At 42.5% G+C, this 143,847-nt stretch overlaps 1 protein-coding gene across 1 annotated transcript; it reads left to right on the forward strand.

Annotated features, from left to right (window-relative positions):
* The first annotated feature begins 35,264 nt into the window (after positions 1-35,264).
* On the forward strand, positions 35,265-103,776 carry LOC147612136 (P-loop containing nucleoside triphosphate hydrolases superfamily protein). Its single transcript, XM_086784003.1, has 7 exons — positions 35,265-35,713; positions 62,426-62,547; positions 62,742-62,892; positions 62,994-63,104; positions 72,361-72,496; positions 72,683-72,798; positions 103,185-103,776. Exons 1-7 carry the CDS (start codon positions 35,453-35,455, stop codon positions 103,383-103,385), a joined length of 1,098 nt encoding a protein of 365 aa, XP_086640129.1. The 5' UTR covers positions 35,265-35,452; the 3' UTR covers positions 103,386-103,776.
* The last annotated feature ends 40,071 nt before the right edge of the window (positions 103,777-143,847 follow it).

A 143,847-nucleotide genomic window follows, 5' to 3' on the forward strand; every position in this document is an offset into this window, starting at 1 on the left:
GGAATGGGTGGGCACCTTGAAACATCTAAAACCCTGCATTTAGCCAATACATCTCCACCTTTCATAATTTCCACCACCTCATTTTCTCCTTCCTCTTCTTTCTCACTACACATGGACTGCATAGTGCTGCTAGTGGGTTGAGACAATACTTGTTCTTTATGTCTTCTTTTAGAAAACTAGGAAGACATTAATCAAACACAAAACAAACAACATTTGAAACATAGAACTTAGAAACTGGCAAACTCAATATAAGTAACATAAAATATACCCTAGAAAAAGCATACAAACAAGAACCTGGATAGGAGAGAAATCATCGCTGCCACTCTCATCTGATGTAGGACTAGATGCACACACTCCTTTCTCCTTGCTCGTTGGCTGAATTCCAAATCATTAGTTCACACGAAAATATCAAGAAATCAAAGCTGCAACAATTGAATGTAAAATCTTACTATAAGAGACCCGAACTCCCTATGTTTTTTTGCTTGTTGTCTCTTTCGTGGAGGCATGATTATTCCCTAACATTTCAAAAAATTAAGATCATGGCCACAAAATGGCCATGAGGTAATCAAGATCATGGTCATTGTGGCAAGCATCCTAAACTCTTCTACTCACTCCTAATAAATTTACCTATCATAAGATTAGTGGCAAGGGGCTAAGGTCTCATTGTCTGTGGCCTTAGCAAATTGCCACCAAGGGTAAGAAACCATGCCCTTAGTATTTTGTGCTTCTATTTTGTGCTTGGCCAATGCATAAATTTGCAAGTAAAATTGAAACTAGACATTGAATATCCGCATGGTTTTTGTTGCTAGTAAATAGAAGAGGCAACCCACAATGAGTATGAACATCAAACTCTTCACTTACATCAACAAGAGAGAGATGTTGTGTCCATTAAGGCATCCACCTTCTACTCTAATGTGGTGGAGGAGGGAGCTGAGGGAGTGGATGGAGGCTAGGCTACACATGCCTCAACATCTCCGAGTTGCTCTTGCAATGTGGGGATGGTAGCCTCTGAAGCCTTCGGTGCATCTTGATGCAGGCCTTTGATGATAATGAACTCATATGGAGCACAGGGAAGGCAAGAAAGCCCATACGCTGGCGTATGGGCTTTCTTGCCCTTGGTGGGAAGGAGCTAAGACCCACGGACAAAACTAAACAGCCTTGTACTTCTCTAGATTCACTAATCCCTCAGCCGTGCAGATCGCTAGGGGCAGATCCAGGTCTTATCTCACCACCCAAGAGTGGAGACGGAGGCTGAGATGGAAGAGCATTACTGCCTTTGAGATCTAGGATGTATGGGTCTTAGCTCCTTCCCACCAAGGGCAAGAAAGCCCAGTCCTAGCTCCTTCCCACCAAGGGCAAGAAAGCCCATACGCTGGCGTATGGGCTTTCTTGCCCTTGGTGGGAAGGAGCTAAGACCCACACATGCTATGCAAGCCCCTACAATACATGCAAGCCCTTGACTTTACAGTCTTCTCTTAGGTGAGTAATGTATACCAAACTCTCAGCAGCCACTCATATCAACTATATATATAACTGTGCATCAGCCTATCCATTCACATGTATAAAAGAACACTCTGAGTTAACCAAATTAACACTCAAATTTGCCTATGAGCATGCGGATCTGCAGTCCAACTGTTGACTTTTGTAATGACATCGGGCTGAGTAATGCATCACCAAAGCCCGTTGGCTGACTCTTCCAAACTATCTTCACATCAAGGCATATAGCTAGGTATTACGGTATACAAAAATCTCTGGAAATACCTTCCAAAATCAAGACTTGAAATACACAAAAACAACCCTGTTTAAGAGGGATTTTCTGCAACTAATTTTCTCCCCATGTCCATTTCTAATTCTCCCATAAATCTCCCAACAAAGAAACTCCACGAATTATCCATTCAGCATCCATTATCACTTATGGCTTAACAACACATCTTCTCCTCTATGAGGCATCGCCTCCCTATGTGCTAGGATGTATGGGTCTAGGATGTATCTCACCACCTTTGAGATCTAGGATGTATGGGTCTTAGCCCCTTCCCACCAAGGGCAAGAAAGCCCATACGCTGGCGTATGGGCTTTCTTGCCCTTGGTGGGAAGGGGCTAAGACCCACACATGCTATGCAAGCCCCTACAATACACGCAAGCCCTTGACTTTACAGTCTTCTCTTAGGTGAGTAATGTATACCAAACTCTCAGCAGCCACTCATATCAACTGTATATATAACTGTGCATCAGCCTATCCATTCACATGTATAAAAGAACACTCTGAGTTAACCAAATTAACACTCAAATTTGCGTATGAGCATGCAGATCTGCAGTCAACTGTTGACTTTTGTAATGACATCGGGCTGAGTAATGCATCACCAAAGCCCGTGGCTGACTCTTCCAGCTATCTTCACATCAAGGCATATAGCTAGGTATTACGGTATACAAAAATCTCTAGAAATACCTTCCAAAATCAAGACTTGAAATACACAAAAACAACCCTGTTTAAGAGGGATTTTTTGCAACTAATTTTCTCCCCATGTCCATTTCTAATTCTCCCATAAATCTCCCAACAAAGAAACTCCACAAATTATCCATTCAGCATCCATTATCACTTATGGCTTAACAACACATCTTCGCCTCTATGAGGCATCGCCTCCCTATGCGCTAGGATGTATGGGTCTAGGATGTATCTCACCACCTTTGAGATCTAGGATGTATGGGTCTTAGCCCCTTCCCACCAAGGGCAAGAAAGCCCATACGCTGGCGTATGGGCTTTCTTGCCCTTGGTGGGAAGGGGCTAAGACCCACACATGCTAAAATACACGCTCTTCTTTCGGCTCTCGGCTCTTCTCTCGGCCCTCTTCACCAAGGTTTTCATGCAGTCAGGAAACGCAAACAACAAGTAGAAATCCAAGCGACTGCATCCTCTTCTAACAACATAATCCCCTTACCCCCTTGCCCTTGGTGGCAAGGGGCTAAGGGGAGTGGGAAGGGATGGAAGGGGCCGCAGCTTACCTGGGAACGGAGAGCTTGGCGGATGCAGAGCGTGGACGGAGAAAACGCTTGGCGGATGTAGAGCTTGGACGGAGAAAACGCTTGGCGGATGCGAACTGGGAAGATGATAAATACATATATTTATATATATAATATATAAATAATACATAATATAATATAAATAATAAATAATACATAATATAATAGAGATTTATATATAACAATAGAGATTTATATATATAATATAAATAATACATAATATAATATAAATAATAAATAATACATAATATAATAGAGATTTATATATCCAATAGAGATTTATATATACCAATAGAGATTTATATTATATATATAAATCTCTATTGGTATATATAAATCTCTATTGGTATATATAAATCTCTATTGGTATATATAAATCTCTATTGGTATATATAAATCTCTATTATATTATGTATTATTTATTATTTATATTATATTATGTATTATTTATATTATATATATAAATCTCTATTGGTATATATAAATCTCTATTATATTATGTATTATTTATTATTTATATTATATTATGTATTATTTATATTATATATATAAATCTCTATTGGTATATATAAATCTCTATTATATTATGTATTATTTATTATTTGTATTATATTATGTATTATTTATATATTACGTATTATTTATATATGTATTTATTTTTATTTGTATATTATGCATTGAAATGCTATGAATTGATTTTACAAGCGTATAGTGGAGATATAGTCATTAAATGCATCGTAATCATTCTTTAGTTATTTGAAAAAGACATATACTAGTGGTGCAAATATTCGGTTTTAAATGCAATCATATCTAGAAAATATCAGTACTCATATCTCGAAAAGTGAGAATGATGTTGGCCTTCTTGATATATTTTCAGACATTTGTCAATAGCTGCATCTCGCAACAAGCAGCATGGTGCACGTCATTGATATTCTTTGCTTTGGCTCTTTGAAAATTTTATCCGTCCATTTTGATTCAGAAGATGTTATTTTGATGATATTCTTTGCTTTGGCTCTTTGAAAATTTTATCCATCCATTTTGATTCAGAAGATGTTATTTTGACAGAGAGAGAGCTTCAAGAGTACTTCTCCTTTAGGTACTAATAACTTATCCATGGAGAATCAAAGCAGTGTAGTGCCTAGGATCAAGCTAGCTGATGGTGTTTATGCATTTAAACTTACTGCAACAATGCCAAGGGAATGCACTGTGTCTACTTTATCTCTACATTCCAAGGATGTTGTACATGGTAGAGATGACGGTGGGCATATATTCTCATCAGTACAAAATCCCTCTTTTTCTTGTTTGGGAACTCCATCAATCCTTGAACCCTGTCTATCTAGTTTAGGGATACCCATAGAAAATAAAGTTCTCAGTATCTTGTCTCTGATTAGACGATTGCCTGTTAACGACACTCTTCTCAATGCTTTAATGAATGCATCTGAAGTTAGGAAAGTTGATGAACTTCCATCACAGTACGATGGGGATATTGTTTTTGAGCTCCCTATTGCACCATAAGGTAAGCCAATGGCTGGGATGGAGCAAAGATATGATGGTCATGTGTGGGTGGAGTATAACACATGTACAAAGGAATGTTTTGATGGTGTTGTTAGGCGTAGTTCTTGTGGGGGGCATCTAAGATGTTGTAATGTGGAGTGCCCTTATTATGAGCGGACGAAGGAAGCAATCAATCTCAATGGAAGGGAAAACTTAAACAAGTGCCCAAAATTGGGTTTTTAAGTTCTGAAACCGGCACTTTAGTTTGTTGACATTGCTCTAATTTATCGGAATGCTTGGTTGTGTGTGAGTCTTCTATTTATTATTGCTACCCTATAGATAGAACTACTACAACAAGATGTGTCATACATCAAGGTAGTCATAGGCATCCAGTGGCAGTGTTACCATATTATAGTAGTGATGTGTGTGAACACACTTAGGACCGCCGGGGCACTTTTTCCCTCACTAGGAGGTTTTTTCCCCCGTGCATTGTATATATGCCCATTATCTTCTAGGGCTTGTTATCTTTCATTTTTGGCACTCATAATACACTACTGTGTTGTGCTCAAGCTTCCTCATCTTCTTGAAGTTGTGTGTGCATTCCTGCAACCCTAATTCCAACAATTGGTATCAGAGCAGGCTTCCTCCTCCCGGGCAGCATCACCGGCACCTGCCGCTTCATCTCCTCCGATTGCGACGAGGTTTCACGAGCGTCTGCAGGTTAGTATATGCCCTCCGTTTTTGCATTCCAAGTACTGCGCAGGCAAAATCGTCCTACTGTGCAGATTTTCTGTCAAGATTAAAATCTGCAGGACAGGTGCCCATTCGTCTGTTTTGGGCTGTGCTACATAGCACAGGTCAATTTTATACAGGTTTACCTCTTACAGACAGCATTTACATCTAGTAGTACAGTCATTGGCCATGGCTGACAACAATGATGTATTCCGCATGTTGGCTGCTGAGGATAAGTTGGATGGCACCAACTATCCATTGTGGGCATATATGATGCGACATGTATTGGTAGCAAAGGGGTTATGGAACATTGTGCAGGGTATTGATGCACGTCCTATTGTGGCTGGGAATGCTGCAAACACATCAGAAACAGGTACTGTTGATGATGGTGCAGGCACAAGTGCTGTAGCAGCTGTTCGAGAACCACCACTTTCAGCAGAGCAGATTCGTTGGGATGGTAGAGATGCGCAGGCTCATGCCTTGATTGCGCTGTCTGTCAAACGTACCATTATCCCACATATTCGCTCCTGCAGGACTTCTAAGGATGCTTGGGATGTACTTGCCACATTGTATCAGGCAAGAAATGAGGCTCGTGTTGCTTATCTCCGAAAACAGTTGGAGAGTGAGCATATGAACGAAGGTGATTCTATGGATAGCTTTTTGACAAAGATCAAGGATTTCAAAGAGCAGCTCATTTCTGCAGATGAAATCCTGTCAGACAGTTCACTTGTGCAGACTGTTTTGAATGGTCTACCAGATTCTTATCAGGGTTTTGCTTCCACTCTTCGCTTGATGATGAAAGGCAATCCCAATGCCTTATCATTTGAGGAGTTAGTTTCTGTTTTGCTGCAAGAAGACCAGTCAAGGCAAAACAGGAATATTATGCGTGTCGCAGATCAAGCTTTCGTTGCTAGTCAGAGAAGCGGGAAAGGTAAAGCTGGCTTTTCTTCTAGTAAGCAGAAATCTGCAAATGCTGCGCAACCAAAGAAGGAAGACAAAGATGAGAAGAAGGGTGACAAACAGAAGACATTTTGCAAGTACTGTAAGGGAAATGATCATGTCATCAAAGCGTGTCCTAAGCTGGCTGCGAAAGAGGCTAAGAAGAAAGAGGCTGGTATGGCTGTTGCAGATGCCTCTCCTTCTAACAATGAATCTGCTAATGTTGTGCTAGATACAGAATGGGCATTCAATGCGCAGTGCAGTTATGACCCATCTTTGCATGACACATGTATGTCTGCAGTAGATTCAGATGTATGGTACTTTGACAGTGGTGCCACTAAGCATATCACCTCGCAGCGCAGTTTATTCACTTTCCTTGAGTCTGCTCCCACAGGGAATACTGTCACTTGTGCCAATAACTCCTCTTATCCCGTTGAAGGAGTTGGACAGATTGTGCTGAATGTTGCAAATGGCAACACCTTTACACTTTTTGATGCATTGTATGTGCCAGGGATCAAAAAGAATCTGCTGTCAGTCTCCGCATTTGCCAAAACAGGTTTGGTTGTAAAATTTGTGGATGACAGATGTACTGTTCATGATCTCTCTTGTGGTGACATCATTGTAGCATCTGGTTCACTATGTCGAGGGCTGTATAAGCTCAATATGGATGGCAAATGTGTAGAGGATTCAGCATGTGCTATTATGGATACGCAGGCTATTTCAGATGCAAAACTGTGGCATGCACGTTTTGGTCATCTGAATTTTGCAAGTTTGCTGCGCCTGCAGAAATCTGAAATGGTGTCTTCTTTGCCTAAGCTTGAGGCACCTGTCAAGCATGTTTGTGAGGGCTGCATATTGGGTAAAATGCAGCGTGCTTCCTTTCCCAAAGATGGATCAGTGAGAGCTGAACGCAGATTGCAGCTTGTTCACACTGATGTTTGTGGTCCCATGCAAACTCCATCATTTGGAAACTACCTTTACTTCGTGACTTTCATTGATGATTTTACCAGGCATGCATGGGTATATCCTTTGAAGGCAAAGTCCGAAGTGTTTTTGTGCTTCAAACAGTTTTTGGTTATGGCTGAAAATGTGTCAGAAAGTAAGATGGGCACCCTCCGTTCAGATCGAGGGGGGGAGTATATGTCTTCAGAATTTAATGCATTTCTGGCTGAGCGTGGGATAAAACACCAATGTACAGTGCCGTATACACCACAGCAAAATGGTGTGGCTGAGAGAAAAAACAGGTCTCTCATGGAAATGGCAAGATGTATGGTTAAGAGTCAAAGTCTACCACATGGTTTTTGGCTTGAGGCTGTCATGTGTGCCACTTATGTACTAAACAGGTGTCCCACCAAAGCATTACAGGTTGTCACTCCATATGAGGCTTGGCATAGCCGCAAGCCATCTGTTGGCCATTTACGTGTTTTTGGTTGCCTGGCATATGCATTAGTGCCTGTGCAACATCGCAGAAAATTGGATGACAAAGCTGTCAAATGTATTTTTGTTGGATATAGTGCTGAGAGCAAAGGCTATCGTTTGTATCATCCACAGACAAAGCGCATTTTGGTTAGCCGTGATGTTGTATTTGTGGAAGATGCAGTTCAGCCCTTGGTTTCATGTACTAAGGAGACAGATATCAGCTCACGTGATGTCTATGATACATTGTTGCCTCTTTTCAGTGGTGCACAGTCAAGTGCAATACCTCATGAGGCAGTTTTTCAACCTATGCAGGTTTTAAATGATGGCACAGATCAGCCTATATCTGATGCAGATGTGCATGATGCACTTGAGGATGAGAGACAAGAGATTGAGGGCTCTAGGAATATGCCTAGATGGCTGGTGCAGACTTTGCGTGACAGCAAGTTGGATGCCCCTTTGTCTAGTCGCACTCGTTCTGGCTCTCATGGTGCCTCTTATGCGTCAGATTGTTATGCATTGGCTGTTTCTAGTATGTGCGATGAAAGTGAGCCTGTTTCATTTGATGAGGCACAAAGTTCACAAAATTGGATGGCTGCTATGCAAGCAGAATACGATGCTATTATGAAGAATGGTACATGGTCTTTATGTGACTTGCCCCCTGGCAAGAAGGCCATTGGCACTAAGTGGGTATACAAATTGAAGCGTAAGCCTGATGGCACAGTGGATCGCCATAAGGCTAGGCTTGTTGCAAAAGGTTATGCTCAAGAGAAGGGCATTGATTTTGATGAGACCTTTGCTCCCACTTGTCGTATGACTACCATTCGTAGCATTTGTGCATTGGCAGCTCATAATGGTTGGAATGTACATCAGTTGGACATAAAGACTGCGTTCTTGAATGGAGATTTGCATGAGGAAGTGTATGTATCGCAGCCTCGTGGTTTTGTTCAAAGAGGGCAGGAAAACAAAGTGTGCAGGTTAAAAAAGGCTTTATATGGTTTAAAGCAAGCTCCACGAGCTTGGTATGAAAAGATACATGCATATTTGACTGCACATGGGTTTCAGAATAGTCCAACAGAAAGCACTTTGTATGTTAAACGTGTGGATGGTGTACATCTAATCATTGCTCTCTATGTCGATGACATACTGCTCACAGGACCAAATGAGAGTCATATTGCTGATTTTAAGGCTGATTTGAATGCCTCTTTTGAGATGTCAGATTTGGGGCATTTGCATCATTATTTGGGAATACAATTTAAGCAGTGTGATGGAGGTATTGCTTTGTGTCAGACAAAGTATATTGAGACATTGTTGCGGAGATTTGGCCTTGAAGACTGCAAAGCTATTGCTACTCCAATGGAGACAGGTTTGAAGTTGAGTCTTCATGATGCTGGAGATCACTTTGATGTCACACTCTATCAGACAGCTGTTGGTTGCCTCATTTATGTATGTATTACGAGGCCAGACATTCAGTTTGCAGTCTCACAGGTGAGCAGATTTATGCATAGCCCAGGCATTAAGCATTGGCAGGCAGTGAAGCGTATCTTTCGCTATTTGAGTGGTACTCGGCATCTTGGGTTGTTTTATCCCAAGGGGGGATCATTGCCGCCAGATTTACATGCTTTTTCAGATTCTGACTGGGCTGGTTGTTATGACACACGCGTGTCCACGAGTGGTTTTTGCTTCATGCTTGGAAGCTCATGCATATCATGGTTGAGCAAGAAGCAGCCTACTGTGGCCACTTCTAGTTGTGAAGCTGAGTACAGGGCAGCTTTCACAGCTACGGTTGAGTGTGTGTGGCTCAGACGCCTTATGGCTGATTTGGGTGTTGGGCAGCCATCTGCCACCACCATCTTCACTGACAGTCAGAGCGCATTGGCAGTTGCGCGGAACCCAGTGTTCCATGCTCGTACGAAGCACATTGAGGTGCACTACCATTATGTCAGGGAGAGACTCTCTGCAGGAGAGATCAGTTTGGCTTATGTGCCAACACAGGATAACCTTGCAGACCTTTTCACAAAGGCTCTGCCTCGTGAGAAGTTCGAAGCTTTTCGCAAAGCTTTGGGCTTACTCCCTTTTGTGGATTCGTCCACATAGCTAGACACTTCCCTATACATGAGTGCTAGCTCTTGTTCACCGCATCACTCCAGGGGGGATTTGTTACCATATTATAGTAGTGATGTGTGTGAACACACTTAGGACCGCCGGGGCACTTTTTCCCTCACTAGGAGGTTTTTTTCCCCCGTGCATTGTATATACGCCCATTATCTTCTAGGGCTTGTTATCTTTCATTTTTGGCACTCATAATACACTACTGTGTTGTGCTCAAGCTTCCTCATCTTCTTGAAGTTGTGTGTGCATTCCTGCAACCCTAATTCCAACAGGCAGTTGGGGTGTCGAAAACAAATGAGACTTTTGTGCATACTTTGGTGCAAGATAGAGCTTCCCATGACCTATATGCAAAGTGTAAAAAGGTTGAGACAGGTGTAGCTCAAGATATAATTATTGACATGCTCTTTGATGACACTGATATCACTCCTGATATGGGAGATTTGGGGGTCGAGCAGCTTCTGGAAAGAGTTACACCACTTGTACAAAGAAAAAGGTTAGGTCTAAACTTTGTTTACATTTTTTTGAAACTCACATGTTGCAATGGTTGACTTTTGGTATTTGATTAGGATTCAAAGATCCATGGATATTGCTCATCAAAATGTGAAGGGATCGGTTCTTGGGCTCGAAGCATTACTGGATCTTAAGGAGAAAACAAATAGGCGATACCCTTTCTTTCATAGCCTGTTATTTCCAAACCAACTGGCAAGCAATGTGGAGCCTCATGTATTTAAGATGTCCTCTGTGGGTCCTGGAAGTGGGATCGACTTGGTTAATCAAATGAGGCCAGGTGGACCATTAGAGAAACAATTTGTCCACTTTGATCATGTGCACAGGACAAGTGGCTGTACCACAATGAGTGCACATGTTTATCACCCTTTTGTCAGAGAATTGCTTACAATTGCAGTAGGTGAGTTCAAGGTTGAGAATACAAATGCACAAGTTTTATTTTGGACTTTGATGAATGAAAGGTTGCAGCAATGTGGATTTGAGAGTGCAGAGTTTGCAGGTTTCAGGCTGATGAGGCACAAGCAAATTGGCTTGCAGTGCGTACTGTTTTCAATAAAGGTAAAAGGAATGTGATGATGTTCAAGGAATGCTCGTGTTCTTTTCACTGCTGGGAAAAGAGTATGCTGGAACATACACGAATTTGTATCAAACCACAATTTCAAGAAGAGCATAAGGATTTGTGTCGACGATGGAGAGATGCACCAAGTGAAGTGTTAGCCGCATCAGCAAAGGACAAACTTGTTACATTTTGGAGTTTGGGACATGCGTATGAGACAGAACTACATTCATTAGAGACATGGTTATCTTGGTGGGAGGTGCGGGGATTTCACTGGGCAAAATGGGTATTGACGCAAGGGGGTGGAGGTCCATTTGTGCCTACAGTTAATCTCTCAGAGTCTAAGCATGCATCCATGTGAGCAGCTTTGGGATACGCTCAACAAGTTAGCTTGTTCTCTGCTTCAGCTCTGCAGACCTTGCCATGTCAGTCTTGCATAGTGCCCATTATAAGGCCTACTTGACAGGAAGACATGAGGGGTTTGGGCCGGGTTTAAATCAAATTAAGAAAAGATTTATGTCCAGAGACGAAGGGGTTCGAGCAAAAAAAAATCTTGTGGACCTTGCATCAACAGTGTTGGAGGAACAAGATATTGTTGCTCCAGATGTTCAGAGAATAGTCCTAAAAAGTGTGATGCGCAAGAGAAGAAAAATGGATGCAAAAATTATACTTGATATAGATAGTCATCGGCCAGAATATGAGAACGTTACTATTCATGTTCCAAGACCAAAAGGGGGTGCTTCATGCATTCATGGGACCCCAAAAGAGAGTGAGGTTGATGTGAAAGAATGGGCTATCCGGAGAACACCACCCAAATGTCAATCTACATGCTGGGGTATTTTGGAAGGGAGAGAACGCTGTGGAGCTTTCGTTCTTGACAAGAAGGAAGGGCCACTAAAGGGTATTCCTGCACCTTGCTTCAAAGAACATCGACAGTATAAGGATAAGGAGAGTTGGCAGATGTTCTACTTTTGTCCATCGAGTGTAATTCATTCAGCTAGAGTGGATGAGCAGATTCAAAAGTCTTGTGGGCCAGCTCCTCTTCTTTGGAAGGTTGCTAGAGGCACATGTTTGTCTACGGAAGAGACAACCAAACTCATCAACGCGGGTTTTATTTTGGAGGGTGCAAAACACAGTGTTTCCGCTATTCAGACAACACCATGCAATGTTCGCCCAACCAGCAGAGGTGATGGCCGCATTGTAAGATGGAAGGAGAAGATAAGCAAGGCAAGCCAAGATTGCATCAACATAGCACTTATAATGGAAGGAGAGGTAGTGCGTGAGACAGTTGTAAGTCAAGCAGAGTCACACATTTTTTGGATTTCAACAACTGATTCAAAGAAATCTCGAATCTCCTTCGGTTAATGTATGCGAATTTCCAAGCTGCTCTTGTCTAGAGTTTGCTTTGAGGGATCTGAAAAAAGAGTCATACGTGCCATGTGAGCATATATATTTTGTGTTCATTAGGGTGTTTGGTTTGCAACCTGCAATACATAAATTTATGCACCAAGCTGCAATTACAAAGTTAGAGCTTAGTCAAGCACTCTCGAGACACCGCAATATTCCTTCTACTAGTGTTATATAGAAGGAATGTATAAGGGATGTTTGGCATTTGGTTGGATTTTTTGATCCATTGCGGAAATGCGAAAATTGCAGGGAAGTAAGAAATTATGTAAAGCAAGAAATTAGGTTTGCACCATAAATAAGTCAGTAACTTTTCGGACATCTGTAATTTCTTCTTCTAGTGTCTTATAGATGGTTATATGTTGACATTCCTTTTTTGGTTCATTAAAATAGAGTCGCATTTTGAATTATGTTTGCGCTTTCTTGATTGAGACATTATAAGTTTCTTTTGCTAATGTCAATAAGTTGTTGCTATGTTGTAAGTTTTTGCTGTGTTGTTCTTTTGTGAGGTTCCATTACTAGGCTTGTGTATGCACTTTCTTTGAGAATCTAAAACTTTAAGATATGACTACGAGTTCTGAATGACATTGTCAAAAGAGCTTGCTCGGTCTCTTGTTGCTGTGTTGTTCTTGTGAGGTTCCATTACTAGGCTTGTGTATGCACTTTCTTTGAGAATCTAAAACTTTAAGATATGACTACGAGTTCTAAATGACATTGTCAAAAGAGCTTGCTCGATCTCTTGCCGCTCGGTTTGGGTCCTCGCTCGGTTTTTCCGTGCTTGGTTTTTGGTAATCCCCAGGGTCCACATTTTAAGAAATTTTTGGATTAAGGTCCAAATAAGATTCCAAGGGGCCAATAAGATTAATCTAAGAGTAGGGATGACATAAATACAAAGAATAAAAGAAAATACCGCAAAAATGAGTAAATGATCACATAAGATGAAGAGTTGATTGAGTACATGGTTTATTAGTTAAAAATTAAGATATATTAGTAAAAAAATAGATATTTTGGTAAAATGATGGATTTTTGACACCTCAGTGAGGGAAAGCAACTTGAGGTAGGTGCCTTTTTTATCATCACTGTTTGGCTTTTTTAATTCAAAATAATCAAGATATTTCATCTCTCCTCTCCCCTGGTACAAACTGGATCAAAAAGGGAGCCAAACCGATCCAAATCTTGTCCAAATTGGGTCAAACTGAAGCTGGAAGGCTCTAGAACCTAGTTGGACTTGGTTAGTGGCCTACCTCACCTATAAATAGACCCTCATTCCTTTGTATTTTCATCTTTGAGCAATACCATGACAGTATTATCTCTAAATTAGCATATTTCTATTATCCCTCTAATTTGCCTCTTCTCTTGGGAGCTTTGGGGCTTCTCTATTCTCCATCCTCTCTTGGAGATTACCCTCCCCCTCTTGGTGGGCAAGGAATTGCTTGGGGGCTTCACTTCTAGCCAAAGAATCAAGCTAAATTCAAAGATAAACCTAATTTAATGGTTTTTTTTTCAATTCTCTCAATGATTTTCTTCTTCTCAACCCCTCTAAAGCTTGAGAATCTTTCAAAGCAATGGTTTTTCTTCAAATCAAGCTTTCCAAAGATTCATAATGTCTAATTAGATTAATGTTAATCTTTATGCTTAATTATAATATTTTATTTAAGAAAAAATCTCTCTTGAAAAGATTAATCATCTTTATGGCTAGATCCTTGGTAGAATGATGATTCTTAATGATAATCTCTTTATCTTAATCCAAACTCTAGGCTTGACAAGCTAGAGAAAGAGATTAGTTATTTTTATGATTTTTAATCTAGAAAAAAAAGGATGATGAATTCTTTTAAACTTGTTTATGATATAGAAAAATCATATTAACTCATCTTAAATTGAAAGAGGGTTATACTAACATTTTAAGAAATGAGGAATGGTTATTTTAGTTTAATCAAGAGAATTAATCATAATTATGGTTATAATTATGGTTATAATTATGCTATGTATGCATAATTTAATTTTAGTCTCAAAGAGGAGTTTCTATCATATTTTCATTACAAGTATTCAATTTAAAATAGAAAATTGAATATTCTCAGTAATTACAGACAGCGAAGCTATGGTAAATTTTTTAGAAAATTGAATATTCTCAGTAATTACAGACAGCGAAGCTATGGTAAATTTTTTAGAAAAAATATATATATCTTATTTTTATGCATATTTTTAATAAGAGAAAAGTGGAATTCCTATCATATTCTAGGTTTAGATATTTTATGCTAAAAGAATGCTTTTTATCATATTTATGGAAAATACTTTTTGTATTTATGTATATTTATTTAATTAAGAGAAAAGAGAAATTTTTGTTATATTTAATTTTCATGCATAAAATTAAGATGCAAAAAGAGGAATTCTCACGATATTCTAGATTCAAACATTTAAATGTTAAAAGAGGAATTTTTGGCATATTCCAAAATATGGATATTTTTATTTATTTAAAAGAGAAATTTTTATTTTATTTTAAGTTAAAAAATGCATAAATTAATTTAGATGTAAAAGAGAAGTTTCATGTAGGAAATTATGGTATCCTAATGTTGAAGAACAAATTGATGAAAAGGATATTTAAAGATATTTCTATGCAAATTAATCAGTAAAATGATGCATATTCATAAATGGATTATTTAGAAAAAGAGTTATTTTTATAAAATCCCATTATTCTCAAATAGAACTATTTTTAAATCTATTGTGGTCAAATAGAATGAATTTTTATAAAATTGGATTTTCCCTTACGGTTGGAAGTCATCATTAATTTATCAGTTAATTAGAAGAAAAATCTTTAGGAATCAAAGTTAGAAGTAAACCGAATAATTTTTTGTTAGACCACGACCACGAGAATGGCAGGCCAGTAAATTACTTGCCCATCTCCCGGATCTGAATCAATTAAAACCTTGTGACTAATTCCAAATCTTTGTTATACGAAGAATAGACTATCGGCTGAATTAGAGAAGCTTTCCTAGACCCGATATCATCGAGAAATGAACTGAAAATTCATTGAAATTGATGGGTGGATTACCCTGACATGAGATTCGTGATTTTCATTAAGAAAGTCGGGTTTTTGAGAAAAAGGGTTTTGTGGAATCAAACTCAAAATGGGAAAATTCTTACTTGCATAGAAACTCTATTTTTGAAAAGGACTGTTTTATGCCAAAATGCTGGAGGAAGCATTTGGCTTATGTTTAACTAAGGAGAGATTCGTTGCAACATCTGGCAGGGAGTCGTCAAAGGACTTCGCTCGCGGCAAAGCCTGCCGAGGTCTTGACCAGCCTCGGTATGGTTAAAATGGTGCGCTTCCGGTAGTACGATGGGCGAGGACCGACGAAGCGGTCCCTGAGTGAAATGCTAGGATACCTAAGAAGGATCCTTGAGGGTTCTGACCATGTGATGCACGAGCTCGCGGTTGCTAGGAAACCCATGCACATGTCGAGGAAGATATGGATGGACTGGAAAGGAATTATTTATGTGAACTGGAATTTGATATTGGATCTCATTGGTTGACTAGCTGGTCTTCAACAGAGAGTCCGAATGATATTTTTGTAAAACAATGGACTGGATATTTTACAAGATTATGATCAGTAAATACTATGGTTTCATTAAAAGATTGCTTTAAAGAGATAGCCGAATCTGCTAATGGCAATTTCTTATTGGTTCCGTAAGTGGTGTGTCTGAATTATATTTGCATGAGTGCCGACTAGGGGACCTGGGAACTCTTTTCCCTGGTACCCGAGACAAAACATAACCAATTTTTTATATAAGGGATCCCACCAATATAGTGGTTGGGCAGTTGGCTAACCCATGGGCCGGTTAGGGTTAGGCTAGATTGGTGGATTCCTATGATACAAATAGTTACAATTAAGTTACATTAGTTGGAATAACCCTTGTTCTGTAGGAAAGAATTCAGCGGGCTGTGCCTCGCTTAAGGGAAAAAAGGGGTGATTTCTAAGTGCAAGTCCCTTCCTTGACTGGCCCATGTGATCTACTGCTTTGGTCGGATTAGAAAAGTTAGTTAGGGCCTTGACTCATTAGATTAATTCTTCCGTTAGATGATTTTCCTGGTGGAATCGCCCGTGCCTTCCAGGCGAGGGAAGTTTTTTCAGGCTTCGGTTTCGGAAGAACTACCGGGCTAGTCTCTTGTCCGAACATCCATGAGCAAGGCCCCGAGTGGGAAGCCCTGCCCTGCGTGAGAGGCCGACGCTGCTTCTACCGTCGGTGCCCCGGAGGGGGCATCACGGAGAGGGAGGGGGTCTCACAGGAGGTAAGTACCACAAAAGATCTATAAATCAAATAATTTTTTAGTCTTTTAGTAGCATAAACAAGAGTCCAAATCAGTAATTTGACCTCATGCCGTGACCTCTCTATCTCACCCATTATCTTGCTAATGTAGTAGACAGGCCTCATGTATGACTGCTTTGTGCCTTTTTGCATAAGCAATGCCCCTACTGTATGCTTTTCAACACTAAGGCTCAAATAAAATACCTGGCTCCAATCTGGGGACATCATGATAGGAAGAGAGGAAAGCATATCTTTGATGTTTACAAAGGCATTCTCCCCCACTTGACTCCACATAAAAGGATCTTGTTGACTAGCTTTCTGTAAAGGGTAAATATACTCTGCAAGCATACAAAAAGACCTAGACATATACCTACGTTTTTGGACAACACTTATAAGCTCCCTGGTTGATTTTGGGCTATCCATCTGTAACAAACTTCCCACTTTTGTAGGATCTGGAGTTATACCATTCTCACTCACTTCATGACCCAAGAGTACTATCCTAGCCCTTGCTAGTTTGCACTTAGCCGGATTGAGTTGGACTCCATCTTCATCAAGCCTTTTAAACACTATGTCTAGTTTCTTCACAGGTATCCTTCTATCATTATAAACACAAAAATCATCCATAAAAATTCTAACAAAGAATCCAAGATATGGGTAAAGAATCCTATCCACCCAGCTTTGAAAACTAGCATATGCATTAAGAAGCCCAAAGGGCATTTTTAATCACTGATTAGTGAAATAATCCCTTGTTTTGTGTGCAAAAATAGAGTGTACGGGGAGGCCAGATCAAGTGCCTTAGAGTTCAAATGAGCTTAAATCCTTTCAAAGGCATCAATAGCAATTAGTCTAATATAGGATCAAGCCAAGAAACATAACATTTGACCAAACATTGAATGCTTAATCTCTGTTTTACCAAAGTCACTTGTAGATTTGATGCAGAGCTTGATTCCACTTCTTCTTGAAGAATTTCAAGATTCTAAGGTCATAGGCTTGTAGAGCACCCTTGAAAACCCCTGGGGTTGAGAGAAATTAGATTAATTCACCTTGTGTGAGCATAGATCTAGGGTTTTCTCTAGAAACAAGGTGCCGACAAAATCGTGAAAATCTGCAGTTCTTCTTGGCGGTTTGACAAATTGAAGTGATGGACTACAACAGCGTGGGGAGTCTAGCTAGGTGTGGCTAAGAGCATTTGGGCTAATGTTGAAGCTAAGGGGAGAGAGAGCTCCTCCACCAGCTGGGGGTGCAGAGGTTAGTTGAAAATAGACTAAAAATAGGTTTAAATCCTAATCATGATTAGTAAAGTAATTAGCGAGGTAATTAGGCTCAAAAATCAGATGAATCCTAAGCTTGGCTTTGACACCATGTTAAATTTGCAGCAATGTCATGAGCTATGGTGGATCAAATGCAAGAATCAACATAATTAGCAAGTGATTAGATGATGATTAAGATGATCAAATGCAAGAATCAACATAATTAACAAGTGATTAAGATGAGATAGTGAGTAATTAACTAATAGCTTATTGTAGGCATGGATACTCAAAAACCAGCAAATTCTCATTAGGCCAATGCCTCAATTGATAGGATTTACATCCACAAGATGCCAAGCATCTAATCCCACTGATTTCTCCTTGATTTGTGCCACCTCCCCTACATCTGGGGGGCACCTTTTCCTAGAATCTTTACACCCCTATATTCACTCATGCTACCCTTGATTCTCTTATCAGTAGATTCCTCTCACCTTTTCATTGCTACCCACTTAATTACAGACTCCCTTTTACAATCTCTTGCAAAGGGCTTGTTCCCACACACACCCATTCACTTGCATATTTCAACATAACTCTCTATTGTGGTGGAGAGCTAGGGTCCTCAACCTTGCCTCTTTTGTTGTCACCACAAAGGAGCATTGCAAATGGGTGGGGAGCAAAAAGAGAGCTATGGAAAGCTCAATCTATACTTCAATTCCATGGTGAGTGTAAGCATGAGAGGGTAGACAAGAGAAGAACAAAAGAGTATACATCAACACCATCACTCACCCACACAATCCCTAAGAATGCATGCAACAAGAAGAAGAGAAAAGCATACAAGCAACTTCAATCACAAGACCAAGAAGACTCAAACTGAGAATGGGATTATGTCTTTTCTCATTAGCCAAAATTTCTTATATACAACGCTTATTTGTACAATGCTTGGCCTACCAAAACGAATGCTCGGCCTACCAAAATGAATTTCTTATATACAAGACTTATTTGTACAATGCCTGGCCTACCAAAAAAATGTCCAAGTGCCCAATAAGCTAGTCTAAGCTAATTTTCTAGCCTAAATGTATATCACTTGCATTACATTAGCCGTAAGCTCGGTTTTTGACTATCTTTCGATATTACACATGTTGTAAGCTCAGAGGTTTTCCATAGTTATTTTACATGAAGTGCATTGTGTGATATAAAAATATGGCTTGAAGAAGTTACTATGTGTGGAGTACTATCAGCTAATGTGGTTACATAGTCCCCTCCTTAATCATGATTCCATCCTCAGAATTAGCAGTGAAGGTTTATGGGAGGCTATGATAGAAGTCGTTGAAGTTACATTAGAAGTCAAAACTTCGTGCACTAGGTGGTTTGATGGAAGGCTTTGTAGGCAGTTTTAAACATATCTTTGAAAGTGAATATACACTAGCCTTACATCTACTATACTCATTTGTAGTAGCCAAGTATTTAGCAAATTGTGGCAACCTTGTTTATGTTGAGGCCATGCCTTGTTGACCATCATCAAATACATGCCAATCAGGGAAATCCACTGGGGAACTCCACCAAAAGGATAATGATGAGCCTGAAAAAGAAGATGGTGGTGACCATATCAGAATCTACCATAGCATCGTAATCCAAGATGAACTTGTGTATGGTGCAAAGCATCCATTCTTCATGTAGTGATGATGAAGTCCCCCTCATCCAAGCAGTAATAGAAAGTGAGGATGCGGCACCAGGACTATAGGTTGAGGCATAGGACATGGTGAGGAAATTGAAATATGGTGGAGGGCTTGGTAGGGAGATGTTATTTTACAAGAAGAGCATGGCTAGGGTGGTGTGACAGGCATAAGGAACTTTAGATAGGATGGTGAAGAATATGGTGGTGGGGATCTCTTTGTTGAAGATGTTGTGTTAGAGGAGGTTGAGTTGGAGGGTGCATTGCTAGGAGGCCAGAAGGTGGTTGGGGAAGGATGGTGAGGTTTAGGAGGTTGGTGTGGCCATATCCATCAAGCAGTCCACCTTTTTCTTTATTACCAAGAGGCAACTTGCTTAGGTTAGGGTCTAGCTTTGAGCTCCGATAAATGTTGCTCGAGTTGAGCAATGGTCATGTTCTTAACCTTGAGAGCTCACCAAATGTCCTTGCGGTGCTTGGACATTTGGTTGTATTGTATCGGCTCTCTAAAGCATAGGCAGTGTCTCATGTGTGAGCTCTTCTTGGATTTTGGTCTCTATGACACGGGCCCCTTTGACCTCCCTAAGAAGGACTTTCATCTCGTGCTATAGATGGGCAATCTTTGAGTCAACATCTAGGGCCTAGACATGCAACCTGCCATTGAGAGCAATGTGGCTGCATTCTTTTGGGTCTATAGTGGGCAAGGTCAACATATGCTAGGAGGAGAGCCTATTATGCCATCTGCCTACTCTTTTTGCTGAGCCATGTAGGCTATCATGTTTCTTGCCAGGTTCTAGAGCAGTGTTGTGAGGAAAAAATAGTTTGAAGTCCAAAAGGCAACCCTATGAGTGGAAAGTGCTTTACGAGACAAGCTTTCTATAGAGAAGAGGTTTCCTTCATGTATCTAGCAGTGGGCCTCAGTGATGTTCTCCACCTCATGAGATGTAAACAAGGGATCAATTTTGAAGTGGATCACCCTCTTGGCACTTTCGGTTACATTGTTGGTGATAGGAACTAAGTTGTGTGATGGGCTACTGAACGGGGCTGGTCCTGTGTAGTCTTGAATGGCCCTTAGACCTATGGCTACTAACCTTATTGGGGTATCCATGAGGTTGGTTTCTAAAAAATCTACAATCGCCTCACTCGCAATGGCCTCTTAGTCCAATCTCTATTTCTTGGGCTAGGGAGAGTTGGTTGAGGAGGGAGCAGCAGGGGTTGGGGGTGCAGAGGAGACCATGCTCAGGGTGATAGTGCTTTGGTAGCTATATGGTTCAAGGAGCTCTTCCCAACCCATGGCGTAGTAGGGGATTTTGGTAAGGATCACGGTAGCCCCAACTTGCCAGCTGGGTTTGCACAAATGCTATGGAGCTCATGGTGGAAGTGGTGTGCCCAGTTTGATACTTAATCCTATTTGAGGCGTGTGAAGAGGGATAGGTTGCATTAATTGTCCATCCAATGTAAATTGGTGAGCATGGTGAGGATGTGGGGGAAGGTGTGCAAATCCTGGTGGGTTATATCCTCCCACTTGACCTCATCCTTATTGATCGGGGCCTTAATAAGGTCACGGACCATGCCTTGTGTAGCACCACTCAACTTCTTGTAAGGTTTTGTAGCCCAGAGGTAGGCACAAGGCCTCATAGACCATGTCGACCATGAGGGCTTAGCTGCTGCTGGCACCTATGTCATCATGAACTACTGTGTCGATGCTAAGGTGGGTATCAGAAGAGGAGATGAAGAAGAAATGGGTCGTGAGATTGAGGCCCCAAGTGAAAAGAGTGACCAGCCCATTAAGTCCCAGTCTGTGAAGGTGCTCCATGACCTCAAGTTTTCTAGCAATCTAGTAGCGCTCTTAAGTGAGCTTGTGCTCCACCTTCCTGTTTAACTAGATGCAGTTGTGGACATGTGGCCAATCGACTTCATGAAGGAGATCCACTCCAAGTGGGGAGAAGTCAATGGTAGATACTTGGTATTCCAAGAGCTTTGGCTACTTTATTGGCCTTCCTCTTCTTGGCAGGAGTGAGGAGTACACTGTCAGAAGAGGTCTCAGAGGTCCAGTAGGCAATAGCCATGATGTGATTATGGAGGATGCTGAGGGTTGGAAGGCAAAATGAGGATTTTGGAAAAAACTAGCAAGAGTTTGGCTAGCTAGAGAGGGAAGAGTGGAAAATGATAGGGAGCCCTATGTTTTTTTAGTATTTTTCTTGGGAATGTATGTATGCAATGGGCACATACATGTGCAGACCATTCTTTGGAATGTGTGTATGTAGAATGATGTACGTGCATGCAAGAAAGGGGGTTAGGTGCATTAAATAGAGTACCATGGTTTGCACTCATAATGGAGTACACGCATAGCTTCTCAACTAGGGAGAGCTCACCCCACGAAAGCTTGCTCTAGGGGCAAGAAGATGACCAAAATGGTAATATGTCAAAAGGATATAAAAATTATCCCAAAAGTGACTTATATAGTCACTTACTCCTAGGACCTTTCACACATGGACCACCCATAAACCCAAGTCCTATGTCCCACATCATGTGCTTAGGCCCTCATACCACATGTGCACGTGCAATACATCCAAGCACATAATTTCCTATGCTACAAACCATCCCCTCCTACAATGATTTCTTCCACAAAATCAAGGGTGGTCATGCAAAAAAGCCAAATTTGACCCACAACGTATGGAGTCATAGATCATAGTAAGTACCCAATACCCTTGTTGTCCTCTTCATCATCACATGTGCCCACAAGATCACTACCATTATTACCCTCATAGGTGTTGAGTTGGGATTTGTCTTCACTTTCATTGACCCATTGAGCTACTAGTCTAGCCATGCTTAGGGGAGTTGACTATGACTATATGCGAGTTAGTTCCCAAATCCTTCATGCTTCCTTATGGTAGTTAACACAAAGATAAATATGCAAGTGATACATAGTAAAGAGAATCATGAATACAAAGTAGCAACAAGAGAGAGACCGACCCAGAAGACATTCTTGAATATTAGCTCAGACTCTCAAAACATACATCAATCTGGCATCTCCTAATCCTCGGTAAATTCCCCTTTTCCCGTTACATCCATTCGGGGTACTACCCATTTCCAAGAAGCTATTACAAGGTTGTTACAAAACAAGAAGACTTGGCACATGATCAATTTGTTACTAAAAGGAACTTTGGCACCAACCAAACGAGCTAATTGGCCAACACCTTGTGATCATGATGGACGTTGTGTTTTTTGCTGGCCTCTAAATTTTTTTTAAAATTTTCTAGATCTGAATGATGTTTCCAACTCCAAACCATGCTATCCATACACTTTACGATCGGTTCCATCCTCCTTCCTCCAGTTCGGGTTGATTGGTGATGTCCCTTGTTGATACGAACTAAATTGTCTATTATTGGCTCATACCTGGGCTCATAAGCTCTTTTTCAACTACAATCTGAAGCATAGCCTAGCCCCATTCTCTCATCAGCCCTTCAGAATTGCACTTTGATAGGTACTTGGACTTGGATCTCATCATTTTTGCAGCCACCATCATGTCGGCTATGAAAGAATGGGGTTTTGTGCTTTCCAAATAGATAGGATCATCTTCAAAGCTTGTCTACTCTGGTTCTCTCGCACCCCTGTTGCCTCAGCTCCACTTTCATCTGTAGGGTAGTATTCCAAATTGATTCACCCCTGCTGCCCTGGCTCCACTTGCATCCGTAGGGCGGTATTCCAAATTGATTCAGCAGCCTTGACACCCCCTTTGATGTGTCTGCCAGCTTACTCCATTTTGTTGGGGAGGGGCACTGACAATGTCTCTCTTTGATTGAGTCATTGCCTCCTCACCCGGATCCGCTAGTCATAATTTTCATCTACTTCCCCGCATAGCTCTGGATCCGGCCATGTGTTCTCCTCCTAGGGAAGGGCTTATGTCCTTGGCGACCTTGTCCTATAAAAGTGTTGTTTTCATTGAATTTAATTTCTATGCATAGAAAGATGCATAATGGAAATTTTTATTATAAAAGTGTTGTTTTCATTTAATTAATTTCTATGCATAAAAAGATACAAAATAGAAGTTTTTTTAATTAGAAAAGTGTTATTTTCATTAAAATTAATTTTATGCATAGAAAGATAATAAAGGATTTATTTTTATTTCAAAAGTGTTATTCTCATTAAAATTGATTTTATGTATAAAAAGATGCATAAAGGATTTATTTTTATTTCAAAAGTGTTATTCTCATTAAATTTGATTTCATGCATAGAAAGATTCATAAAAGATTTATTTTTTTTTCAAGAGTGTTATTATGATTAAAATCGATTTTATGCATAGAAAGATGCATAAAGGATTTATTTTTATTTCAAAAGTGTTATTCTCATTAAAATTGATTTTATGCATAGAAAATGCATAAAGGATTTATTTTTATTTTAAAATTATTATTCTCATTAAAGTTGATTTTTATGCATAAATAGATCCATAAAAGGATTTTTATAAAAAAAGTTATTCCCACTAAAGTTGATTTTTTTACAGAAATAGATGCGTAAAGAATCTTTATATCAAAATTAGAATTCTCTTAAATTCTATGTTTAAATTCTATAAATAGATGTGATATGAATGAGATAGATGTAAATGAATGGATGGATGGATGTGATGTGAATAGAGGTGGTGAGATGTGAGGTGAATAGATGTGATGAGATGTGATGTGAATCAGGTAGATGTGAATGAATGGATGGATAGATGTGAGGTGAATAACGGTGATGAGATGTGAGGTGAATAACGGTGATGAGATGTGAGGTGAATAGATGTGATGAGATGTGATGTGAATCAGATGGATGTGAATGAATGGATGGATGGATGTGAGGTGATGAGATGTGATGTGAATCAGATAGATGTGAATGATTGAATGAGATGTGATGTCATGTGAATCAAGATGTAAATTAATGATATGGGATGTGAGTGGATATGGGATGTGAATCAAGATGTAAATTAATGATATGGGATGTGAATCAAGATGTAAATTAATGATATGGGATGTGAGTGGATATATGTAAAAGAATGGATGTGAATGTATATATGAAGAATGGATGTGAATGAGTATGTGAAAGAATGGATGTGAATGTATGTGATGAAAATGGATGTGAATGTGTATGTGAAGAATGGATGTGAATGAGTATGTGAAAGAATGGATGTGGATGTATGTGAAAGAATGGATATAGATGTGTATGTGAAAGAATATGATGTGATGTGATGTGACATTAATATATAATGATGTTTTGTAAGTAATGCATGTGTTAGAATGCATTGCTTTATAATTATAATGATGTTTTGTAAGTAATGCATGTGTTAGAATGCAAAGAAATGATTGGCATGGGAAATCCACTCCTAAATCCAAAAATGATAAAAGTTATGATGTACATCACACCTTTTGACTCCACAATAAGGATCTATCTATAAGCATATGCTACCAACCCCCATAGACAGTAATATACACCTTACTCACTTCAAGCACTAATGCCAAAGTGGGGAAGAGATGATGCCAATGGAAATGGTGGGGACCTTGTGGGAAAATGTAGCATGGAGCACAAAGCTAGCTAACCCCCACCTACAAGATTTACTGGAGATAAAGGTGGTCACATATATGTTCATCTACAACTACTATAGATAATGGTGTTGCCAACATCCAATCTAGGTAGCACAACACAAGAGGGCTATTACAAAGTTAAAGTAAATGATGATAACCCAAGGCTAGAAGATATTTGGAGTACAACCAAACTCGTGCGGAAAGAATGTTTAACTATACCAGAATACTACCACGTGTATAGGTATGCACCTTTGCATATCTGAGTGAACCTAACTTACATGCCATCACGATGAAGATTCACTCCCATGGCCTTTGCAGAAGAAGAAAATAGGGATTACCACATGCCAATGAGAAGAATATTCACTCCCCCACAGCCAAACTCACGTGGAAAGAATTCTATTTCATACCAAAATACAACCATAGGTATGCACCTTCACATATGCGAGTGAACTCGACATACATGCCAATGTGAAGAAATTCACTTCCTTGGCATTTTGCCGAAGAGAAAAAGAGGGATTCCCACATGCCAATATGCAAAGAAGATTCACTCCCCCCCGCCCCCACAGCCTTTTACATAAGAGAAAAAGATGGATTCCCATGTGTTACAGTAAGCGAACATAACCAAGCAAGCCCAAAATTGAGCGACTATAAAACATAAGCGAACATAACTGAGCAAGCCCCAAACTCGAGTGACTATAAAAACCATATAGTGCTCTAGGTAATGGATCCCCACATCCATCCAAACTACTAGGTCTTGTTATAGCTTCTGAATATATTGACACATATTGTTATTTTAGAGTTCTCAATTCAACATGATAAAAGGTGAATCATGCAACATAATCCAAGCACTCAAATGATTACAAAAAAAGATGAAACAACCAACGCTTCCTCACCCTACAACCATGTGGTTTGCAAAAATTGAATCTTGATTGACAATCTATCAACACATGTGAGATCCATGAACCAAGGAAAAAACAAATGGAATTCAAATTATGTATGTCATGACAACAATGACCTCGAAAAAACATGGGATTGGACAATTAAAGAGAGAAAGAGTATTCATTCGATTGTTGTTAGCACACTATCTAACCCTCCTCACACTCATCATCCACATAAAATCACAATGCTCGACGATGTATTCATGACATCCTTTCGTAGTTCTTGAAACAACAACCATTCTTTGAGCTGTAGCCTCCACATGAGAGCAACATACTAAAATGACACCAAGCACACATGTGGCAACAATGCAAAGCCTGCATTATTGAATCTTAATTAAAGTCGGGTATATTTTTTATTTCCAATTCAACAAAAAAAACCAAAAAGAGAGTCATAGAAAGGACACCACTAATTTTGATAAACAAACTAGTGTTGTCCAAACTACTAGTGCCAAGAAGGACAAGCCAAATACCCAAAATAAATCATAGAAATATTCTTCCATCGTCAATAGTCAACAAGAAACACTCAGTATGACAGAGACAAAGCCAAAAAAAGGACCTATGGGAATGTTATTTTATAAAAGCTCCACCCCAAATCTAGCAAAAAACCACCAAAAGAAGTCAAAGAGAGATTGTCAAAGGTCACTAGTCACACGAGCATCAATCTCATCCTCCAAGTGTTCATCCACTCTCATCCTCTTAGATGAGGCTGCGCACATGTAGCTGCTCAAGTATGTCTCTACATAGCCAGAGATGATGCCATCATCTACGTCCAACGAAACACATGATCTCCCTAAACAGAGGCATGTCTTCAGAGTGAGAACCGTGACATGTCCCATCTCTAAGATAATACCTCGTGGATGGAAAAGCAATTCCAAGAAACATGATAGAAATGTATGGCTCATCTCTAGCCCCCTCGAAGCTCCAATCCTCCACTGCTGATAATGCGCTTACTCACTGGCAGGTAATGTAAAACATACGAGTCCATGGCCCCCATTCACAATACCTTAAACAATGTTCTGCTCATCATTGAAGTGAAAGTGGGTGCAAACATCCCTCTTTTGTGAACAAAGTACATCATAGAAGTCCAAAACTGCATTTTTACAAGAAGCGCACGTATAGTGCACAGGTAATGTAATAGTGCACTCACTCACTAGCAGGTAGTGTGATAGTGTGCTCACTCATTGGTAGGTAATGTAAAACATACGAGTCCATGGCCTCCATTCGCAATGCCTCAAACAATGGTCTACTCGTCGCGCTGAAGTGAAAGTGAGTGCAAACATCCCTCTTTTGTGAACAAAGTACATCATAGAAGTCCAAAACTGCATTTTTACAAGAAGCGCACGTATAAACATAACCACATAATAGAATCCAGGTACATAACACCACAGAATTAGTGACACAAATGCCAAAGGACATAAAAAGAGCAAGTCACATTACCGCTATCATGCAACCCTCTTGTTCAACATACTTGTATATGAAAAGTGATGAAAGATAACAATCCATCGCCAAAAATTCATGTCATAAACTTTGGAGTAACACTGAATCCATCCCATAGAATCCCCTGCACAAAATCCATGACCAAGTTGGAACCTATAAATAGTTAGCGATCAAAAAATAGAGTTCAAGGCTGCCCTAACCTACCCCCATGGAAGACAAATCCACCAACCAATCATTGTCGAAAAGAGATGCAGCCACCAAAGATAGACCATAACGGACATGGCCCTCTGTGAACATATCCCATGGAGGCCTCTACACACTCCCGTGGAGAATGCCTCCAAACGCAAAGTCCAACATAATAAAGTCTGCCGCCGCCGCCATGGAACTTGCTTTCCTTTTCTAGTGTACACATCACTCACAAGCTTATTCTTTGTGAAGAAATCATGAATGCATGTGTACACTAGGTCTCTGTACCCACTAGCAAATGCCTTGCCAATCACTATATGTAGTCCCCATGAACTGCCATGCATGATGGAGAGACACCATCAAAGCATAAAGTGTGCTCTCTCAGAAAAACAAAGATTTGGCAAAGTTTCAGAGTAGATGTGGACAAAGAAAGAGACTATGTACAAGAGTATAAAGTAACAAGAAACCATCACTCACACACCACGATGCAATGGTCACAACAATTATGAGGACACAAAGCCATCTACTCACCCCTCATAATAATTACGAGGACAAGAAGCCATCCACTCACCCCTATGAGCTAAATCATCCTCATTGGCAGCATCAACGTGGGTCCACAAGTCACAAGCAGCTCAACAACACTACCTGCCCACTTTGTTTTGCCAATCTGCAAACAAATTTAGGAAGAACAAAAACATACTTCACATTAAGTTTTCAAAATTTTCTTAACGAACTGTGTGCTGGTAAAGGGGAATCATCTAATGCATCCTTTTTCATCATAGAATGCATCATGAAGGCCTCTTTCTCTCGTTCCAAGACGTGTCCCTTCTCTACCATGGACAATTATCCAACTCCTCCCAATGGCAAAGTGAATGGAAAGTTGGGAAAAACATTGTGGTTTCTACATTAGCCATGGAGATCTACTACCTTTCCCACACAGGCAAACCACCCAACAGCTGGCTCTCCTTCAAACTGAGTAAATATCTATGGAAAAACAATGTAATAAACCCACAGTATACCAAAACATAACCAATATACAAAATAATGCAAAGAAGGCTCCAATGAGAGAGGCCAAAATGTATGTACCTGAGCATAAGCCTCCTGCTGGGCGGCCATTTGAACCATATCCACTTTTTGCATAGCCTTCACCTCTTTTTCTCTTAAACGAACCTCTGTCATTATCACCAATGGGAACATGTATCTCCGTGCTTCTATGTTCACCTCCTCATAGTAATCCTAGAGTGTATAATTAGATGGAAACACAATGCCCTTTGGGATGGACACATAGTCGGCTAAAATCTTCAAAGAACATTTCTAGATTTTGTCTAGAATAAGTTCTTTGGGAAGCCATCTGAGGATAGCACACCAAAACAGAACAACCCCATATGCAAAGATAAATCATTAAAAGAAACAATCCACAAAACCAATGAAGTTGGAAGATTAAATTCTATACTGGTGGTCACCCTTGAGAAGAGCAAACATGACTTTTATAGTCTTGTTTGCTTCAAAAAGAGAAAGCCATCACAACCTCATATCCGTGCTCACGTTGCACATAGCTAGCAAATTAAGCTTCTCCAATAAAACAAAACTATCCTTGCTCGATTTCAAAGAGAGTACTACCTTCCTCCATTCATCACCCAACTTTGGATCCAAACATTCAAGATCTATCAAATTAAAGCAATCTTCAAATCTAGGGTGACAAATGATTTTCAAGATATCGATTGTAAGATATAAGCCAAAGAATCCAAAAAAGTATACCTTGTCTATTATATCTTAGTACTTCCTAGTGAGGTTTTCACTTTCTTTCTTCTCCAACTTAGCAAACTCATCATTGGAAACTTGACCTTTGAAAGGACCTAGCTTCTTCTCCAATGCATTTTGATATTGCACCTACATTGACCAAACAAGCGTCTCAATAGGAAACACAATACAATCCATACACTAGCAATATAACAATGCACATGAAAACCTACATCATACACAAGCTTCCCAAGGTAACCCAATGTCAAGGGGCACCATGGTTCAACTCCCTTGGTATTGCTCTGGCAGATGGCATCTATTGTCTTCACATCCGAATCTGGAAGCTCTTTGAAATAATTATGAGAGTTAGTTGTGCAAATGCTTGCAGTGTTGACAATCTTATCTCTGAGAAAGGGCATCACAAGTGTATGCGCCGAGAGACTACAACAACAAAAACAAATTGAGAAGATAAAATTTTAATAATCAACCCAAACATAGAGCACACAAAAGATATTAAGAAACTCAGAAGACTCACATATTCATTCTTTAATGCAATCTCACTAACCTTCCTAGGATCAATGATTGTGAAAAAGACTCTCAAATGATGACTCTTTGTGTCAAATAACTTCTATGCGCGATGATGATTGATGACTATGCCACTGTCTTGTGGTTACCCTCCAAGACATTAAACATATGTATGGTCAAGATTTTCACCTCGTTGCTTTGAGCTATGTCATTTTCAAACTCCACATCAACAACCTTCTAGTGCTCCTCCCAACTTTGCTCAACACTCACTCAATGTCTTTAGTGACCATGCTCTGTAAGAAGAAATAGGACAAAGGGAAAGTGTTTGCAAGAAGAAGATAATGCTTGAAGTTGAAGTGTTGATTCAAACTATGAAGTTAGGTGCCGTGTTCAAGTGTTGATTTTCAAACTATGAAGATACCACACAACAACAATCTCAGGCTCTTCTTACCCATAATGCACGCTTAACTATATTTTAGATGTGCCCAATCAACATCTTTTCGGCCATAAAGGATATGGTGGTGGCCAAGAATTTGTTTTGATGGCATTTTGATTCTTGCTTCCTGGCCCAACAATATACCCTAACATTAAGATTTTCCACTTTCACAAAAGTTATGATTTAATTGTTTTGAAAATCATAACAAAACAACAAATTTTTGGTGCGATCCGTTAATGAATGAGCATACATGAAATATCAATTATTGCACTTTGTGGGATTTTAAAAGCCCATGTATTGAAGTAAAGCTGATTTTTGCTAGGATTCAATTATCCTAACAATCATAACAAAAAAAATCAAATCTTTGAAACAACCATTAATGGATGAGCATAAATGAAATATCAATTCTTGCACTTTAAAGCCCATGAATTGAAGTAAAGTGGAATCATTAACTTTACTGTCAATAATCAACATAGTTTATTATGGTGATTGAAAATAAAAAAAGGACCTCTTGAGTTTTAAATATTATCTTTTGATGAACTCGGAGTCTAGAGTACAAGACTAAGGAATTATTACTAGTGTATAATATTCTCTTAAGTTGAAGATTTGTTGTATATCACTTAGAAGAACATACTTTGAATCTTCAATCCTAAAAGATGGAAGCAAAGGAATAGCAAGATTGCAACTCTGAATATCCAATGATCCAATGTCCTCAACCATCTTCAGTGTTTCTAACTTTAGACCAGAAGTGATTTCTTATTGCTCTTACCTATTGAAGGTTTTTAAATGGCTAGGCATATAAGCATTTATGACTGTGTGCCTGGACAAAATCTTGTTGTTATGAATGAGGCAAGATATTGCCATCTAAAGCTTGCTGATATTATTCTACACTTTGAGTAGGTGGTATGCTCTGTCACACTTCGGCCATTGTCTCTTGGTAGTGAGAAGGTGAAGATAGAAATTGCTACGCTTGAAAATGGAGAAGATAGTTTCATTCTTGATACAGATGCTCATTCCTTCTATAAAGTGTTTGTTGATTAAGGCACAAGGATAGCTCCAATTGTTCTTGACGATGATTGTGTTTTAGCAGGACATGCACAAAATACTACTGTTTTAGAGTGTCTTGGTTTTTCTAGGGAACCTATTGTTGAATAGTAGCTTGCATGTTGCGCTATGTAGCGCAAAAGAAGTGTTGCAAGTGAAAGAGTTTCCCATTGCATATGATGGATATATTGCCTTTGAGCTTCCTCTATGCGGAGAAGGTTCTATAATGATTGGTATGGATCAAAAGCACGATGGGCATGTCTGGATAGAATACATTACTTGCACATTTGATTGTTTTGCTAGTGCCGTTAGGCTTAGTAGATGTGGTGGTCATCTACGATGCTTGAATCTTGATTGCCCATACTTAGTAAAAATGACAAGCACAAACTTGACACAATGGAAAGGAAGACTTAAAAGAACGTGCTTAATAGGAATTGTTGGTTTTGAACATGGAAGTCTCGCTTGCAAACATTGTGGTCAAATGCTAGAGTGTATAGGGACTTTTCTAGATGTTGTCTACTACTGCATACCTAGTGAAAATTTTTCTACCACAAGATGTGAAATCCATTTAGGTTTTCATGAACACCCTTATGAAGAGGGTTCATATAGGCCCAAAAAAAAAGTGTGGAGGAGAAGATTGCAATGCATGCACAATTCAATCCTTTCACTACTCCAAAACAATTAGGGGTTACTATGGCCCAGGACATTGTTATGCAAATGTTGATGCGTGATGGGGTTACAAATAATGCAGAGTTTGGAGATAGAGACCTTAAAGAGCCCCTGGATGTAGTGAGTCCACTTTTTAATAAAGGAGGATTCAAAAGTGTGTAGAGGATGCAAAAAGGGCAAGTTTGGTTTGTGAAAAGGGATTGGATGCAACGTTGGATCTAAAAAATAGATGTAGATATCCATTTATTCATAAAATTCTATTTCCTAATCAACTAGACACCACACACCAACTGCATATATTTAAAATGTCCACTATTGGACCAGGGAGTGGCTTAGACCTTTTGAATAGAATGCATCCAAGTGGCAATCTACAAGAGATGTGGATTCACTTTGACCATGTGCATCGAGGTTCAAGGCTGGTCTATAATGGGTGCCCATGTGTGTGACCCTTTCATTCATGAGTTGTTGACAATAGCCACATGTGAGTTGTTGACAATAGCCACATGTGAGTTCAAGGTGGGGGATAAGTATGCCCAGATTGAGTTTTGGAAAATTTTGAATGCTGTTGTGAAGAAGTGTGGCTTTGGAACTCATGATTTGGAAGCTTCCTCGTTGCACTAGCAAACACCTTACTTTTGTGCCTTGTAAACACGTATACTTTGTGTTCCTACAAGTGCTCAACTTGGATGCACAGACTCATTCCTTCATGCATCAAGTTGCTGTGTCTAAGGTGGAACTATTATAAGCCCTGTCAGGACATAGGTCCCACATTACGCCTTGACAATATGTCATGATGCTAGATGGGACATCATAATCTCCCTCGAAAAGGATAATTAGGACAAATGAGTCTTGTTTTGTGGTTTTGGACGGAAGTAATTTTGGGTTTGGGCTGTTTATTCGTTGTTTGGTCATTTAAAACTATCATGGACTACTTCTGCGAAGAGTGAATTGAGGACAAAATGTGCCTTGTTTTGTAGTGATCCACAAAAGTGAATTTTATGATTTTTGCAATGACTCTCTCATTACTTTGGAGCTCTAGAAAATCGCTTCTATGGGCACTGAGGAGGCATATGAAGACAAATGAGAGTTCTATTGTAGTGTTGGATCTTGGTTTGTTTATTTGATGGTGTAGTGTTCCATTGGTGACCTGCTTCACATCTTCGTCTTGCGCCTAAGATATATTTGTAGCTTGCATAGGTCAAGGGTGTCAATGAAGCCAAAAAGATGATATTTTTTAATGCTAGCTTGATGAGAAAGTTGTGCTCGGCTGGCTTCTTAATTTTAACATCGGAGACGTTTCCTGCTCGATTTCGGTTGCTCGAAGTGTGTTCATCCTCTAGTAAGATTACAAAGGTAACATCTATTATTATGGATTAGAGCCTAGCATAAAATACTAGATCCAACAATTGTACCACCATGTAGATGCACCCGCCTTTTTGAGTGAATAAGAAAGCGGGGCCAATGAAAGCCTAGCCCCCCTTTTTAAGAAAAAGTGATTCATAAATTCTATGCTTTAGCATGAACACATGATTAACAAGTAAAGAGGTCATGATGCATTACTATCATCATCTTCAGGGCTTACCATTGAGCTACATGTACATTACTTTTGATGACATGGTACATTACATTGCAATCTAGAAATTCTATGCTTTAACATTGAACACATAACCAAGTAAAGAGGTCATGATTTATTACTTTTGAAGACATGGTAGATACATATTTATGGACTTCGCATCCATATTTTAGGCGTACTCGAAGATGGCTACAACAATCACATACAAATCACCACAAAAGCAGAAGTTTGTTGATATGGCATTCAGGCCTTAATAAGATTCTAAGGATGGAATCTGCATCACAGGTGAGGGGGATGTTAACCCCATTTTGGGATTAACAAAGCTCTCTCCACCACTAAGAGAGTTAGCAATAAGTGTGATGAAAATGCATTATAAATAGTTTAGTTTTTATGAGAAAAGTTGGCCACGTCCATGTTACCTAGTCCTTTATTATAAATAGTTTAGTTTTTATGAGAAAAGTTGGCCACGTCCATGTTACCTAGTCCTTTATTTAAGTTTTGGGTGCCCAAGTGTGAATGAGGGCCAGTTGTATATAAGTCCTTTTTCTCATAATGCAAGGACACAATCCCCCTTTGTGCTAATTAATTAAGCTCTTGTGTGCTCCTTGCTCCTTGCTCTTGTGTGTGAGAGTGAGAGAGAGAGAGATTTAAGAGGATTAACTTGTTCTTAGTACATGTGCCTCCCTATGCTTTGTGTGAGAGAGGGTGTCGAGAGTGAAGAGAGGCGTGTCCTTGCAAGGCAAGGCAGTGTAACAACTTCTTAACAAGAGGTGAGGCTCAGAAAAGTGGAGCAAGAAACCACTGGTAGAGCTTGGAGGCTATGGAGATCCTATGCTCGAAAGTAAGGTAAGTATCCCCATAGTGGTTGTTGCATGTTTTCTTCAATAAGTTGAATGGTTGAGAGTCCTTTAGGACACAGAAACAGGCCATAACAGTTGCATTGTCCCGTGTTGAAGCAAATGGCTTAAGAGACATCTTCTTAGCCATGATTATTTCATTAGCTTTTTCTCACCTCCTTGAGTGACTACACTTATCAACAAGGGTGGCAATAATGCTAAACTATCCAAGAAAAGTACAACTTGGTCGGTGATCCATCAAGTCCACTTTTGTTTAGTACTACTTGTAGTAGTGATGAATAATAACAATATAATATTAAAACTCTTGCACAAAGACGTGGCAAGATAAGTGCACCTGCATTGTTTCAGGTGAAACTCCCTCGTATATGAAAAGCATGAGCCACCGCTCGATATTGTAGCTATGATTTGGAGATGGAGACTTTGGACGCACGAGTTTGTGTGTGTGTGTGTGTGTGTGTGTGAGAGAGAGAGAGAGAGAGAGAGAGAGAGAGAGAGAGAGAGAGAGAGAGAGAGAGGGCCTTGAAAAAGCGTAGCTATTCATTCATCGTCTCATGAGAGAATGTGTGTAGGCAGTAGTTAAAGAAAGCTACATAGGAAGAGGATGTGTGTGCAGGCAATAGTTGAAGAAAGCTACATAGGAAGAGGATGTGTCTGCACAGCAGGCGCTAGTTAAAGTTGCATAGCATCATCAAAATTGGAGGGATTCAACAAAAATGGAGTCCATCACAAAATAAAAGCCATATTGATAAAAAAAGCTGATTAAGATTCAGACAATGCTTAGGTGCCACATCGATGTACGAGCTTTTTTTTTTGGTTTTTTTTTTTTTTTGGAGGGGGGGGGGGTTCCTACTATACGCAAGTAATGAGGTTGTCCACTAAAAAAAAAAGAAAAGTAAACACGAGGTTGTGCACCAATTGAGTACTCCTCTAGTAAGTGACACCATATAGTGTATGCACCCCCTCTGGTATGCAGGTTGATGCTTTCTATCTAAGTCACATACTATGCCTTGCAGAGTCCTTGCTTTGCGCGGCCCGCTGTAGTATTCTGTGCAGCGGGAGAGAGAGAGCTGAGCTCTTTTAACAAGGCGAAGGGATGGATCAAGGGGACTCACAGCCGGAGTCCAGCATCAACAACATACTGGAGCAGGAGCAGCTGAAGTGGATCTTCGTGGGCGGGAAGGGAGGCGTGGGCAAGACCACCTGCAGCTCCATGCTGGCCATCCTGCTGACGCAGGTCCGCCCCTCTGTCCTCATCATCTCCACCGACCCCGCCCACAACCTCAGCGATGCCTTCCAGCAGAAGTTCACCAAAACACCCACCTTGGTGCAGGGCTTCTCCAACCTCTTCGCCATGGTTTGTCCTCTTTACTGGTTTGATTTCCTCCTCAATTTAGCCTTTTTTTGGAACTTGATCCACAGAGAGAGAGAGAGAGAGAGAGAGAGAGAGAGAGAGAGAGAGAGCGCGGCAGGATTCGTCCGTGCCTCTGAAGAAGGGTCATAAAGGGGGCGTTTGCTTTTAAAAAATTCTGTATTTTGAGCCATGATTGCTGATTCTTAGAGAGGGTGTTCTCTAGAGGACGCCATTCTTCACATATCCCCCACTGATCCGTGGTTGCCTCAGCTGTAGAGCCTGCACCATGGGTTCACAAGGCCCTAAAGCATACTATTCTTTGATAGTTCACTTGATGCATAAATGCATTTGGGTCTACCTTAGCTGCTGAATCAACTTGGGATTCAGTTGCTCAGTTTTAGGGATCCTCAGCTTCTTGAATGCCACTGCTTTTGATGTTTAAACATGTGGGTGGGCCTTTTATTGTGAAAAAGTTAGGGTTTTGGTGTTTTTATATGGGGTTGAGCACTGGACTCAAGTGGGGGCCATCTGATAATTGGCCTGGTATCCTATGCATTTGAAGATACTCGCAATCAAGCAAGGATCAAGAGCTGGTCTCTAAAGAAATATAAATATATATATATATATATATATATATTTTGGGGGGGGGGTGTGAGCTGGTCTCTAAAGGATATTTGTTTTGTTGGGGAAGGGGAAGGGATGGGCGGGGGGTGGGTTGGGTGGGTAACATCTCATCTTTCACATGGATAAACATGCAATGGGTCCTAAAGTAATTTCTCACAAATTTTTGGAAGGCTAAACCAAAGATTTCCTACTCACTACTCCTTGAGACCGAGAGCTTACCCATCAAGGCCCTTGGGATGGAAAGGTTGATTGTGTACCTCCAGAATGTTTGGTTTTTCAAAAAAGGAGACTTTTATTAAGTATGACAAAATACACCAAAATGGGGGTTGAAACCTTGTAAAGCTACTCAAGGAGATGATAATACCATGATAAATGAGTAGGAGAGATGATATAAAACAATCTATAATCCCACTTGCTACATGCACGTGAAAGTGTGCTTTATCATGTCCTAATTATGGTTGATTACATAGTTGTTGGCGTACGGTCGTACGATAGAGTATGACATAATACCTTACGAGAATTTACAGGACTGCATGAAATTTTGGAATACGATACAGTAAAGTATGGTTTTTAAATTAAAAAAAAAATCACTTAATAAATTTATAGATTATCAATTTGAAAGGATAGAGAGCTCCAAGCCAAAATTCCATTAAAAACAAGTTACAAACAAAAGTACAAAGCATAGTACTAAGGGCAGCTAGATCATAAGATCGTTGCAATGTGCGCAAGGCGTAAGTACAAAAAAGTGAGTACAAAAAAAATGGATAAGAGGGTGGAGGCTAGAATCTAAATCCTAGGATGTAGATGGAGAAGGCATTACTATCGGAGCTCTCGTTGAGATCATCTGTAGGAGAAGAGGGCACCTCCGAGTCCTCACCGAAGTTGCCATCGCTAAGGAGGTTGCCGTCCTTGTCAAACTCCAGTTCTCTGACCTCATGTGAGAAGCCAAGGGGAGCACCCTCATCTTCAAGAGTGGCTGAAGAGCTACCGGAACCGCGCCGCACGTTTGCACCATCCCCCTCGAACCGTGATGAATGGTGCATCCATGGGTGTCTACTTGCACCACTCCGCCACTAGCTGCATACCCACGACGAGTGCGAGTAAGTTGTCGATCAACCGCCTCGAGCTTATTATAGATCTTTGCATAGATTCTCTCTTCCTCATCCTGCTCTTTATGGACACTCTCAAGATTGTTCCTTGTCAACTTAAATGCATCCACATTCACCTACAATTTACAAATTACATAATCACATTAATGAGTATACACATATTAGTAAATACATTGCAAATTGCAATATGACAACTTGACAAGCCTTATACCTGCCTTGCCGATTCCATATTGTGCATGGCATGCACCATGAGCAAGTTAGCATGGCAATACACTAGCCGCTCTAACTGTCGCTCAAGCGATTGCGTATCTTCGTGTGTATAAGTGAGTAGGAACTCCAATTCCTCTCATATGCACCCGAAGAGTAATCTTCCACTAAGAGCCTCAAAGCCACCTTTTGGAGGCGGCTATGCACATACTCGAATGTCTCCCACCGAAAGAGAGGCTTCACCATTGATTCCCTCTTTTAGCAAGTGGGAGATGCAAATGTGGCTCTTTCCCTTTGGTTGTTGTAGCTAATGAGTTCCTCCAGAAACTTTCCATGATGCTTCTCTGGCAATGCTTTCGGCATTGCGGTCTTGAAGCAACTCCAGGTTGCTGAAGAGGGTCAGTCATTTGTAGGCTGGATGCAATAAGGCGGCTAGACCATGGATAAGTCTTCGCATCCACTTCCACCTCTTCTCCACTATGGCCATTTTTATTGGCCAATGATGAAAAGAGATGTAGCTAGATTTGTATCGTTTGTTAGAAAATTGAAAGCAATAAGAGAAAAAATCAAGGATTACTTATGCCACTACCCATTTCTAATGAACCATGGGAACAAATTTCTATGGATTTCATTACATGTTTTCCTCTCATAGCAAGACACGGGCGATGGTTTCATCCATGCATGATGCAGTACGGGTAGGTGGGACATGCGCAGCAACAATATCATAGAACCAGCTTGGAGCTCTAATACCAATGTCAGATGCGGAAGCTGTGGAAGTCTTCTTTTAGCCCTAAACACCTTCTTGGAATATGCTGATGTAAAATGCAAGCAGAAGATGGAGAGAAGAGAGAGAGATAGTTGAGTTTGAGTATATTCATAACGTACAAGAATGGTACATTCCTGGCAAGCCATAGTACGGCATCACCTATGCAGCGAGTAAGACCCTCAGTGGCTTTTGTGACTTAGATTGGGTGGGTGATTGTGCTCAGTAAATAGGGTATTTTTTTTCTCTTGGTTCGGGATGCATTTCTTGGATCAGTAAGAAAGAGCGTACTGATGCACTCTCGTTGACAGAGGTCGAGTACAAAGCTACATGCTTTGCATCATGTGAGGCATTGTGCTTGAGGAGGATTCTACAGGATATGGTGTAGAAGTAGCCTACAACGATGCATTGTGACAACCAGAGTTGCATGGCCATTGCTCGAAATCTTGTGTTTCTTGCTCACACGAAACATAATGAGATTGATTATCACTTTGTGCACGAGCTCATCATGTTCAGGGAGGTCGAGATGGTCTACTGCCCGATGAGAGAATTGTGCAGACTTCTTCACAAAGGCTCATAGGAGGGATCACATGGACCGATATCTTTATCGACTCGGTATCGGACCATAGAGGTAGTTCACCTTTGGGTGGATATTGAGGGAGGGTGTTGGATATCAATGTTCCACCCTCATATTGTATTGTCCCCAGGCAGTGGCTAGCTCATGTTTGTATGGCCCCCATTATGAGAAGTAGCCATGGTTGAGCAGCCCGAGTGCCCAACATCCCCATATTCACACAAGAAGGTGGCCTAGGAGCCTAGATGGTTTAGAGACGGCTTGGGCTAGATTTGGCACATTGCCAAATAGGCTACATGCTACATTGGACTGTTTTCTTTACTCTTGGACATCTTGTGCGAGGATGATGTTGCACATTCGCATTGTCATGGTACCTCTCCAGTTTTGAGGACTAGCCCTGGCTTTTCCCTGGAGTGGGAGAGAGAGGTAAGGTTTACATCGTCAGCTTTTCCCTCCCTTACCTATGCGAGACGTAGTTCTGCCTCTAAAGGGAGTCCTTCGTCGATCACGAGATCTGGTCGTTCCTACTCTTTGAGTCTTTACGAGGATTGTCTCTTGGAACATTCAAGGTCTTAGGGGTTTTTTTCCGCGTCGACGAAAACAAATTGTAAAAACCCAGCTTCATTGTGCAGTCACAGGTGGACCTATGGATATATTGCTCTTGCAAGAGCATAAACTGGATGCTAGTCAGTGTGGGAGATAAGGCAAGCTTCTCTCGGGACACACCTTTTGGTCACCGGCCCTTGGTACCAAGGGTGGTGTTTGTATCTCTGTTTCAGCTTTGATCTTGCCTTGCATCATTGGACATGGTGTCATTTTGCCTGCGAGAGCGCAGTGGATCCTTCTTATGCAGGGCACTATACGCATTGGTATTCTCAACCTCTGTGCTCCTAACCATAAGAGGTGAGAGGATTGCCTTTTGGAAATCTCTCACTACATTGATGCCTCTTGCCAACCATTGGATTATTGGTGGGGATTTTAACATGGTTGAGATGCCACAGGATAAAAGAGGTGGACATGAGGGCTTGGTGCATCCTCTTGAAAGAGCGTCTTGGGAGAGGTTTATACTCTCCATTCATGGTAGAGATTGTTGGCATGCGGATGACATTTTGAGGAGTCCATCCACTCTTCTTTATTCATGGTCTAACAGGAGAAGAGATATAGGATGTATCTTTGCGCGGTTAGACAGATTTTAGTGGATGATTGGGTGCTTGACAAAGGTGGACATACTTTGATTGCTACAGGCACCTCCAAATCGGATCATTGCCTAGTGGTTTTATGTATAAGAGATCCGAATTGCCATGGATTAGCACCCCATGTACGCATCCCTGATCATTTGTTTTCAGATGCAGAACTATCGCGTCGTATGCTTGATATTTGGAGATCTCATGACTTCTTACAGGCCTCTCAAAGCCTGGCCTCTGCTCTCTGTGATATTAGTGGCTTTTATCACACATGTGCCCTGTCTAAGAGGCAAGAGGCCTTGGACTTAGAAAGGGCTATTAGATGTAGATTGGCTGCCTTGCAGAAAGAGCACGAGAAAATCCTCATGCTCAATGGGTTGTAGATTCTTTATGTACTGTTAGAGCAGAACTTCATCACTCTCTTGAGCAGCGCGCGGAGTACCGTTTCCATGCCCAGGAATCCTTTTGGACACAGATGGGTCGCAGATGTAACAAACATTTCTTTGCTTCTCACGGCCCATCTCATGCCAAAGATAGTGTCAGGCAGTTGCAGGATTCACATGGCACTCTTCACTCAGATCCTCTTATAGACAGATTGCCACTGATTTCTATTGCCAGCTTCTTAGTGCTGAGCCGCATTCTGATTTGAGACACAGGGCACAGAGGAAGGTTTGGAATGCATTGCCACATTTGATCACTGAGGAGATGTGTGCCGCTCTGGATGTCCCTTTTTCTATGCAGGAGTTCAGTCATGCTCTTCATGCCTTACCTCATGGTAAGTGTCCAAGGGAGGATGGCCTCTCCCCTGTTTTTTTCACTACTTTTTGGGATGAGATTGGGGCTGAGATAACATCGGCTTTGCATGAGATGTGGGACACAGGTTCTATGCCTTCTTCTCTCACTGAGGGGCTTATTTATCTTATTCCTAAGAGCAGGGATAAGACATTGATTGGCCAGTGGAGACCTATCACCTTACTTGGGACTGCCTATAAGATTCTTGCTAAGGCAATGAGCATCAGGTTGCAGCCAATTTTGCAGGATGTTATTCATGATACCCAGAATGGATTCTTCACGGCAGGACCATCTTTGATAACATTTTCTCGTTTTAGGAGGCCGTCGAATGGGCTAAAGCGAGCAATCAGCCCTTAGCCATTCTGCTTTTGGATTTTGAGAAGGCCTATGATAGAGTGGATTGGGACTTCCTTGAGGGTACTCTTAGTCATATGGGCTTCTCTCAGAGATGGATCAAGGGAGTTTCATGCATGTATCGTGATGCCCACAGTAGAGTTCTTGCTTGTGGTGATAGAGGAGAGCGGTTTCAGATTTCTCGCTCAGTACGACAGGGCTGCCCATTATCCCCTTTATTATATATCATAGTTGCAGAGGCCATGAGCATCTTTCTCCGCTCCACTGCTGGTATTTCAGGATTGAGGTTGCCTCTTCGTAGTCATGAGGAGTTGGTTGACTCTGAGTTAGCTGATGACACAGCTCTGTTTTTGGAGGCTTCACATATATGCTTATGTTCCTTTCGGGTAGCACTAGAGGAGTTTTGTTTGGTAGCAGGGGCACTCATTAATTGGCACAAATTTGTTGGTTTTTGGGTTAGTGATTCACCGAGAGTTGATTGGGGTGCAGAGCTTGGTTTTACTTGGATCAGCAAAGGATGCACTGCTAGATATTTGGGATGCCAAGTTGGGATTGATATTTCTCCTGCACAGCAGTTTGCTTCAGTACTTATGAGTATCCGGAAGAAGCTCCTCCATTGAAGCTCCAGGAGATTAGATTTAGCCTCCAGAGCTTTGGTGGCTAATCAGGTTTTGCTTGCCTCATCTTGGTTTATTGCCTCTTGTTGGTGCTTCTCTCGTGCATGCATTGGCCAATTGCGGAGATTGATCCGCAATTTTCTCTGGTCGGGCATGGATGGCACCTCAGACACTCATGCTAGGGTAGCTTGGCTCACAGTTAATCAGCCCAAAAGAGAGGGGGGCTTGAATATTATTGATCCGGATGTTCAGTGCAGGGCGTTGCTTTGCAAACTTGTGGTCAGAGGTTTCCTACTAGGCACTGAGCCTTGGAAGGATTTTTTCTTGTCTCAGATTTCCAGATGTACACCCGGGGTCGGGAGAGACTGGATGCCCAACACACGTTTTTTGTTCAGAGGCTGATATTAGGGCACCTTCTTCCCCTCTTATTGCAGCCATTGTCAGAGCATGGAGAAGCATGAGATATTTTTTGCGACAAAGGCTTCCTAGGTCTTTGGACGAGGCTGACCGACAACCTATTATGTGGAACGAGTTCATTAGGGATGAGGCTGGTCGGCCACTTGGTGCATCTCGTTATATGCAATGGTCAGGATGGGAGAGATGCGCATACATAGTTGAGATGTAGCATGGAGGAGATCATACCAAATACTAGGCTTAGTCCAGTGAGGATTGTTGGTCGCTCGGGGAAGCACTGGTTCATTGACCCTTCTCCTCAGATAGTGAGTGACTCATGGCTCTTGATGTTTGTGGCTATATGGTGGCAGTCCTATTAGATATCTTCAATGGAATCCAGGAGAGTGGGAGTGGATTGATGCCTTCGATCCTTTGAAAAGCCTTCCTTTTTTCAGTTTCACTGTTCGGAATGCCAGGCTTTTCCTCACTCGACAGATGCATAGGATCCCTACTCTCAGGCCTCATTGGGAGAGCTATGATATTTCTCCAGTGATACAGCGCAGATATTGGCATAGACTTTGGCACTCATACAGAAGGAGCCAGATCTCTCATTTCTTTTGGTTATTCTTACATGGTGGTCTCCCCACCAATCAGTGGATATCTGTGTCCTTCCTGTCCTAGGTGTGCGGCAGATTCTGAGTCCGTACAACATTGTCTATGGGGATGCAGCATTGCACATCAGATTTGGGGTCCTGTAGCCCAACTTATGGGCAAATTGAGTGGCCGAGCCATGCATGTGACTTGGGGGGCAGTTGCTTGGCTCTCACAGTTCGGTCTGCAACTTTTTTATGAGGGCAGTGGTACAGATTCTGTTTTTTTCATTCGAATGGGTATTGCTCAACATGGTTTATTGCAGGATGTTCCTCACTCTGATTATACACCCCCTAGATAGAGGATTGACACCAGTTGGGAGATTATTGCCAGTATTACAGCATGACAGATCTGGAGAGCTAGGTGCACGGAGGCTATTGAGGGTGTCCAATTTTTGGGTCTCAGTGCATTAGTACTATATGGAGTGATATCATCCACTCTCATGGTTACTTGGGCTCGCATTCAGGGGCCCTCTTGTTTTGCGCAGGTGAAGCGTGTGATATTTATGGGGGAATGGGACCATGGCATCTTCTTTTCCTCTAGTACCACAGGTCTTACATGGCATCATGATGCTCCTCAGTGGTTGAAATCACCTTACATATTGGGGTGATTCTATTCTCTTCCGGCTTATAGCTGTGATTGTTGTATGTTTTTCTCATACGTAATAGAAGTCTCTTTTTGAAAAAAATAAAAAATAATTTTTTTTTTAATGTACTGAATTGTAGCCATATTTGATAGTGATGTGTGTGAACACACTAGGACCAGTCGGGACACTTTTTCCCTCTTTGGAAGGTTTTTTCTTCGTGCTAGTATACACTCATCTTGGGGTATACTTATCTTCTTTTTGTACAATACATATTCATTATCTATTTATCATCTCATTGTGTGCTCGTTTGAGCTGCTCCATAGTGTGTGCGCGCACACGTGCATTCTTGCAACCCTATTTCCACATTTGGTATCAGAGCATACGCTTCTCGTCCCTGTGCTGTTGCCTACCCTTCACCCCGAGTCGCTTGTCTTCTTGAATCGGATCAAGGAGCCCTTTTGGGATAAGGAGGAGGATCGTGAAGTGTAGAGTACTTTGTACTGCAGTTTTGCGGTCAAATTTATGTTTCGGATGCATTTTGGGGGCCGTTCGTGCGGTTTTCGGTTTTCTATAGACAGCTTCAGGGATCGGATTTGCACTGTTCTTCATCAGGTTCTGGAGTAGTTTTGTCAGATCTACTATTGACGGGTGTGCAGATACACGAGAAAGCATCTATGGGTCTCACTTCAGCATCCCTACATCTTACAAGTAAAATTTCTATTCACCATACTCTGCATTTCTTTCATATGTCAAGAGCACTCAGCACTTTGCAGGTTGCGTGATTACTTGCTTGGATATTATCAAAAATGGCAGACAGTGATGTATTTTGGATGTTATCCGCGGAGGATAAGTTTGACGGGACCAACTACCCGTTATGGTCCTATATGATGCGGCATGTATTGGTAGCCAAAGAGCTATGGAATATTGTGGTTGGTATTGATAAACGTCCTAGTTTCTTTGATGAACATGATGCATAAGGCACATCTGCAGACACGGACTCAGTTTCACATGGTGCATTACTACAACATATCATACCTCCTACGCAGGAACAAACAAAGTGGGATGGAAGAGATGCGCAAGCACATGCGTTGTTTTCTTTGTCAGTTAAGAGGAGTATCATTTCTCACATTCGGTACCAGGTACGTAATGAAGCACATGTTGCATATATACGCAAGCAATTAGAGTCAGAGAATATGGATGAGGGAGACTCCATGGACAGTTTCCTTACAAAAATCAAGGATTTTAAGGAGCAATTGGCCAGCGTTGATGAAATATATCCTGACCGTTCATTGGTGTCTATTGTCTTGAATGCGTTGCCGGACTCGTATCAAGGTTTTGTTTCTTGTCCATGAAAGGTCCGTTGGGAATAGGCAAAGGTTGAAGTAAACCAGCCTTCTTTGTATGTGGAACCTTTACTTTTTGACAAATCTTACAAGCTTGAACATGTGAATAGACATCACGCCTCATCTTTGGCCAATAAAAGGACCATTCCAATTTCTCGAGAGCACTGTTGATACCCCTATGTCCTCCAACTAAGGAATGATGGGCATCATGGAGAAGAGCTGATCGCTTTTCTCGAATGACAGAGGCGGTTCTTTAAGAACAACCAACCGTTCTGTACTAAATAGTGGCGAGACTTAGAATTGAGGGTCAAACTGTAGTGAGTACTAAACTCAGGGGAGTCGACATATTGGTCTTTCATGCTAGCTAAGTTCTTTCCCATGATTTCGAGAATGATAGATTCCTGGATTGCCTGGATGCTGGCCTTTCGACTAAGAGCATCTGCTACTGGGTTATGCTTGGGATGTATTCAATCATTCCTCCAAACTGTTGGAAGAGTTGACTCCACCTGGCCTGCCGATCACTCCATTGGGCACTTGGCATGGTTTGAAGCCACTTAAGTGCTTGGTGGTCTGTTTTTACTGTGAAAACCTGTCCATAAAGAAAAGGCTTCCAATGTTTAAGCGTTGTGATCACACCCAAAAGCTCTTTGTCATATACCGAATAATTCTTTTCGGCGACATCCAACTTTCTACTGTAGTATGCCACGGGTCTATTGTCCTGCTGGAGAAGTGCACCTATGACTACATTGCTTGCATTGGTAATGACCTCGAAAGGTTCATCCCAAGATGCTAACTTTAATACAGGCGCTTCTGAGGCAGCTTTCTGGAGTGCACGGAATGCATCAAGCGCCTTGCTTGTAACTGAGACTTTCTGCTTGCGAGTCTTCACCCCCTTGAGCAAGTCGGTAAGAGGTGCTGCAAGGTTGAAAAACTGATGGACATGGGTACTATAGGCCTGACAAAGACATACGAATGAGCGGATTTCTTGGGCGGTCTTAGGAATGTCCCAATCTAAGATTTCCTGAACCTTTGATGGATCCAGGCTAATCCCATCGGAACCGATGATATAGCCCAAATATTGAACTTCTTTAACTCCAAAGACAAACTTTTTGGTGTTTATGTAGAGCTCTCGCAAAAGTTGCAAGACTTTCTCCACATCTTTCTCATGTTGCTCCGTAGTGGCTGAGAAGACTAGTAGGTCATCAAGGAATATGAAAACACACTTCCCAATGTGGATTGCGAAAATCTTGGACATCATTTTATTGAAGGTTGCGGGTGCATTTGTAAGCCCAAAAGGCATGACTACAAACTCATAGTGACCACGCTCTGTCTGGAAAGTTGTTTTTGGAATGTTAGCTTCAAAAATGCGGACCTGATGGTAACCACTCTTGAGGTCGATCTTAGTGAAAAATTTAGCACCGTCTAAACGCTCCAAAATGTACTCTATCCTTGGCATAGGAAACTTATTCTTAATGGTGAGTTTATTTAATGTCCTGTAGTCTACACAAAGGCGTGCAGACTTGTCCTTCTTTTGGACAAATAGGATGGGTGCAGCAAATGGTGAGGAAGAAGGCCGAATGAATCCGGCTCGGAGGAGCTCATATAACTGTTTTTCTAACTCGTCCTCTAAAGTCTTGGAAAGACGATAGGGAAACTTGCTAGGAGGATCCGATCCGATCTAGGGACCAAATCAATATGATGGTCCTCACGGCGAGAGGGTGGGCGACTGGGCGGGAGATCGTCCCTAAGCATAATGTCCTGATGTTTGGACAGGAGGTCTGCTAACTGAGGGATTGAGGAGGAGATGTTTCTATTGATGAGGTAGAGGTTGTTTGAGAACGAACATAAAGTAGTGCTCCTTCTACTCCCTTGCGGATAGCTTATCGGGCCTGGAGATGCGAAATCAATGGGATACCAAGAATGCTTCTATCCCCATGAATCATGACAGGCTCGGGAAAACCTTTACAGATAGTAAAAGTGTCTTGCCCCCAATCGAGAATAGGCTCATACTGACGGAACCACTGAATTCCTAAGATCATGTCACACCCCAACAGAGGCGAGACGATGAAATCTCGTTGGAATGAGGTCTTTTGAACTTCAAAGGCAAATTGCTGTGCCTTCTGAGAAATGTGGGTGCGGAGACCAGGTGTGAACCCGTCCACATCCAGATGATATGGGATTAATGTGTAGTTCATTTTGTTAGCCAACTCGGGAGAGATGGCATCCTCAGAACTACCCATATCGAAAAGGACTACAAACTGTCGGCCCTTGGTAGAGCCATAAGCTCGGATGAGGCTTTTCTGTGCAGCTTCGTTCTCACCCTCCTGCTTAGCACCAAATACCACGGATGGCATAGGATGCATAGAAGGTAAAAGTTGAACCGCATTGGTGGTAGTAGGCGAGGCCGGAGGAGTTGGGGATGCTGTGGCAATTGTGGCAGAAGGAGCTTTGGCGGTTTGTTCCGTTTGCCATTTGTGGCAATCCTTCTTACCATGGCCTATGATGTGACAGAAAAAACATTTGTTTTCTGATTGATACTTCTTTTGCTCCTCTGGAGGAAGATAACCTCCAGTAATGCCTGCTTTAGCCTTTTCATCAAGGGTTTATATGCAAGATGCTTTCTAATGCAAACCCTAACGTTTCTACTGACTGTATATGCATGAATGCGTCTCTTTAAGTGGGTTAAGGGACTTAGACTGACTGACTGACTTACTATGGCTGAGAATGACCTTCCGTCCGACACTAGATGAATGAGTGTCGTTCAAGATAGCTTGGACCAATGGAAGATAATGTTTCCATTTGGACTGTTGGTCATGACAATATGACTTGAGAACATCAAAGGCCAACTGGTTATATATTTTTGTTTGGCCGTCTGTCTGCGGATGGAATGCACTAGACAACTGCAACTTAGTTCCTAAGTTTTCAAATAATGCCCTCCAGAAATGCGAGGTAAACTTGGAATCTCTATCTGATGTAATGGTGCTAGGCAAACCACCAATTGGGTACCAATGCTTGAGAAATAGACGAGCTACGTCCTCGGCTGTGGCCGTATGCTTGCATGGGATGAGCATGCAAAATTTACTGAAGCGATCCACAATGGTGAAACACTGAGTGTTACGGAATCTAGTGGATGTTGTTAGAGGCCTTACAAAGTCCATAGATATGTCGATGAAAGGTCCATTGGGGATAGGCAAAGGTTGAAGTAAACCAGCCTTCTTTGTATGTGGAACCTTTACTTCTTGACAAATCTTGGGTTTTCTTTTTGAAGACGAAGGATGAGGCTTTTCAGCACTTTTGTGTTGGAGGGTTGAGGTGGAAAAAGAGACCGGTTCTTCGGTCAAGGTTTTCAGGACTAATAGAGGGAGTTGGTTTACATCCTAGGAGTTTCAACAATATTTCAAGGACCATGGCATTTGGAGTCTAACTTACTACAACATATACTCCATCACAAAATGGAGTTGCAGAGAGGAAGAATAGGACTATCATGGAGATGGCCCGTGCTATGCTTGAGCATTCTTCTTTACCTTGACGTTTCTGGGTTGAGGTGGCTTCTACTGTTGTCTATATTCAGAACAGGTCTCCTACTGCTGCTCTTCGAGATAAAACTCCATATGAGGCTTTCCATGGTGAGAAGCCCTGTGTTGTTCATTTGCGGGTATTTGGTTGTCTGGCGTATGTACATGTGCCTAGGGAGCATCACTCCAAGTTGGACTCGAAGTCTTAGCGTATGACTTTTCTCAGATATAGTTCTGTGTCCAAGGCATATCGTCTGTATGATCAACAGGCTGGCACAGTTGTTGAGAGCCGTGGTGTTCGATGAGACTCCTGCAACTTTTGAGGGGGGTGGTGAGCTTCTTCTTCCTTCGCCTCCTTCTTCTCCCCCTGATTCTATTACATCTCTAGATGTGGATTCTGAGTCAGATGATGATGATGACTCTGCTCCTCCAGAGAGTTCGAGCAGATTGGTGCCTGGATGGTATTTTCAGATAGTTCGTGATTCTGGGTTACGAGAGCTTTCTCCTGCTTCTCCACCTGGTTCTCTCAGGCGATCTTCCAGAGTTACATTGAAACAAATTCATGAGGGCAACATGTTTGTTAACTATGTTCTTATGTCCTCTATTATTCATGAGGTTACGAGAGCTTTCGTTTGCTCCTCCGTCTGGTTCTCTCATGCAATCTTCCAGATGGAAACAAATTCATGAGGGCAACATGTTTGTTAACTATGCTCTTATGTCCTCTATTATTCATGGTCCTTCTGATCCCGCTTTTGTTGAGGAGGCTCTTTCACACGAGCCTGGGCGTCGTGCTATGCAGGCAGAGTTGGAGGCTATTGAACGGAATGGCACTTGGATTTTGGTGCCTAGGCCACAGTAGCGTAAGGTGATTGGTGTGCGGTGGATCTTCAAAACGAAGTATTGAGCTGATGGCAACAAGGCGAGGTTGGTTGCCAAGGGCTATGCTCAGTGTTGGGTAGGAGGGCAGCTAGCTTGCACACACACACACACACACACACACACACACACACAAGCTCAAGCATAGAGAAACGTGAGAGTGCTGGAAAAGATGTACTCAATAATAATATAATGAAAGTACAAAGGATGAGTACTACAGTACTCTAGGGCAAACTGCCCACACACAAAAGTGTGTTTCCACGGGGAAAAAACCCCTGTCCAGCCAGGGTAAAAAGTGCCAAAGAGGGTTCACACCATAAACGGCCGGGCAGACATGGACTAACATGACCAACAAACCCCCCTCAAGTGAACGGTGTGAACGGGTATAGGGTGCGTAAGCTGTGAAGGTAGCCTTGTATTGTGCTCCACAGTAAGAGTGATCAAGAGAGATCACGATGGCAAAGATGAACTGCAGTGCCAATGGGAAAAGCAAGCACTATATGACGGGGAAGATGAGAAACCCCAATGTCATAGTGCTAAAGCTAGAGCACAGTAGTACATAAACGCATCACCTGAAATGCATATCAAAGATCAGGTGGACATCAACTGCATCAAATCAAGAGGCATCGCATAATACCCCCTTGAAGGCAAGCATGCAAATGCCAAACTGAACTGCATGTAATCCACATCAATGATAACAAGAGAGCAAATCATAGCTTTGTAATTGCACTAGTGATAAGCATAAGAAGATGTAGCAAAGAGATGCATGTATAAAGGCAACAGGATCTAGAAGTCATGCCTGTGAGACATGCAACGTTCTCTGCAAGAGAGAAACTCATCAATGGAGGGTCCGATGAGGAAAAATTAGCAATGTTAGGGCTGATAAAAATAAAAATTCAGCAATGGGGAAAGCTGAAAATTGGGAGAAAAAGTGGGGGCTCGGGGTGGGCATCAGTCAATGCTATGAGAGGATGGGTAAACTCTCAGCGATGCCATGATCAGTGGCATGTATGGCAAGTGTAAAGATGCATAATCCCACAATGAATAATATACATGTGACAAAACCATGAGGCAAGCCAACATTGGCCAAGTGTGTAGAAGGCACTCCCAGTAAACATCACATGTGAGAGTGACGATGTCAACACTGTAGAAACAATCCCGCTGCAAGGGAAAGCAGCATAAAAGGCATCTCGAGTAGACATCACATAAGAGAAAGTGACAATGTCACCACTGTAGAAACAATCCCGCTGCAAAGAAAAACAGCATAAAAGGCATCTCCAGTAGACATCACATAAGAGAAAGGGTCTAGCATAGACAAGCATAAGGGTCAACAAGCATAAGTGACCATGAGGCATCACCAATTGCATGTGGGCAAGTAAAATCCCCCCCTTGAAATGCATCTGCCAGACAATGCATACCAAGAAGTATTGACTATAGAGCATAGTCATCAAAAGCAACGGCATCAGAAGACATCTCTGTAGGTGATGAAGATGTAATGGTTAAGGTTGATACATGTGTAGCCAAATTGGCCTGATTTGCACCTGTGGACGAAGATGCCAGCTTCTTCTTTTTTTCACTCTCAATACGTTTTTTGCATTCCTCTATGATGTGCCTAGTTTTCCTGCAATAATTACAGCACCTTTTCTTTTCAGGCTTGTCTTCTGTCTTGGGAGGATCCGATGGGCTAGGTTTAGGCCTAGATCGATTCCCACGAAAGGGAGCTGTCATTGCTGACCCAGCAGACATCATGTCGTTCCTGTTGGAACGGGATTGCTCTTCACTGAGCAAGAGAGTCACAAGGTTGTCAAAAGTGACCGCATTAGGTGCATTGCTAGCCAACAGCCGCAAAGAAGTGCCAAATGTCTAATAAGAGTCGGGCAAATTACGCAAGACCTTCTAAACAAGATAGCCATCTGTCAAGACCTCATCAATGTTAATGAGCTACTCTCGAAGGTCTTTCACATGCGTAAGGTACAGATCGATAGAGTCACCTTCAAGCATGTGGTTAGTCTCAAGCTTGCCTTGAAGGTAAGCTACACGAGGCTCATTGCGACCTGAATACGACTCCGCCAAGGTATCCCAAGCACCCTTTGCGGTGCTGCAGGAACGAATGTGTGGAATGATGTGCTTGCGGCACGAGAGAGCAATCAACGCATGGGCTTGAGCATCCCTAGCATCCCAAGTATGCTGCTGCTGGGTAGGAGGACGACGAGAAGGTTGACCTGCAGGAGGGTGAGCGGGAATCACTTCACCTTCCGCTGGAGTAGGTGCGAGAGGACGCTCCTCAGTGCCATCCACACATAGCCATACATTCTTGGCAACCAATACATGACGCATCATATAAGCCCACATAGGGTAGTTATCCCCATTGAGCTTGTCCTCTTGAGACAACATGCCAAAGAGGTCATTGTTAGTGTTGGCCATGACAACCCAGCAAATCTGTCAGAGGTCACCACAAGAGTAGGCTATGCCTAGCAAAACTGTAAGAATGCAGGAGATAAACAACAGGATAATCAATGGACTGAAAGGGAACTCCACCACAAGAAATACATATGCATGTCCCAAATTTGCAAGTGTACTGCACGATAATGCAAATCTATCAAAGTGTCCACAATGGCATACATATTCTGCAGCAAACCACAAATGTATACATGTGCGGTGAAAAATATGATCAACTGACACCTGTAAGAGCTGCAAGTGTGCAAATCCTGGCAAAATCAAAGGTAAATGGGTTGAATGCTGCAAAAATGGGCTCAATGTAGAAAAGCCCCAATTTTTAGGCAGCCAATTAGACCAAGTCTGAACCGGCACCTGTAAATCTGCTTAAGTGTCCAAATGTGCAATTGTCACCTGTACCAATGCTGTAATGCCTCGATGCCAAGTGAATGTGCCTGTAAATCCTTGTACCTGCAGCTGTACACAATTGGGGAAAGTGCCCCAATGTCTAAGAAATCCACCTGTGAAGCACTTGTACCGATAAATCTTGAAGCAAAACCTGTAATTTTGACCAATATTTGCAAAATCCCCAAATTTCTGAGTGTAAATGCACACGAAATCAACAAAATCAATGTCAATGTATCTCAGCTAGTCACTTGCAGGTTCAATTTAGAAAACCCCCAAGTTCTAGAAGATGAATTGATCGATTTTGATATAATCGGGAAGAGAGAAGTTATTGCAGAAGGTCAAGTTGAGCAAATGTATGCTCTATGTGCAGTTGATGCACTCAATTGAGCTGCAATTTGATTGTTTTCAGGTTCTGCAGAGATTGAAGAGGCTTCAGGTGCTGTACAGCAATGTGTAGGCTGTACAGCAGCTGTAGGCAGGGGCAGCAACTCAGAATCGGTCGCAGCAGTAGCACTAGGCCATGCAGCACGATGTGCGCATGCAGCACTCGCGGCAGCAAAAGAGGCAACACGCAGCCGCAAATCTGCAGCAGTACAAACAGCAAGCAGCAATCAGCGCGCAGCAGCAGCAAATCTGCAATAGCAGCGACAGCATGCAGCACCAGCAGGAAGTGCAGGAACAGCAGCGGCAGTATCTGTAGGCGCAGCAGCAACAGGTGTCACAGGTTGTATGGACGCAGCAGAGAGAGAAGAGCTTGCCCTGTAGAGAGAGAGTGTGCGTGATAGGTCAAAGCAAGGAGAGCAATGGGCAATGGGGGAAACCCTAACCCTAACCAACAGGCTCTGATACCAATGTTGGGTAGGAGGGCAGCACACACACACACACACACACAAGCTCAAGAACAGAGAAATGTGAGTGTTGGAAAAGATGTACTCAATAATGATATAATGAAAGTACAAAGGATGAGTACTAAAGTACTCTAGGGCAAACTGCCCACACACAAAAGTGTGTTTCCACGGGAAAAAACCCTTGTCCAGTTAGGGTAAAAAGTGCCCGGGGATAGAGAGGGTTCACACCATAAACGGCCGGGCGGACATGGACTAACATGACCAAGACTCAGCGCTCTGGAGTCAACTTCGATGAGACTTCGCTCCGACAGCCCGGATGATTACCATTCGAACCGTTCTTGCTCTTGCAGGACATCATAGATGGCCTGTATTCCAGATGGATGTCAAGTCAAGTGTATGTTGATCAGCCACTGGGATTTGAGGTTCCAAGTAGAAAGGACCAGGTGTATCGGCTGAAGAAAGCTTTGTATGGTCTGAAGTAGGTTCCGCGGGTTTGGTACCAGCGGATTGATTAGTTCTTTCAGAAGCTTGGCCTATGCCGTTCTCATGCAGATTCGGATCTTTATATCCTCCTTGTGGTCTATGTTGATGACCTCATCTTTACAGGTTCTTATTCTGTGAGGATCTGTTCAGTCATGGATGCTTTGGAGACATAGTTCGAGATGATGGATCTTGGCCTTTTGCATTATTTTCTTGGCTTTGAGATTTGGCAGACCCCTCAAGGTATTTTCTTCTCTTAGCAAAAGTACACACGGGAGATTCTTGACAGTTTCAGATGACTGGGTGAAGACCAGTATCTTCTCCTATGGAGACTAGTGAGAAGCTTTCTCTTCTTGATGCTTCTCCAGGGATTGATTAGGGACAGTATCGGGTTCTTGTCGGTTGTTTGGTATGGTTGACCTACTCCCGATTGGACATTTGTTTCGCAGTCAGCTTATCGAGTTCTTTCACATCCAAACCTCGTCAGCAGCATTGGCGGTGTGCTCTTAGGGTGCTTCGGTATTTGCATGGTATTTGGACTTTGGCATCTTGTATGGCCAAGGGTGCACTCTTCTTGGATGGTGTGATTCAGATTGGGTTGCAGATCCAGATACTCGGCGTTCGACCACTGGCTGTGTTTTTTCACTTGGGTCAGGAGCCATTTCTTGGAGCGGTAAAAGTAGCCTATTGTGGCGCTTTCCTCTACAGAGGTGGAGTATCGTGCAGTGTGTTATGTTGCATGTGAGGGGATTTGGTTGCAGAGATTATTGGGAGAACTTGGCTTTCCTCCTACTGGATCTACTCTTCTTTGGTGTGACAATCAGAGTTGCATCACCATCGCCAAGAACCCTGTGTTTCATGCTCGTACTAAACACATTGAGATTCAGTATCACTATGTTTGTGAACGGGTTCTTCGGAGTATTGTCCTTTAGTAGAGAATGCAACAGATTTGTTCACCAAGCCGGTGTCTCGGGCTTCCTCGGCTCCTCATCTTCAGCTTCTCGGAGTTTGTTCAGCATCTGGTGCTGAGAGGGGGTGTTAGCATATTCATCCCCATATTCTGCCCATGTATTGTGTCCACATTTGATCCCTTTTTTGGCCCTTGGTTGTGGGCTGGCCACCCCTATTTTCATCCTATTTTTCTCCATTTTCCTGTATTTTTCCTAGGTTGGGTGATGCTCCTCCAATTTGCCAGCTCCTTTTTCTCTAGTCGGCCAGGTCTTTTGTTCCAGTCGGCCAGCCCCTCATGACCTATATATAGGTGGGCTAGCCTCTTCACTTTTCATAGTTTGGTCATCTTTTGTATCCCTCACTTATGAGACCTTTATGTCTCTTGCTCGGGATTGCTTTCATTGCAGTATATTCAGCTTAGTTGCTTCATCTCTCTCTCTCTCTCTCTCTCTCTCTCTCTCTCTCTCTCTCTCTCTCGCACTTCTCAGATCAGCACACCCTAGTGCTTATCTTGCCTCCGCTTTGTGCACTCTTTCAACTAGACCCTCCTAGGGTTAAGATAATTCGTATCAAATGTGGCTTTGATGACTGTGATAGATTGTGGCTAGCAACTCCCCTTGTAGCCATAAGTTCCTTGTAACGGGGAGCATGCATCTCGGGGCGATCAACCATTAAGTTAATTAAACACACTTAAGCATGAGAGATTAAGCCAAACAATTACAAGACCATAAAAACTACACTAGGGGTCAAAAATGGGTCGGTCCCTCCCTTATGGTTTCCAAAAGAGTCTCTTGTACAAGCTTGAAATGACTGAGAGCTACCTCCACTGGCTCATTTGCATTAACTGATTACAGTAGAGAGATGAAAACATTCAAAGAGCATCGTGTCGATGTGTTGGATCAGTTGCGCGAAATGATAATGCTTTCATGACCTTGCTTACCATTGGAGGTGAATGCTCATTCACAGGGTAATCTGGTTCTCCCATAAGCCTTTAGAAGCTGTTCCATCGTGTGAAAATCTTCAAAATTGAAGCATACTTGAATACAAGTTGAATTTCTCTCTTTTCCATGCTTGTGTAGTGGTAGGGCAGCCTCTCACAACTTCAAAACAGTACGGACAGCACTATGGAATCTTCGAATCAGCCTAGAGCTCCTCCAGACAGCAATAGAGCAAGCATTTGGACTGTGGAGTGATTTTGCTCAATAAAGAGGCCAAAAACAGTCCCAACAGCGAGGTAATGAGGTAGAGAGCAAGAGACAAGAGGTAGGATCAATATGAGTTGAAAATTGCTTGTGTAGGAGAGGGAAGAAAGTGGTTGGGTAGCCTCTTGACAAGTGTCACACCAGACATGCTAGTTGACATGTGGGTTATCCAATGGGTTGCCACACACACACATGGCCATTGTTTGGGATAGCCCACACTTCATTAATGAAGGGGCATCCAACTTGTAAATTGTTCGCCTTGCTTATTATTTGTCCTCGGGTTTTTAGTGTAGTGTGAATCTTCACCGTTCACATTAGTTATAAAACATATGAACTTTATAAATGGACCAAAACCTGTAAAAGACATAAGATACATTGCGTTAGGTTCAAATAGGATTATGTACATATGCGCCCACGGGTGTCTAAGCATCCCTGGTCTTGTGGACATTCACATGCATTAAATCTAGCCAATGTCCATGCTAGAAACCAAGTTCACACATGCAAAGCATATGTGAAATAGCATGCTCATTCAATACATGTACATGTAGAGGTTACAAAGGTTCCCTTAGTGACATCACTGCTTATGTCACAACACACAAATATCTCGATATTATTATAACCCCTAAGTGGTGGTTCACACACAAACACTACCACACTCATAAGAGTGGGTTCAAACTTCACACACAGGGAAGACCTTGATTCTCAACAAAACCCCCCTCAAGGGATTATCTCATATTGTGTCAAGGATAAATCTACGCTCATGGTTTCTCATGCTAGTTTTTTGGTCAAGTCACTCATTCATCCACTTCCCTTGCACATAGTTCAACACTCAGTTGCTGGCCATTGCCATTGTAAAGCTTTACTGTTGTTATAAAAGGTGATCTTGTCCAACTCTCTCATTCTACTTTGCACTCTCATATGTTTACTGTGTATGCTTCCGCCTGTGCTATCTCCTTCAAAAACAACACATAAGTGAACTGAAAACAACACATAACTTGGACTTTAAAAAGCTCCATCATAATAACAATAGTTTGATTCCTCTATGGAAAGCTCTGTCTCTTCCATGAGATTGGTCTCTGGTCATTGTGGTTGTTTTTCCACAATATTTACACGGCTTCTTTGAGTAACAATCCTTTTCTATGTGATTGTTTCTAACACAGAGTGAACATTTCATACCTTTGAAGTTCTTTGTGAAGAAGGAGCTGTCCTCTCTTGCTTCTTTGTTCTTCATCTTCTCCTCTTCCTTGAAGAAGGTTATGATCCCTTCTAAGGTAAGACTGGGTAGGTTCTTCAAAGCGGTGATGATGAGATTTTCGTAAAGCTCATCTGGCATTGACTTCATCAGTACGGCTATGGCTACATCTTCTTCCACTTTAGCTTTAAGTGTAGCAAGTTGGTTCATGAGGGACTTCATTTTGTTCACATGAGTGTCGAAGCTTTCATGTGGTTACATGATAAGTCCATAGAATTCTATTTGCAATGAAACTTTAGAGTTCTTGTCCTGTGCTTCAAAAAGCATATCCAGCTTCTCATGGGCCTCTTTGGATGTTGGGAGATCTGCTTCATGATATATGAAATTGTTAGAGAGGCCAAGGGCTATTAGACCAAAGGCTCTTTGATTTGCTAGTTTCCAAGCTTTGCATCTTCTTGTTGAAGCATCTTATCTTCCTCGTCGTGTAACTTGGTTGAACACAATGCTAATCAATACACTTAAATACACTAAGATTTGATGGACACTTGCTCAAATACAAGAAGTAAATTGCTGAATTGACAAGAGACACACAATGAGCCGGAACGGCCGACCCCTCTCTCAAATAAAGTATATTGATCTTGGGAGAATCAAGTACATAGTGTCATGGGCATTTTTGACCAGATTTCCATACCAATGCATATGAATACAGTACTGCAAACAAGTGGTTGTCGATGTAGACTTGCAACCCACACTACCCTCTCAAGTACCCATGTTCCCTACCATCTGCTCTCAATTGTTCCACCAACACATGGTAGCAACAATCTGCAAGAGAGCACGTAGGACAAGAGAACACTACACAGGGTATGTGATCTTGTAATCCGGTTTCTCCCTCCTTGTACTTGCTTCCATATTTAAGCATTAAAGCTTACCAATTGTCAGTAGAGTCGATGACAGCGGAAGTCTTTGCGATGGAAGTCCTTGGAGTGATGAGATCTTTAATTTGTCGCATTTCTTCGTGACAAAAGTCTTCAAGAGGATGAAGGGAACCTTGGGAAAGCTTCCCCTATGGTTCAACTTGAGAAAGGAGGGCTGAAATTAGGATTTTCAGCAAAAAGACCAAAAATTACAGCAATAAAGAGAGCTGTTTTGCTGAATTTCAGTCATTGGGAGTGTGTAGGAGAGTGATTAGTATTCGGAAGCACTCTTGGAAGCTTGAAAATCACCTTAGCAAGCTTGGAAATGGAGTTGGGAAGGAAAAAGTGCAGAAAATGCAGCCCAGCAGCCCTCATGAAGGAGGCGCCAATCTCTAGAGAGGAGGAGGAGTGAGGTGGTGAGTTGTCCAGTGTAGGTGGCAGGCAGGTGCTTTGTGGAGCAAGCTAGAGCGGACACATGGTTGGTTACTCCCTTTGTACAAAGGGGATAAGGTCTGGGCGGTAGACATTGCGTTACGTCCACCTCGGGACATTAGTGTGTGTGAACACCGAGCTGGTCATAATTTATAAGTGAGTTTTGGTCGCCCAAAACTTAATGAAGTGTGTACACACTCACTTATAAGTTAGTGCTAACTTCTAAGGCCAGGTTTATGACCAATACTTACCACCTGTCACATGCCACATAACCATGTCAGCAGACAGTTTCACATGGGCAGGCATCCCCTTACCCGGAACTACACATTGGTTAAGCAAGCATGAAAACAGCATGCAATTTCAATTGCAAGCAAGCACATAAAGATGCTATGCAATGCAGCATTGGTATGGACAATCCCCGTTCATGAGACTATACCAAAATAGACGTGCTCCAGGCACGTATACGAGGTACAAGACCCAATGGAACACCAATCCACCAAGCATTTCCGGGCATGTACTTGGAGGCACAAGTCCCAACGGAAAGCCAAGTCCACAATATCACATGAGTGGCATCAATCCCTGGCATATACAACTGCCATGGACACCAGTCCAATGTACATACATGATAAGAAAGCACGGGTGGACCAATTGGGTGGCCAAATGGTGACACTTCGACAAAAGGCCAAAGGCCTTCTCTCATGAGGCTGAATTTCAGCTTTGTTTGCCAAGTATGGAAGTATTCTCCATGAAACTTCTCAATGAGCATATGGGTAGCCATAATAGGCAAAGAAATGACGGGAAGGTCTTAACAAAGGATTGGATCCAATGTTAGTGTCTAGTCCTTTACAACGAATGCCCTTGAAACATTAGGGTTTTTTGAAATTAGGGTTTAGAGAATAAGGGTTTTTTTTGAAATTGATGCTATAGGAGACTAGAGCATCACTTTAATGCAAGATATGCAGTGTCAATTTTTTTTATCAAAGTAATTAAGAGTAATTACTTTGATTAGGCAGATTTGCAGAGAATTTATCGTACCTTTGTTATTGTTGCTATTGAAGCTTGGCTTGATATTTGATGTGGAGAGCTGACTTTTGATGGTTCAGGTTATGGAAGCTTACAAGACAGGAAAATGGGCCGTTTATCGTAATGACCAAGACATCATCACGGATAAACTCCCCACACAACAGACCATAGATGCATTGAGGATGGGAGTATGGAATTGCAATGGAACACTATGGTCAGACACATGAGGCTTCACAGAGACTTACACAGATAGGGATATTATCTTCTACACAGAAACGCATCAAAGTCCCGAGAGAGGGCTACCCAAAGTGGAGGGTTATACATGGGAATCAGCTTTCAGAGGATAAACACGCACCATTGGGGGGGGGTGTGGCTCGGTAGGAGTGGCATGCTTATTTCGCCCTCATTTGAGAGGCATGCTCACAATGGTTAGACAGGATGAAGAGGCTCATTTTATGTGGATGCGATTAGCCAGCGACACGACGACCACCATTACCGACACATGCATGGTACTCTGAGGTAGTCGAGTGGTTTCATGCACATGGCATACAAATGGACCGTCTCCCCCCGTTTCAGTATAGCTTGGATTCCCCATACCTTGATCTCTCACGTCAGGAGATCAACTAGATCATCCGGTTAGGTCTACTCGGGCTACACATACACCAAACATGGGTGTCTCTGTCAAAGATTGGTAAGAAGTGTGAGTTCTATAGAGATCACTTCTTGAGACTCTCCAAGGATGGATTCTTTGAGATCCCGGGATACATATAGATACACATGTCACATGCCATGCGTATCACGATCGGCCATTTTAGGGTATCCTCCCATCGCCTCAAAGTAGAGACTAGCAAAGCTAAGGATATCCCACATGAGGAGAGGACGCATCACAGGAGCAGTAGAGGATTAGAGGTGCTTGGGCATGTACTTGATGGAGCTCAGACGACACAGGGATATAGTGTTGATTCAGCATGCTGAGAGACAGCCCCGGCTCCAACAGGACACCTCACAGAGAGCCATCACAGATTTCTTTGTGGTACATACATCCACATAGGAATCCACTGCCCACAACAGTCCCCCTACTACGACATTAAGAGCCCACCACCCGTACCCACGCTCGAGCTCCACGCCTTAGAGGAGTTCTTAGTGAGAGAGCTCGATCCATTCTGTGACCCAGACGTCCTCGACCCAGAGTATCAGGACCCTCCACCACACAGAGACAGATTCGTGAGGTTCTCCGCTGATATGTCACAGTCCCATCACAGAGGCCCGACATTCACTCCACCATCAGATTGGTTTTGGCCGAGGCGGGTATCGTCATTAGCTGATAACAGCATATCTCACTCTACACAGGATCATCCGCTGATCACATGTACTGTCAGATGTTTTCATTTTACTTTTTCTTTCAGTTTTCCATGGCTCAGTATATCCATGGTACCATTGTATTACTTTTGGTCTCATAGGCCCTTGGGGTCTTCCGTAGATGTTAATCTCTCTCTCTCTCTCTCTCTCTCTCTCTCGTAGATGTTAATCTCTCTCTCTCTCTCTCTCTCTCTCTCTCTCTCTCTCGTTGATATGCAGGAGCAGATGGTGACTTGTAGCAAGCGTAAGGATCCACAATGCTGAAGATGCCCGTTGGAGCAGCTAGGCGCGGGTACATCAGCACTGATGGTAGAAGCGATTGTTGGTGCTGTTGCATGTTGAAGGCGGCACCGACGTGGTGACAGGTTGAAGTGCGGGACCTGCCGCATAGTTGTAAGATTGTACTATAGTACGGACAGGTATGGATCATTTGCTCATTACGGATGTACGGATTTCTGGTGACTGTACTAACGCTTGAGGCAATATCAACCTGGAGCTCTGATACCAAATGTTGAATGTCCTAAGCTATGGAGGCTTGAAGAGCTTCATGGCTATGGTTGTGTGAGCAGTAACAGGTAGAGAGAGAGTTAGAGAGAGGAGACAATGCTCAAGAGAGAGAGAGTACTATACGACTCAATGATGTGATTGTTATATATTGAGTCAATGAAGTACTCGTACGTTTATGGGTTACAAAGGTTGCCTCAGTGACATCATTGCTTATGTCATAACACAAATATCTAGATATTATTGTAACCCCTCTAAGAGGTGGTTCACACTCAAACACTACCACACTCGTAAGAGTGGGTTCACACACAGGTAGGACCTTGATTCCCAACAACACTAATACTGATGTCAAATTTAGAACATTGGCCTTGTCTTGCTTTGATACCGATGTCAATGTAGCTCAACAAAAGTGTGACTTCTTCAAAACACCTTAATGCACAAAGCTGAGAATATACAAAAAATAGGAAGAGAGGAAAAGAGAATTGAAAGAAGAAGACTTTCTTCTCTCAACCTAATCTATTGCATATGATATGCAGAAGATGTTTTATATATAATCAATCTGCCAAAAATGAAACTTTTCTTGCAAATAGAGGATGAAGCCAATCCAGGACTGATTTGTGGTAATGCTGCTGTGCGGGCTGATTCCTCTATTAACCTTGACTTGATTTTCCTTCTCTCTTGTCTTCAAAACATTGCAAAAGATATGTAGAATGGAAAGTAAGGGATCTTATTATAGGAAAAATAACTCTAGTTGGCCAGCCTTTTGCAAGCCCAAAAGTAATGTCATAAAAGTCACGAAACTTTTTCAAATTGGGCTAAAAAGGTGTCCAACCCTTGGCCCCTTGGCCAAGCTGATTTACACATACTTGGTAAGTAAAAAACAGGTTCAAAACTCCCCCAAATCTGCACATTTTTGCACCATGCTGATTTTCTAATGATTTTGGCCTAACACTAACCCTAATATCACACATGCATACACTACCTACCTTTTACAAGTGTCCTCGATTGTGGCGGCACATGCTTGTGAGAACGGATGCATGTGACAATTTAGGCTCTTGTGCTTGTCACAGGCATTTCAATGGCATCCTTTTCATGATCGATTTAATCTACTTAAGTTGTTAGCTATTCGTGCATTGAAATTCCCTTTTTGTGAGGTAGTTGTTTTGTCTCATTATTTATCCAACATGCCTTCATTGTTTTTGAATTTCTTGTTTTTTAAGCAAGATTATATCATGAGTGTCCAAAGCTTGCATGAAGTCTTGTTTGTAGCCAAGTCAATGGGTTCTGATTTTTAGTAATTACACCCAAGCAAGCACTTCCTATGTGACCCCTCACCTTTTTCACTTTTTGATCTTTGCTTTCTTCCTTTTGTCATCAGGAAGTTGATCCCAATGTGGAAAGTGAAGATTTCGAGAATATTGAAGGTGGTGGATTGGTGTCAGAACTAGCTAATGCAATTCCGGGCATCGACGAAGCAATGAGTTTTGCAGAAATGCTCAAGTATTTCAATCTTTCTTAACTTGAAATTATCACGTTGCTACATATGTTGCATGGGTAAAAATCAGCTAAGTATAGAGGAAGGACTTGGGTGCAGTCGGTTCTTGCACATTCTTATCATATTGTTCCAATTGTTTAATTCCGAACCTGGATCTCAACTTTTGTGATTAAATTTCATCTCTTCTTTATTGTTGTAGGTTAGTCCAAACAATGGACTATTCTGTTATAGTTTTTGATACTGCTCCAACAGGCCATACTTTACGGTTGTTACAGTTTCCTTCGACTTTGGAGAAAGGTCTTGGTAAGATGATGAGTCTAAAGAACAGATTTGGCGGCTTGATCAGCCAAGTAAGCTCTCTTTAAGTGCATGTAGGAGGAAATGATGGGGCATAGTTTGTGAACGTGTCCAGTGGGGCTATTCTGATTCGAATGTTCAACTGCTCTGCCAGGTTTCTCGAATGTTTGGGGCAGAGGATGAGTTTGGGGAAGATGCTATTATGGGTAAGCTAGAAGGTATTCAGGATGTAATCGAGCAAGTTAACAAACAGTTTCGTGATCCCGTAAGTTCTTATTAGCTTCATATAAATTCATAAACATGGAGTTTAAACATCTTTCTTTATATTAGGATTTCCACTCACGACTGATGATGGTGGCTTCCTCCTAAGACTGCAGTTAATTAGTATACAATACACAAAGCTACAAAAATCATAAGATACGGTTTCTGTACAACACCTGACTACACAATTCACAAAGATGTAAGAATCATAAGAGGGTTTCTTGCTGGCTCACCTCCCAACCAACCTCCATCTTGATGCTACACCAACACCATGGCATACTTGTTGCCCAAACTTTGGTGTCCCATACAACAAAAAACCAATATCCAAGTGTATGGCTAAACTACCACCTAGGCCTCGCTCGGGTCTCAATCCCCAAGGAGACCTCCTTGTGATGGATGTTGGTTATGAGCCAATAACTCACTTATATAGGTGTGGAATATAATAAAATCACACCTATCAATGAATAGGTCCTTTCGCACCAGCCCGTGCCGTAAGTAATTTTCACTTTCTGGTAGGGATGCATTCGATGAAGGATTCCCGAGTGAAAGAGGACAAAAATTGCAAGAGAAGCAAGCTGTAAATTCTGCAAACACAGCCATGGATATGGCTGGTGTTAAGCTCTCGACTCTTCTGCATGAGGATCAAAGGAAGGGAGAGTCGTTGGGAGATATTGGCTGAATTTTCTGATGTTTTTCCTCAGTAGTTACCTTACCTCCATCTAGGAGTGTTAATCATAAGATTTAATTCGTTCGTGGAGCTATTTAAGAATTCATATCTGTTGAGTATGAAGGAAGAGGATGAGATTATGAGGCAACTTGATGAATATCTCAGGATGGGGCATATTTGGCGAGGTGAAGCCCCTTGGGAGCATCAATGATTCTGGTGGGCAAGAAGTACGTCTATGCAGTTGTGCGTGGACTATAAGGGTTTTAACAAAGTCACTGTTTAGAACAAGTATCCTTTGTCGAGGTCCTTTATCCAAGCACCGATGACCTCATAGATCGTCTTCATGGTGTGAAGTACTCGCTTAGAAGATCTTCGAATTCCTCCTGAAGATGGAAGCCTTTTCCAAAGGTCCCATCGCCATCAAGATTCTCTATGTCACGTGCACACCCTTCAGGTGTACAGTGACATGGCATCATTTTAGCATCATAAACATCATCAGGAGTTATCAGGCATTTTATGGACATTTAAATGAATGTTTCAGCATGTACCACATGGTATGGGTTGGATTCAGCATTGTAGCATCACATTAGCCATCTAGACAAGCATTGGGACATGGTGGAGGCAGCCGACAGCATGTTTACATCAGCCGACTAGCATTTTATACCATTTATGGTATTTTCTGGGAGTCGTGAGCATTTCAGTACTGGCCGACTGCAGTCAAGCTGGCCGACCAGCACAGTCCCCCATATAAATAGAGACCTCAGCGTTTTAGTCCATGATGGCATCTGACTGCAGCGTTCAGCCCCTCAACGTATTCAGTCCAGCATAGCATACATCCCAGCATCCAACAGTGTGTTCTTCAGCGTTTCTACTCCAGGAGGGCTGGGAACAGCAGTGCATCCATCATCATCGCATTCAGTCCAGCATCGCAGCCCAGCGCATCAGTCCATCTGAACAGCAAACGCATAGAGCATCATCTTCAGCCGGAGAGCATCTGCGTTTCAGTTGAGCAGTTCAGCATCAGTTCCCAGCCATCCCTTCAGCGTTTCCTTCCTAGGAGACAAGGGAAAGACAGTGGGACAGCAGTTCATTCAGCATATCAGTATATTCAGCATATAGGCAGCATATTCAGCATCATAGATCTATTCAGATCTCATTGTAACCCATTCATCTAATATAGCTGCATTGCATTGCATTGACACTATTTGTCTTTCTTAAACATCATTAAGTGCAGTTTAGTTAGACTAAGGTTGAGATTACTACGGTCGAAGACCTCACATGTCACATTGGTATCAGAGCGTTACAGGGTAACCAGCCTTAGATCATGTTCATTCCATCAGTCATTCAGTCAGACATCATGTTAATCGCTTCCGCACAGATAAACCCAGTTCTCAAAATCTTGCAGGCCACCCTTAGGGATTTCCCCTTAGGTATGCATTAGTAACCCATCCATCTGCATTCTTGCACAGCATATAGGGTTGCACATGGCTTGCATAGCAGACATCTTAGCAGTCAGTCTTGCATCTGCAAGGCATACATGTTTACCCATGAACTCTCTGGGGAAGAATGACATCCATCATCAAAGGAGGACATAAGTTTTGGGCTTCAACTGGCAGCAGCAGGGGGTTTCTCTTCCACAGAAGATGGAAGTTTGCTCCAACATCGCATCAGGAGGTTCAGAGCTTTAGGAACGACGGAGATGGTAGGTGAAAGGTTTCCACAGGTAGGTCAGGGGTGACTCAGGTATTTCCAAGCAGTTTTAGCAGCATTTGCCATTCAGTTCCCGCAGTACATAGAGTCTTGGCTCAAAGGATTTCACTCCTGAAGACGACCTCAGTCCCGGCAGCAGAAGACAGAAGGGGCAGTGGTTCGGAGGAGAAGGATCACCAGAGGAGTCGAAGGTTGCCAGGTGTATCACCCAGCAACAGTTTAGCAGCGGGGAATGTCAGGTGCACACCCTTCAGGTGTACAGTGACATGGCATCATTTTAGCATCATAAACATCATCAGGAGTTATCAGGCATGTTATGGACATTTAAATGAATGTTTCAGCATGTACCACATGGTATGGGTTGGATTCAGCATTGTAGCATCACATTAGCCATCTAGACAAGCATTGGGACATGGTGGAGGCAGCCGACAGCATGTTTACATCAGCCGACTAGCATTTTATACCATTTATGGTATTTTATGGGAGTCGTGAGCATTTCAGTACTGGCCGACTGCAGCCAAGCTGGCCGACCAGCACAGTCCCCCATATAAATAGAGACCTCAGCGTTTTAGTCCATGATGGCATCTGACTGCAGCGATCTGACTGCAGCGTTCGGCCCCTCAACGTATTCAGTCCAGCATAGCATACATCCCAGCATCCAACAATGTGTTCTTCAGCGTTTCTACTCCAGGAGGGCTGGGAACAGCAGTGCATCCATCATCATCGCATTCAGTCCAGCATCGCAGCCCAGCGCATCAGTCCATCTGAACAGCAAACGCATAGAGCATCATCTTCAGCCGGAGAGCATCTGCGTTTCAGTTCAGCAGTTCAGCATCAGTTCCTAGCCATCCCTTCAGCGTTTCCTTCTGAGGAGACAAGGGAAAGATAGTGGGACAGCAGTTCATTCAGCATATCAGTATATTCAGCATATAGGCAGCATATTCAGCATCATAGATCTATTCAGATCTCATTGTAACCCATTCATCTAATATAGCTGCATTGCATTGCATTGCATTGACACTATCTGTCTTTCTTAAACATCATTAAGTGCAGTTTAGTTAGACTAAGGTTGAGATTACTACGGTTGAAGACCTCACATGTCACACTCTAAGCACTTAATACCATCAAATTGGGAATGAAGACCTGTCTGCATGACCTCGCCGAAGGCTGCCTTAAGACCAGCCTTCAAGTGGTCCGAGTGATAGTGGAAGGAGACTGGGATTTCATCCTCATCCAGGCACTTCTTGCGAGGAAGAGCTTGAAGGGCCTTTTCTAGCTCATCCACGGAACGGGGAGTCAAGATTTGCTGAAGTCTAGCCGACACAATTATTTGAGAGAGTGATCAAATCCACTCTCGCGCATTGCTTTGAAGCGGGCGAGGAGGGTTTGTTTGAGAGCTGTCGATAAAAGTTGGAGGCAATGGTGTGAATCTGGGTTCTATTTGAGGTCACCATGCAGATGCCGTCTCGTAGGGGTCCTATGTCGCCAATCTCTATACCCAAGGTGGTTGCCATCTGTGTAGAGATGAAGTTATCTATTGCACAATCATCAAACATGAATAAGGCAGGCTGATCCTTGATTTGTCCCCAAGCTTTGCATACCACCCTCTCTTTGCCATCATGCTCAGTGTTACCTTGTACATCGGGAATGGCATGCACATTAGCCTTGGGTGGCTTGTCCTCTTGCTTTTGCTTGCAGGTAGGGCATTGTCTAAACATGTGCTCTTTACCACCACAAGAAAAGCATTTCCCCTCTTTTGCATATTGCTCCCTTTGCTCGGGAGTCAAGCCAAACTTGTTCTTCTTTAGTCCAATGTCCTTGGATGGGGTATTTTCAGCTTTACCTCCCTTTTGGGCTTCCCGAAAGCTCTTTTTAGGTGGCTGTCCACCTTTTATCAGGTTTGGAACATCCCTCTCTGTCACGACCCTGTGTTTTTCTCTGGACAAGATGCAGGTGTGCACGGGGACATGGTGGACAGTGTGAATGGCATCAGGTTGGAGTCAAAAAAGTAAACCCATGTGTGGACAACCCCAAGTGTGAAGGGGGCCAAGTGATTAAAGTTTTCTCTCATAACCCATGGGGACAAAGGATTTTGGAGGGGACAAAAGTTTAAAATCCTTTAAAAATAAAAGAACCCCTTTTTGGGGATAATCGTGGCCCTTATGCTATTTTGGGGCCACGTGTGTGTTTTTCTGAAGAAGAGGGGCTGGCGGGCAGAATAGAGGCGCCTATCTCTTGATGAGCATGTGCTTTTTGGGAGAAAAATAGGGCTGGTCGCCTGAAGATAGATGGGCTGGCTTTTTCGTTGGAAAGCAGGCTGCTTGGCTGGGCGCACAGAACTGCAGCTGAACTCTCTCTCATGCTCGTGTGAAGGGCGTGAGGGATTTTCTGAAAAGTAGGCGCATACAGGCTGGGCTGATTGCAGGCGTGGGAGAGAAACATATGCACAGAACTGGCTGTTGGGCTGCGCTGAAATTCTCACAGCCTGAACTTCACAGGCAGGCTTGCTTTTTGGGGAAAGTACATGGGCTGGTTGCTGTGCTGCAGAGAACACAGGTGCAGACTGAACCCTTCCCTTTCTTCTTGGCTTTTGGAGGGCTGTCTGGCCTGCTGCGCAACAGAACACACAGGCGCCTTCTAGATCTCTCTCCTTTTCCTGTGTTTTTAGCAAGAGACTGGCTGGCTACACTGCTGTCCATACAGGCAGAGCTGACATCGAAACGTGGACTGTAGGAGGGAGTGCAAGGCTGGACAGCAGTTCCACCTACAAGTGTTTTCTCTCTCTCTCTATCACGTCGAATCAGGTGTTGGACTGCAGGCGGCTGTAGGACAAGAAGGCAGGACACAACGGGGCTTTTCCTCGTGTCTTTTTCTCTCTTGTGGAAAGCGACATAAAGACTGTAAGTCTCTCTTTCTTTGTGAGCAAGTGGGACTGCAGGTGATGTCCTTCGGAGTCTCTCTTTTCACTGGCTCAAGACTGTTCCAGAGTGGTTCTCTCTAGCCCTTTGTGAGAGGAAGGGTTTGGCAGTTCAGAGGGTGGAAACAGGACAGTTTATGGGCTGTTTTTGCTTGGCTGCAAATTCAGCAATGCACTTGGGTTTTTGGCTGCAAGTACAGGTCAATTGGTTATGTTTCTTGGCATGGGAGTGATGCAAGCTCGCATGGCTGCGTGCTCATGGAGCAGATTGTTTTCTTCCTGCTAGAAAGGAATAGTGGGACCTACAGTTATGGGCATCTCTATGTTGCCAGATGTTTCATGAGGGAACAGGTAAGTAGATGTATGGAAACAGGACAGAAGCTTCAAAGGGAAACAGGCCTAAGGGTTTCATGTGGAAACAGGTCATAGGTTTTCTCGAAGAGACATGTTTTTGGGTTTCTCCAGGAGATAGGTCACATGCAGGTAGAAGGTACAGGAATGGACACATGTATGGTACAGCCTTGCTACTGATTGGACAGGGGACAGGGAATCCATGACAGAGATGGAAATACCCTTGGAAGGTAGAGAGGGTTGTACAGGTTTGTCGACTGTATGGTATGCTGTGCTGTGATACTCTTTTGAGAGACAGTTTGGGAGTCTGTGTTGTGATGCAGAAGCACTGGATGTGTCAGGGTGTGATGCTGTTCATAGTGTGAGAGGCTATGGATGGTTGTGGCAGCCCTGATCATGGGAGAAAGCTTCTGTATGCAGACTCAATGTGAGAGAGTCTTTTGATATGAACAATGGCTGGACTTGTTTGTGGATGCCGTGTGGATTTGAAGCCATGATGCAGGTTCTTTGCAGGCTTCAGGAGTTCTACTGTGACGGTTGAGTTCCCAGCCTTATATTGTAATCAAAGCTCTTATAATCAATTAAAGAAATACCGCAAGGGGCGCCACTGCGATTTGGGGCCAATCGGTGTCCGTGTACTGTTTGCAGGAGCACTCTAGCTCCCCCTGTTTGTTTTCTTTTTCTAGGTCCTCAATGGTGTTGAAGTGTTTTATGTGCAAGTGTTTGTTTCACCGCCCGTCAAGGCCGGTTTCACTCTCTTTGCTCTTAGAACTTCCTTGATCTGCTTAATTTTAAGCACCAATTGCTCTGTAGCAAGAGAGCAGATGCTATGAGCTGCTGAAGGGTGTGTTTCGGGTGTAATTCGATGCCCGAATGGTAAGCTGTTTGCAACCCGGAGCGAAACTTCCTTTTCTTTTCATCTTTGGAGAGTTGCATGAAGGGAGTAACCTCAAGCAAGACTTTCCAAAATTTGTTGACATATTGTTGCACACTCTCATTATCTTTTTGCTCAGGTCTATCCCACTTTTGTGTGAGAGTTTGCTCTGCATTTGGAGGCAGAAATCGGGCATAAAATCTGTCCTTGAACTCTTTCCAAATACAAATGGGATCTTTGGTGGTCTTTTCAGTGATCCACCAATGGACAGCTGTCCCCTTCAAAAACATGCTTGCATGACGAATTTTAGACTTCTCAGTGAAGTTCTCATTACTAAAAGCAATGTCAAACTGAGCCATGAAAGCAAGCTATTTGGAGGCATCATACTCTCCATGAAAGGCATCAAACTTCACGGACTTGTCTCTTGTCTTAAACTCTTTGAGCTTTTTGGGATGTAATTCATGTTCTTCTCTCTTTCTCTTTCCCCTATCCAACGGGGCAGTCCTCTCTGCATGGGCTTCATGGGCAACCAAAGATGTTTCACGAGGCACGGTGGCATGTGCATTATGGATTTATGGCCCATATGCATGTGGCCACATGTGAACATGGTACAAATCTGGCCGCTCTATGGAGTGACAGTCCCATAGAAGTGGCTCCAGAAATGGAGATGGACCAAATGGTGACACTTGTCCTGAGGCTCTGCATCCGAGGCTCTCTGCAAATGAACGCATTGCCTCTAGCGCTGATCCGTAGAGTTTGGCCAATGTGTGGCCAATCATGATCGTGCTGTAATTATTAGGATCAAGTGGATCTCCGGCTTTGAGGATGGGGTTGATGGTGTTGGTGGACCAAGAGGGTGGAAATCCTTCACAAAGGGCTCTATTGAACATGTAGGCTAGTAGGGGCGCCAAGGTATCATCGGCATGCGAGATGTACTCGGCAGTGAGTTCCTCATGATCTTGTGCTCGCCCATTGCGTAGTCTACGAATGGCCTTGAGGACCATGCCCTTTGTGAAAAAGGTGGAGGTGGTGGGACGGGGATCTGGTGGTGGGGGTAGGGGTGGCTGATGGGGGATATAATAGAGGGAGCGTGCATAGGAGTGCCATGTGTCCGGGCAGGTGATAGGTGTGGGGGCGATGTTCTTGAAGTTTCCTCCAGGCCTCTTTGCAGTTCGGCCCTAAGAAAAGTCAGTATAACTCATCCTCTTTCCGAGCGTAGAACTCCCGTTTCTTGCGTTGGGTTACGCTTGGCGTTTCGTGATTTGCCCAATCTGTACATTATGCTTAAGATGGGATCATGTGGCTTGGCATTCGTCATCATACCAACAGTTTTGGGGCATGGAACCGCAAGGTGGCTTGGTAGTAGACCGCCGCGTGCAGATGAAAGAAGTGGTGGCAGATGTGTGGTGTATGGTTGTGAGCTGTGATGTGAGGGTGGATAGGGGGACAATAGGTTCCACATCCTGGAGTTGGCGGTAGATGTGGTTGGAGTAAACAAGGTCAAGCTCGTGATCAAAAAGGACGTGAGTGTAATGTGAGATGGGGGGTGGTGGTGGAGGGACGGGTGGTGTGCAGGTAAGAGTGAAAGAGAGGTAGGCATGGTCAGCTTCAAAGGGGGGTGGCGGGATGGAGAAGTCGGGGAGAAGGTGTGCCAAAGCCGGAGATCCCATAAGGTAGCCCATGGTGCTAGTACCTCCTGAGTGGGAAGGATGTGAGGGCGTCGGAGGAGGACCATCGAGACATCCTGTTATAGATAACGAGACTATGTGCAGCTCCCAGCTCTAAGAAATATCTCCCATACACCGTGACCTCCTCACGGTCTTGTGATGATCTCTACCGCCCTGTGTTAGTGATTCCGGCTCCTGAAGTCTGATAGGGTCATCGAGATTGAGTAGTGGGACCTGCTGACTTCCCATCTTGGCGTTGAAATCCTTGAGCAGGAGGACTTCCCCCAGCTGTGAGAGCTCCATAATATCCCCATGTAATGGTAAGTATGGTGACTGGCCATGCTGTGCGGCGTAAGGGGAGTGGCGTGGTGCAAAATAACACACAACAATGTGGATGACTCTGTCATTGCTAAGTTGTAGGCGCACCCAAAGATACCGTGCATCCTCGTCCTTCCGGACGATGCTGAGAATTTGTGGAAGATGGGATCTAAAAAGGATAGCTACCCCTCCAAAGCCACGTACTCCTCCTGATGTGCAGGTCTTGCCTCGGAAAGTTGACTCCCACTCATACCCGGCTATATATGGTAAGCCCCTCTTAGGGCTTTGATGAGTCTCTGTATAAAAAATGACATCCCTGCTTGTGAGAATCTCGCTCAAGCCTCTTGGATTCGACCACAACATGCCATTGCAGTTCCATACTGCTAACCTCAGGCGTTTGGTCTCATAGACCCCGCGTCCCTATTTGGGATGGCGCTCAGTGATAATGACCCTACCATCACTGTAGATAGCCCACTGGCCTGCTCTACGGGCCTCATGAACTGCCACCATCGCCTCACGCCGGCGTGCCACCTGTGCTGGGGTGAGATCATCTCCCATGTGCACTTGTGTGCCCTTGAGGGCAGCCCGCCTGTTTAAGCAGGCTTGTCTGTTGGTGGCATCAGGGAATCTAATGATGAGGGGCCGTTCTCGTGTCATATTCTTGCCTGCCCTCCATGAGAGAGAGAGAGAGAGAGATCCTATCTGTTTTCTTTGAGTGGGTGAGATTGATATGCCCTTGCTTCTTGTATTGTGCAGGACTTGACCACATTTGTTTGCGTATGCATTCCAGAATTTCTCTCCCTATATGAAACAGAGAGACTGGTCCAAGAACTTGCTAAATTTGAAATCGACACCCATAATATCATCATAAATCAAATTCTTTTTGAAGAAGGTTAGATCACCTCTTTCTTCTGTTCCTTTTCACTTTCAACAGTGCATGTCTGGATAACCATGGGATATGTGATAATTGGTTTTTGATACTTTACCTTCTTTTGATGTGTGTTTGGATGTTGTAAATCATGATTACTATTTGGGCATTTTTAATCTGTTAGTTGGCCTTTCAATTGTTTTTGAGCAGGTGTGGACTCCAAGCTGTTGCGTGCTCGAATGCGGATGCAACAAAAATATCTTGATCAATTTTATGAACTTTATGAAGACTTTCACATCACTTTGCTGCCTCTTCTTCCTGAGGAGGTGTGCTTCACTTGTTTTTACTAATTTTTAGTACCTTCTTGCCATTATGTTTGAAGACTTCCTGTGTGTTGGCTTGTGCATGTGGGTGGGCTTTCTTAGATGTGGAGATATTTGTGTTGATCCACCTAGACATACTTAACACCATAAGAGAATTGGGTGGGCTTTCTAATGCGGAGAGATTTGTGTTAATCCACCTAGACATACTTAACACCATTAGAGAATTGTGCTGCTGGGAGTCGGTGTCCATGGAGGTGACAAACTGAATGGTGCAGTTACAGCTCTGATTTTTTCTCGACATTTTGAGACATGGCTATCTATCATTACAGATGGCTAGTATGTTAGATCTGCATGGCCAATGACATTAAAAGTAGGGGAAGATAGAGAGACAAGGAGGTTATCATATCTTGCAGTGGAGGTTTAAAGGAATTGATTTTGCCATGTTTTTTGGGTGAGTTTTACACTAGGACAGCATGTAGTTTTGACTTTTAGGGATGTTCTTGTGATGTCATAAAACATTGACATGAAACACATTTAGAGAGTGACATGGATGCACATTCTGGGGAATGGAATTACTGAATTGGTTTTTTTTTTTTTTTTGGAAAAGAGACTTCTATTAAGTATGAAAAAATTACAAAAAGGGAGATTTCAGATCAAGCAGGGGGGAAATCTCAACCAATCTGGTGCCTTGTGTTGCCATTGGCAAGGTCCCATGTGAGTGGTAGTGAAAAAAGATGCCATGATCCCACTCTCTCATGAACTAGCCACGCTCTCTCTCTGCAGCCCTCGAGGATCCCTGAATCCTGGCCCAAGTGGCCATGAGCGTGTGGATAATATCACACCAAATCGTGCAAATGCACTGTGTATCATAAACCGAAGTGCCCTCCATCGCCTCAATGCATCTAGCCTTCCAAATGTGCCAGTGATGCTAGCAATGATCTCCCATGCAGTGTCCAACCTCTGTGGGTGATATGTAGCTTGACTCTGGCAGGTCTTGAAGATGGTTCCATTGACCCACCCCCTAGCTAAACCTCATGACCATGTCTCTGTCGTTCCCCTCAAACCTGAGTTGAGGACCCAACTGTGTCAACCAACTAATAGCTCCAAAACAAATGTAGGCATCCCTCCTCATCCTTCCAAAATGGTGTGCTATTGCAGTCCAAATCCTATGTGCCTCCTTGCACTCCCGTAGGCAATGGTAGACTATCTCTGAAGCTCTTGCGCATCTCGGGCAACTTGGACTAGCACCAACGACCGATCTCCACTGGTTGGTGGCAAGACCACCATGTAGAGAAGCCAAATAAAAGAGGAAATCTTCATTTCTGTGTATGAGTGCCATAACCTTTGCCAAAAAGCTCTCTGAATGTCAAGGGTGATCCCATAAGCCTCCCATTGAGGTCTAAGAGTAGGGACTTTCTAGATGTGTCCCAGAACAAGGTGTTTGGCGTTTTGCACAACGTAACTAAAGAAGGGCATGCTTTTCATGGGGTTAAGAGCATCCCTCCACTCCCACTAACAGGGGTCCCAATGCAGGTATGTGATAGGACACCCGCCATATAACTAGAGGCTCCAAGTATCTGTAATCATCCCATGAGGGGGATCAATATAGAAGTGCTTCCTTGCTCTGTGTACCATTGTCACCGGCCAGACCATCAAACCCTCAATGATATCCTGCCCAAGACTTCTCTCCAAGGACCATCTATTGTGAATGGCGGTACATCACAAAATGGGAAGGCACATGACCTGAAGGGGTACCCCTGTCGCTGAAAACACCCCAAACCATAAGTGATGAGGCCCTTCCACGAAGTTCCGTGTGATCTAGTGCTTGGGTATGGCTGCATCAATTTGCATAATCCTTTGATTAGTGCCTCTCAAGTGCTGTGTGGGAAGCATTCTCTCATCCTCTATGAGGTTTTTAAGCCACTTCCAATCCAATGGTGGGGAAAAGAGTCGCCCAAGCATACTCATCAAAATCAAGTCATTCTATACAATGGGCTGCGTGTTAGCCTCCTCAAGTGACCGCGGAGGTATATGAACCAAGAAACTCATCATGCAATCCCAGGCTCATAGAAGAGATCCCTCCAAAGGTGAAGAAGCTGGTTGGTGCTCTGCATTCGAAAAAATAAAACATGGTCTGCGAATCCAATCACCTTCCCTAACCGGAGTGCACCTCGTAATCTGCTGCAAAAGAAAGTCTTTCCAAGGCTCTGTGCAAGGAAGAAATCCTCTAACAACCAGTTTACAGAGCAAGAAAAAAGGTTTGTTGCATCTGCCACCCATCTATGTCCAAAATGCCTGAGTAGCATGAAATGTGAACTCAGCCACCTATCCATGGCCACCTGTATCTCAGCTCTAACTGTGAACAAGAGATCTGTGATCCAAGGGAACACAGGATGCTTCTCGTGTTCCCGAAGCGCAGCCAACCTGCGTCTGATGGCTCGATCTTTGTCCAGAGCCTCTTCTTTCTTGGCCAAAGCAAAAAGATGATAGTGCTCCAAATCCCTCTTATCTCTAGTGAGGTCTTTGCATTGAGATAGAGAGAGTTTGGGATGCGAACACGAGGTGACGCCTAGGCACAAGACAACAGGGCAGTGATCTCACTTGGCAGTACCAGGCAAGATGGCAATAGTACCTCCCCTATCCAAGCGCTAGCAGTCATCCACATAAAACCTATCCAAACGTGCAAGTTTTATTCCTCTTGCGTAACCATAATTCATTGTCCTCTAGCAGGTATATAACACCATGACCAATAACATGAGGCAAAAGTGATGCTGACACTGAAATGCATACCCACCTTTGCTCCCTTGTGCACAAGACCAAAAAGTGTATCTAGAAAGGATTTTACCAGTTTTACCACACTAATGTATATCCAATTTGTGCTCTTGCAAGAGTAGCACATCCATAGGTTCACCTGTAATGGCAGGGTGGAGCTGATCCTTAACAAGGCGCTTCCTACTGTTGGTGGGATAGACCGTGCACATTCCATGAGACAATCCTCATGGTAAAGAAGTGGTTTTGACTCCGGACTTGAGAAACTGCTTAGTCGGAGTCTGAACCTGCCTCCCATAATTTTGGAGGAGGGGGTAATCCTTGGAAAATCCACTGTCAGCATGTTCACTCTTTCCTAGGCTTTGCACAGTCTCTGCATACGTGCGCAATGCATGGGTACCTTGCAAGGCATCGTGGCATACATCCTGATGTGCATCCTGCAGGGCCTTAGAAGATGGCAACGTGTCTTGTGCATCCATACCAAGTGCATCCTACATGTTGTCCATCCCAAGCAAGGACTCAACATAGTCATTCTGCCCTGATGCAACATCCTTCTGCGAGGATGACTTTGTAAACGCATCACTGTGATACAATACATCATCACTCTGGACGTTGTCTTTGGGAGAGGCGTCATACTGTGGCCCAGTGTTCCCACTTGGAGGGCGGCCATGAGAGACAATTTGCCACTCCTCGCGAAAAGCTGGCTGAGGCGGAGCATTAGGCTGTTTTGCTTGAGGAGCGAGTTTGCGCCGCCTCCTACGACCCCTAGCGGTAGGGCAATCCCGTGCGAAGTGGCCCATCTCATGACAGACCCGGCACTGGTCAGGTCTACTTGGCGTCTCCATACGTTGCTTCAAGGGACCATTAGGTGCCGGAAGCAGCACAAAATGCTCAAAAGACTCACTGGCATGAGCCAATACCATAACCCTGGGAACGACATCAGTTGAGGTAGTGACCACCTGGGCAGTAGAAGTGGGAAAAGCAGGGATGGTGGTCACTTGACCTGAAGGACCAACCCAAAGGCTACCCTACCTAATGGTCTCCAACAATGGCCAATAAGCACGAGGAAGACTTGGGAACATCATCAGCCGAGGCAATGACTACTTGGCTAGAGAAGTGGGAAAAGCAGGGATGGTGGGCACCTGCAGGACCAGCCCGAAGGCTGCCCCAGTGGCCTCCAACAATGGCCAATAAGCATGAGGAAGACCTAGGAATCTGAGTGTAATAGGGTGACAGTTCTGCTCTTCTTCGACAACAGGGTCGAAGTAGCTGCTGTAGAGTATGAAGAAAATCTTCCTTGGGACCAAAGGGAAAGGATTGCTCTTAAGCACTTTTGAGGTTGCCTCATAGTCATAGGGGACGGAAGCGGAACGGCGGGACGCCGAGTCGGGATGGAATAGGAACGGGGACGGCAGGGGATGGTAAGACGTCCCCTTGGAGGCGTTCTCTCAACTTTCAAGCCTCAAGCCACACTCTATGAGTGTATCTAGATTCTACTCTCTCTAGAGTTTAGTCTCTCCCTCAAGCTTCTTCCAACTTCCAACTTCCAAGTTCCAAGCTTCTCACACAAGGCCCTACTCTCTACTATCTAGACCCCCTTCATTGATGTATACCATTTTATACACCCAATATGGTACAGGATGGAGCTAGCTAGGTTGCATATCATGATTGTATACTTCATGCATATAGCTTTGCATTCTCCTAGTGTAGTAGAGCTCCATCCCCTCCCCCACTCATTGTACTTATTGCACACCCAGATTCAGCTTTTTAGTTCAGTACTTTTTCATTTTGTTGGGATGACAGAGGATACCCCATACAGGTACACCGATTTGTCTCATAGGCCGAGTTCGGTCTTTTGGAAGACGTTAATAAAATCTTTCTTTCTCTCTCTATCTCTATCTCTATCTCTCTCTCTCTCAAGCCTCTTGAGTCTTCCAACTTCCATTGTCCATTGACACAGAGCCGACAGTGTGACATTTATGATTTCGAGCACCCCGAGGTGATGCACACACTAGAGGTGGAGGACACGGGAGCTTGCAGGGTGTCAGAGGACATGGGGCCGGATAACACCAGATATGGTCATCACTTACTTGAGCTGGGAGCGTGACACCATCTCGTTATTTATAACGGGATGAGGCAATGGCAGGATTCAGGAGCACTGACATGCTTTCCACGATAAGGGGGGGTAGCACAGTGGACTACATCATGGGGTCCATGGAGACCACACAGGTAGTGACATCTTTCACCATCCCCCCTCGTCCTATTGGTGCGGATCACATGTACCTCTAACTGTCACTAGCGAGCTCCACACCAGCACCCACACAGCCCACACAGGCATTGCATACAACCTTCTACTTCACCCATGACTTGGCAGACATATATGAGCATCATGTATATGACGGGCTATTCCAAATGGATCCCCTGTCACCTCTAGACACACTCACCACCCAGTTGTCATCTCTACTACATACGGCTGCCACCCGCAGCTTCCCCCATCATACACACATTGCACATACAGATAGATCTGGGAGCATGCCCTAGAATCGGTGGTATGATGATGAGTGCAGAGAGCTATATAGACACCTCCGTGCCCAGAGAGCATTGGGGACCATCACACAGAGACAGGCGAGCTGACAGATGAGGATCCTCACACGCCGTAAGAGGCGTGCATATGAGGAGGCACAGTACTGGGATATATACCTTCTCATGAGCAAAGATGCAGCCACAGCCACTGCAGGGCGTACGATGAGAGAGCCTCGCCCTCGTACCCCGATCAAGGATCCACACACATGGCACACATATGCAAAGAGCCTCTACCATATCCCTCAGCAGCCGCCCATACCACAGCCACAGGAATCCCGCCCTACCACCTCTACTTTCTTTACCGCCTCGATGGTAGAGAGAGCTATCCGCCGGTTACAGCATGGGAGATCGGCTAACCACACAGGTATACAGAGTGAGCATCTTATTTATGCAGGTGACACACTGGGACCCTTTGTTGCTCACCTCTTTAATAGGGCACTAGTGGAGGGCCTACCAGCTGAGTGGACTATGCACACCATCGTGCCTCTCCACAAAGCGGGAGACATGCTAGACCCCAGCAACTACAGGACTATCATGATTGGTCATACATTGGCCAAACTTTATGGCGCAGTGCTCGAGGCAGAGTTGAGCTCGTATGCAAAGGAGGGACTGCGAGCACCAGGGCAGGCTGGATTCCGACGAGCTTTCTTCACTATTGACCATATATTCACTTTGAGATGTCTGATTGACCAGGCTAGGGTGCGGGAGAAGAGATTATACTGCTGCTTTGTGGATCTCCGCAAAGCATTTGACACGGTGCCACGAGAGAGACTCTTCCAGCGCCTACAGTCATTGGGGATCCCATCAGAGATGGTTTGGGGCATCTATGCTTTATATGAGCAGGTCTTCAGGCGCATACAATGCCCCTGGGGGGCTATCTGATGTTATTGCTAGCACCATAGTGTGAAGCAAGGATGCCCACTCTCTCCTGCACTATTTGGGCTATACATCGATGAGGTGGCTGACTTTATTGGTCACGGTGGTGGGGACGGGGTAGACATCTCAAGTACCATAGTCCACATTATGCTATATGCAGATGATATTATTATGGTCTTTGAGTTGCAGATGGGACTATAGCACCATTTCCATGCACTTGATGACTTCTGCACACAGAGGGGGCTTACAGTGAACCTTGGGAAAACGAGGACAGGTAGAGGTGGTAGACTCATATGTGTACTTGGGGATTACATTTACGACTCCGCTAGGAAGATTTACTATGGCAGCCAGGGATAGACTCACACGAGGATATGCAGCTCTGGCCATAATAGAGAGACAGTGTCACCAGGCACACTTCCAGGAACCCCGCACGAAGGGGTGGTTGTTTGACACACTAGTCACCCCTGCTTTGATGTATGTTGCAGCAGTATGGGCACCTGGGCTCGCCACCTCCACATGGTCTTAGATAGAGAGGCCTCAGATTCTCATGCTCACGGATGATCCGCAGCAAACCCTCCGTCCCACATGACATTGTTCGGACGGAGTTTGCTGCACCTCCTATGCTAGTAGAGGCCCTCTTCCAGACGATCTGCTTCATACAGAGGATCAGAGATATGCCATCAGATCGACTCTCACATAGAGCTTTTGAGGCGTCCAGGCAGCTCGCAGAGAGTGGAGATAGGAGATCATGGTATTCACAGATGATACAGTGGCTCACTCAGCATGGTCTTGACATAGATCACCTGCCACCTTTCAAGTATGATGGACATGCACCACACATCCAGCTCTCTCGCAGTGAGAGGAACAGAGTCCTTCGGCAGGATTTATGGCAGCGATACACTCAAGAGACTTGGATTACACCCGGTCAGAACCCCAGTGAGCTGGAGTGCCGACGGAGCATCTGCTGAGGTAGAGACTTCGTGAAGAGGTCTGTCGCATTGTCCTCCGTCGAACAAAAGATAAGCAAGATGTCAGCAGCTAAAATCTTCTCATGAACAAAGTGATATTGTATCTCTATATGCTTGGTCCCGGCATGGAAGACTGAGTTCCGAGCAATAGCTATATAGCTCTGGTTATCGCACTGGATGACTGTAGGTTCCTTTTGTGGAAACCCAATCTCGCCAAGTAACCTCTGCAGTCACACAACCTCGCAAGCAGCACCATGTAATATGCGGAAGCTCCGGAGAAGGATCGGTACTTCAAAACTCAGAAATCAGCACTCTTTTCGCGATGGAATTAACGCACAAACAGAAAGACGATGTGCAGAAAAATAGAGAGAGAAGGGGGAGATGGCGAGGACACAGTATTGGGTCCCAATTACCCTCTGTAGGGCCCCCACCACGGATGGTGTATTTGCTTTATTAGAATGATGTAATCTGAAAAACAAATACAAAGTACTTGACCTTTTCTTGGCTGGAAAACCTGCCCTTGACCTTCAGTCCTTCACCCCTTTGCTTTAGCAAACTCTTGGCTGTCCTGGCCCTTGAATGCTTGATGCACTTGGTGAATTATGAGATGAGATCATGGATTATGGGCTGGGGTATTTATACTTCTCATAGCATCCAGTCGGCCTGCTTCATGAAGTCCCACGACTGTGTCTTTTCCCATAAAGTGTTTTCACACTATATTCCATGCTTTCACACTATGCCAAATACTGTCCAGCCTGCGCATATATTCTGGGACAGCATCCTGACTGCTGGGCACCATGCGCATGGGTGTGGGACTGCCCCCCACACCTGGCCGACTGGCTGGGTAGGGTTTCCAACCCTGTCGGCTGCCTGTCCAGCAGCCCTAGGGCTGGCCGACAGCCCTTCCAGCCCAAGCCATGGCTGGTGGGCACAATGTGGGCCCTCCTGGCCCCTTGGGAGTGGTTCTATACCTCCCCCATGCCCACACTAAGAGTGCAAATGCAAGATCTTCTCACTTGGGGTAGCCCTATGGGCTGGCCCCATCTCTACATGCAAACCTACATGCCTACAGAGGCCTAGCATCCAGTTGCAAACCAGATACACAGCACATCTGACATCATTCCAGAGGGAGACTCACAGCGCGGACTGGCACTGCTTCATGTGCAGGACAGTGCACACCTGACCTTGGACTCATGTGCAGGACAATGCACACCTGACCTCGGACGACTGAGATGGATCCCTGGCTGACTCGTCCCGGACTGGGCTCACATGGGACCAGTTCACCATCCCAGGTCCTGCACCTTCTGTACATAAATGTCTATGTGGCATCCAAGTGCGGGATGCACGTGACATCCCCTTCTGCTTAACTTGATGGAAGCTGCATAGCCTCCAAATAATCCGTCAATAATGCCGGATAGTCTTCGAAAAATTCTTTGTCGAGCCATACCGCTTCATGAGTTCCTCGGTCCTGAAACTTCGTGAGAAACTGTCGTAGTCTTCGGCCTGAGCCATGCTTGAAACGGTGCAGAAGGATCTGTTCTGGAACCATTACTTCTGCTTCATCAATGATGTCTGGTTCCGCTTCGTCTTTGACCTCTGAAGGGGGTGGACCTGCATATGGCTTTAACCAACTGACATGAAATACATCGTGCATAGTCCAACTCGGAGGTAGCTTTAACTGCATAGACATCTCATTAATCTTTTTCCGGATGGGGAATGGTCCGAAGCTCCTGAAAGACAACTTTGGGCATGGCTTGCCCACCTGCTTCAATCTTTGCTTCATAATCCGAAGATACACCCAATCTCCTTCCGAAAACTTCATGTCCCTTCGGTCTTTATTGGCCTGTCGAGTGTAGGCCTCTTGCGCTTTAGCCAATCTGTCTTTAACGGACTCTAGGATCTCCTGGTAAGACTCCGTCACTCTGTTCGCCTCCGGTACTGAAGACGAAGTCCTGGTTAGCAACGACTGGAAAGGCCTTCCAAACGCTGCCTCATATGGAGTCCTGCCAATAGCTGAAGAAAAAGAGTCATTTAAAACAGCTTGAACTAAAGGCAAAAACGATTTCCACTTACCTTGTTGATCGTGGACATAACACTTCAGCACATCAAAGGCCAACTGGTTGTATATCTCTGTCTGGCCATCTGTCTGTGGGTGGAATGCACTGGAAAAAGTCAACTTAGTACCAAAATTATCAAACAATGCCCTCCAAAAATGACTGGTAAACTTGGCATCTCGGTCTGACACTATGGTCCTAGGAATCCCACCAATCGGGTACCAATGCCGAATGAATAGCTGGGCAACATCCTCGGCGGTCACATTGGCCCTGCAAGGAATAAGCATCACAAATTTGCTGAACCTGTCAACAATAGTTAAACACTGTGTATTACGCTTACTCGGACTGGGAGGCAGATTTGTGACAAAGTCCATCGAAATGTCCTGGAAAGGACCCTCAGGAATTGGCAAAGGCTGTAACAACTCTATCTTCTTTCCACGAGGAGTTTTCACCTTTTGACAAATGTCACAGCGTTGTACATATGTAAACACATCACGCCTCATCTTTGGCCAATAGTATTGCCGTTCTAATTTCTCCAGGGTCGAATTCATGCCCCTATGACCACCTGTAATGGCGTCATGGGCATCATGGAGAAGAGCTGCCCGGAATGTTTTCATGACACACAGTCGGCCTTTGTAGAAAAGCCAACCATCGCGTATCAGAAAATGGCATGGTCCTGTGGCATCCAATGCCTGTTCCCACTGAGTATCGAATTCCTCGGAATCCGCGTACGTGTGCTTCATGTCTTCTAGTCCTGTACCAACAAGGTCAAGTCTAGTGTTCTGAATCACAGATACTTGTCCCTTCCTGCTCAAAGCATCGGCCACTGGATTGGCCTTTCCTGGAAGGTACTCAATCATACCACCGAACTGCTGAAATATCTGACTCCAGCGGTGTTGTCGATCACTCCACTGTGCACTTGGCATCGTCTGAATCCAGCGCAATGCCTGATGGTCAGTGCGAACCTCGAAGTCACGGCCATACAGGAAATGTTTCCAATGTTTCAAGGCCTGTATAACTGCTAGGAGTTCACGATCATAGACTGAGTAGTTCTTTTCGGCGGGCAATAACTTACGAGACATGTAAGCTACTGGGTGACCATTCTGTTGCAATACACCTCCAATTGCGATGTTACTCGCATCGGTGATCACCTGAAATGGTTCGTCCCACGAGGCAAGGGCTAAACAAGGCGCTTCTGACAAAGCCACCTTGAGGTTCTGGAATGCCTCCAACGCTCGTGGAGTCATTCGAATCTTTTGCCTCCTTGTTTTCACTCCCTTTAGCAGATCGGTGAGGTCTGCCGAGAGATCAGAAAACTTGTCAATGTGGGTGGAATATGCCTGGCATATACCCACAAATGATCTAATGTCATAAGCAGTCTGAGGTACTTCCCAGTTAACAATCTCGGCCACTTTAGCCGGATCAAGTCGAATGCCTTCGGCACTGATTATATATCCCAAGTAATGTACCTGGAACAGATAAAATTCTGACTTCCTTTCATTGATATAGAGCTCGTTGCTTTCCAGCAACTTAAGGACTTTCTCCACATCAATGTCATGCTGCTCAACTGTAGCTGAAAATATGAGTATGTCGTCCAGAAATATGAACACACACTCCAATCAACTCCCGGAAAATACGCATCATCATGCGGTTAAATGTAGCTGGGGCGTTCGTCAATCCAAATGGCATAACCACAAATTCATAGTGGGCCCGTTCTGTACGAAAAGCTGTCTTGGGGATGTCTCCCTCAACAATCCGAACCTGGTGGTACCCACTCTTTAAATCCAATTTAGAGAACACCTTTGCTCCATTCAGCCTCTCGAGAATATAGTCAATTCGAGGCATCGGGAATCTGCTCTTGATAGTCAGCTTGTTGAGTGCACGATAATCGACACACAACCGAGAAGACCCATCTTTCTTCTTGACAAATAAGATCGGTGCTGCAAATGGCGACACGCTGGGGCGGATGAAGCCAGCGTGCAACAATTCTTGGAGTTGGCGGTCCAACTCCGATTCCATTGCCTTAGAAAGGCGATACGGAAACTTGCTCGGGGGTTCCGAGCCTGGGAGGAGGTCAATCTTGTGATCCTCTGGTCTGGACGGGGGAAGCTGGGGAGGGAGACTGTCCCGAAGAAAAATCTTCTGGAACTTTTCATGGAGAACCGAGTACTTCTCGGAAGCACTGGCCACCGTCTGGGCTGTTTGGATGTAAATCATCGCACACTGTGCGCCTTTCCTGACTGCTCGCTTAGCCTGCAAGTGGCTTATGAGCGGAAAGTTTGGAATACCTGGCTCACACTTAATGGTCACCGGAGTGTTTGACACATTCCGATCAATCTGGAACGTGTGCTTGTCCCATTTGACATCTGGGAGAAACTTGTGAAACCACTGGATACCCAAAATTATGTCTGCTCCTACAAGAGGAGCAACCATAAAGTCACGTACAAACTCTATGCCCTGAATCACTAACTTAGCACCTAGAGCTTCATACTTGACGCTCGTTGTCATACCTGTGCTAAAACCCTCAACCTGTTTGTCCACCGGAGTCAGCTCGAAACGGGCACGCCTAGCGGCCTCTTCCGTGATCACATCCTCCGTGCTGCCGCTGTCGAACAAGACAACGACTCTCTGGCCACCTATGTAGCCAAAGGACTTGAGCAATTCGTTGCGCTCATACCCCTGGTCATGGGCGCCCTTCTGCTTATCTTCGAGCTCCCGGCTAATAATTGCTCCAACTGAAGCACCGGGGGTTGAAGAACTAGGGGTAGCCGCTGGGGTCTGTGGAGGAGCTGTGCTCACCACGGAAGCTGTGGAGGCGGCGGCGGCCTTTGGAGGCTTCTTCGGACAATCCCGAGAAGTATGTCCTTTTGTGTGACAAAAGTAACATCTACCCTCCTTCCTGTACTGAGCAAGCTCCTCAGCACTCAACTTGCCACCTGTCTTGCCTGCCTCCGCTTTTTGGTCTGGAGTAAGCTTAGACGCATTGTTTGAGTTCTTGGAGCCAGAGGCTCCCGGGCTCTGTCCTGGGGAAGACCCCGTCTGGTTCTGGCTTTTGCCCCCCGAGGCGTTAGCCTTGGGAGAAGCCGGCTGGGAAGTCTTGGGCTTGCCACCATTGTGTTTCATTTCTGCACTCTGCGCAAGCGAGAGTGCGTCCTCAAAGGTGGCTGGTCTAAACATACGCACCTCCCATTGGATTTGCGTGTCCAGGCCATACAAGAACTGCCCTTTCTTGTCCGTAGCAGATAAGCCTAATTGCAAACACAAGGTCGAAATTTTATTGGCAAACTGAAGGACTGGTTGCGCGTTCTGACGCGCACCCCTGAACTCGTCTTCGAGTCGCTCAAGGTAGTGGGGCGGTAGAAACCGCTGCTTAAGGTCACGGACGAACTCGTCCCACACATAAGCTGCCATACCTGCTCTGGTGTGGGCATGAGCCCACTGAGTCCACCAAGGAATGGCCTCACCTTCCAAGTACCAACTAGCTAAGATCACTTTGTCAATATCTGTTTTCCTAACTGCGGCAAAGTAAGCTTCAAATTGATGTAACCATGAATACAGAGTAGTGGGATCGAGTTTACCATTATACTTACTGAAATTCATTTTCTCGGGAAAATGATTCGAGGGCGCCGCCGGTGTCAATCTGGCGTCCAAAGCTCGGAGGTAACGCTCGTGTTCCACTCGTCGCATGGCGTCGTCTTCTCGTTGTTGAATCTCCAATGCACGCATCTGCATCCCAAGCAAGGAGCTTGGCTGCGGCTGTGACCCTGTGAGAGGGTCCCTGTGACGAGGATCTGGTATCTGGGATACGGAAGGAGAGGGAGGAGGAGATGGAAAACGCGACGCTGGAGAGCGAGAACGCTCCTCCAGAGCCAAAATCCGCGCCTTCTGCTCATCCAACTTGGTTGTCTGGTCTGCGATTGCTCGCATCTGCTGGAACAATATCTGTTACACTCAAGCCGGGTGCCCTAGCTGGGCTGCCTGGTGCACTCTGGTCCCATGGTTCTGGTTCTCTCTCGTCGCCAAAGCTCGCCATAGCGGGAAAATGCAATTCCTTTCCGGAACGCGATCTGACCATCCACTATCTCTGTGGGAGACTTCCGGAGGCTTCCGGAGGCTAAAAACCAACCGTCCTTCGAGGGACAGGAGTCACTCCGAAAGGGGTAGTCCACCGGCGTCTAAAAACCAACCACACGAGCGAAAAAATTTTCTGGTTTTCTTTGCTGAATCTTTGTCCTTGAAGTGAGCTCTGATACCACTGTAATATGCGGAAGCTTCGGAGAAGGATCGGTACTTCAAAACTCAGAAATCAGCACTCTTTTCGCGACGGAATTAACGCACAAACAGAAAGACGATGTGCAGAAAAATAGAGAGAGAAGGGGGAGATGGCGAGGACACAGTATTGGGTCCCAATTACCCTCTGTAGGGCCCCCACCACGGATGGTGTATTTGCTTTATTAGAATGATGTAATCTGAAAAACAAATACAAAGTACTTGACCTTTTCTTGGCTGGAAAACCTGCCCTTGACCTTCAGTCCTTCACCCCTTTGCTTTAGCAAACTCTTGGCTGTCCTGGCCCTTGAATGCTTGATGCACTTGGTGAATTATGAGATGAGATCATGGATTATGGGCTGGGGTATTTATACTTCTCATAGCATCCAGTCGGCCTGCTTCATGAAGTCCCACGACTGTGTCTTTTCCCATAAAGTGTTTTCACACTATATTCCATGCTTTCACACTATGCCAAATACTGTCCAGCCTGCGCATATATTCTGGGACAGCATCCTGACTGCTGGGCACCATGCGCATGGGTGTGGGACTGCCCCCCACACCTGGCCGACTGGCTGGGTAGGGTTTCCAACCCTGTCGGCTGCCTGTCCAGCAGCCCTAGGGCTGGCCGACAGCCCTTCCAGCCCAAGCCATGGCTGGTGGGCACAATGTGGGCCCTCCTGGCCCCTTGGGAGTGGTTCTATACCTCCCCCATGCCCACACTAAGAGTGCAAATGCAAGATCTTCTCACTTGGGGTAGCCCTATGGGCTGGCCCCATCTCTACATGCAAACCTACATGCCTACAGAGGCCTGGCATCCAGTTGCAAACCAGATACACAGCACATCTGACATCATTCCAGAGGGAGACTCACAGCGCGGACTGGCACTGCTTCATGTGTAGGACAGTGCACACCTGACCTTGGACTCATGTGCAGGACAATGCACACCTGACCTCGGACGACTGAGATGGATCCCTGGCTGACTCGTCCCGGACTGGGCTCACATGGGACCAGTTCACCATCCCAGGTCCTGCACCTTCTGTACATAAATGTCTACGTGGCATCCAAGTGCGGGATGCACGTGACACACCTCGGTACTCTGCCTCTGTAGAAGACAAGGCAATAGTTGGTTGCCTCTTACTGCTCCAAGAAATAGCTCTTGAGCCAAGGGTAAATCCATAGCCTGATGTAGATCTCCTCGTGTTTGGATCTTCTCCCCAATCTGAGTCACTCTAACCTTGGAGTCAGACTCGGTCCTTCATTCCCCCTCCAGTGTCATAGAAGATTCCAAGATCCTTCGTATCTTGCAGATACGCAAGATCCGCAATCTTGCATCCCAATGAATCTTCAAAGGTGTCTGCATAAATGAGCTCAACAGCCCCACTGGAAAATTCAAGTCTAATCTGGTGTTTAGCAAGCAAATCAATGAACCAACAAGCTTCCAATACAAGGAGGCATCAACTTGCTCACAAGGAGCATTTACTGTCAGTTTGGTATTCAGGTCCATCGGTGAAGAAATAGGCTTGTAGTTCTCCATCCCAAAGGCCTCCAGCAACTCATGAACATTCCGTTGTTGAGAAACAAAGAACCCTCTCTGGGTCTGCCAAATCTCCAATCCAAAAAAGAAATGGAGTAAGCCTAAGTTCATCATCTCAAACTCCTTTGGCAAGGCAGCCTTCGTCACAACTATCTGCTCCACATGACCGCTAGTGAGAATAAGATCATCCACATAAAGGATAATCAAGGTGACCATACTGTGTTCGCGAAAGAGATACAAGTTCGGATCTATAACTGATCTCTAAAAACCTGTTCTAAGAAAGAAAGAATCAATCTTCTGATTCCAAGCCTTGGGAGCTTGTTTAAGACCATACAAGGCCTTTTGAAACCTGTAAACCATTCGCTTTGATCCCCGAACCTCAAAGCCTAGAGTTTGCTCAACATACACCTCCTCCTACAAGTCACCATCCAGGAATGCAGATTTTACATCCATTTGATATACCGGCCACCACTGAGAAGAGGCAAGGGCAAGAACTGTCCTAATCGTGGTCATCCTCGCTGTCAGTGCAAAGGTGTCCTGTCACCATTTGGTCCATCTCCATGTCTGGAGCCACTCTTCTGGGATTGTTACTCCATAGAGCGGCCAGATTTGTGCCATGTTCACATGGGACTAGGCCGGTGTCCCATGTGAAAGGGCTAGTCTTTTGGTGTCACATGGATGGGAGCCAGATTCGTGCCACCCGTGTGTGATCAGTACTGTGTCACATGGACGGGAACCAATTTTGTGCCACCCGTGTGTGACCTGCTTCGTGGTGTATGGACGGGAGCCTGTTGGTGCCACCCGTGATGGCCAGGATGGCGTCTTACCTATGGGATTGTCACTCCATAGAAAGACCAGGACATACATTCATATTTCTGTCGTGCTAGTTCTGTGCCCGACAGGAACTATTTATACAAGTTTCATGAAAGGGAGATTTCATCCATTACATGTGCACATGCATTTATGACTGCATGCATAAACTTGTTTTCGCATGATTTGTTTGCGTGTGTTTGCATGTTTTGCCGTGCCAGTACACTGGATGGGGACGCCCCCAGTGTACCGTGGGAGTGCTGCTTGCTGACACATTGGTGTGGCGTGTGAACATGTGGTGAGTATTACCATTTTGGCCTTTTTCTAATGTAAAATCTAGAAAGTAATTCAAACCTTAAAATTTATAAGATTGGGTGTTTACACACATTTAAAATTTGGTCCGAACACTTTCTAGTGTGGGTGCCCATGAGCTAACCTTTGATTAAAAGTTTAATAATAATTAAAGCAACTATTGCATGGGAGGAATTCTCTCCACACGTGTATGGTGGAAGGAATTGGTTGAAGGAAAGAGCCGCCTGTTGCTCGTGTGCTGTACCTGCTCTGTACCCACCTCCAACTCGAGCCCGCCTGCTGTCCGTGTGCTGTACCTGCCTTGTACACACTTGCAGCTGCTGTACGATTGCTGTACCTACACCCGTGTGATGTACCTGTCCTGTACAAGCCTGCAGCTGCTGTACGACTGTTGTACCTGCACCCGATTACTGTACTTGCTATACCAGACTGCACTCGGTTGTGCTTGCTGTACCAGCTTGTATCCTGTTGTACTTGATTGTACCTTGCTATACTTGAATTGTACCAGGCATGTACTTGCTGTACTAGGACCTGTACTTTGCTGTAACAAGCTTGAACTTGCTGTACCATGATTTGTACTTATTGTACTAGGTGGACCTGACTGCATGTTGAAAGAAATGCATCTCCATTGACTTCTGCTTCTACAAGCTATTCCAGGTGCCTTGTATTTCTTATTTGTGTAAAATTAAAATTTGCTAAATTAAGTTCAAAGATTTCTTTAACTTTTGTGCAGAGCAGAAACAAAGCATGTTTATGTTAACCATACTCAGGAAACTTTCCTAGTTTGGTTTGTTTTTCCCTGAGTGGTAGTGCTAACCGCGCCCTCAGAATTTTGAGAGCCAGTGAAGGTTAGAAACGCTAGGGAGTCCATGTTCCCTCCACGGTGTACCCCTTTGCCTGTGCTAGTACGGGCGTGCTTGTTGGTGCACGGTCCCGGAAGACCAGTGAAAGGCAGGTGTGCACCCGGTGAAGGTGGGAGTGTGCCTGTGACTTGGGACTTCTTCGACTGTCAAGACTTCATTGACAAGTACCCAATTGTTTGAGTTGTATTTCACTCCATGTGAGGAGAAATCTGGCCTATTGGCCCGTGACACTTGTACATATAAATACTCCAAGAAATACAAATGTATTGAGGGGGGGGGGGCGGCCCTTTCCGGCCCCCGTGTTGGTGTCAAGTGTTATTGGTCATTTTTAGTTTTAATGTTGCTAATAATGTCCATTGTTGATATTAGTTAAGTGATCTAAAAATGTGTATTTTGTCTTCCGATTCGTAGGCCTCTTGTAGGGAGCGGTTACATTGGTATCAGAGCCCGATCGTCTCTCTTTCTCAAGAGGAGACACGGTGTTTTGAGATCGGAAGCAAGTACAGACACTTGACTCAATGGACAGCCAAGGCAACCCTTTGGAGGTGCCAGATTCAAGAGGTCAATCTAGTGCTTCTCGTGATTCCGATGCATTGCTTTGAAGGCACAAGCCTCTTGAGAGAGGTTATGACAGTGCATTCATGGGACAGCCATCTCGTGGAAAAGAGCCTATGCATGAGGATGAGCCCAATGCATTGAGGGCTGAATTGGAGCACATGAAGAAGCTTTTGCAGGCAAAGGAGCAAGAGCTGAAATTTCTGCATGAAGATCCCCATGTACAAAGTGTCATTGAAGCAAGGAAAGCTGATGCTATGGTGGATATGATCTTTGAGTCCATGGCTCGTGAATTGGGCAAGAAGCCAAGGGAGTTGGCACTCTCTTATCTCATCCGCAAGGGTGATCTCAAGGAAGGAGTGGATGGAGAGCTAGTATTCAAGAATCCACCTCGCTTGAAGCAGGGAGACCCATCATCTCAACGGTTGAGGTCTTTTATACACAAGGAAGAGGTATCAGTCACTTCTCGCCATGCATCTACTCCTCATGGGACAAGAGGCAACAAGTATGTGCATGTTGGAGCTAGTGGGCCACATGATGGCCTTGTGGATTCAAAGAAGGTATATCATGGAGAGAAAGAAAGAAAGAAAGAAAGATTTTATTAACGTCTTCCAAAAGACCGAACTCGGCCTATGAGACAAATCAGTGTACCTGTGTGTGGTATCCTCTGTCATCCCAACAAAATGAAAAAGTACTGAACTAAAAGGCTGAATCTGGGTGTGCAATAAGTACAATGAGTGGGGGAGGGGATGGAGCTCTACTACTAGGAGAATGCAAAGCTATATGCATGGAGTATACAATCATGATATGCAACCTAGCTAGCTCCATCCTGTACCATACTGGGGGTATAAAATGGTATACATCAATGAAGGGGGTGTCCACAGCTCCTTGAAGAACATGCCTGGGTCTGCTCTGAAGCGAGCCAGTCGCTCCGCACCCTCTCTGTGAAACTGAGCTCTGATCTTTGTCATCTCTCTCTGGTATAGGCGTGGTGTCCGAAAGCCAGGTGTCCTCTGTCTCCTGCGGGCTCTGAGTGTCTCTGCTCTCTGGAGAGTAATTCCCTGCTGTGTAGGGACTGGGAGTGGGGTGGATCTCTGAAAAAATGTAGTAATTTGTGTCTGTCGTCCCCCCTCTGGAGCTGTCTGTGCCTGTAATGATGTCTCTCTGTGAGACGTTGTATGTCTAGAATGAATCTCCCCAGTATGCTCTGGTCTGCTGCCTCAAAGATCTGGCGTAGGGAATGTGGCTCTTTGAATAAAATGGGATCTCTCTCTCTGATGGCCGTATATGCTCTGCATCTGCATACATAATGCTCCTCACTATCCACCTCTCTGCACAATCTGCATACCCTCTCCTCTCGGGGGATCAGTGCTGCTCTGCCAGTCTCGATCTTCAATCGATGTGATGAGACTCTAAGCTGACCAATAGCTACTCGGGAGCCTTGTGGTAAAAAGCCCTCCATGTACCTCTCTATAAATCCATCATCAGTGATACTCATGAAGTGATCTCTGTAGTATAGCATCTTCGGTGGAAGAGACTGTGTAGGCGATATCCATGTCTCTCGTGTATAGAGCTGCCATAGGTCGTGTCTCAATACTCTGCTCCTCTCACTATGAGAGACGGATATGTGGTGCATCCCTCTCATACTGGAATGGTGGTAGATGATCCATGTCTAGGCCATGCTGTGAGAACCAATGTGTGACCTGTGCATACCATGATCCTCTGTCTCCTGCCTCAGCCAGCTGTCTAGATGCCTCAAAAGCTCTGTATGACAATCTGTCATGTGGCATCTCTCTGAATCTGTCTAGCAGGCATATAGTATGGAATATGGCCTCTACCATCATAGGAGGCGCAGCAAACTCTGCTCGGATAATGTCATGAGGTACTGACGGTTTGCTGCGTATCATGCGTGCCATCATGAGGGCTTGTGGTCTCTCTATCTGTGTCCACCAATGGGTAGCAAGGCTTGGCGCCCATACCGCTGCTCCATACATCAGTGCCGGTGTGACTAATGTGTCAAATAGCCTCCCCTTCGTCCGGGGCTCTTGAAAATGCGCCTGGTGGCACTATCTCTCTAGCATAGCCAATGCTGCATATCCACGTGTCAATCTAACTCTGGCTGCTGAACCCATGGTGAAGCGCGTGGCTGCTGCAGAGAAGGTAACCCCTAGGTACACGTATGATGTCACCACCTCCACCTGGCGTCCTACGAGAGTGAATGTCAGCTGACTCTTGCCTTGTCTCGATGTATGAAAGACCATAACCTTGGTTTTCCCAAGGTTCATAGTAAGACCCCTCTGTGTGCAGAAATCATCGAGTGCATGTAGATAGTGTTGTAGACCTCCTGGAGACTCAGACACTAATACAATATCATGAGCATAAAGCATAATATGTATTAAGGTACCTGCTAGATCAACTCCATCTCCGCCTCCCCGTGTAATGAAGTCAGCCACCTCATTAATGTATAACCCAAATAGCGTGGGGGAAAGTGGGCATCCTTGCTTCACACCAATGGTGCTAGCAATAGTCTCGGACATACCTCCTAGGCATCTGACTCACCCAAAAACTTGCTCATATAATGCATAGATGCCCCATGTCATATCTGCTGGTATGCCAAGAGACTGCAGGCGCTGAAAGAGCCTCTCTCGTGGTACTGTGTCAAATGCCTTGCGGAAATCCACAAAGCAGCAATAGAGCTTTCTCTTCCTCACTTTGGCCTGATCAATCATACATCTCAAAGTGAATACATGGTCAGTGGTGGTAGAGAAAGCTCTCCTGAAGCCTATCTGCCCTGATGAGCGTAAACCTGCTCGCTCAGCATATAAGCTAAGCTCTTGCTCCAACACTGCAGCATAGAGTTTGGCCAACACGTGGCCAACCATAACCGTCCTGTAGTTGCTTGGATCGAGCATATCCCCTGTTTTGTGGATTGGCACAATGGTGTGCATCATCCACTCCGGAGGCAAACCCTCTGCTAGTGCCCTGTTAAACAGGTGTGCAAGAAAAGGAGCCAAAGAATCTACTGCATATATGAGATGCTCACCCTGTAGGCCCATATGGTTGGCGGCCTGTCCATGCTGTAGGCGGCGAATAGCTTCCTTTACCATCAAGTGGGTAAAGAAGATAGCTGTGGTAGGTCGAGGCTCCTGTGGTGGCTGAGGTATAGGTGGCTGCTGTGGGGCGTGGTATAGGCCCTCTGCATATGTGTGCCATGTCTGTGGGTCTGCAATGGGTGTCGGTGTCCGGGGCTCTCTGAAGTGCCGCCATGAGATAGGGCTATCTCTACTCATGAAGAAATGGAAGATCTCTAGCTCCTGTATCTCTACGAAGGCCCGCCTTTTGCGGCAAGTAAGTCTCCTCATCTCTCTCCTCGACTCAGTATAGGGCTCTGCACTCGTCATCATACCATCTGTTATGGGGCATAGTCCTCCTAGATCTCGTAGGCTCTCCTGAGTGGACACGATGTGGGAAGCTCTGTAATGCAGCCGTGTGTAGGAGTGATGCCAGCTGGGTTGTAATGGTATCCATAGGTGCCAGGGGATCCATGAGTAGGAGCCCATCCTCTACTCTGCCAGTGTATATGTCTGCCATGTCATGTGTGAAGTAGATGGTAGTGTGTGGCGTCGGTATGTGGGGGGCTGGTGATACTGGTGATCCGGCTAGTGAAAATGCCAAGTATGTATGATCTGCCCCAATAGGACGAGGTGGGATGGAGAATGAGGTGACAAGCTGTGATGCCTCCAAAGACCCCATAATGTAGTCTACCACCGTGCCTCCGGTCCGTGTACGACCCCCATGTGGGAAGCATGTCAACCCTCCTGATCCCGGCCACTGTAGCATCCCGTTATAAATAACGAGACGATGCCTGGCTCCCAACTCTAGTAAGTGGTCCCCATAATGTCCTCTGTCTGGTCCAGTGTCCTCTGATGCCCGACTAGCCCCTATCTCCTCTGGATCCACAGGGTGGAGGATCTCCATGTCATCATAGTCATACACCTCACACTGTCTGCTCTGTGTGTGGGCATTGAAGTCACCCGTAAGAAATACTTTCCCTAGTGTAGAATAATGCATAATCTCCTCTGACTGACAAGTGTATGGCGAGGCTCCTGTCTCCTCCTCCTGTGGCATGTCCTCTGTAATGATATAGGAGGATCCTGATGGAGGAAAGTAACATAGGGCTATGGATATAACCCTGTCCTGTGAGAGCTGTAAGCTGATCCACATGTATCTGGCCTCTGGATCTTGTGCTACCACTCTCAGTCTCCCCTGTAGCTCCCGTCTGAATAGAACTGCTACTCCCCCCAACCCTCTCGAGGTACCCTGGCGTGTGGTCCTCCTGTATGCTGACTCCCACTGGAATCCCTCTACTCGAGGTAGCCCTCTCTCTGGGCTCTGATGTGTCTCTGTCAGAAGTATGATGTCTCTTCCCACCATAACATGCTCCAGTCGTCCAGGCTGCACCCATAGTGAACCATTACAGTTCCATACTGCCATGTGTATCTCTGTCAGTGGCCTGGTCTGTGTCCCATAGGCCCCAAACCGGTAATCCATGGGCCGGCCATCAATGATGACCCGACTATCTCGATAGAAGGCCTTCTTGCCTTCTCTCCTCGCGTGTAAGACTCGTGGCATGAAGCTCTCCTATGCTCTAGCTGCATCCTGGTGAGATCATCATCTAAGAAAATAGGAGCTTCCTCTAAGCCTCGTAGTATGACCCTCTTCCTCATGAAGGTGACCCTCTCCGTCTCTCCTGCAAATTGTAGGATGAGGGCTCGCTTGCGTGTTGAGTCTTTCTCGGCTCTCCATGCTTTGGTGAAGGGGAGAGGGTCCTCTTCCCTGTAGCCTAGCTTCATGCATAGAAGCTGTCCATCTTTCTCGGGAGTGGAGTTGGGTGTCTCGGCTCTACCTGTGACTCGAATGTTGAGGCGGCAGGCATGCCTCATCTTCTCCTCCTCAATGGTGGTGTGAATGATTTGATGTTCTTCCCTTTGAGTCTCCTCCCTCACTTCTTTACGGATGTTCTTCTTCACCACCTCAACCCATCCTGACTGCTTGGCTTCGAGTTTTCCCTCCATGTCCTTTGTGATCTCCTTGGAGATCTCTTCTTTGATGGCCGTGAGAGTGTTGTCATTGATCTCCCCTTCTTCCTTCTCGGTGTTCTTGATGGCTACCAGTTCCACTTTCAATGCACTCACCTTCTCCTTGAGTGCTATGTCTCTTGTTCAAGGTCCGTGACCCGTGCTTCGAGGGTCATGATGTGCCAGTGTAGTTTGTTCTCCACCTCATTGAGGTTGGAATCGGATGTCTTCTTGTTCTCCTTGATTAGTGCCTTCATTGCCGTCTCGAGGGCCTCGAGTTTCTCTTGGAGACTCAGGGCCATTCCTCGAGATTACTTTGCAACCCTTCCCACAGGCAAAGAGAGAGAGAGAGAGAGAGAGAGAGAGAGAGAGAGAGAGAGAGAGAGAGAGTTATGTTGCTGCCTTGGGGCCTGAGGAAGGGCGGGTGGGAGAGAAGGCGCAGAGAGAGAGGGTGGGTGGAGAAAGGGGGCGAAGAGAGAGGGCGAAGGGATTAGCAGAGAAGGCGCAGAGAGAGAGAAGTGGAGAGAGAGAGGGCGGGTGGGGACCGGACAGTAGCGAGAGAGAGAGGCAAACAGTGAAGCGAGAAGAGAGAGAGAGAGAGAGAGAGAGAGGGCGAAGCGAACAGCAGAGAAGGTGCAGAGAGAGAGGGCGGTGGGGAAAGAGGGGAAGAGAGAGGGCGAAGCGGTTAGCAGAGAAGGCGCAGAGAGAGAAGTAAAGAGAGAGAGGGCGGGTGGGGACCGGACAGTAGCGAGAGAGAGAGGCGGGAGAGAGGCGAACAGTGAAGCGAAGAGAGAGAGAGAGAGAGAGGGAGAGAGGGCGAAGCGAACAGCAGAGAAGGCGCAGAGAAAGAAAGAAAGAAATGTGTGTCCTCTCGGGTAGTCCCTCTAAAGAAGAGAGAGTGGTCGGCATGCAAGCCGAAAGACTTTGCCCATTGAGTTGTCTCGTGGTGAGACATTGCATCATTTGGGGAGGTCACATGCATGGGGGCCACAGATTCATAATGCACATGCCACCGTGCCTCTTGAAACATCTTTGATTGCCCATGAAGCCCATGCAGAGAGGGCTGCCCCGTTGGATAAGGGGAAGAGAAAAAGAGAGGAACATGTACCACATCCCAAGAAGCTCAAGGAGTTCAAGGCAGGGGACAAGTCTGTGAAATTTGATGCCTTTCATGGAGAGTATGATGCCTCTAAGGTGCTAGCTTTTGTAGCACAGTTTGACATTGCTTTTAGTGATGAGGACTTCACTGAGAAGTCCAAAATTCGTCATGCAAGCATGTTCTTGAAGGGGACAACTGGCCATTGGTGGATCACTGAAAAGACCACCAAAGATCCCATTTGCACTTGGAAAGAGTTTAAGGACAGATTTTATGCCCAATTTTTTCCTCCTAATGCGGAGCAAACTTTCACCCAAAAGTGGAATAGACTTGAGCAAAAAGACAATGAAAGTGTGCAGCAGTATTACCAAAGAAGAACAAGTTCGGCTTGACCCGAGCAATATGCCAAAGAGGGGAAATGCTTTTCTTGTGGTAGTAAAGAGCACATGTTTAGGCAATGTCCTACCTACCTACAAGCAAAAGCATGAAGACAAGCCACCAAAGGCAAATGTGCATGCCATACCTGATGTGCAGGGTACCACCGAGCATGATGGCAAAGAGAGAGTGGTATGCAAAGCTTGGGGACAAATCAAGGATCAGCTTGCCCTATTCATGTTTGATGATTGTGCAACAGATAATTTCATCTCTACACAGATGGCAGCCGCCTTGGGCATAGAGATTGGGGACATGGGATTCCAAATTGAAGCAGAGGCAGCTTTTGTTGGCAAAGAGGTGCATGTCACGTCTCTTATTGGAAAGTTTCGCATTCATATACAGGGTTAATTGGATCTTGAGCATTTCTTGATTGCCGCACTCAATGGATGTGATGTATTACTTGGCAAGCCTTGGCATCATCGGCTTGAGCCTCGCAAAGAATATAAAACCAACAGGATCACACTTATGCATAGAGGTCGCATGCATGTTATTGATGCGGGCAAGGAAGGGGATTCCATCCCAGTTGTATCTCACATCCAAATTAATAAGGCAATGAAAAAGAGTCTTTCCGCTTACTTGGTTTTTGTTCGTGACAAAATTGAACAAAGTAATGTGAATGTGGATGTATTGACTCAAGATAGGCTGAATTTTCTTAATGCATATAAAGATTGTTTTGCCGATGCATTGCCATGAGAACTACCACATGAGAGGCCTGAGGATCATCGCATAGATCTTGTGCCAGGTAGTTCCCCACCTAACAAACCTGCATATCATGTGAGTGCCGCACAACAAGAGGATATTATGAAGCAGGTTAATTAGCTCTTAGAAAAGGGTTTGGTTCAGCCAAGCTCCTCACCCTTTTGTTCTCCCGTACTTCTTGTGCAAAAGAAGGATAGAAAAGTGAGTTCTTTCTCTCAGAGATACACTATTTGGGGCACATCGTATCCAAAGAGGGTGTAAGAATGGATCCTGCTAAAATTGAAACCATTCGAAATTGGCCAGAGTTGCAAAATGTACATCAAGTGCGTAGCTTTTTGGGATTATGTTCATACTATAGGCGATTCATCAGGCATTTTGCCAAGATTGCCTCGCCATTGCATGATCTTACAAAGAAGAAAGTCACCTTCCAATGGACTTTGAATGAGCAAGACGCCTTCTTGCAACTCAAAAATGCTATCATTTGTGGGCCCGTGTTGATTGTTCCCGATTTGCAAAAGCCATTCACGGTGGAATGTGATGCATGTGGGAATTGTATAGGGGCTGTCCTAAATCAAGAGGGTCTTGCAATTGCTTATGAAAGCCGTCAATTGCATGATGCCGAGATCCATATGGACATTTACGAAAAAGAGCTCTTGGCTGTAATTCATGCCTTAAAGATATGGAAGCATTATCTTCTTGGGGCTGAATTTGTAGTCAAGACAGATCATCAAAGCTTGAGGTACTTTTTATCTAAAACTAAACTCTCGGAGAAGCAAATGAGGATGGCAAACTTTCTTTCCATGTTTCATTTTTAGATTGTACATACTCCGGGAAAGAAGAATGTAGTAGTAGATGCATTGTCCAGGAGGCCTTATATAGCTGCAGTTTCAGTGGCCTCTCATGGAGACTTATCTGCCATGCGTGATCTTTATCATTTGGATGCTGATTTTTCTCATATATGGACTGATTTGATGGCTGGTCACTCGCATGCCTCTTATGTGATCAAAGAGGGTTATCTTATGAAGGATAACTGCTTATGTGTGGTGAAGGATATGCGTCCAAAGGTTATGGAGGAATGTCATGCTCCACCTTATGCTGGTCATAGAGGTATTTTACGTACGACGACACGCATGATCGAAAGATATTTCTTTTGGCCAAGCATGCGTAAAGACATTGAGGCATTTGTACGCGCATGTATTACTTGCCAAAAGGTGAAATTTGATAGGCAAAAGTCTCCAGGCTTAGCTTCAGCCATTGCCTATCCCCTTGCAACCATGGGAAAGCATTACTATGGACTTCATTATGGATTTGCCTAGATCCTAGCATGGGAATGATGCTATATGGACCATTGTGGACATGTTTAGCAAGCAAGCTCACTTCTTGCCCGACAAGAAAACCATTAAAGTTGATTATATGGTGAAGCTTTTTCTTGCTCACATCTTCAAGCATCATGGTATGCCTAAGTCCATTATTGGGGATAGAGATCCTAGGACTATGAGCCTCTTTTGGAGAGCTTTATTTGATAACATGGACACTAAGCTTGAGTTCTCATTTGCTTATCACCCCCAAATAGATGGTCAAAGTGAGGCTACAAATTCTGCTGTATTGGATTTGTTGAAGTGTTATGTGGCGGATCAAAAGAGTGCCTGGGAGAAGTATCTTCCACTTGTAGAGTTTGCCTACAATAACACAGTACATGCCTCCACGGGAAAGGCCTCGTTTGAGATTATTTATGGTAGAGTGGTCTTGCCACCCATCCTTTGTACAAAGAATGAGATTTTTGGAGCCGATGAGTATGTACGTGACTTGGATGTAGTCTTTGCTCAGGTGCGGGCAGCCATTGCAAGGTCACAAGACAAGCATAAGAGGGTTGCTAACAAGCATAGAAGGGACATGCAAGTCATTGAAGGTGATTGGGTATTGCTGAAATCTGAGAAAGCTAGGCTTCAGAAGAGGCCAGGACGAGAGGGAGCATATCCAAAGATTTCTACTCAATATTATAGATCCTTTAAAGTGGTTGACAAGATCAATGAAGTGTCCTACAGGCTTGCTTTACCCAGTCATTGGAAGATTCACAATGCTTTTCATGTGAGTCTTCTGCAGAAGTATGTGGGGCCAGATCCAAAGGAGCCTGTTACAGAAGATCTGCCAGAAGTTGATGAGCTTGAGGAGATCCTCCAGCCACAGCACATTGTATTTCACAAGGACAGAAAGTCACCACATGAGAAAATTTCCAGGAGATACCTTGTGAAATTTAAAAATTATTTGCCAATTGATGCAAAGTGGGTAGACGAGGATTATTTTGCTGACTACCCTTAGCTTTTGCAGGCATATCTTGAGGCTTTTCAGTTGAGGACAAATGTTTAGAAGCCTAGGGAGATGTCACTATTTGGTCCATCTCCATGTCCGGAGCCACTCTTCTGGGATTGTTACTTCATAGAGCGGCCATATTTGTGCCATGTTCACATGGGGCCAGGCCGGTGTCCCATGTGAAAGGGCCAGTCTTTTGGTGTCACATGGATGGGAGCCAGATTCGTGCCACCCGTGTGTGACTAGTACTGCGTCACATGGACGGGAACCAATTTTGTGCCACACTACGTGCTATATGGACGGGAGTCTGTTGGTGCCACCCGTGTATGGCCACGATGGTGTCTTACGTATGGGATTGTCACTCCATAGGAAGACCAGGACATACAATTATATTTCTGTCTCGCCACCAGTTCTGTGCTCGCCAGGAACTATTTATACAAGTTTCATGAAAGAGAGATTTCGTCCATTACATGTGCACATGCATTTATGATTGCATGTATAAACTTGTTTTCGCATGATTTGTTTGTGTGCGTTTGCCTGTTTTGCCGTGCCAGTACACTGGACGGGGACGCTCCCAATGTACCGTGGGATTGCTGCTTGCTGACACATTGGTGTGGCGTGTGAACAGGTGGTAAGTATTACCATTTTGGCCTTTTTCTAATGTAAAATCTAGAAAGTAATGCAAACCTTAATATTTATAAGGTTGGGCGTTCACACATTTAAAATTTGGTCCGGATACTTTCTAGTGTTGTGGGTGCCCATGAGATAATCTTTGATTAAAAGTTTAATAATAATTAAAGCAACTATTGCATGGGAGGAATTCTCTCCACACGTGGATGGTGGAATGGGTTGGTTGAACGAAAGAGTCGCTTGCTGCCCGTGTGCTGTACCTGCCTCCAGCTCCAGCTCCAGCCCGCCTGCTGCGCGTGTGTTGTACCTGCCCTGTACACGTCTGCAGTTGCTGTACGATTGCTGTACTTGTTGCTGTACGTGCCATGTACAAGCCTGCAACAGCAGCTGCTGTACCAAACTGTACTCGGTTGTTCTTGTTGTACCAGCCTGTACCAGATTGTACCGTGATATACCAGATTGTACCCTCTTATACGTGATTGTACCCTCTTATACTTGATTGTACCCTGTAGTACTTGAACTGTACCAGGCTTGTACTTGTACTAGGACTTGTACCAGGCTTGAACTTGCTGTACCAGGATCTGTAGTTATTATACTAGGTGGACCTGACTGCATGGTGAAAGAAATGTATCTCCATTGAGTCTTGCTATACAAGCTATTCCAGGTGCCTTGTATTTCTTATTTGTGTAAAATTAAAATTTGCTAAATTAAGTTCAAAGATTTCTTTAAGTTTCCTGCAGAGCAGGAACAAAGCATGTTTATGCTAACCATACTCAAAAAACTTTCCTAGTTTGGTTTGTTTTTCCCTGAGTGGTAGTGCGAACCGTGCCCTCAGATTTCTGAGAGCCAGTGAAGGTTAGAAACACTAGGAAGTCTGGGAGCAAAGCTTATTTGGGAGAACTAGCCAATGTTCCCTCCGCGGTGTATCCCTTTGCCTGTGTTAGTACGGGCGTGCCTGTTGGTGCACGGTCTCGGAAGACCAGTGAAAGGCAAGTGTGCACCCAGTGAAGGTGGGAGTGTGCCTGTGACTTGGGACTTCTTCGACTGTCCAGACTTCATCAACAAGTATCCAATTGTTTGAGTTGTATTCACTCCATGTGAGGAGAAATCTGGCCTATTGGCCCGTGACACTTGTACATATAAATACTCCAAGAAATACAAATGTATTGGGGGGGGGGGGGGGGGGGGCCTTTCCGGCCCCAGTGTTGGTGTCAAGTGTTATTGGTCATTTTTAGTTTTAATGTTGCTAATAATGTCCATTGTTGATATTAGTTAAGTGATCTAAAAATGTGTATTTTGTCTTCCGATTTGTAGGCCTCCTGTAGGGAGTGGTTAATTGTAACTCGTGATGGTGGGCTGTGAGGTATCTGGGATTTGCCTCTGTGCCTCTTTGCATAGTTGATCTTTGTGGTGAAATAGCTTCATCACGTAGAGTTCTAGGCATCGTTGGGGTCTAGAAAATCAATGATCCAAGATAGTGGATCGAATCCCTCCCTGAAGAGACAATGAAACATCCCTTGTATCCCGTGGTAGATTGGGTAACTGAAATGATAGTGCTTCTTTATCTGGACTTCTATGAACAAAATTAGCATTTGAAGAAATATGTAAATTAGAGTTGAGAGAATTAATTAATTGAAGGATAAAAATAATTAAATTAAGTGCCATTTCCCTATTAAAATTGTTTGGTACACATTCCCTAAGATTCACATGGCAGAAAATTTAAATAAGGCTATGTGTGCATACATGTTAGCCTTCATTTTTGTAGGCTACTCTTTAGTGAACTCCCACTGACTCTAAGTTCACTAATACGGATATGCACGACACCAATCCCATGCATGCATACAACCCACAAACCAATATGTACACAATGGGTTGGTTTCCATCCAACCGCCTACCTACCCCAAACCATTATGTTAACAATGGGTTGGTTTCCATCCACACCTACCTACCCCAAATCCAGTTGTTTTCCATTAAACCATGGTTTTTCTCAACCTTCAGAACAATAACCCTTTGCTGAATTAATAATTTAATGTGTTTTTATACATGGTGCATGAGATCTCCCAAGTATCCTCAATCTCACTAGTACACATGCATGTGTGGTGAGGCTGGTAGTAGGTGCGAGACCATTCTCAGCCACACCATAAAAAATTCCTCCCCCTAGCTTCATTTCCATGAATTTTTGAAGAAGCATTGATGAGCTCTTGTTGCCCAGAATCCCACACCTAGTACTCTTTTACACACTTGTATCCATTGGGTAGTATCCAAGGTACCCTTCTACACATAGTACAACCACTTTGGAGCTTTTTACAACCTAGGAAGAGGGAAATCAACTCGTTGGAAATTCTTGGTGTTGGTGCAGCTTAACATCACAATGGAAGATCCTGTTCTTTTTGGCAATGCCACTCTCAAGCGATGTGATGAAACTCTGATCTGACCGATTGCAATCCACATGGCATGTGACATTTGTCTATGAAAAAGGAGAGAGAGAGAGAGAGAGAGAGAGAGAGAGAGAGAGCCTAATTTTAAATACCTTGTGATTTTATTTCAGGTTCGTGGAGTTGAAGCCCTAAAGATTTTCTCCAAGAATCTCACAATTCCTTTTAAGGAGTCCAACAATAATGTCACACTGGATTTGAAGGGAAATGATATTGAAGAGTTAGAAGCAGAAGCCAAAAAGCTAAGGGAACGTTTGTTGAAGATTGAAGCAGAGATTGAAAGTCGGAGAAAAGGGAAAAAGATAATTGCTTGATTAGTCCCTCTTTGCTATTCACACTGATGCTCCAAGGCAGTGAAACACATCTTACCAGCATAGATATCTGATTCATTGGATACGTGCTGTTTGTGATAGTGGAAGCTTTATCTTAGTCCCACATTGGCTGTATTGCATCCCTTACACACCCTTAGAGGTGCTTAGAGCTTTTACATTTTTCAGAAGGCTGATTATTATGTATTCAATGCATTCATTTATATAAATGGTGGGCACCTATCAACTGTAATTTTGGTGCATTGGAATCAGCTATCCGTGTTTTCTGCCGTGGAAAACTCGCAAATACAAACAAGTTTTATGTATCGATTTTGTCACTGATGGAAACTACATAATAAAATTACCAGCTGGAAGTAGATATATTTTTTGAAAGAAATATTTGGTGCTCATGTAGTCACTGATAAGTTTATGGACTGGAGTGAATGACAAAGTTGTTGAAGATGGAGATGTTCGAGTTCCATCTCTGTGAGTCTTATGAGTTTAGATTTTAAAATTAGATTGTGCTGGAAAAGAAAGTTCAGAGTATATGCAGGTTTAAAGGTTTTATCAAAGTTACTGTTTCGGCCAAAGTATGGAGTAAATCTGGCTGCCCTTACAAGCAGGGGCAAAGGCAAGGAGGATTACGGATAACTGATGAAGAACACGGGGGTTTTTGGGAATGCTTAGACAGAGGAGTCTTGATGGTCAATTTTTCTTGAAGTTTATTGCCTGTGTCAAGTTCTTATTGGATTTAATGTTTACGCTTAACTTCAAAAATGCATTTGTTAAAATTTGTAGGCTCTTCTGATCACATCAAATTAATATCTTCAAATCAAAGTTGTAAGCCCAACTTAAAAATATGATGGTTAATCATGGAAAGAAGTTACCTAACCACCGAGATGAGCTTTTGTTGGATCTTTGGTGAGCATTATGACAAGTTTGCATTGTCATAGCACTTTTCTTGTTAGATCATTTCCAGAAGTTTGGTGTGTTATAGCTCTTTTCGGAACATGACTTGGTGTTGAACTTATGTAATGCTGAATCCTCTGCAAAGAGAAATGCTTCTGCTCTCTCCTAAAGGTGAGAGCACTATGACTTATCAAAGAATTCGAGAGCTTTTGTCTTGAACCTCAAAATCTATGAAACTGTGAGTGTGATGGTGTTGTTTGCTGTTCCTTTTATTACCCTCTTCCTCTCTGCTCTCACTAGATTAGCATATTCTTTATTCTTTATTTGATTATTGCTCAAGGGCTTGGGTGAGAGACAAGCTCTTGGGTGGCCTCCCATAGATATTCCATCGATCCGCAAATGCCTAGACTAGAGAGAACCTCGCTAATGGCTTAACTTGTTGAGATATCAAGCTCAACTAGTGTTGCAAACATTTTTGAACCCCCTTGTCTCAAAAGCCTCACAATATTTCTTCCATTGAAGTGTCACACGTCTTTAGTGAAGTATAATATTTGGGGTCCCATTGCAAGGATTCCCTTGGAATAGTCTAAGAGTAAAACAAGACATGCTCCCATATCTGGCTATTGTAAAGTGGTGATAAAATATGTGTTGGATTGCTCTCTAGTAGCATCCACTATTTGTAATCAAAATGAGTCAATGATGTCCATTGGGACGCGCTTAACTAGTCAAATTGGAATTTCAACCAGTTGAATGATAAGTTAGAGGCTACACTTTCCTGAACATTGCTTCAAAGAGAAGGGTTGGATTTGACCATGGTCTTTAATGAGTGAAGCACTCTTGCTTGTGGAAGGTTGCAAGTCATGCCTTTGCAGATACCCTCCATAGCATGGTCATGATTTTTGGTCCTGCTAGGACTTGGAGTCTTCCCTTCATTTTGAGGGGGTCAAAGGCCTCTTGGTCAATATTGCTATTTTTGATTGGTATTTGCAATAATTAAGAAATCACTTGAAAATTCAAAGCATTGAGAGCTTAATCATCTTATCTAGATCTAAAATATGTTGCTGCCAACATTCTACTCTACTATGTAATGTTTCGATAATGGAGGTACATGTTTTCTCCCACATCCATGAAAAACATCTACCCAATACTTGCCACTCTACTACTGCTCCTTCACAGCCTTGCGTTACTTCGGCTGCAATCAAGCCTCATATACAAGCTGTTGCACTAAGCCGGTTTAATGATTGTATGCCCCAAACTTCCTTCTCTCTCAAGAAAGAAAGCAACATTGTCACCATTGATTGTGAAGAATGCATTGAGCTAGTTTGATCCCAAGTTAATTATTGTCTCCATACATTAGTAACATTGGGGGATGCCATGCATATTGTTGTATAATAGCCTTGAAGCTTGATGAACAAAATTAAATGCTCCAAACTTAAGTTTGATCCTGAAAAGTATTGATTTGAAAGCTATGAAAATGGAAAGAACACATCTACATATGCACATGGCATGTCAACTTGTTACTTTGATTATCACACTCCAGATGATTGTAGCCATTTATATGGTAGTGGGACTCCAGATGATTGTAGCGATTTATATGGTAGTGATGTGTGGACGTAGGTTGGGGTACTTTTTTTCGTCGGGCGTGTACACACTCTCATGAGCGAGTGTGTAAGTGACCTTATCATATCATTTTACTTGTACTTCAGTCATTCTCATCAATCTACTTTGAGTGTTGTGGTTCTCTCTATCTTTGCTTGTTTGTTGAATCGCTATGTGGGTTACTACATTTGTCTCCACACTCAACAATGATCACTTGTTACTAACCATGGAATACCAACATCGACATCATTTCTCATAGAGATAGCAACTATAGTGCACTTTAAGGTTTTGAAGCTTGAATTCCAAGAGCTCCTACTAAGAAGACCATGATCTTTGTAAAAGGATTGGTCTTTGATATGACTTCATAGTGTCCACATACATAGAAGGCTACCAATGATCATAAACTTTCAATAGAGCATGTCTCTTCTTATAGATTTATTCACAATTACCAAGTATATCATCTCCCTCCTTAAAGATATTCCTACCAGGCTAGTGTGAAGGCAATTCAACCACTAGTACATGGCTTTCAGAAAAGAACACCCCCTTGGTCCATGTGATAACACACAATCAATGAACTTATGTTGATCGAGGATACTAATAATCAAACTAATTGAGTATTCCTCGTTGAGCATGATTTACTTTATTAAATCCATGGTGCGTATCCTTGGTACACAAATATTGCAAAGTTGACTTCTTTTCACAGAATGGTGATCACAGGTGCTTAAAAAGTAAATTGCTTTGGATACTATTACTCAATGTGATGTATCTTGAAGGTTCCTAGTGGGAGATATGTGATAATGCTTTCTTCTTGGCGCATAAGCTTTGAAAAAGCATGTTTCTCATGACATTGTTTGACTATCATTTGAAGGAATTAAGCAAATAAGAGGAGGAGATATTGTAGGAGGAATAGAATTGTTGATTAGTTAGTTTGGCATCATGCCATTTGGAACTTGAATAAAGGTTCTCATGTTAGAACTTGATTTCATTGTGGATTGAAAATATGATTTTTAGCATGATTCTCTTGTTAAACTAAATTAGGAATTTGATTCAAGATTGGGTATGTAATTGTAAGATTCTTCTCTAGAAGGTGATGTAGAGAGATGAATTAATATCTTAGTTAATGTAATTTTCTAGAAAGAGAATGTGCTTTAACGCATTTTTTCTAAAATTTTACAATTTTTATAAGTTCTTTCATTAGATTTTTTTGGTAAGAGGGTTCCCTCATCAAGAAGAAAGGGGCGATTTTACTACTACAATCGTACTAGATAAACTCTTCCAAGTTTTCTCATTAACCTAGAAAAAGGGCAGGTCCATTTTTATGCTCCATACTCTTCATATCTTCAGTAATCAAGCTTTGTGGAAATTAAGAAATTTTTTGAAAAAATTTATAAAAATTCATACGTTAGATCAATTAGCTTGGAAATAGGCCTAGTAACTAGTACCTTGATGAGAGAAACATGGCATAAAAATCTTAACTTAAAACTCTACACCAATTAGAACTAATAAGTGTTAACATGCTTTAGTAGAGGGTAAAACATATGCTTTGATGACAATACAATAGGGTGGGTATGATATGATCCCATATGATATGAAATTTGACATGATATGATATGACATGATGTTGCTCATGTTATCACTCATGTAGATATATGAGAGAATGAATAAAGGATTAAGTAAACGCATATCTTAGATAAAGTATAGAAGATTATTGTAAATTCTTTGTGATAGAAGAATATCTGTAATGTCATTCTAATATATTCTTTGTTATGTCATGATACATGAAATGTGATGTGGGACAATGATTGCAGTTCCTCTCCAAGAGCGGTCGTGATGAGGGGAATTGATGAAGCATTCTTGCGAATAATGTATTGTAATACAAGTGAATTAAAGGATAATCTAGATATGTTTTGGATATTCTTGCGAATAATGTATTGTATACAAGTAAATTAAAGGATAATCTAGATATGTTTTGGATATTGAAATTTTATAGTTGTGCAAGGTTACAATGGATTATCACGTGCGTGACTTGAAAAAGGGAGTGCGTGTGTGATGCAAAAGCAAAAAAATTGAAATTTTTTGAGTAAGCGTCTCTACCCCTTTGATTACCTATGTATGGGGTAGGAGCCACTAGTTAGTTTGTAATCTAAGTCAATGTTTGGAATTTTTCAAGTAAGCATATCTACCCCTTAAATCAGTATATATATATTGGAGTAGGGATCTTATAGCATACATGTTAAAATCTACACAATTAGGTTGGATAAGTCTACTAGCTTGCTACTACTTGTATGTGTATATTAGTCAATGGTTTCAAAATCTAACAAACAATACTAAAAAAAGATAATTAGGGAAGAATTAAAGTGTAACCTAGCTAGTTGGAAAAACATTATACCATAATTTTATTTTTAATTTTGTACTCACAAACCATTTTTATTGAATGATGGCATCCTTGTTGGAAATAGGGTTACAGGAATGAGCGTGTGCACACACACACACACACACACACACACACACACACACACACACACACACACACACACAATGAGATGATAGATAGATAATTAATGTGTACTGTACAAAGATAATAAGTATACCCCAAGATGGGTGTATCCTAACATGGAGAAAAAAACCTCCTAAAGAGGAAAAAAGTGCCTTGGTTGGTCCTAGTGTGTTCACACACATCACTACAAAATATGGCTACAAATCCCTCCATGATGTGAACAAGGAGTGAGCTAGCACTAGAAGTATAGAGATGTGCCAAGCTCTTTGGACTGTGATAGGAAGCCCAAACTAGTCCCCAAAGAGAAGTAAGTTTAAAGCTTTGTGAGGGTGAGAAGCTTCAAACTTCTCTTGTGGGAGAGCCTTCGTGAATAAATCTGCCAAGTTTTCTTGTGTTTGTAAGAAGCCAAGCTGATTTCCTCTGTAGAGCATCTCTCCCTGACATAATGATAGTGCACCTCAATGTGCTTTGTGCGAGCATGAAAAACTAGATTCCTCATAAAACTGCCATAGTGCTCTGATTGTCAGTGAAGATGGTAGTGGTTGAGGACTCGTCAATATCCAAATCAATAATAAGAAGCCTAAGCCAAACACACTCAACTGTAGCTGTAAACGATACCTTGTACTAAGCTTCACAACAACTAGAAATGGACACAGTGGGCTATTTCTTACTGCGCCATAATATACATGAATCACCAAGGCGAAAGCAAAAACCACTTGTGGACATGCGTGTGTCATAACATCAAGCCTAGTTTGAGTCTCTAAATGCATACAACTGTGAACTACCCCTCTTGGGATGAAATAAACCAAAGTGTTTGGTTCCCTTAAGGTAACGGAACATCACAACTTGCCAATGCTTTGTGTCTTGGCTATGCATAAATTTGCTCAAGATTGAGACCACATATTAAACGTCAAGCTTGGTGTTACACAAAAAGAAACATGCATACTTGGTTGCACATAGTTTTTGCAAACAGTCCAAGTGACATTACTCTCTATATTAAGAGGACTAAGGATGTTTTATTAGTCATCGTGTTATACGTTGATGACATGCTGCTCATTATAAGCTTTAATGAGATGATCATATTTTAAATTTATAGTTGATTTAGAGACATTTTTTGAGATGTCAGAACTTGGACCATCACACTATTATTTGGGCATTGAGTTCTGGCAACGCGCAATAATGGCATTGTTATGCTGCTGCTGCAGAGGAAATACATAGATGCATTGTTGAAGAGGTTCAATCTTGAAGACTATAAACATGTGGCTACAACTATGGAGAAAGGTTTACGACTAAGTCTTGAAGATCCTTTTGATCCTAGCTTATATCAAGAAGTTGTTGGATGTCTTATCTTTTCGTGTAACACTAGGCTTGACATTATGTATGTGGTCTCAATATTGAGTAGATTTATGCATAACCCAAGCACAAAGCATTGGCAGGCTGTCAAATGAGTGTTCCATTACCTTAAACCCTAAACCTTAAGGTAACCGAACACTTGTTTGACAGTATTCCAATGCTTGTGCTTGGGCTAGGCATAAATCTGCTCAATATTGAGACCACATACTAAATGTCAAGCCTGGTGTTACACAAAAAGATAAGGTATCCAACATCTTCTTGATATAAGCCAGCATCAAAAGGGTCACCTGCATCTTTAAGACTTAGTCGTAAACCCAGCTCCATAGGTGTAAACACATGCTTACAGTCTTTAAGATTGAACCTCTTCAACAATGCATATATGTATTTTCTCAGCAGCATAATAATGCCATCATTACGCTGCCAAAAATCAATGCTCAAATAATAGTGCAACGATCCAAGATCTGAGATCTCAAAAGACTTCTCTAAATTAGCTATAAAATCTGAAATATGATCATCATTAAGGCCCGTGAGCAGCATGTCATCAATGTATAACAGGATGATCAATAAAACATCCTTAGTCTTCTTAATATAGAGGGTACTACTGCCAGTTGGTGGACTCTTGCAAAAACCATGTTCAACCAGGTATGCATGTATCTTTTGTACCGTGCTCTAGGAGCCTACTTAAGACCATATATAGCTTTCTTCAATTTGCATACTTTTGAATCCTAACCTTTCTGAACAAAACCACGAGGCTAAGATACATAGACCTCCTCATGTAAATCTTCATTTAAGAAAGTAGTTTTGATATCCAACTGGCATACATTCCAACCTTTATGTGCTTCTAATGCAATGATACTCCAAAGGTTTCACCATAGTCAATGCCTTTTTTTAAATCCAATTATAGGATTAACAAGAGCTACCGCCATTATCTTACATCAAGGAGTCACGACAGATACACCAAAGGGTCATACATCATGATATGAAGCAATAGTGTCCAAAGCTACAACTTGGAGTGCGCTCGTAATGGTGTGACGGAGTTTTTATGGCGATTCCCGCTTCAAGAGCATGTGGTAGCAAGTTAGGATGAAGTCCTAAGTGATGTACTTCATGGATATATTATGAGAGTAGTCATTGTAATAGCATTAGGCCTCTTATGAGCCTAAAGTGCCCAGCCGGCGGGCCACAGTTTAAGTGAGTGTCAACACTTATGGCCATGTATATAAGTGAATTTCTCTCATAATACAAAGGACTCTCCCATTATGCAATTGAGTCTTGCTCTTGCTAATCCTCTTGCAAATCTCTCTCCCTGATGCATGCTAGTGAGTGTGTGTGTGCGTGAAGTGAGGTGAGAGGAGGGAGGAGTACCCGTAGTGCAACGCGACAGTGTGACAACACTCGCGAGACGGGAGACGCGGTGGAATTGCATCTCAAGGAGTTGTAGAGCTTGGAGACCTCAAGGGTTACGAGCTCGGCCATTGGAAAGATCCTCACGATAGTTGCGGAGGTAATCTCTTTTTGGATGTGTTTCAAGGAGGGTTAGGGTGAGCCATAACATTTTTGGCGCCGCTGTCGGGGAGCCATCCCTTGGCTTTTTCCATCATTTGGCCTCTAATCTACGCATAACCCATTGCCCATTATCTTGATTAATGATGTGGATTTGATGGTGATTTGTGTGAAATTTGGTGTAGAATAGCTCTCTTTTTATTTTTGAAAAGAATGCTTTTTGCTTAATTTTTAGATTAATTTATTAATTTTATTGTTGTTGTTTTGGTTTTTCATGTTCTTAGGGCTTGCACATAGTTTGTATTAAGCTTAGTTTGCATCCATTGCATCAAACAACACAAGAGAATGCATTTCTTAGTGAATGTTAGCTCTCTTTTATTTAAACATAGATCTAAGATCATTAATTCTAGTTTAATTGTGTGTTTTTTGTTGAAATTGTTTGGATTAGAGTGTTAGCAAGCATTAGGAGTAGCTTAATCTTTTAAAAAATTTCTAAAAACCATAAAAAAATCCTTGAATTTGATTAATTTCTCTTAATGGACTTATTTTTGTCATTAAGGATGATTAATCTTGTTCAAGAGGCCAAAAAATTTAGCAAAATTGTTAATTGGGGTCTACATTGATCATATAATAGTCAAAATTGAGGTTTTTGAGTGTTTTGAGAGCATCTAGATGCATCAAAACACCTGATCAATTGGAGAAATTTGACTCTCTTTGCTTAATTTTGTCTTAAAGAGGAGACTATAATCAAGAGTCTAATTAATCTCCTAAGTTAGATTAATTTACACAATTGTTGATGCATAAAGATTAGTTTTTCCTTGCTCTATCCAATGATGTGCTCAATTGTTTGAATTAATTAGGGATTAATGATTAATGGACTGGTTTATGTCATTAAGGATGATTAATCTTGTTCAAGAGGCCCAAAAAATTAGAAACTGTGTTAATTGGGATCTAAATTGATCATATGAGTAGTTGAAATTGAGGTTTTTGAGTGTTTTGAGAGCATCTAGATGCATAAAAACACCTAATTACATCAATCTTTTGATCAATTGGAGAAATTTGACTTTCTTTACTTAATTTTACCTTAAAGAGGAGACTATAATCAAGAGTCTAATTAATCCCTTAATTTAGATTAATTTACATAATTATTGATACACAAAGATTAGTTTTTTCTTGCTCTATCCAATGATGTGCTCAATTGTTTGAATTAATTAGGGATTAATGATTAATTAGAGTCCTTGATTAGTGTAAAAGAGATAAAGATTAGTGTAAAATAGGTAAAGATTAGTGAAATAATTAATCTTAGATTAATTCTTAATCACTTTTTTTTACATAAATCGTTAAGGCTAATGAGCATTCAATGAGAAGATGCTCATGAGTTGTCAATTTGTCCATTTTGGGAGTCATTTATGAAGTGTGTTAGGTGTCATTAAAACGTTGACTTTTTTGATTCCACTTACCTTTTTTGGAAAAATGCCCATATCCCTTTCATTTTAAATTCAAAAAATATTCCCCCCAAGAAGGAAAATTTCTATTTTCCACTAGACCAAAAAATAATAATAATAAAATCACAATTTAATTTCCATGTGAAGTTCAGTTCACGGCAGTGTGAAACATTGTTTCACGGTGTGAAACACCAATTCAGGCCCAAAAAAAAAATTTAATTTCCACGTAAAGTTCGGTTCATGGCGTGAAACACCAGTTCACGCGGCCAAAAAAAAAATACAAAATTTAAATTCCACGTGAAGTTCGGTTCACGGCGTGAAAACCGTTTTATGGAGTGAAACACCAGTTCACGTGGCAAAAAAAATGTAATTTAATTTCCACGTGAAGTTCGGTTCATGGTGTGAAACGCCAGTTCACGCGGCCAAAAAAAAATCCAAGTGAAGTCCGGTTCACGGCGTGAAAATCGTTTCACGACGTGAAACACTAGTTCACACGGCAAAAAAATAAAAAATAAAAAATTTCGTGAAGTCCGACGTGAAACACTAGAGTTTCACGTGGGGGGAAAAAACGAAATTTAATTTCCACGTGAAGTTTGGTTCACGACGTGAAAATCGTCTCACGACGTGAAACACGAGACACATTAAGGGGGGTTGTTGGTAAAGCATTTACTCAATTCTCCATCCTCATGTTCTTTTTGTTAGTGTGACATATGTCTATTTTCTAAGATCCTCTTTATAAGGAACTTAGTAGTTGTGGTGAGCGAGTGGTGAGCACTCAAACACCCAGTAATGCTCGCTTTGGCATGGAGGCAAAGGATTGAAAAAACACTATGTGTCACGACTCACACCGGAATCACTCATTCAATAACCCTGATTCAACATATAACCACAGCTTTTGAAGCATGGCAAGCTCATGCATGAAGCTAGTACATAAGTCTCATGCATGAGGCTAGTGCATGAGACTTATACATTAGCCATATACATAAGCCATATACATTCAATGACCCTGATTCAACATATAACCACAGCTTTTGAAGCATGGCAAGCTCATGCATGAAGCTAGTACATAAGTCTCATGCATGAGGCTAGTGCATGAGACTTATACATTAGCCATATGCATAAGGCTTATATATAAGGTTTATGCATGAGGCTTATGAATAAGCCACATGCATGAGACTTATGCACAGAGCCTCATGTATAAAGCTTATGCATTAGCCATAACCCTCTATGCATAAGATCCTTTAGAGAGCTATGCATCTCTCAAGAGGTGGCCATATGCCTCATGCATTTACATTTATATGAAGCTAATGCCTAAAGCTTATGCATTAGCCAAACGATTAAGCCTCATGCATGAGACTTATGCATTAGACATATGCATAAGCCTCATGCATGAGGCCTATACATTAGCCATATGCATAAGCCTCTTGTATGCAGCTTATGCATAAGCCTCATGCATTACCCATAAGCCACTATGCATATCCTTTAGAGAGCTATGCATCTCTCAAGAGGTGGCCATATGCCTCATGCATTTACATTTATATGAGGCTAATGGCTAAAGCTTATGCATTAGCCATATGAATGAGCCTCATGCATTAGCAATATGCATAAACCTCATGCATGAGGCCTATACATTAGCCATATGCATAAGCCTCATGTATGTAGCTCATGTATAAGCTGCATGCATTAGCCATAAGCCTTTAGAGAACTATGCTGGTAGCTTCCAATGTATGCCGGGTGCTACCGGCATATACTAGGAGCTTCCAATGTATGTGGGGTGCTACCTAGACATGCCAGGAGCTTCCAATACATGCTGGGTGCTACCTAGGTAGGTCGTCGTAGCTACCGACATGCACCGAGAGCTCCCAATGTATGTCGGATACTACTGTTAGTTCACGCGGCAAGAAAAAAAATGAATTTAATTTCCACGTGAAGTCCGGTTCACGGCGTGAAACACTACTTCATGCGGCAAAAAAAAAACCGAAATTTAATTTCCACGTAAAGTCTCCGGTTCATGGCGTGAAAACCATTTCACAGCGTGAAACACCAGTTCACGTGGCCAAAAAAAAAGAAAAAGAAATTTAATTTCCATGTGAAGTCCGGTTCACGGCGTAAAACACCGTTTCATGCGGTTTAAAAAAATGAAATTTAATTTTTCGTGAAGTCCGGCGTGAAAACCGTTTCATGGCATGAAACACCAGAGTTTCACGTGTGGGGGGGGGGACACTAGTCACGTGGTTTCACGTTTCAAGACTCTAGAAAACACCCCTGTTCGGAGGCCCGTATCTCCTAAACCGTATATCCGATGAAGACGCTCTAGGACTCATCAGAAAGCTGACATCGAGATCTTCGACTTTGGACGTTGTCCGAAGTCAAAATTGATCATTTTGGCCTCCAACTAGCAGCCTGAAAATGTGATCCAGAAATCGAGGCAAAAAAACAGCCCAAAAACCACGAAAAAATATAAAAATCATCGCGAAAACGACGATGAGCCATATTCGGGCTACTTTTTGAGGGGCTAAACGACAAAATCACGAATGACTCAAGGAAACAAAGTTGTAGTACTCCAAAAATACTACAACTTCCTCATACAAAGTTTTTTGAAATTCTTTTCGGAATACTCTAAAAAACGTGCTGCAAAATAGGAAAAAAATTCTTGGAATTTCTTTTTCGTCTTGAGACAATGATGGAGAATAGGTTTTAGGACCTCCTCTTTCATCTGGGAAGTTCCTAGCACATACGCTTTTTTCGAAAAAATATCTGGTTCACGTGCGTATAGCGCCTAAGCTTATTAGGGCAAACGGACACCCGTTTGATCCAACGAAGAGTACGCCAAGCCTCTTGAGGCTATAATAACGGGTCGTGGGAAAGTATAAAAAGAAAAAAAAAACAACAACCGTGATTGCTCGTTAAGGAGCATTTAGGCACTCCAACATGGCCACGATGGAGGGATTGCCAGGGGTCACACAAGGACTGAACCCAATGGCTGACATCTTCGAGCCATTGAGATCTATGCCGCAAATTCACCTCCCAATGCCATTGGCTATGCCTATAACAAGCGTGTCATCAGGTTTTACACCCCCTACTATGACTTTGATCCCACTAGGCTTTGGTCCCTTGCCTAACATTCCGGCAAGTGGGCAAATATGACAGAACAATAGACCCTGTTCAATTCATTCAAATGTTTGAACAGAGATGTGAAGCCTTTGGAAATCCCAACTGCCCCACTAAGGTACATGTGTTGATAGAAGGAAAAGCTAGTCGATGGTTCATCGCATTAAAGCCGGCGATCAAGACCAACTTCAAAACCTTGAAATTAGCCTTTATACATGGCTTTTCCAGACAAGGTGATTGGTGGAGTGCAATAACAGAACTCTATTGAATTGAGCGTCAACCAAATGAATCCATTAGAGATTTTATCATTCGGATAAAACTCTTGGACTCACGTTGTGAGTCATGGGAAAAATTAAACGATGTTCAATTGAGGAGATATTTTATGATGGGCTTGAAGAATAACAACTTACAGAACTTGATCATTGTATCCAATTCGGAAACATTCGATCAATGTTGTGTAAAGAAGCAATATGTTTAGATGACAACATGCTACAAGATGATCATGCTACACGAGATGTTCCTCATCTGAACCAAGTGAAGCAATGGCAAAAGAAAGATCGATCTCGGAATTGACATTCCCACAATTTTATGCAGCCTTGTTTAAAACCTTACAACCATCTATAAGAGAGGATGAAAACCTTAAAAACCAAACATCCTTAATGCCTATAAAAGTGAGGAGCGAAATGCCTTGTGTTGAGTGCAATCACTACGACCATCCCAATCCTCATTGTGCATACAAGGCACCTATCCTTCTATACTGTATATATTATAAAACCTTTAACCATGATACTAAAAAGTGTCCCGCTTCATCCACATGGACTCAAAGCCTCCATCTCCCATGCACCAAACAAAAACAGTACAAAGGGTAGAAACTGCTCAGGAAGTAGTTAATCAGACACTTCAGTGTTTCTATTATCGTGCACCTCACAAGGTGGCAGACTCCACAGTTTGGAATACTTCCATGCCCATAGCCACTGACACCTTGCACCCAATGTGTGAATGATGTGGCATTGCTCACATGTTCCAAGATTTCCCAAGACGAGTTGCTTCAATGCAACTTGTCTCACAAAATACAACTCTTAACATCTTAAGTGTACAAAACGGGCAATTGTCCATGGTATCCTTGAATGTGCTTACAAGCCAAGGCACGACAAATAGTACAAAACGGGCAATTGTCCACGGTATCCTTGAATGTGCTTACATGCTTATAAGCCAAGGCACGACAAATAGTAAAAAAGAACGTAAAAGACAATACCTCAACAAGGGTAGAAGAACATGCTTTAAAATAGAACCCAAAAGAGAAACCAAAACCTTCTAATACCAAGAAAAACAAAGGACAACAAACTGTCAAAACCAAGGTTGAATTAAAAGACAAGAAAAATGAGTATATACAAGACATAAACCCAAAAGGGACATAAACATGAAAGAGCCAAAAGCTATACAAGATGCAGAAGTATCCACATCAAAGACCACCACACAAACCTCAACACCCATATGTACGACACAGGATACAAAACCCCAAAAGAAAATTTTGATCTCGTCGCATAGGTAAACATAATGAAAAACTGACAAACCAAAGAAAGTCATAAAATGAAACAAGTTCTAGTACATCACTAAGTGAGGATGAAACAAGTTCTTACTCTTCGCTCCAGTGCACTACATAGACCAATCAAGAAACTAGAACCCACCCAACCACCCCAAATGGATAATAATGATCACATGACATATGCGGAACGCAAAAAGCAAGCTTAGGAGAGCATGCTTAGCTTGGTTGAATGTCTTACAGGGTCACCGGTTGTGATTGAACCTCATAATGCCAAACCTAAAACAACAAACAAGATACAAACCCTAGAGGAGTACAACTTTTCCTTTCAAGAGGAAAACATACTCTCTATAGAAGAGTCATTTGAAACACACTGTACGAACTATAGGCTTGAGAAAGCACGTGAGGAATTCGATAATTCCCTTACAAGATTAAAAAGTCTCTCAAAACCTCATTCGGAGGAATGCTCTTCTCTCATGATAAAGCCAGCATCACATCAACACTTGCACCTTTAATGGCTCAACCTGAGTTATACAAGGGCATAACGAACTACATAAAATGAGAATGTCAGGATTCGCAAGTTTACAAAGAGCCCTCATTAAGAATTGTCAGAGGGCTAAGTGTGCCATTGTATGCATTGGGTACTCTTGAAAAAGCTGAGACCCAAACAGAGGATGAAAGTGAATGGGAATATGAAACAGATACAAGATATGAAGCTGAAACAATAACCGAAACACCCATGGTTCCTTTGGAAGATTCTATCATGGTATGGTTTGATTTCCCTACAGGCAATGATGTTCAGTGCAAACGCGCATTGATTAGCCCTCGAGCAATTCATAACATCATGATAATAGACACTTGGGTGTCATTGGGATAACCTAAACTCACCCCGACAAGTAATAGTCTTGCAAAAGGAACCAATGAACAAAACATTGAAGTTCCAGGTTACTTTAGATACACTACTCAAACAATCGATGGCGATATGGAATTTACATTTCATGTTACCCTAGATTCCCTTGAGTATGATGTCGTCTTTGGTGGACCTTGGATAAGTGAATCGTTGTATTCACTAGATGAATCCATGCAAACAATCACCTTGAACACTCCTGCCGACAATGTACAATTGTTATTACCGGAGGAAGAAACCTTGCAGGAGCTGGAACTTCCAACATATCTTATTGAAAAGATCCCTAGGATTTTGGTTGGATTGGAAATTGCAAATAAAATCACCACAGCTCAAGCACAGCTTTATCCAACACGAGAACACAATCTCATGACCCTCGAGCTATGGGATTTGTTAGGTCAACCAACACTCACAACACATCTTGAAAGGATTACCTTTACACAAGACTTGAACATGCTATGTCTGGGGTACTTTGAACATACAATGTATATTGAAACTAATCCCTCACTTGCAAGTTTTTTGTGATTGAGTATGTGTTAGAAGCAGATTTAATCTTGGGGCATATATGGATTGTAGCTGCCCAAGCACCACTGTGCTCTGCTAGTGATAGAGTCATCATGATGGTCAACGACAAAAAGTTGACAATACCAAACTGCCACGAAGAGGATCCAACTTTAATGGATATCTATGATGCTGAACGTAAAAGGATACAAGTCTCTTCCACAAAAGCCCCTTAACACAATGACCTACAATCTGCGTCAACAACCAACTCTGCTAAAGCCTCTACTCCTTTTGGGTACCTTGACAGTCAAAAACTCTTTCTCAACAACGAAGTACTTAAAAGCCAATGAAGAAGAAGAGTACTCCACAACACCATCCACAAGAGCCTATGCGAGTTCCTCAAAGAACTCCACCAATGCAACAAGTGTGGGTACCAAAAACATTATTGCAAGCACAAGGGTACTACCAAGAAATACCAAAGCTTGGGTCCCCAAGTGCATCACAAAGTCTCCTAAGCTTGCACAAAGAAGAAAGCCTCAACACCAAGCACATCGGCAACCAAATTATAGTGTTCATCAAAGATGGGTGCATGTGCATGTACTTCAACAACAAGGATACTATGATGGTAATTCCATCATATGGTTGTCAAAATCAAACAATGTGAAGAAAACCTCACCACCGACTTCAACCCCAACAACTTCACCTATAGTTCGACAAGAATGAATCCCAAGCAACAGTAAGCAAATCCCTCCACCACTCTCATGCATTCAGCACCAACATAAGAGATTGTCTGTTCAAGCAAACAATCAGCAGTCTTCTCTACTGCCTTGACATCATTTTGGCAACAAATTCAAGATCAAATATGGAGACTTAGGAGCACATCAAGAACTGAGCCATAACATTTTTGGCACCGCTGTCTTGGGAGCCATCCCTTAGCTTTTTCTATCGTTTTTCTCTAATCTAAGCATTACCCATTGCCCATTGTCTTGATTAATGGTTTTTTGTGAAAAAAATGTGGATTTGAGCAGATTTGTGTGTGATTTTGTGAGAAATAGCTCTCTTTTTTTGTTTTGTAAAGAATGCTTTTTTGCTTAATTTTTAGCTTAATTTGTTAATTTTGTTGTTGTTAATGTGATGTTTAACATTCTTAGTGCTTGCACATAGAGTGTATTAGGTTTCGTTTGTATCCATTGCATTAAACGATGCAATAGAATGGAATTTTTAGTGAATGTTAGCTCTCTTTAGAGTTAAACATAGAACTAGAATAATTAATTTTAGCTTAATTTGTGTATTTTTTGTTAGAATTGTATGCAATAGAGTGTTAGAAACCATTAGGAGTAGCTTAATCATTGAAAAAATTTCTCCAAAACATCAAAAAAACTCTTGAAAATGACTAATTTCTCTTAATTGACTAGTTTTGTCATTAAGGATGATTAATCCGCTTTAAGAGACAAATTTTTTAGAAAATGTGTTATTTGGGATCCAAATTGATCATATAAGTAGTCGAAATTAGTATTTTTGAATGTTTTGAGAGCATCTAGATGCTTCAAAACACCTGATTGCATCAATTGGAGGGATTTGACTCTCTTTTGCTTAACTTTGTCTTAAAAGAAGAGACCAAAATTAAGAGTCTGATTAATCTCTAATTATATCTTAATTTACACATTAGTTGATGTACATAGCTTAGAAATTTCTTTCTCTATCCAATGATTTGCTTAATTGTGTGAATTAATTAGTGATTAAGGGTTAATTAGAGTCTTTGATTAGTATAAAGATTAATTCTTAATTAATTATTATCAATTTTTTACATAACTCATTAAGGCTAATGAGCATTGATAGAGTAGATGCTCATGAGTTGTCAAATTATCCATTTTGGGAGTCATTTATGAAGGGTGTAAGGGGGTGTCATAAAAGGGTTGACTTTTTTTATTCCTATTTACCTTTTTGGGATAATGCCAATATCTCTTTAATTTAAAATTCTAAAAATATTCCCCCCAAACAAAGAAATTTAAATTTTCCACTAGAATTCAAAAAAAAAAATCAAAAATTGGTTCATGCATGAACCATTTTTGCACTCACGGTTTAAGGTCTCACGTCTTAGGGTTCTATGCAAAAAAAAAAAATCAAATTTAATTTTTCTGTGAAGTCTGGTTCACGGCATGAAACCCTACGCATTAGTGTCTCATGGCGTGAAACGGTCCCCGTAAAAATAAAATAATAATAATAATAATAAACTCTTGAAAACACTCTTGTTTGGAGGCTCTATCTCTTAAACCGTGAATCCGATGAAGGTGCTCTAGTGGTCATCGGAAAGCTGACATCGAGCAATTCAAATTTGGTATTAGTCGTCCGAAGTCAAAATCGATTGTTTGGCCTCCAACTAGTAGCATCGAAATTTGACCCCGAAATCGATGCAAAAAACAGCCCGAAAAACATTAAAAATCACAAAAAAACAGCACGAAAATAACTTTGAACCATATTCGGGCTACTTTTTTTGGGTCTAAATGACAAAATCATGAACGACTCATAGAGACAAAGTTGTAGTACTTCAAAAATACTACAACTCTCTCATACAAAGTTTTTCCAAATTCCTTTTGGAACACCTTCAAAAACGGGCTATGAAACAAGAAAAAAATTCTTGATTTTTTTTTCATCTTGAGACAATGATGGAAAATAGGTTACCTCCTCTTCCATTTAGGAAGTTACTAGTATGCACTTTTTTCAGAAAAATATCCCTAATAGGTCATTAGGGCAAACGGACACTCGTTTGACCCAACGAAGAGTACGCCAGGCTTCCTGAGGCCATAACGGGCTGTGAGAAAATCTTGATTCTCAATTGAAGAGATGTTTCATGATGGGCTTAAAGAATAACAACTTACACAACTTGATCATTGTATCCAATCCCGAGACATTTGATCAATGTTGTAAAGAAGCAATACGTTTAGGTGATAACATGATGGAAGATGATCATGCTATGAGATGTTCCTCATCTAAACCAAGTGAAGCAATGGTAAAAGAATGACCGATCTCGCAATTGTCATTCCATGAATTTTATGCAACCTTGCTTAAAAGCTTTCAATCGACATCTCTAAGAGAGGATGAAATCCTTCAAAACCAAACATCCTTAATGCCTCTAGAAGTGAGGAGTGAAATGCCTTGTGTTCAGTGCAATCACTAAGATATTCCCAATCCCCATTGTGCATACAAGGCACCTGTTTTTATGTACTACATATATTGTAAATCCTTTGGTCCATGATACTACAAAATATCCCAATTCATCAACAATTGACTCAAAACCTCCATCTCCCGTGTACCAAACAGAAACAGTCCAAAGGGTAGAAGCTGCTCAGGAAGCAGTTGATCGAATACTTTAGTGTTTCTATTGTCGTGGACCTCACAAAGTAGCAGACTACATAGTCTAGAATACTTTCATGCTATTGACAGTAACTAACACCTACTAGCAACCCATATATGAACAATGTGGCATTAATCACATGTTCTGAGATTTCCCAAGGCAAGTTGCTTCAATGCAACTTGTCTTGCAAGACAACTCTTAACGTGTTGAGTGTGCAAAATGGGCAGTTATCCATGGTACCCTTGAATGTGCTTACGCAATTGCAAGCCAAGGCGTGAGAAACGGTCCAAAAGAACGCAAAAGATAACACTTCGAAATGGGTAGAAGAACACGCCTTGAAGCAAAAACCACAAGAGCAAACAAAGCCTTCTAAACTCGACTTATAACCTACAACTTTGAGGCTTGCCAGGGTAAACCCTACTCAATGGCAGATGGTTGGTTGGCTATGTTATTGATATGTATGTATAGAAAAGGCGCAATCCTTATGCACTTTCTACCAAAGTAGCAGGTGTAATTCTCATTTTGATTCAACATACTTCAAAATCTTGTGATACTTGAGCAATTCACAAAATTATTAGTATGAAACAAGGAATTAAACTGTGACTTGAAACCTAGAGAATTGGCTTGCATCTGAATGTCTTATTGCAATAGAGCCTATAAATGCTTTTATCAAGTGGATTAAAAATTTTCAAGACCAAATACCTCTTGTTGGAGTAAGAAGATGATTGAGGACTTGACTTGGAGGTGCATTCAAATTATATACAAAATTTGATGGGCTAGTGATGGTGAACACCTAGGTTCGAGTACCACCTCTTACTTTTTGAGATTTTAGTGCCACGTTGCTTGAGGAGGAGTTGTGGCTGAAGACCCATGATGATGCTACATTCATGGCTAACCATAAAGGCAAAGACTTGACAACTTCTAATGCCAAGAACAAGGCCCATGAGTTAACTAACATTTGAGCAGTTCTGTATACTAGCCTCAAAGGTGCATTTGAAAACAACTTAGACGAGATGCCAAGCACCATGAAAATATATTGTGGTGAAATGAATGATTTCCCATAAGCATACACACCATAAAGCAAAAGTATGAAACATTTGATGAGAGAGCCCAAGGGTGCATGAATCATATACTTCACGGATTGTCTCACTATGTGGGTAATTTATCAAAATATTATTCTTCATCCACTGTCTGCTCTACGACAAGTAGTACGTGGGTGACCAGGCCCAAGCAACTATTTGCCAAAAACATAGGTACACGCATCAATATAGCCCTTCTAGTGTGCATGTATGTCTAATATATCAAAGCCTCCCCCCAATGGGTTGAGAGATTGCTTTCCAAGTGATAAAACAAAGTGGTTTCTTTCCCTATCCTTCCCAAAAGAATTTTAGCAGCATTAACTCAAATTTCTTGATATGCACCTGCTTCTAATCCAACAGAGGAAGTACAGAATATAGGGAACCAAAATTTCCTGTATAATTCTAAGTCTCACATGTAAAGGCCACTTATCAATTTTATAGTAAGAAATTTTATTTCTAAGTTCATACATAATCTAGTCAATTACCTATTTATTAGAAATGTTCACTCCCACAAGGTAACCCAAATGCCCAACCGCATGACCTTTAGAAAGTCTTTTCCCATCCCAAACTAGCTGTTCAAAATTGCTAGTAGACATATCAATGAGTGCAAACTTTTCAATGTTTAAATTCAAACCAATAACAAGAGAAAACATTTTCAGAATGTCAATACATTTTGTAGGTTAGCATTAAGAGCATGTATGAACATAAAAGTGTCATCAAGAAATTGTAAGCCAACAATCTATCTAGATTAAACTTTTAATCCCAAAATGACCGCTTGAGAATATTGCTGCTCCAAGAAATAGAAAAGAGGATGTGAAGCTATCGCAAATAGTAGAGGACTTATGGGACAACCTTGCCATTGCAAATCCAAATTTATTTTGATAGTCTACCATTGATACTAATCATTGATTAAGCACCTTGGGCTAGCATGTAAATCACATGAGACATTTTCTGACCACAAACCATTTTATGCATGATAGCCATGGTAAAATTTCATGTAACTATGTCAAATACTTTTGCAAAATCTAGTTGCAGCACAACAATTTCTTGTTTAGATTCTTGAGCATGTTCTAAGCCTAGATGGATAGTCAAAAAATTATCAAAGATAGATTTGCCGCCAACAAAACTAGATTGACTTTGGTGTACACGTTTCCTCAAAATGGGATTGATTCTAATTACTAGAGATTTAGACATAATTTTGTACAAGAATCCCAACATAGTGATAGGTCTCCAATGCCAAAATTTTCAACAAAACATCTATTTAGGAATGAGCTTTATGATCCCTTACTTCAAAATGGGATACATGTGCCCATGTGACTATGTTATGTTTATTACACCTGTTACCATATCTGAAAGTACATCCCAATATTGTAGCATGAATTCTTTAGATAAGTCATCATAGCTAAGTGTTTTCTTTGCTCTCAAATGTTGTAAGGCATAAAATAGCTCATCCTTCCCAAATGGACATTCTAATTTATTTGCAGGGGTCACATCCACACATACATCCACATCTTAAAGCAAGGCATCAAGAACCTTTAAATGAGCATCATAAATTTGGGGAACATAGCTTAATGCCTTCCCCAAGTAATCCGTACATGCATGAGCAACATCCTTTCCGAAATTCAAAACAATCCCATCATCTAATTGAATCTTAGCTGTAATATCCCTTCCTCTCTTAGCTTTCAAACTGCTAAAGAAGCCTCTAGACATACATGTAGTATCTTTTAATTCAAGCCTCTTGGATAGAAATCTATCCTTGGCAGCTTGAGCCTCCTCCTCTATTTGAAATAGCTTCAAAGACTCTAATAAGTTTTGTTCTTTAGAGACATTCAATTGTCTATTATTACCCAGATTCCTTAGCTGAACCACATAATTTTGAGCATTAGAAACACGTTCTCTTTTCTTAACTGCAAAAACATCCCTTGAGGATCTGATATAGTACTCCATACCTTTGACAAAATCAATTGATCTAGACATGATTCATTTGACATGGCACAATCCAAACATGAGATTACATAAGTTTTGAACAAAGTTTAATGAATATGCAAGTTATTCACCATAAGAAACAGTCCATGCATAACCATTCATAAACATCTAATTGAAGAATAATATGAAAATGGCTAGACCATGGTTTTTTAAGGTCTACAGACATGCTACTTAGAGGAGGCAACCAATCAATGTGCAAGGCATAGACTCTATCCAATCAATAATAAGCCCTTAATATGGGAGACAATTCCTGTCATGGAGTCCATTCAAGGGAAGGACAAAAACTGGCACCAGTTGGTTGCTAAGTCAGCTTTATTATTGTAAACCATGTTTGTCACGTAGCCTACAATGGCACGTGAGAACTCTACCAGATGCAAAGCCTGAATTCCGGAGTGCAAATGGTGAGTGTATCCAGGGTCTAGCGGTGAGGACATCTTAGTCGAAGTGCATTGGCTGGTTGTAGAGCTAGGCAGTTGAATGACCGGGCAGTCGGATTGTTGAACGAGTGTGGACGGTAGACCCTATACTAGTTGGATGAGTGTATTATCCCCTACGGTTGGGTGGTGACTAGAGATCAAGATCCTCTTGGCTATGGTAGACTCTAGGATATGTGACATTGGTATTAGAACGGTGACGGTATCTCTCCTTGTTTCTCACGAACATGTGAAACACCTCAGGGAGGATAAGGCTCTTCTTCCATTCAAATTTCCAATAGCTTTTATCTCTGTTTTTGAACAATTTCTTGTGGGGGGAATAGGGTTTGACAAGAAAGGGAAGATGAAGGAGGCTCTTTCTCCTCTTTTGAAACTACCCACAGGAGCTCACAAACACACACAAGAAGTCAGCCATACAAATCTGCAAAGCAAAAGGTAGCCCAATTGGCCCAATGAATGAATGCCTAACTGAAGGGAGTCAATCGTAATGCCTAACTAAAGGGAGTCAACCGTAATGCCTAACTGAAAGGAGTCAACCATAATGCCTAACTGAAGGGAGTCAACCGTAATGCCCACATTCAACTACAGAGGCAGTTCATTCAGCGCTCAGACAAGGCATATGGAAGCACGCGATTGAAGGCAATTGTGTGCAAGCATGAATAGCGCAAGGGCAGCTGGCAGTTGCATCATAATTGAAGTAGCCACAATAGCATATAGGTTTGCAATTACAAGCCAGCTACTTGCATAGGGTAGCTACTTATGATGCTCTGATTATGGGGGGATGTGTTCTTCTCTGGATGCAATTGGCATAAGGCTATTGTGCATGATACTCTGAATTAGTGTTCAATTGCAAATACTTTGTGGATCCATCTCACGGCTACCTACCATGCTTAAGCATAGTGTGAAAACACTTTCACACCTACCCAACTACACACTAAACATTCTTAATAATGTGGTCACACCAAATTAACAAGTTTTGAACTTTACCTAGAACATTGAGCATGTAAGGTTTGTGACTTTCCATAAAATTTCAGTTCGTCAACACCCCATATCGATTAAAAGAAACTACCACCTTTTGCTCCGATAAATTTATCACCCTCATTAAACACAAGGTCAACTGGGCATGAAGGGTCCACCCCTGAGTGATCCATCTCATCAGTACATAACCCAAGAGATTCATTTAATCACTTTGGATTAGCACTCACTTTCTTCTCACAAAAACCTCGGCTAATCACTCCAAATCAACACTCCTTTCTAACGAGGAAGGCAATGATTGCTAGAAAGCGTGGATGTACAACAAGCCATGCTGATAATGGAAAGATCAATTTAGCTATTGGGAACTCTTTACCAGCATCAAGATCGAGATTTGAGTGTAATCATTCTAGACTAGCACCAAATTTCCTTTGGTTTGCCTTTGATCTCTCCGAATCAGCTCCTAGCTTTTTACTTCTGAACCACCTTGTTCAGCTCTAAACTCAATATCCATGTCAAGAGACCCCTTTGATCACTTTGGATTAGCACCCCCTCTAGACACAGTAGACTATGTTCGCAAACCACCAAGGTTAGCAAAGTCTATCTCTATTGCATAAGATAAATAATTTCATGTTCTACCATACTCTAAGCGACTTTTTCTGAGCAAACCAAAAAATCAAGCGGGGTGTGGAAAAAGATTTCCTATAGAGAAGTAGATTGAGAGTGGATCATATCAATAATGAGAGATAGAGTTACACGGAGCATTAGAACTTTAGTACATATCTTTTGGTACATTGATAAGTTCATACATACATTGACACCAAAGCACATAAATATTTATTATGAGCAAGAAAGAGCCATAAGTAGTGTAAATATTTGCTAATTAAGTGGCCTTCATAACACAAAAGTAAGCAAATAGAGTGGAACTCAAAATGGTTTCGAGCGTGTTTCAACCTCTGTTATGCCACTGTAAGGTGTTTTCGGGCATTTTTGAGAAGTTTTGGTTATTACATGTCTCTATCCAAGACCTAGTTATTGCAGTGCAGCAATATAATTTGGGAGTGCATACAATGTTTACATATGTATTGCTGATTGTGGGTGTCTGTACATGTACATTGGTCATGTGTGGTGACATACAGGTTGTGCAAAAGTATCATTGTAGTTACTGTCAATACCATATGTGCAGGTCTCTGGTTGTCATAAGCAAAGTTGTCTGACAACATCAACCAAATTGTAAGTGAGAAGCTTGACAAGAACAACGTCCATGTGTGAAGTTTAGAATGACCAATTTCTTGATGGGGATAAAGGATTTGGGACTCTGTAGAAGGAGATAACAAGGAACCTCTTCTTGAAGAGAATGCTATTGCAATAGAAATTAAGGCATTCAGGAAATCAAAATTATGGACAACAATAGTCCAATGATTTGCAACAGAGCAGCAGCAACAATCACATATAGGTGGAAGAGGCCAATCTCAAGACAAGGGGAGCCAAAGAAGTCGTGGAAATTAGAAGAGACAACAATCAAAAGCAGGACCTAGAGATTTCTATTACTGTGGCAAACTAGGTCTTTTTTTTGTAGAATATAGAGAAAAGCAAAATGACATTGAAGAATGGGAAATTGCAGCAAAACAACTATGCGTCTTCAAGCAAGCAGGTTGAAGAAGATAGATATGAGCACTTAGCACATGCTCAATTCAATGTATGGTATATGGATTTGGGAGCCTCTAACTACATGACCTGCCATGGTGAGTGGTTTAGAGATGTGAAGAACTTGGAAAGACGAGGTTATGTAGAGACAAGGGATGACACGGCTCATTCTATTTCTCATATCGAGAATGTGTCATTGGCTACGTAGGAGGATGTCAAGATGAAGTACTTGTTTGATGTACTTCATGTGCCCAATATAACAAAGAATCTAGTTTTTGTTGGGAACTCTTATGCTAGCCTCATCCAACATTAGTGACACACATAGATAGGCTCAACTCTCCAACTTGAGCATAAAATTGATTAGCTACGACTCTTAGTAGAAAAAATATATAACTTAAAGCCCTAGGACTTAAGCACGAGCTCATTTTATGGCCCGGCTACATGACTCTAGACTCTTATGCCCCCAACATTTTTGTTTGGTGGTGGTGACTTGGACTTTTGAATGGTAAATTCTACCTAAGATTATCGTTTTCCATGCTTGAATCCACTCTTTGATTGACATTTGAGTGAAATTTTGTGGTTCACATGTGCTCGTTTTGGGATACTCTTTCTTGAAGTGGAAGGGAGACTCTGATTTGGGTTTTAGTCATCTATTTCTCCAGAGGGGTTAGAATCTCCTCCACTATAGTTTTTCCTTGTCCACAGCGAATTTTCGAATCCACTTCTGTGCACGATTAATTGTATGCAAAGTTGTTGGGTGGGTGATCAACTTGTGTGGTTTTGGGTACCTAACACTGTTTTTTCCATGTGGACGTGGAGATTGTTATGTCGGTGTTTGGCCCTTTGCTTGGAAAAAGTTGTCGTGAGGGAAAGATCTTTGGGGAATAGACCATGTTGTTGTTATGCCTAGGGTTAGCTTTTGTCTCATAATAGACCATGTTGTTGTTCTACCTAAGGTCATGCTCCTCCGTGAGTGAAGAGCTTATATTCATTTCCCTCATCATCTTTATATTTATAAAGGCTTTATGTTGAGGTATTTGAATACCATTGGGTGTGAGCTGGTATCACTTTGGGGTTATGAATTGGAAGTATTCCCATTTATGTTACCATATAGGTGCACATTTTTCTTGCCCAAGTGGATGGGTGTCAGAGGATACTTGTCTACGATCATATCTTCTTGGGACTTAGGCTCACTAGGGGCCAAAGAAGTGGGCTTTTGACTCACCGACAAGGTTTCCTTATGCACTTGGCAAGATTCTTGCTTTGTCAAGGCTTACTTTTGATTGAAGCTAGGAGGTACTTCCCCCTTCCTAGGCTTTTCTTCATCTATGAATGGATTGTTAACAATCTAGGTGGGAGTGGCTTTGCAATCTGTGCGGTCTTAAGTTGCTGTCATCGATCTTGATGCTAGGCATAGCGATTTAGAAAGAGGCACGACGGTTTTTGTGCTTAGCTATCTAGGCATGGCAAAGATATTGGTCAAGTAGGAAAGTCTGAGGTAGAAGTGGGAAGTTCTAGTGTTGATGAAAGACCGACATAGATTGTATTTTTCATGGGATATGATTTAAAACTCCAGGATAGAACTGAGGAATATTATGGACTATCTTGGAGAAAACTAATGCTCTTTCATTTTTTAGTAAAACAAAACCATCAAATCTCGTCAATTAGAGCTAGAAAATCGGCTTAATTTAAATGTCTCCTTTGTCCCGTTGATTAAAAAATTGTTTTTTTTCACAAGCACTAGCAAGAATCCCCCCTTTTAAGCACCAAAGGCTAAAAAGCCTTTAAAAACTTCAAAAACACATTTTTTATTATTATTAAAAAAAGTGTACTCAACTATTTATTTTGTTGAATATCTACGCAAAAGCACTTTGTGGGGGCTGAGAGTGTGAGTGCAAGAGAGAGAGAGAGAGAGAGAGAGAGAGAGAGAGAGAGAGAGAAGACGTGTGTGTGTGTGTGTGGGAGGGAGAGAGAGAGAGAGAGAGAGAGAGAGAGAGAGAGAGAGAGAGAGAGAGAGAGAGAGAGAGAGAGAGAGAGCGATCAAGAGAGAGAAAGGAGAGAAAGAGTACATGTGTGTGTGTGTGTGATGCTGGGTGAGTGTGTGACAAATGGTGAGTGTGTGTGTGTGTGTGTGTGTGTGTGTGTGTGTGTGTGAGAGAGAGAGAGAGAGAGAGAGAGAGAGGAAAGAGTGCTTGTGTGTGTGTATGTGTGTGTGTGTGTGTGTGTGTGTGTGTGTGTGTGATGTGGGCGAGTGTGTGATGTGGGCGAGTGTGTGTGTGTGATGTGGGCGAGTGTGTGATGCTTCTACTTTTTAGGAGGTGTGGAATACAAGTACCATGCCTGCGAGTTGGAATATTGGGCTTGTACGTTTATTGCCTAAAGTTCCATCCCCATTTAATATATGTCAATGGAGACCAATCACATTGATGAGGGCCATGTATAAGATATTTCGAATGGTCTTGGCCAATAGGTTGTAGTGATTTCTTCCTACTTTGATTCATTCAAGGAAATATAGATTTATTAAAGGTCGGAATATTTTGCATAATATACTAAATGTACAAATTGGATTTGATTATGCAAGGGCTTTGAGGTAAGAGGTGGTTATGATTCAACTAGATATTGAAAAGGCTTATGATCACGTTAGTTGGTCTTTTCTTTCACAACATATGCGGGCTATGGGATTTGGCCCTCGCATGTCTTCTTTGATTTATACTATTAGCCAACATGCAGTTGCTGGGCTTATGATTAATGGTTGGTGACGAGATTGGTCACGTAAGGATGCCCACTTAGCCCTCTCTTGTTTGCAATTGTTACACATCCAATCTTATCTCGACTAGATAAGCTAGTGGAGGATGGTGAAGTTGTAGGGCTTACTCTTCCAAGCGGACAACAAATGGTCGGCCAGGTATTGGAAGATGATTCTTTCATGTTTCTCAAGGCTCAAAGAGATAATGTTCAAAAGGATATGTCTATTTGGGATAATTTTGGTCTTACTTCAGGGTTATACATTAATATGCAAAAATTTGCTCTAATAAGCTGTACCGAGAGCGATTTGCTTGGTTTGCGATGTAATGGACATGTCATACAAAGGGGATGCATCACACGCCACTTGGGTTATCCGATTGGATTTGATGTTGATTCACAGGCTTTGTTGGCATGGATTTCTGCAAGGATAAATGATAAGTTTGTGTATTGAAAATCTCAGGGTTGGCCTATGCATGTTCAGCTCAAAGTGGCACAATCCATTATGATTAGCATGATATATTTTTCCTTGCTTTTATTGCCATGGACGAGCGAAGATTTGCATTAAAATAGCCAATTAGATTTATGATATGGAAAAGAGCAAGAAATAAGCCAAGGCAGACGTGGATTTCTTGGGAACATGTTACTACTCCGAAGAAGAGGAGTGGAGGGGCAGCACTATTAGATGTTAGATTACATATGGTTGCCAAGAGATGGACTTTATTGCAAGATATGTGTGTATCTCAAGAGGTATCTCAAGGCTCTCATAGAGGAGGTCACACTTGTTCATGGTAATACGAGGCTCGATGGTATATGGTGGGATGTAGTGAATGGTTCCCAACAGGTTCGAGTGGTGGTTTCACCTCTCCTTTCTCATTTGATGATCTCATGGAAGGAGGTGTTGGCACACACTAAATGGAAGCCTTCAAATCAACGATTGTAGTTGAATTCTATGGCAGGTGAGGTGTTGGTTAGTTCTCATCCTCATGACTTTTGGAGTGGCTTGACAAACTTGTTGAGTGGCCAAAATTTAATAGGATGGCTTGATTTAGACTAGTGAGAATTATGGATGCTTTGTTGTCACATGTAGAGGCCGCTTATTATCTTTTTTAAAAATCCATCAATATTTTCACGTTCCACGTGGATATGTACAGTTATGGGAGAAGGTGAGGGCATGACTTACATTGTTTAGTGATTTCCTTAGTTGGAGAATTAATAACCTTGGTTAGATTGAGAATTTTGAAAGCCTCAGGACATTGTCCAGCATTTTGAAAGCCTTAGGACATTATCCAGCGTACAACAAATCAAGTGTACCATATGATGGTGGAAATAAGCGTTGGATCACTGAGAAAGCTAATAGGATATGGAACATCAAGAAAAGTAGGGCCTGGTGAAAGGAAGTAATCTTACAGGGTTGGTGGTCTAAGATTCCATATCAAGGGAAGATGTTCCTATGGTGCATGCTAGTGTTAATCTAATTCTAGGATTAACGAGAGCTACCGCCAATATCTTACATCAAGGAGTCACGATAGATACACCAAAGGGTCATACATTCAAGATATGAAGCAATAGTGTCCAAAGCTACAACTTGGACGGGCGTCCGTAATGGTGTGATGTACTTCATGGATATATTATGAGAGTAGTCATTGTAATAGCATTAGGCCTCTTATGAGTCTAAAGTGCCTGGCCGACCATAGTTTAAGTGAGTGTGAACACTTATGGCCATGTATATAAGTGAATTTCTCTCATAATACAACATACCTCTCCCATTGTGCAATTGAATCTTGCTCTTGCTAATCTATCTCCGTAATGCATGAGGTGTGTGAGTGAAGTGAGGTGAGAGGAGGGACGAGGACCTGTAGTGTAATGCAGTATGTGACAACACTCGAGAGACGCGGTGGAATTGCTTCACAAGGAGTTGTAGAGCTTGGAGACCTCAAGGGTTACAAGTTCGGCCATTGGAAGATCCTCACACAGTTGCGGTTCAGTAGGTAATCTCTTTTTAGATATGTTTCAAGGGAGAATTAGGGTGGAATTGCTTCTCAAGGAGTTGTAGAGCTTGGAGACCTCAAGGGTTACGAGTTCGGCCATTGGAAGATCCTCACACAGTTGCGGTTCAATAGGTAATCTCTTTTTAGATATGTTTCAAGGATAATTAGGGTGAGCCATAACATTTTTGGCACCGCTGTCGAGGTGGTGTCATCGGGTTTTACACCCCCTATCACTTTGATTCCACCGGGCTTTGGTTCCTTGCCTAACATTCCCGCAAATCCTATAAGTACCAACCCTTTCCTGGATGTCCACACCTTGGACATACTGACTCATCTAGGAAGGGGGGTGGCCCAAGGACTCACTGAGTCTCTTCAACAAGAGCACTCACATACGGCCTAAATGATTCATACAAAAATATGGCTGTACAAATTTCCAAAATTATGGGCAAAGATGATGAAACAACAGACCCTGTTCAATTCATTTAAATGTTTGAACAGAGATATGAAGCCTTTGGAAATCCCAACTACCCCACTAAGGTACATGCATTGAACTTATTCTTCGAGAGAAAAGCTAGTCGATGGTTCATCACATTGATGCCAGTGATTAAGACCAACTTCAAAACTTTGAAATCAACCTTTATACATGGCTTTTCCAGACAAGGTGATCGATGGAGTGTAACAACAAAACTCTATTCAATTGAGCATCAACCAAATGAATCCATTAGAGATTTTATCCTTAGGATAAAGCTCTTGGACTCACGTTGTGAGTCGTGGAAAAAATTAAATGATGTTCAATTGAGGAGATGTTTCATGATGGGCTTGAAGAATAACAGCTTACACAACTTGATCATTGTATCTAATCCGGAAACATTCGATCAATGTTGTAAAGAAGCAATACATTTAGATGACAACATGCTAGAAGATGAGCATGCTACGAGGTGTTCCTCATCTAAACCATGTGAAGCAATGGCAAAAGAAAGATCGATCTCGAAATTGACATTCCCCGAATTTTATGCAGCCTTACTTAAAACCTTATAGCAAACATCTCTAAGAGAGGATGAAAACCTTCAAAACCAGACATCCTTAATGCCTCAAAGTGAGGAGCGAAATGCCTTGTGTTGAGTGCAATCACTACGACCATCCCAATCCTCATTGTGCATACAAGGCACATGTCCTTCTAGACTGCATATATTATAAAATCTTTGACCATGATACTAAAAAGTGTCCCGCTTCATCCACAATGGACTCAAAACCTCCATCTCCCATGCACCAAACACAGAAACAGTCTCCAAAGGGTAGAAACTGCTCAGGAAGCAGTTAATCGACGATGACAATACCATACTGCGATAAAGAGGATCCAACTTTAATGGGTTTCTATGATGCTAAATGCAAACGGATACAAGCCTCTGCACACAAAGTCCCCTAAGCTTGCACAAAGAAGAAAGCCTCAACACCAAGCACATCGGCCACCAAATTACAGTGTTCGTCAAAGATGGGTGCCTATGCATGTGCTTCAACAACAAGGATACTATGATGGAAATTCCATCATATGGTTGCCAAAATCGAACAATGTGAAGAAAACCTCACCACCAACTTCAACCCCAACAACTTCACCTAAAGTTTGACAAGAATGGAGACCCAAGCAACAGCAAAAGCAAATCACTCAACCACTCTCGTGCATTCAGCACCAACACAAGAGCTTGTTTGTTCAAAGCAAACAATTAGCAGTCTTCCCTATTACCTCGACATCATTTCAGCCACACAAATTCAAGAATCAATACGGAGACTTAGGAGCACATCAAGAATAAAATAACAATACACTTGTCACCCCTCTAGAAGTGAGAAATGAGTGCACAAGAAGCTGTTGCTTACAAATCATGACCTAGATGACTATAAAATAAATAAATAAATAACCCTCAAGGTCAAAACCTGCGAATTCATAGAATTCCATCTCATGGAATTACAATTCATGGAGTTCCATCTCACCGCTTAAGAACCTGCACTTTCAGGATTCAACCCCATCACGGATAAAGCCATATCACGCAATAGCCACTATATATTTGTTAAGCTTATTGCTTACTATTCTTTTGGCTAAATGAATGTAGCAGCTGCTTCATGAGTACATAACCATACTTATGCACTGGAGAACATTTGCACCAAAGTCTCATGCAATAGCCACTTTATATTTGTTAAGCTCATTGCTTACTATTCTTTTGGCTAAATTAATGTAGCTCCATGAGTACATATCCATACTCATGCACTGGAGAATATTTGCACCAAAGCCTCACCATCGACAACTTCCAGGTGCATCTCTGGATGGGGGGGCCATGGTGGACGAAAGTCTGGTCAATGGTACAACCCATCGCCTTCAAATTACAAACCTCTCCAAACGACGCCACAATCTTCACAACTCAATGATTTTCAATCCCTAGTGAAGATCTCTATATTAGCCGCCTCGCAAGCCGAAAGTAATTTTTTCAATCCTCACCACAACAAGTGGCTACTTCAACACAGAGCAATTCAATAAGAGTCTATAACATTTGACAAGAATCCTGCCAAACAAAGGGACATAATCACAAGCTAATTACTTCAAAGGATGAATGTCGCTTCAATGAATCAAATGAGAAACTCAGAATCACCATCTCATTCTGATGATTAAGTCTACGTTCCTCCGAATCCTTCTCTCTCTTATCTCCCATTATTAACATCTCTTAGTGTCCCCAACAACAAAAATCACTTGTAACCTTGCCGATGATTACCAAAAACAAATTGAGCCCAAAAAAAAAGAAAAAAAGAAAAAGGGGGACTCACACAAATGTAAAAATGCAATCATTCAAAAAACCCCACCCCCCACCCCGTCAAAAATTCCCAATAAACCACTAACCTCTTCATTCACTAACTAGATTTTCTTATTTCCTCTAGAGGAACAAAGATCATTGAACATCGTTCAACATCAAAGCCATCAAACAAAGCTCGTTCATTCTCCCCGCACAAAGGTCTTCAACGCGATCACGCGGACACAGTCGTCATCAGAGGAAGGGGGGGATGTTAATCCAATTCTAGGATTAACGAGAGCTACTGCCATTATCTTATATCAAGGAGTCACGGTAGATACACTAAAGGGTCATACATTCAAGATATGAAGCAATAGTGTCCAATTCTAGGATTAACGAGAGCTACCGCCATTATCTTACATCAAGGATTCACGGTAGATACACCAACAAAGGGTCATACATTCAAGATATGAAGCAATAGTGTCCAAAGCTACAACTTGGACAGGGGCCCGTAATGGTCTGACGATAGAGTATTTATGGCGATTCCCGCTCCAAGAGCATGTGGTAGCAAGATCGGATGAAGTCCTAAGTGATGTAATTCATGGATATATTATGAGAGTAGTCATTGTAATAGCATTAGGCCTCTTATGAGCCTAAAGTGCCTGGCCGACCATAGTTTAAGTGTGTGAACACTTATGGCCATAGTTTAAGTGAGTGTGAACACTTATGGCCATGTATATAAGTGAATTTCTCTCATAATACAACATACTTTCCCATTGTACAATTGAGTCTTGCTCTTGCTAATCCTCTTGCTAATCTCTCTCCCTAATGCATGCTAGTGAGTGTGCGTGAGTGAAGTGAGGTGAGAGGAGGGACGAGGACCCGTAGTGCAACGCGGTGGTGTGACAATGCTCGTGGGGGAGACGCGGTGGAATTGCTTCTCAAGGAGTTGTAGAGCTTGGAGACCTCAAGGGTTACGAGTTCAGCCATTGGAAAGATCCTCCACGACAGTTGCAGTTCACCAGGTAATCTCTTTTTGGATGTGTTTAGGAGGATTAGGGTGAGCCATAACAGCTAGTTGGAGGCCTACCATTGGGAGACTAGTTTGGCGAAAGCAACGGATTGTTTCTAGTTATTGTGTTTTTTGTACTACATGCTTGGAACATCTTTTCATTTCATGTCCGGTGGCAAAGAAGGTGTGGGCTTTCCTTTCTCGTGTATGGATTCTATTTGACAAATAGGCCCATAAAGATTAAAGACTGGATTTATGGGAAGATTTCAAATGGGCCGGATAACCCAAACATTCATTTTTTTTATTTTTTCAGGTGGACAGGTTTGTGGTATATCTGGTTAACTAGGAATGCCTTCATAGTTGATGCAAAAGTTGCTATTACATCACGCATAGGTCATATAAAAGGGATACTATTGTGGCAAGTCTCTTCCTTCCGGTCAGCTCCTTTGGTGGAGAATGACACGGCTATGTATTGGGGGTACTCCGAGCTACACCTGTGGTTCGGAGTAATTAGCGAGGGAAAGCTAGTACATCACCTAGAAGCCATGTGGCCATTTGTAAAAATATATCTTCTATTACGAGAAAAAAAGAAAGAGAAATGGAGAGAGACATGGCTATATATTGGATGAGGGTACTCCAAGCTACACATGTGGTTCGGAGTAATTAGTGAGACAAAGCTAGTACATCACCCAACGGCCATGTGGCCATTTGTAAAGTAATTTTGGTAATGTATCTTCTATTACGAGAAAAAAATAAAAGAAGAAAGAGAAATGGAGAGAGTGAGTATGTGGCAGCATGCTAGTTTTGGGGTGTGTGTGTGTGTGTGTGTGTGTGTGTGAGAGAGAGAGAGAGAGAGAGAGAGAGAGAGAGAGAGAGAGTAAAATAGGGAGAGAGAACGAGAGTGATGGGTGAGAGTGTGTGTGTGTGAGCGATGGAGAGAGAGGGTAGTATGGGTGTGTTGACAAAGAGTGAAAGATAGAAGGCGATTAAAACAAGAAAGAAAGAGAGGCGTGTGTGTATGTGTGTATGCTTTAATGGCAGGGGCACTGGAGGCCCAAGGGGGTGAAGTAGATCAACAAAGCCAGAAGCGTATAAGTTAGTGGCAAGAGTGACGTAGGTGCCTTAATGTAGCGGATGGGCAATGAAGTGGTGTCCTACACAGATTGTGAGAAAGGTCAAAAGCAGCCAGGACTCTATCAAATAGGGCATGTGCGACCCTCCTCACTAAGTGGCATGGGGTGGTTCAGGAGGGATCAACAGCTAAAATGGGGCATTGCAATTGGGGATGCATTTGCATCATTAGATGCATAAGTAAATTAAGAGTAAACTAAGAGTGAACTAAGACACGGTGAACTAAGAGTGAACTTAGACACGACGAACTCTGTGCAACATTTCCCGACAACTTAGTAAATTAGGGATGGCACAAACTTTGAGGAAGATTGCACGTGAATACTTGATCGAAATGGATATTTCATAAAAGTGAGCCTAAAAAATTGTAACTAAATATCTTACCTCACAATCACTATATTTTTGACATATATAAGTGTGACACCAAAGTATAAACAAGACCGTGAGTAAACTAAGTAAGTAAACTAAGAGTGAACTTAAAGATTCCTAGCTATATAGTAAACTAGGAGTGAACTAGGAATTTCCTGGTTATAAAGTAAACTAGGGGTGAACTGATAAAGTACACTAGTAGTTTTGGAAAGTATTATCATACACATGTTCTTACCTCACTTTCTCATCACCTTTAGTCACTCTACTCTTGTTTGATATTCTTTTTACAACAAATGGAGTGCCTTAAGGACTACATGAGTGACTTTGTGCTCTCAAAGGTTGACTCGGATAATGGCACAAGCACCCATGAAAGTAGCGACCATGAAGATGATGAAGATCATTCTCAAGTCACCCTTCCAAGCTCAGAAGAGCGTAGCAAATGAAGAATATTCTCTCCCCTTAATCTAAATTAGTATGTTTCTAGCACATTCTACTCTTTTGATAAAAAAATTACAACTTGATGAAGAGTGCAATCCAAAGTAGCATTTCAATGACCTTGGAGACTTTGAAATCTTGTGACACTAGAGGCATGCTTGATTTAAAGAGATGGAGGAAAATGAAAGACAACCTACTTGGAGAAAAATGAAGATGGTTCCACATATCTTTGCTTAAGCTCACCACCAAAGTTGAAGATCTCCTGCTGCATAGAGGAGTAGCATTGTGCAAGAGTGTCATACAGTGGGGGATGGAACGTCTCATCTACAGATAGACGACACTCTTAAAAAAATTAACTTTACATGGTGTGTAGATATCGAAAGGCATGGAATTCCTACTATATATGTGAAGGACCTTCTTAATGTTTGTGAATGCAAAAGATGGACCAAAAATCCCAAAGTATCCCAATAACTTCCAAAGAAAGACACTACCCTTCTCAAGCATGAAAGAAGTGTAGATGTATCAAATGTGGATCAAGCTTTGATGGATATTATGCTTGAGCACAAAGTGAGGCTAGTTATGGTTCGCTCAAGTAAGAACCATAGCCAATGAAATATAGTTGTTTATTATGCATGGTATAGAGGTGGAAAACTACATAGAACAAGAAACAAAAAGAGACTTAGGAGGTCAAAGAAATGTGATTTCCCTTTCAAGGTGGGAGCAGAGTACTTTAAGGACACAAAAAATGCTTCCATTTCATTATTTCCGCTTCATGAAGGACATACCCCTAGCACCCATGAGGATTTGTATCACTTACTAGTCCATCCAAATGTCCTAGAGTGCTGCATGGAAGACTTGTCTAATGTGGGTATCTTATGACACATGACAAAGATGTCTTTGTCAAAGGAAACATTACATTTCGAGCGATCTTCTCCCATTGATCAAGTTGTTTATAGGTTTTTGATGATTCAAAAGGATATCTCAATGTTGTATTACCAAATATGCAATCAAGTTACGCTCTAAAAGTATTTTAATGTATCTTATACCTTGTACATGCTTTGGCTAGTTGCAAATGAGATTGACATTTCTTTGCAACTATAGGGATAATCTCAAAAGATGATTGGACTGCCATGTGGAGCAAGGCTTGCATGTTAAAGACACAAGACAAGGTATGTGTTATATTCTTATTCCTCATAAATTGAAAGATTGTGGTTAGTAGAATATACTAACATTTCTATTTTTCTAGGTGTGCTATTGCCAACCTTACAATCCTCATGCAGTGGATGATAAGGATAAGCCTTTCATTATTATGGGGATTATTATTTTTGCGAGCATTTCCTTGCGAGCTTTTTTGGTATCTGAGAGGATTTTGTGAGCTTTTTTCACAATCTGACATAATTTTCCCATGACTTACACAATTTACATGCTTATACATGCAATTTATTTGAATGTTCTCAATGGTTATGAATAAAAACAGATTGATAGACAATTTACATGCTAAAAGTAGAAAGGCCCATGTCTTGGTTTGAGTCAATGAAGTGAGAAGTATCCTTTCAAAGATCAAAGGAGATGCAAGAAAATCCTTATGAATACTCTTGCATAGAGCAATCAACATGCCCAAGAGAGGAAGCGTTCCGGCAAATACAAGCAAATGTGAATCAAACAAGGCTTAGACATGGGAAGAAGCTAGAGGTAGCTACTACATCTAAAATTAATATTGAGATAAGGTCTTCTCAACCCACCAAGCGTCCTTGTGTAATAGGAGTATTACGAATGAAGCATCAATGTGGCAAGTATCAAATTTCGATTTGAGGAGAAACCATGGATTTTATGTCCACATTGTTGCACCAAAACTTTTATGGTAGACTATGCGACTATCGTCATATGCACCACATGCCATGTACTATTACCTCTAACAACAAGGCATGCTCCAATTGGTGTAGAGGGCTTTCGAGTCAACAAGCATGCCAAAATATGTGATATCCCAAGTACTATATTATGCAAAAAATATTGTTTGTAAGTATGGGCAATCATTAGATGATGAGAGGTATTTCACATTAATTCAAGAAAGTGGTGAAATACTTTGTAATGTTTTGGCATCTCAATGGAGGCTTGTTCTCTTGTGATAAATTTCTTGCAATGCTGTTCTTAAGAAAGATTGGTTCTCTCTCTCTCTCTCTCTCTCTCTCTCTCTCTCTCTCTCTCTCTCACACACACACACACACACACACACACACACACACATTGACTCAAGAAGGTGGTGAAGTCCTTTGCAATGTTTTAGCATCTCAATGGAGGCTTGTTGTCTTGTAATAATGTTTTGGCATCTCAGATAGACGCTCATGTTAGTGTGGTTCTGGGTCGTTAGATGATTGGAGGTTGAATCCAAATTGCTAGAAGAAGAGAGTTGAGGTCGTTGGAGAAAGACCCATATCATTGCTAGTAGATCACTTATAAAAGAGTAGGCATGTTTCTCATTTGTTGCTTTCTAAGGGCGATATGCTGGGTTCACACGCCCGCAATGGATTTTGAAGGGGTCGCACACCGGATTCACGTGAGATAAACCCATCACAGAAAATTGACATTTAGCATATTTTACTCCATCTAAATCCTTAAAAGGTTCATAATAATATTGGAGTCTAGCTAGAAGAAAACTGATTTATCTATCTATCTATTAACCATGGACAACTAAGGCACAAGGAGAGGAGAGAAAAAAGAAATCTTGGATTTCTAAAAAATAAGATGAAAAAACCCCTTCCATTGACCTTTTGTATTCCGATTGACCTTTTGTATTCGATTGTATTCCGATTGACCCTTTGTAGTCTATCTATCTATTAACCATGGACAAGCAAGGCACAAGGATAGGAGAGAAAAAAGAAATCCTGGATTTCTAAAAAATAAGAGAAAATAATCTCTTCCATTAACCCTTTGTATTCCGATTGACCCCTTGTATTCCATTCCTGCATTTCGCTTCATACCGCAACAACGCGCGGGTGGAGTACTATTTTTTATTAAACATGCAATTCTCATCAAGATGAGCTAGAGAAGCAACTAAATTTCAATGACTTGCCCCTCCACTGAAGAGCACCTATCAATAAGTGTTGTTTTCATAAGCACTCATACGGTCAAAAATTACAAGCAAATACCACTACGATTCGTCAAGAAAAGCATGACTCAAGCAAATTACGGCCCTTGTATTAACCCAAAAAATTAAAATGCATGTCCTTCATAACAAATACGTAAAGCATAATGAAATTAAGCGTCAATCCCATTCCATTCAAAGTCGGACACACGCACATTTGCATCAAATCTTCAGCCCAAAGCTTAAGTGACACCTTTGATGCAATTTGCATTCATATTAAGTGCAATTAACCTTTCTATTCATGCAAATTGAAATCAACATGCTGCAACATCATTATATATGCAAGAATTGGACAAACTGCAAGTGGGAAAACATGTGCACAAAATTTTCAACATAATGATGCTATTTCGCTCATCAAAAAAAATTTAAAAATGAATGTCTATCTATTACATATTATCCATGGACAACTTTTTGGAAATGTGGCACAAGGAGAGGAGAGAAAGAGAAATCCTAGATTTCTATTTTTTTTTTAAAGGAAATGGAGCAATCATTGGCTAAGCTTCATTCCTCCTTGCAACCGCGCAACACTTTAAACTCCTACCTGCATCACAGCCCGAGAGCAACACCAAAGAGAAGTCGGATGGTTATGTAGCTGAGGATGTGCCGATGCAACCACCTGCGGGTTGTTGCTTGCCACCAATGCCATTTCCCATCGCCGCTCATGCGATAAGATCGCTTCCACCAAGATCTACCCTGTGTGTGTGTGTGTGTGTGAGAGAGAGAGAGAGAGAGAGAGAGAGAGAGAGAGAGAGAGAGATCTTCCTCAACATCACTCGATCCTCACCATAACAAAATGCCGACACGAAGGACAAAGCAACGCCACCTACATCCCCAACTAAGCCCTTGTGCCACTACTGCCACCTCAAACCTGAGGCCTGTAAATCACAAGGCAACCAACAAAGCATGTAACCTGCCACCGCCGACGTGCACTCAATGCAACACAAGACATCGGCAACCTCGGCACCAAACAATTGGTACACCACACCAGAAGTCGACAAAGCAAGCAACCACCAGCAAGCTTGCAGTCCCACAACCAAGCAACCGGGCTGCTAAACCACACCGATAGCAATAAGGCAAAATCTCTGTTGGGGTAAGCACCACAACATCCAACCACTACCGGCATTTCGACAAGCAAAGCTTAATGCAATGCAAATGTTCCGTGTTCTTCCCTTAACGAATAAGTGAGAGCTGCTGCTATGCACTCTTAGAGCAAGAGCAAAGGGGGACTATTAGAAGAGGCAAGAGAAAGAAGGGGTATGGCATTGATTTTGTGATGCAACAAACCTGATAGAGGTAGTAGCGCAAAATTAAGCATAGTTTTTTGTTTTGTTTTACGAGTCGAGCAAAAGCATAGTAGCTTGATCGCAATAGCAATATATCAATAGCTCAAAGCAACAAAAAAAATGAAGAGGTGAGAGCAATGCAGAGAGAGAAACATCGCTAGCAATAAGTTGTTCCTTGGTAGAGCGCACGAAAGCAAACAAATGAGAGTAAAGAAACAACAGTGGGGGCGCACATTTGTGGGTTTCGCTACACCAGATCCGAGTGTGGGCAACATGTTGGTCATGTAGAGCTAGGTAAATCTTAAGACTTGGGGTGCCAAGCTTACATGGCACCCCCCTTCTAGTTCAGCGCTTAAACACAGATGCTTGAACACCTATAGGCCCAAAATTGCCGCCCACAAGGCTCGAACCCACGGAAGTGCTCGAAGGCACACCTTACATGAATCCTTTTCACTTAGATTTGCATAGATATCTCTATCTATGCACCTCTACACACATATCTTCTAATATTATATTATGTGCATGTGTAAGAGAGAATACACATGCCTATACATTCATATATAAATAAATACACACACACACCCCAGATATGCACATGATACACACACTTGCACGCATGGACACATGCACACTTACATGCACACACAAGCTTGCACATACAGATGCATGCGTATACATGCACACAAGCACATACATATACACATACATACACTCACATACACAAGTACATGCATGCACACATGTATACATAGAC

This window comes from Cibotium barometz, chromosome 46, assembly GCF_041138505.1.
Source record: "Cibotium barometz isolate CiBa-2024 chromosome 46, ASM4113850v1, whole genome shotgun sequence".
Lineage (NCBI taxonomy): Eukaryota > Viridiplantae > Streptophyta > Polypodiopsida > Cyatheales > Cibotiaceae > Cibotium > Cibotium barometz.

Coding starts and splice junctions, on each gene's coding strand:
- LOC147612136 (XM_086784003.1), top strand. CDS start 35,453: ATGGATCAAGGGGACTCACAGCCGGAGTCCAGCATCAACAACATACTG. Junction 62,548..62,741: donor AGTTTTGCAGAAATGCTCAA/GTATTTCAATCT, acceptor TTATTGTTGTAG/GTTAGTCCAAACAATGGACT. Junction 72,497..72,682: donor TCAAATTCTTTTTGAAGAAG/GTTAGATCACCT, acceptor GTTTTTGAGCAG/GTGTGGACTCCAAGCTGTTG.